At 45.6% G+C, this 144,179-nt stretch overlaps 1 protein-coding gene across 2 annotated transcripts; it reads left to right on the forward strand.

Annotated features, from left to right (window-relative positions):
* The first annotated feature begins 3,451 nt into the window (after positions 1-3,451).
* Positions 3,452-115,430, forward strand: GATAD1 (GATA zinc finger domain containing 1). Of its 2 annotated transcripts, XM_078663645.1 has the most exons (7): positions 3,485-3,566; positions 19,899-19,972; positions 26,970-27,179; positions 35,491-35,616; positions 78,134-78,193; positions 106,782-106,965; positions 114,907-115,235. In XM_078663645.1, exons 3-7 carry the CDS (start codon positions 26,970-26,972, stop codon positions 115,095-115,097), a joined length of 771 nt encoding a protein of 256 aa, XP_078519771.1. In that variant the 5' UTR covers positions 3,485-3,566; positions 19,899-19,972; the 3' UTR covers positions 115,098-115,235. The 2 variants fall into 2 exon arrangements, with proteins under 2 accessions (XP_078519770.1, XP_078519771.1); XM_078663644.1 differs by lacking the exon at positions 19,899-19,972 and having other exon boundaries at positions 3,452-3,566; positions 114,907-115,430.
* Positions 115,431-144,179: the final 28,749 nt, after the last annotated feature.

The raw sequence follows: 144,179 nt of genomic DNA on the forward strand, positions 1-144,179 counted from the left end.
CCTTATGTTTACCTCTGTGGCTAGCGCCTTATGACCTTACTGTTCCTTTACCTGCTGTATAACCTCATCACTTCCCCTCCCTTTAGAAATGGGGACTTCTTCTAAGGTTTCAGGTAACTCACTTTCTGTCCTAACCTTTGACCTTACCTGTTTGTCCTGATCCTTCAAACCTTCCCCCACCCTCTCGTTCAAATTATGACAAGTGGAATCCCAGGCAGACCACCATTGCTGCTTACCTCTAGGAATTTGCTCCGCTCTGTCTTGAAATTCTTGAATGACATTCCGCTGCTTACCACGTTGTAGCTTCTCCGTAGTTGTCAGGTCCGCTCTTGACTTCTGCAACGAGGGAGCACAAAAAGTTGCCGCCCTCCCTAACCCAGATGACTCCCTCTCTTCTTCTACCCCTTCATCATTATCTTGCACATCAAATAATTCACCTTCCTCCAAGATAGTCCTGTCCTCATCAAAAGTAAAATTTGAATCCCTCCCACCAGACCGCTTGGTACTGGTGCTAGGGCATTCGCCATCGCCTATGCCTCCATCAAATCGGGACCAGTCTCTGGCAGGCCTCCGCTCGGTAGGTCTGCCCGCTTGAAGGAAATCCGCGCTTGACCCGCCGAACCCCGTAGTACTCCTGGCCACCGCAAATTGCGCCGCTGGCCGAGGCTTCCCAACTCTTCTGCCCTTATGTGTGGGTGCAATAGAGATATTCTTCTTTGCCTTTTTAGACGATGACAATTGAGAGAATTGGGACACGCCTGTCACTGGCTCTAAAAGTTGAAAAACATTCTCTTTGTCACAACCATGTGACTTGTCATGTGAAAACCACACCCACTGGCCTTCATCCTCCCACATAACCTGGGCGAGCCGATGAGACCTCTGTCCCGGGGGGGATCTGGCACAGGAAAAATATACTCAGTGTTAAAACGGCTCAGTGGCTCCCTGCCGTTGCAAACCTGTCCCTCTAAGCTCTGGGAAGATGGGTGCTGTTGTGCCCTCACCTCCACTACATCAAATTCACAATCATTGGCCTGACCTGCGTAGTCGCTGTCCATCACATTCCCCAGGTCATGCTCTACGCTGGTGAGCAAATTACCAACACCATCAACCAAAGGGCTCTCAGAAACAACATCCCTATGGATTTGTGTCATGGCACTACTAGGCTCATTAGCTACTGACAAACTCTCATTAAGTACCAAAGGCTCCTGTACCACCTGGTCATCCTCAGAGTCGCTAGAATACAGAACCAGCAATGGGGGCTGCTGTGAGGTGGCAGGATTAGAACATACAATGGCAACATCATCCTGCATTCCTGCATACTCTGTTAAATGCCTGCTGTATTGCTACGGTCTGAGGCTCTACCACATGACCTGCATCCAACCTAACTTGCCCGCCACGCTTCCCGCCTCGTCTGGTATATCCTCTAAAAGGCGCCTTGTGCAAGCAAAATACACTATCAGCCCCAGTCTGAGTGCCCCTACCTACCATGGGTGCCAACCACTCACCGCAGCGCGGTCCCCAGATGCCCCAACTGGCGACAGGGAGTGTGTTTGCCTCTTCGGCACTGGGCGCGCTGTGCTCCTGGCACCACAGACACTGGCTGGCCTTTTTCTCGCTAAATGCGCGGTTCCCCGCCCCCTCACTGAGCTCTGTGGTAAACAAGCAGCCACTGCGCGCTGAACTCCAGTCGCCGCCTGCCTCCGTGGCCTGACTGGGGAATGTTGTGCCACTCTATGGGCCTCAGCCGATAATAAATCGGCCCGGCCCGCCTCCTGAATGACCCGGAGCGCTTCTAGCACCTCCGCTTTCAAAGACATGCTGTCACCAGTCCAAAAAACGCTAATATAAATACTCGCTATAGCCAAAAGTAATGGCAAAAACCCAATGACACTCTCACGAAAACTCCGGCCTCCCTCCACTCAACTGCCGACTCTCAGCCTCCCTCAAAGCACACCAATACCAATGCTCGATATGTAATAAAAAAGGCATAAACCGACGTCTCACCACAAAGCACACCAATGAAAACAGGCTAATATGGTATAATTGGCATAAACCAGAATCGCACCTCAGCGCACCAAATAAACGGTCGCTATTAAGATAAAATAATGTCAGAAACGCACTTCGCACACCAATATAACACTCGCTATTGTGGTAAAAATAATTACATAAACCTACGTCGCACCACAAATTTAAACACTCGCTACTCACAAAAATTCCGGCCTCCCGCCACCCGGCTGCCGCCTCTCAACCTCCCTCAGCGCGCACTGTGACGTTTTCACAGCACGCGCTCCTATCTGCCTACCTGCCATTGTCCTGGGCCGGTCCATCCGGGCGAAAGACCCCAGGAGAGACCGCTTGCGCTCTGCTCCCCCTGGGGCCCCCACATGAATTTTATCAACCACGCTCAAGCACTTGCATCACTGTTCTGCGGAGTCGGTCAGGAACCAAAAGGGTCTCATCATCTCTAACTCACAAGACACAACATATGCAATACTGCTTTGTTGTTATTTACTTTGAGTCATGATGCACAGCAGTTCGTGCTGCTGTGAAACATCTTTAAAAAAAAACATTAACAAAGCCAAATAGCTTTCGCAGAGCAATTTTTTTTTAAAGATGTTGCACAGCAACATGGGCTGCTGTGGATAGGGTTACCACATGGCCGGTTTCTACTGGCACCACCGGTATTTGAATGTCTTGGCCAGTACAAAAATAAGCGAAGTCACCTAAAGTCAGTATTTTTAGCCCTTCTCTGTACATACTTCAAAAAACAAACATAAGTAGAAAGCACTTTTAGATGTGTTGTAGAGCTGTATTTGTGATCCCTGACTAATAATTTAAAGTAAACATGGGCAGAAAAGTCATGTTACAAATTAATACTTTTGATTTTGTACAAAGTCCTACTTAAGAAACTGTCTTTGTAGACTCTTGCAGTCTTTTTCTCCTGGGAAGGTTGAAACCCCTTACTGTAGAACGGGTATAACGCGGTCAGCACTGGCTGCGACATACCACTCTCTTTTTATTACTTTGAGTCATGTCAAAACCATTCACAACCCCAATAGGTCTTGCATAGCATACACGCCAACAGTTTAGAAGAGGAAAGTGGGAGATTAAAAAAAGAAAAGCAGTCGGGAGAATGTAATTTCCTCATTGATTTCTTTGGAAGGAGAAGCAATGTCAGGTCGGAGACAGACGAAATAAAGACATTTTTGGCTGAAAAATATAGGGAGTCTTCCAACTGAAATCGTTTCTATTGGATTGTTTGCATAGGCAAAACCTAAACCTACTGGCTTTGCCAGTGCTTGTTTAAAAGGTACTTCCATGTCGAGCACCTGCTGACGTCATAGCTAATGAGCACTTCGGGAATGGCTCGGGTGAACCTTAATGCGCCAATCGTAGTCAATGTATACATTGGCAGAACCTCCCCCTCCCAGACAATACCCAGACTATCTTCAGCTTTGGGATTGGTTGTCATGTGACCCGGAAGTACAAAAATTATAGGCAAATAACATCCGTTTAAAGATTTACTAACGACTGCGGAGATGAGGCTGAGTTCACGGACGGTCCGTGTAAGTAGTGTTCAGGTCGACGATGTTTTATAGACCACTATAACTTGTGCGTTTTTTTAAACGAAAAAAAAAATCGCTATTTTGTCCGATTTGCTCAATTTAAAAGCTGTATTTTGAGCTAAAAGCAAGTGGCCCAGCTTCTGAAATCTATCCCAAACACAAAAATAAATGTGTTCTCATCACTGTTAAGTTTCGTTTGAAATCTTGGGGCAAGGCTTCAGATATTGCAGTGGATATGGTTACTTGACAAATCGGACAATTCCCATCCAACATCATGCTCTACTCTTAGCCTTCCACGTAATTGCCAATTATCATGCATTTTAGTAGTGGGTATTTTTTTTTAATTGAGACTACATACAAACGAATGTGCATTTCGGCAGCCGTGTGTAAGTGGGCCCATACGGACTACTTTTCAAGGGGGTTGGTACTTGAAATCATGTATTAACTATATGATATTAGATTTGTACGTATAAGATACTTTAACTTATCAATGATTTACCTATTTGACGTCTTAAATAAATATTTAGTAATTTATTAACAATTCGTGTAACTTAATGTTATAACCGTTTTCTATGATTTGCCGTTCACTGGTGTCAGCATGAAAACTTAGATTTTTCTAAAAAATATCTAGCTGGCGTGCTTGAGAGAAAGGGAAGTTTTGGTTGTCAGTTAAACGTTCCATAGAGCAGAACTAAGGAGAGAAGCCCAATCCGAACGAAGTAAAGTCTTGACTGCCTCCTTTTTTGTATTCCAATTTCAAGATACCAGGTGGGAAACCCGCATTATCTTGCCAAAACTGGAGCGTTTGATTATATTAGCATTCCCTGCTAACTGTCAGGCGGAGAATTTCTGAGGGTCCAAATGAGCTAACATTATACAAATGTCTGTGTTTGAAATCTTATAGGCCATCTTCTTGAACATCATTTTTCCAAATGGTCTACTTTAGTCCCTGTAGGTGGAGCCAGCCAATAGTGTCCCTTCAGTAATGCTAGTCCCAGCATTACAAATGTTTCTTCTGGGGAGTTTTATATAGCGCGAACTAGACCCGAAGGTATCCGAGCGCTTTACATGAGCACCAGTGTGTTGCAGATGGACACATTCATTTTTTAGGTCTCGCCTAGGCAGTGCGCTTGCGATGCTCTAGGAGATGACCTTTAGAAATCGGTCTGCTCCTTTTCAAGCACTTGTGCTTGTGCTGGCATCCACCTTGCGGAAGCGAGCAGTGGCGTGCATGCTAATTGAAAACAAATGGCTCTCGCGCCCCGCTGCTTGCTCCTGCAAGGTGGATGCCAGCACAAGTACGAGTGCTTCAAAACAGCTGCTGCTTGTCTTCACAGCTGGAGCCCACTTTTGTAAAGCACCGCACACCACTCCTAACACGGGCTCAATACAAACAATGGCGGCCACAGCTTTATCCTTTCTGGTTTTTAACCTTCATGATCGGGGGTCGCCTTGCATGTGTATTCAAATAATATTGAAATTATTTGTTTCACCGTCACCTTTGAGTGATGCAAGGGGATCTTTCTAATTGATTCAGAACTTGGTGCAAATCTTTTATTTTGAGATGAGATCACAGCCTACGCAACTTTAGGATCACAGAACTATCTCTGGGATTGAGACTAAATAGAGGAGAAATTTCACTCATTTTGCCGTGGTAGTGAAATATGTGGGCTAGACTCGAGCGCTTAAAATTTTGAATTGTGGCCGCGCGTTGTCTTGTAAGAGTATCAAGTTACGTCGCCTCTTCCTTGTGATTTTGGTTGGTTGTCGATGTGGAAGCGCAGCATATTGTGTTCCAGATGTGAATTTGGATGTAAACTTTTGTATCAACTGGATCTTGTAGATTCTGCATTTTATTGGGCATATTGCTTCTCAAAGTAATTCCAAACTGCTGAAATGCGTTGTAGTGTTTAAATGTGTACTTTAGTATTTGATAGCATTTCCCAACTTACAATTTTGTATTGCAAGGATTCTTTAGTGTGTGAATCTGAGTTTGAGTAGGGTGTCGAGTTTGTCATCGGCTGTGTTTAGATGTGGACGGTGGCGGTGTTAGTGATGAATCTCCCAGAGGTGTAAAGTGACTGTTGACAGAGTGCTCGTACATTGTAGATGCAGCTTGATGCCCGGTTTGCAGCGCTGCGCCTGACAGCCTTCCAGGACTTGGGTGCAGTATTTAAGAGCACCTTTCACCCCAGTCCTTTGCATGGCATTCCACTGGTTATCATTCGTCGTGTGCGTGTTTTGTTACTGGTGCACTAGGTCTGTGCCACTCCAGCTTCTACCCGGCTCCGGTAAAGTTTCTTCTGAAGTTCATACGTGACTCCGACATGTTTAGGATTTTGCAGACGCATTGTTTTGCCCCATCACTCAGTCTTGTTCTTTTGTGAGGGGAATTCTTTTGCACATCTCTAATCAGCTGTATATGTAGATGTGGGAGAGGTGTGGCGCCGCGGCCAGGGCGACTGACGCTGGAATCTGGGGATCAGGGTTCGATCCCCGGCTCCGGTGGCAGGTTAGCCCAGCACCATGTGACTCTGGGCAATAGCTTGCTTAATCTTCCAGACGGCCCCCAGCGCCTAGAGACCCTTACGGGTGATTGTGCGCTTTACAAATGTGGATTATTATTATTATTATTATTATATTATTATTATTATTATTATGTTTTAGTGCAATCCGAGATCCAGAAAAAGGCCGAGGACGTTTTTAACGGGTTTTTAATAAAGGTATTCTACTTGTTTCTTTCTCTTCCGTTTTATAGTCCCTAGCAGGTTTAATATTACGCGCTATGCATGTTTACTTTTCAGAACTGTCTACATGTGTAAAACAAATCTGCTTTTTGCCCAGACCCAATGCAGTCTTACTCTGGCAGGCAGCGATCTCTGCTTCTCGTGCTTTTTGACGGGGTGCCAGGCGTGTGCGTTGCTCTTGGGTTGACTCATAGAGTTGCTGATTTCTAAATTCAGAAAAAAAGTGGTATCTGTATCCAGGGGCACGGTGACAGATTCTGCCCTGAGGCGTCCTTTTCTTGGACATAGATGCTCTTCTACCGGTTTCGCGCAAACTTAATTTTTTTACCTTGTGTTTTACCTCGAATTGCCACTTGAGGGCACACTTTAGACCTGTTTGAGCGCAAAAACTAGAAAAGTCTTGGAGCACAATCGCTGCAAAACGTTCACAAAAAAAAACACTACCCTGTTGCTGGTTAAGAACAAGCATCGATCTCTTGTCTTTATGGGGCCATGTGTTTCTAATTAGAAACTCATGGCCCCATAAAGATAAAAAGGTGCTTTGCGACAGGATCTCAGACCCTAGTACCAAGCATTGGCATAGCCAATAGGTCTCGCCTTTGGGACCTTATAAATGTTTAGTTATCCAGCACAATATCCTTGGTGCAATAACATCAATTGTTGCATGGCTAAACACTTATAAGGTCCCAAAGGCGAGACCTATTGGCTATGCCAATGCTTGTTTTGTTGGGCACAGGGAGATCAAGTGATGTGCCTAGAATCACAGGATGTTGGGCTACCCTGCCAAGACTACAATCCAGTTCCCCAGCTCAGCTCCGAGGTTGATCGCTCTATCCGTTAGGCTATACCCTTGTTACAATGAATTTTCCACTTAGTTGTTTTTTTTTTTTTTTACACAATTCCCTAGGCTTCTCGGCTTTGTCACCACCTCCTCTTGACACCTTCAAAGTGCCATGTGAGATGTATGAACATGGCATCCGGACGGGGTGAGACTTTAGGGGGAAGAGGGAGGTCCCAATTGGACGATCTCTCAAGATAAATATATATTTTTTTAGGGTCATGTATGACAATGCAGGTAATAAAGTCAGCTTAAATTTAGTGTTCCTAGACTACCCTCTTCTTCTTTTACATTTGTTTTTGTTAGAGTTTTATGTAGCGCAAACTAGACCCGAGACATCGGGTATCAGAGTGCTTTAAATAGCACCAGTTTCGTTATAAAAGGACACATTCATTTTTGTTAGGCACGGGAGATCAAGTGATTTGCCCAGAATCACAGGATGTTTAGCATTGTTGCCGAGACTCATACCCGGTTCCCCAGCTTCGAGGTCGACCGTTCTAGCCTTAAGGCTACATCCTCTCCTCTTCACTTGAGCATATGCTTCCTTCCACTCAACTTATTATATCTGTTCTTGAATTTCATCCTCTTACAGCTGTCTGGATTTTTAGGTCGAGCCTAAACAGTGCTTGCCCTGTCACTTAGCGACCTGTTGTATTTGCTTTTGGAGTTGAGCTCCCCACATTGCTTGCCCATTGCTTTTTATTTGTCTCTGTGAGCGTCCTTGCTTGCTAATGGACAAGCCTGCCTCTTTGTCCCTCCTTTTTGTTTCCGCTTTCCTCCGATAAAGCACCGGCCAAGAATTATATCCTTACACTTTAGGTGTTTGACTTCCTTTGGGGACAACTTTTCTTCTGGTCTCCCTGCCTCAGCGCGGCACTTGCTTCTCGTTCGCCGCACTTTCAATTTGTAGAAACAGTATTTTAAAAACGACAAAACCTCTTCCTTTAATTGTTATACAAACATATACAATGTAGATTAATATGAAAAATCATAAGGAATTAAGTTAATGGATTTTGATGGCATTCTTAAAATTCTTACACAACATTAGACCCGTAAAAATTACTCAACTTTCAAATATGGCTGCTATGTTTAATAAGTCTAGTCTAGTCTATTGCTGATCTCTTTAATGTTGTAGGTGAACCCTGTGTAACGTTCAGGTGACTTCACAATCAAAGACTGTTGGCAGGCAGCCCTGGCACGGGGTAGAGACACCATTGCTGTTTCTGTGTCAAAACAAAAGTGGTACTCAGGGCGGCGGTGGGCTACATGAGTGTTTCTCTCCTTCTGCTCCCTCGACTGTGTTCAGGTATTTTTCCTTTATCTCACATCCCAGTCAATAAATAAGGTGTCTGAGTAGTTAGACTTAGCTGTGGTGGCCACCTTGCGCTTACTACAGGCTGCAGGAACTTGTGTTGCACCTCTGTAGATATTCATAACACAAATCTTGTAAACCAAGAGCTGCTTTAACAATGGGTTGGCTTGCTTTGGTTTTAAAATATTGGCCTCTCCTCACGTGGTCAACTAGATTGCTGGAGGCTACAATACTTTCTCCCAGTTGTTTCCTGGGAGCTGACAAAGGCGTGAAGCACTCTCTGTATATGACATAGCTTAGCTGAGCAGCAGCATGCCGAGCTGGCCTTTAATGCAGATTGGTTGGATGGGTTCCACCTGGTCGAGGGGAAAGCGGTTGTAGTGGTCTGTTAAGGCAACACATTGTAGTATAATTCCATGCTTGGCAGAATGCAGAAACTTGCTCAGCCAGTTGAATGAAACACATATTCGGTTATTCATTCTGCAATCTAGGTGTCATGGATGAAGCTTGTGTGTGGCTGGGTGCTCTGCAGAGGAGCTGCTTGTTGTTGTTATGGTTTCCGTTTGTGGGCCCTAAAGTCCTAGGTCTACCCCAATATAAGGCAGTAAAACAGCTCAGTGGGTGCAGTCACCAATAATGACATTATAAGCACACAGCTGTCTGTAAATACAACACTGCACATGTTTTTACCCTTTGCACAGCACTGCTAATTTTAATATAGTGCTTGAAGAATTTTAGTAAATTACGACCAGTGTGTTTCTTGAGGCATTTCTATTTTTTGCATCCAGGGCCTTTACGTTAACCCTGCCTTCTCTAGTGCTTCGTGAGACTTTTTAAAGAAACAAATGGCGGCAGATTAGTCTAATAATGTTCATTATTGTGTTGTGAACCTGGGAGGTCTTTCTGTTCTAAGGTTGTTAGAATGGGATTTTAAACTCTTAGTTGTTCTGCTATACTGTCATAACTCAACACTCTCTACAAGGGAGGAATCAGTTAACAGAAATACATGGTAGCCTTTTCTCTCGTGCACAGTCATTCCTTTCTTTTTATTTTTACCCTGAGTAAGAATTATAATGATATGCAGAAATCATAGCTCTCGCACAGAATCATTGTAGGACTGACCCTCCTGACAGTTCTTAACTTATTCGGCTATCAAGGCCCTGCAAAATGTTAAATCACAAAAATAAATGAAAATACGCTTTATAAAGCACACACATGCTCGAGAGCGTCTTGGCGCTAGCCTAACACAGAAGGATAAAGGCGTTGAACCCAGCTACGGATAAATAGGTTAAAAAGCCAAGTTTTGAGATTCTTTCTAAAAACAGACCGGGACGGACTGTTTTTTAAATGCAGAGGTAAGGCATCCCATTGTTTGGTTGTGCCATAAATACCCCCCCCCCAACCCCCAGCAAACTCGTTTAAAGTTGGATACTATGAGATTGCCTGCTGAAAAGGACCAAAGTGGTCTCGGACGAGTGTACATATCGAATTTCTTCATCATATAAGGCTTTAAAGGGGATGCAAAGTGCCTTAAAGTCTATTCTCTTCTTAACTGGCAGCCATTGAAGCTCCAGTAATGCCTTAGAGGCTGTATTGTGTCTGGGTATTCCGAGCAAATAGACGGGCCATCGAATCCTGCAGTATTTGTAACTTATTGAGGAGCCGTTACTGTAGATTGATGTACAGACCATTGCAGTAATCTAGTTTGGAAAGGGTAAGGGCGGTTAGTACTAATTTCCTCAGCGCCTATGGAATCAAAGGCAGATTCTTTCTCAGAATTGTTAGCGTAAAAAAAGGCACTAGAAGTCATTGCATTTACCTGTTTGTCGAAAGAGAGATGATTATCAAATGTCCCACCCAGATTCTTCATCTCTGTTACTGGGGTTGGGACCGGACCAAGATCAACTGGCCACCAGTCAAGGGACCAAAAGGAGACATTGTTTCCAGGTAGTAGTACTTCAGTTTTGTCGGAATTTAGCTTTAAGCATTTACACAGCATCCAGTTAATTTATTGCATTCAGTTGCAGAAATTGGTAGCTGATTCTTGGTTATTGCCAGAAACTCAGACGATAATTTGGGTATTGTGGGTGTAACTGACTACTTAAAAACTCCGTTTTTTAATTAGAATGACTAATGGTGTGATGTATAAGTTAAACAGTGTAGGACTCAAAGATGATCCTTGCGGGACATCACAGGAAAGAGTGAAGGAATTAGAAAGAAAACAATCCATAGAAACAAATTGGACTCTTGGCGCCTAAAGATTCAACACTGTCAATCAAAACCTTGTGATTGACTGTGTCCAACGCAGCTGAAAGATCAAGAAGAATGAGAGCTGCTGGATTTTACCTATTCAGTGGTGCCCTTAATTCCTCTGAGTGAAAATTGCAAAAAACAGTTGATGGACAGAATGTAGAACAATGTCATACATTCACCCCAGTACAAGGTTCTGGGCCTAAATCCATCGTTTTTTTCGAAAATTTTTTTGCAACTTCATTCCTCTGAGGCAGTGATTAAGGCCGACTCAGTAATGTGTTGGGCGCGTAACCCAAACTGTAAGTGATCCACTAAGTTGTTTGATTCCAGGAATAGGGTCAATTCCTTGTAAATTGCCTTGTCCGCAATTTTTGTGGGAAAGGGAAGCCTAGAGATAGGGCAATCGTTATTTGCTGCAGCAGAAGGATCCAGATGTGCTTTCTTTAACAACTGTAGAATTGAAGCGACTTTCAGGTCTGATGGAAAGGAGCCTTGCCTAAATATTTTGTTGATGATGGGTGTTAATAAGCCGGCTACAGTACCTGATAACGAATACAGGGTAGACAGGGGGCAGAGATCCATCGGAGACCCAGACCGAGTGGTAACGATTACGTCCTGCGCTTGGTCTGTCGATGCCGGAGAGAACGAGGAGAAGTAGAAGGATTCTGCAAGACGTTTTGAGAGTACTCCAGCCCTGAAGCCGCCCTCTTTATGGTGCCTTTAGCTGACCAGGTTTCCCCTAACAAGCTGGAGAAGGTATTGAAGATGTCAAACTGTTTCCTGAAAGGATAAAGCAATATCATTGCAAAGAGACCAACTGTTTTCAGCTTTCTTTTTGTCGCAAAGTTTGGCCAGTTTTTTGATCGTGGTGTACAGTTCTTTGCTAGATTTTTTTGTAGCAACAATTTTTGGGGAAAAGTAGACTGATTTTCCATTCAAGATCTGGGCCTTGTATTCTGCACATTTTTGCTTATATTTTTCTTTTTCCAGCAGATCGTAGTTAAGTTTCCAGAGTCGTTCCTGGCATCTGCAAGACTGCTTCAAATCCTGAAGGTTCTGAGAGAACCAAGGTTGAGAGGGGGACAGTATTTTATTGTGAAGGGGTTTCAGTGGGTCTAGTTGATCTGCAGCTGCAGTAAGCCAGGCATTATTGTCTGAGATATCCTGGTCTAAGTTGCTTGTAATTTTAGGGGCGGAGGATTTAAATTTACTTTCCAGTAATGAAGTTGAGCCACACTGTTGTTGAAATTGTTGACTGGCTTTAAAGCGATGTTTACATGGAACATCACTGCAGCATGCTCTGACTATGTCAACGGTACTGACTCTGAAAAAATGAAAGGGGGGTCGTTAGTAAATATGCCCTCTAGTGTGTGGCCAGCCAAGTAAGAGGGGGCAATTGCCTTTGGGACAAGACAAGGCTATTTATAAGATCAATCAGTTTAACAGTATCTCTGTCTTCAAGATTTTTTAAGATGGAAATTAAACTCGCTGAGTACCGTAAAATCCTCAAAATAGACCTTTGTTTCCAACACATGACCAATAGTATCAGAAACTTTCACCTGATCCGATATATTTATAGTCCATTGAAAGAGCCTGAGGTCCTTGGAAGAGCAGACCTTTGGACTAGTTCACTTAAGATATTGTTTAGAAGCAAGTGCTGGTCCGCCGCCTCTCTATCCCACCCTATCTAGCCTCAGGAAAGAGTAATCTGCAGGAATAGTGTGCGCTACGTCTGGGCCGGAGCTATCATCTGCCCAAGACTCGGTGGTGAAGAAGAACTCTGAGTTATACATTTGTATGAATTCAAGAATTTCCAGTTTACTTTTTATAAGTGATCTTGTGTTGATAAGGGAGCAGCGTAGGGTAAAGTGAGGGGTTTTCTCTGTGCCTGTGGGACTCAAGTGTTTCTTAACAGCTCTGGTATCTTGGAGTTTAATAAAAATAAAAAGTTGACTATGGTTGCAAGACCAGTGGGCTTCCATATTCAGAGTGACCAAGAGTGTGCTACACTGGTGCTTACCTGTCAGTTTTAGAGCCAAGGTGCCTCCTGAGAAAAAGTGCGCTGTGACCCTAAATCCGGCTGCCGACTGGCAGCATGGCTCGTGCTGAGCGTGGATGGGCGCAGACAGGCTTACCTTTGTCGTGACAGCAGCGTGCGGACTCGCTCTCCGTCTGATTAAGTATTCCCCCATCTGGGACCAGGGGGAGGGAAAGGGGCGTGTCCAGACACTCGCTCAGCAAAACGTGAGGCACAATTGAGCTGACTCTGATGGATGAGGACGTAATGTAATGTAATGTTGGCTTCTTATATAGCGCACTAATCACCCCAAAGGGTCTCAAGGTGCTTGCTTTGGGAACCCGTTCTGGTTTTTCCCTGTAAGATAGCCCCTACTGGGCACCCCCAAGGTGAAAGCCAGGCATCCCGCTGCGGGGGGCCGTAGTGGAGATTGAGCAAGCTATTGCCCAGAGTTGCAGAGTGTGAGCCCCTGATTTTGAGTAGGCACCGAAGCGAGAATTATCGAGTCCGTGGACATTTTGAGCTCAGGACCCTGCCGCGTCGGGAATTGAACCCTGGTCCCGGTCTGACCTCTGCTTCAGGGTCTGCCTCCTCTAACCAGTGAGCCACACTTCTCCACGTCTATTTCAATGATTTTGATCGCCTCGGCGGCTTCCTTTAAATTACTCTTATAGGCTGGTGAAGACAGATTTATAGTTTATGTCCAGACTACAATCCACTGATGTGAGTCTGACACCTCTACGAAAATTGCTTACAGTTGGATGCCAACTCATTAGGATCCCAAGTCTTAGGCTGTCATCTCCAACCCCCTCCCCCTCGCCCCTCCCACCCTCCTCGATCTGATGAAGACCCGCTTCTGATGCCTAATAAGCTGCACAATTGTTAAGGGGCAAAAAGTCAACATTACTGTCTCGATTAGTCCACACAATTTCTCTGACTTGAACAGGAACTCATAACTACTGTTGGGGGTTATGCATTTAGTCTTGGACTTGAAAGATAAATATCCCCCTGTTTTAATGCACATGTCATTTATGTCACCTTTGTACAGCACTGTGTCACGTATCACTGTTGGTCACTAATTGTACACCGTAGTCATTTGTTTTTTTTGCCGTATGTGCATTATGTCATAGACAGCCATTTCCTTGATTTGCATGTGTATAAACACGAAGTAAGAGAGGAGCTCACCAGATAGCGATGGGATTCACTGGTAGAAGCCGGCCACCTCTCAAACCACAAATGCAGCAAACGGCCTCGAAGCCTCCTGGTACACCGCCACCACATCGGGTTAGAGAAATATTCGTAAAGATTTTTAAGCATCACTCAATACTATTGTATCTTTACATGAGGAGAGATTTCACCATAACTTGCTGATGGGATGTCAGTCTGGGAGTAGTTCTGGAAGATAGTTCATTGCGGAGAACTCAGCCTGCCATCTTCCTTCCCAAGGACAGGTTTGACCATAGCTGGGAGGCCTTACCATCCAAAATTCGCCTAATACACAGAGATGATCTTTGGATTCAACAACAATAAACCATAGCTCAGCCGTGGTAGTGTGGCGAAGAGCAGTCGGGCATTACTGGAGAAACATGTGTTAAGCATTTTACAGTACCATTTAGACAAAGTGATAGTAATACAACACCAATTTATAAAAAGTGTATTTTTATATAAATATAGACACTAAAAAAAACTTTGTATCATACATACAGTAAGAGTTTTGGATTTTTAAAGTGTTTGAACATAAAAGTAGTACATTTGTCAATCTTGTCCCATTGAAATGAATGGGGAAAAAACAGGTGACACTCGGTCACTTGCAAGGTGAGTTCAAACGAACCCTCTTGTGGGTAAGGTCATGCGGGTCCCTAGACCAAGTTCCAACAGTTTTTACTTCATTACCTTGCCAAGGGAGTTCGGGTGTCAGGAATGTGGAATTCCTATAGCCCGACGCCCAGGACGTATTGTTTGGGGTCAAGGCAACACGATTTCATGTGTATTTTGTCCTTGGGACAAGTAGGCCCAACCCCCTGCAGCACAAACCCTTTGGTTGCCAGTTTGCAGTACCACATTATGGATCAGGGAAGGGCACTGTCTGCAGTTAAGGTAATATTGTTGTCCATATGCTAATGCTGTTCAAACTTGTATTTATGGTTAATTAATTGAAAGCCATTATTATTAGGGTGAGCGCTAATTAATGTTGTAAGCTCTGACTGCATTACTGACAGTGGTTCCAGTATTAAAATGTGTACACACGTTTTCAAAGTTTAGCAATATGAGGCTATTATAATGCTGCCAGAATGCTCTCTGATTTGATGCAAATATTTGCAGAAGCTTGAAAGCAAGATTGATGATTCTTTGATTTCAAAATAAAATGTTCGTAAAAAAATTAAAGCCGAAAAAAATACATTTCTCTAAACCACTGTAAAATTTTAGGTACAATTTCTTTGCAGCATAATTTAGTAACGTGTTGATGCATACTAGTATTTCCCAAAAATATTCATAATGGAAAATCAGTGTAACCAGTTTCAATAAGATTATGGGAAACAGAAATAAACAAGCATTGGCAAAGCCAGTAGGTCTGAAATTGGTGGTTAGTTTTGTCAAAGTGTGACTTGTTTTGCCATGGTTTTTGTGAAACCTTATTGGTGTGGGAGCTGCCAGGCCCTCACCATTATAACAAACATAGGCAAAAGCAAAAGTTGTTTTTGGTCTTAAAAAGCACAGCCACAGTAGTTACTGGCGCTGAACAAAACTACTTTGTGTGCCGATATGCTCCTTGTGAAAGAGCAGAATGCTGTCACTCACAGTGAAGCCAGAAGATACAGAGAGAGAGACAGTATTTTAATAAACTCAAAAAGTCACGGTCAACGCCAGACTAAATCAGGGACCCAGTATATGTCCTTGAATTAAGTGCAGCTATACGGCATTCGTAAATTCCCAAGAATTTACAGAAGTAGGACAAGAAATAGTACTCCTAAAAAATATTTGTGAACTGCATTTTAGCATGAGCAAAAGTTGCATAGGTAGATTTGCTCATGCGAAAATCTGAGTGTTTGCATGTTCACTTTCCCTCCAACCACTTTTTTGCTCAACTCTGGAAGAAGGTTTACGTCTGCCATTGTCCGGAGTAAATTGCCAACATTTCTCAGTATGGGAACAGGTTAGAAAAGAGTTGTTGAAAACCCGTAAAACATGCAAGTTAGTAGGTTTGGACAGACTCTAATAGGCATTGTAACCCTGGAACTATTGCTTACCACTTCATTTCAGCCCTAGTATGTAGCTCTGCAGAAAGGTGGCAACATAAGGGGATTGCAAGTATTCAAACACTACTATGGTATGGGCCCTGGCTTAATCAGAGAGGCTATATCAGAGTTATATAATGAGATTACTGCCATAATTTATCGCCGCAGTACATGGCACCAAAGGAGCAAGTGGATTTTGTTACAGGACAAGTAGATTTATGAAGTAACCTGCCCGCACTTTTCTTGGAGAAAGATATTCTGTTCTTCGAGGTTCGCATTCTTTGTAAGTGCTTGCTATCGCTGGTTTGTTCCTGAAGACCTTTTTCTACTTCATCCACTCGGCTCCTTGGGTCGGCTATTTGCTGTTTCTTCTCCTGTGTGTCCTTCAAATTATCTCTTTTACCGGCCTGCATGTTGTCCTCTATCCCCTTGAAGGCCTGCAGAAGAGTCTCTAGTGACACCTTGCTGTACATAGTCCTGGAGGGTTCCTCCCTCTGCATTATCCACAATGTCTTTCTTATCGCTGTTTGCTTTGACTAGACCAACCACTCTTGTGGAATTTTCTTTTTTTGTCCCCTAACTGGCTGTCATGGCAGAGACAGAGTGCTGACTGCAGGGAGTGCCTCCTGGGCGGTACATCATAGATCACAGACCTACCACTTTATGTTGGGTGCAAGCATAGGCTATTCCTTACCTCTAGTGCTTAGATTTCTCCCTTTTCACCTGTAGTCCTTTGTGAATGTGGTCAAAAAACACCATTGGGCTTGTAGGGTGAGGTCCTTTCACTCTCCAATTGTCTGTAGGGCCTCCTGATTCCAGGTGGGCTTATTTACCCTTTCAAGTGTGTTGTGGGATACAGGATTTTCTCAACTCAGGATGGCCACTGCCAAGTGTTGAATTAATTTTCTTCTCCAGTGCAGGCCCCTGGCTGAAAACACTTTGAGGCTCTTTATTGCATTTTGTTAGGGTAGCTCGTCTAGGCTCCTGCCGCAGCAGTGTGCAGGATCCCCAGGTTCTTAGATTGGCCCACTTGGGATAGGACCCTTGATTTGGTCCAAGTCAGGGGGTTGGGCAGGGTAATTTCCCTGCTGCATTTCTACAGTATAGGTCTCCCCATATCCCTTCTTCCTTCCGATGTAGTCATAAACAATAATACTTGTCGAGCTTCTTTAAAGCAAGAACTTTTTATACTTTGGGGGAGAGGTCTCTGTAGGGTTACTCTTCAGTATCATGAATAAAAGACATGTGATAAAGATAGTCCAACAAACGTGACCCTAATGCTGTATTGAACAATGAATTGCAATAATATTGATCAATAAATAACAAACACAGGAGCTCCACAAATTACAAAGCAAAGGTGCAGAAGCACGGTTCTTGGAGGGCCCGAACCTCTCCTTTCCACACAACTCATTGCACTAGCTTCGCTATCACAAGGCACCCACCCCGCCTGCAAGGCTGATGCTGCCTTTCCTTGTGCAGGATGCAGGCACCCAGGTGCCACTACTGCTTCTTACCTACGCTGTCATAGCCTGTTTCACAGACATAGTGGACCAGAGACCTACTTCATCACCATGGCGGCCGTGGTGCTCTGAGTCCTCGCCTCCTCTGGGTCCTGCAGTATAGCTGCTGGAGCACTCCTCCCGTGTTGCGAGACTCTGCATTTGCTGGGGCAGCTGTCACCACTCTGGGGGAAGCCAGAGGTGCTAGAAAAAACACCTTTAACAGTTGGGAAAAGAGCAGAGCTCCGAGACTCACCCTGTTCAATTCCCTCATTGGCCACATCCCCTAATCCTGGTCTGCACATGTGCTACTGTGCTTTAAAAAAAAAAGTCAAAAAGAGCTTAGAACCTGCCTGTTACTTACCATTGGTTGGCACCCACGTCGCTCTCGTTTCCTTGATTGCTATTGGGCGGTGCCTCCAGTTTCCTCCTTTGCTTCATTCTTCGTCCCTTCATGTACGTGCCGTGGAAAATGGACCAACTACTTTTTCCTGTGGCCAGTGTCCTCCATTGGCCAAATGCTCCTTAAGGTATTACTTTTTTTTCTTTCTGTATTTACTTGTTGGCACCCCCGTTGTTCTCTTTACCCCACTCATCCGCCCCCTTTGTTTCCCACCCACTTCTATTGTTGTTTTATTTTTTTTCTTCCAGGCTTACAGAGCAAACTCAACCCGTAGGTATTGGAGTGCTTTACTTGAGCACCATTAACTTTACACAAGGACAAATTAATTTTTTATTTTTTTCTATTTTTTTCTTTGACCCAGGGAGTCTCAATGATTTGCCCAGAATCACAGGATGTTGAGCCGATGCCGACATTGGAATCTGGTTCCCAAGTTCTGCAGGCAGCGGTTGTCGCTGTGATGCCACATCCTCTTTTAAAAAAAATATTTTAAAGCCAAATAGCTTGTGCGGAGCTATTTGGCTTAGTTACTGTTTTTAAAGATGATGTACAGCAGCTCGGTATGCTCTGCAACATGACTTAAGGCAAACAAAATAAAGTGCAATGATGAGGTCAACGTTGGCCGCGCCATAGTACTTTTTTATTAGGTCGAGCCTCTGCAGTGCATGCGCTGGTGTGAGGCATGCAGTAGTGGAGTATGGCTGTGAAGCCCCACCCACTCTGTCCATCTTTTTAATTGGCTTGTCATTGTGCTTTGTAAATTCTGGCTTCCAAGTCGTTATCAGGCTTGTTAGTCCATCCTTGGTACCGGCTTGTCTGCATTTCTTACCTCCCATAACGACTTGACCTTTTACTGATCTTGTTACACGGTTTGCTTTGTCTTGGCTGTGAGCACTGTTTTGTTTAATGATTTGCCCCTCTTCCAGCCACTAGGTCGCAGTACGCCGCCCCTATTTACTTATTAATGGCGGTCCGCTTTAACTATAGCAGCCGCATTTCTTTATTTAACTTACTAATGGCAGTCCGCTTTAAGTATAGCGGCCGCGCTTACTTACTTATTTATTTTTGTTTACTAGCGTCCTTGCAGTGCTTTCAAATCCATGGAGGCCATGCCCCTTTCTTTAGACAAGACGTTGCTATTAAAGTGAAAGATCAGCATGGGCACTTTTACAAAACAAAACGTCAGATTGTCAACTTGACAAACAGATGCTTTTTGTTTGACAAAGGGTTGCATGCCGTGGCTTCACTTTAATGTAGGCCACACCCCTTTCTTTAGACTAGGATTGTCTAAAGAAAGGGGCGCAGCCTCCATGAAAGTGAACGTGCTGTATGGGCGCTAGTATACAAAATAAAAAATTTGCTTTGCAATATGTGAGACCTATTGCATTGCAAATACTTGTTTACTTTTGAGTCATGTTGCCCAGCAGCAACTGCTGTGTGCAGCATCTTTAAAAAAAACAATAACGCCACCAGGTCTTGCATTGTCAAAACCTATTGGCTTTGCCATTGCTTGTTAAAGACATGGTGCAGTCACTACACTGCCGTGGAGAGCCTGGACATAGGAAGCAAGGAATGTAAAAGGGACTAGTATGAAAAAGTAACATGAAAACTAAAACAATAAAAGACGTCAAAGATCTCCTTGGGGTACATGGAATTTAGGAGGTTAAAACAAGAAAGTAAATAACTTCAAATAAGAGCAAAAGCCAAGGGTTCAAGCACTCTTGTGTTGGACGTTATCATGGAAAACAAAACTGCTGTTGCCTGTTACGTCTGGGTGTCTCTTTACTTGTATCAATCAACATAGAATAGTGATTACAATGCAAAAGAAAATGTTTATGTAGTCTCAAAAAAAGTTTTATTCATCACTTGCCATATCTCCAAAAGGGAAAGCTTAGCTAAACCTATTGCTTTTACTTTTGTTACTCAGCCTGAACAGATCCCATCCTCATACCTTTTTAAAACAAAGGGTAAGAATAGCGTAAGATTTTTGAGATGTATGCAAACCTCCTAACAGGATGTGTTCTACCTAGGATGCCAACAAAGAAGCCATATTGATCCCTGCCTGAAACTCCAAACACAGGAAGTACCATAATTTTCTTTCACGGTAAGATTTACTATGGCTTCCTTTCTCCCACGCTTCGAATCATCTTCCATGTTGCTCAGTATTCGCTGGCTTGCTGCATAAATGATCAGTGACGGCTAAAGTATATCTGAAACGGACACGTTAGTGATAGATTTCTTACTTTAGAATATCCCCAGGCGTCAGACTGAATCCGGAAAGTTTTTCGTCAGCAGTACCCCTGCGCGTCGGTAGGCGTCGTCGTACGACTCCGTGTATGTCGCTGGCGTCATAGTCGCCGAGATGACGTCGCTGGAGCTACTTAGATGCACCCACGTGCGCTGGCGTCAGTTCTTTCTTTTTCCGCACCAGCAAGCGCAGATCCGGAGAGGGCGCTACCCCCAGTACTTTTTTGACAGAGTTTTTTTGGGGACTTTTGTCTCTGTTTTCAAGTATATATCAATCTACAGGGGCATAGGGATGCCCGGTTTTAAATCCTGGGCGGCCTGTCCGCGTACGATGTCGGTGGCGGACCCGCACCGTGAGTGTCTCTACTGCCTGGGGCGTGACCTCGACTCAGTCGTGCCCCCACTTCCGGGCCATGGCTCCGAAAAATTTGCGGGAACGGTCCCGAAAGTGGCTGGAGGCCCAGGAGTCTGTTCAGCGCCATTCAAGGTCCCGAGTGGGGGGTCAAGGGACCGGCCACGGAGCCATCATCATCATCATCATCATTCGAAGTCTTCGCACTTAGTCCGGTAAGGCGAAGCACAAGAAGGCAAAGAAGCGGTGTCGCTCTTCGCCTTCCCCTAGCCGGTCACGAGACTTGGCTAAGGGTGCAGGTGGCGCTGCACCTGCGGCTCCGGTGGCAGTTGCCAATGGCCTACCTGCCCTTTCTGGGTCCATCAGCGACTCCGGCCCAGCTGCAGGAGTTCCTATCAGCCATGGCATGTGTCTTCGATGGTCCGGCCCCGCTGGTGTGCCTTCGGGCCCCTCGGGCCTGGCTGGGGGTCCTTGTTCTTCGAAGTTGCCGGCTCCGTCCCTAATGCCGGAGTAGTCGATGCCGAGGGACCTCGTGGATCCAGGCCTGGATCCCAGTCCATGCCGGTTGGCCCTGCACGACCTCCACCGGCATCGACGTCGCCGGCCGCAGACCCGGCCGACACCGTCCCCTGCTCCCTACCTGGTGTGAGACAGGTGCCGGAAGGGTGTCGACCGACGCTGATTCCAAAGCCGTTTGCGAATCTGTTTTCCTTTGTCCACCTACCTCCGTATGTTCCACCTGTTCCGCAGGCTGTGGAGGACGGGGAGGACTGGGAGTGGTCTGAGGACCCTCTCGCAGCCCGATTCTAGTTAGACCCGGACTGGGATGAGGATCCGGGAAATGTAGGTGACCAGGATTATGCTCCGGAACCTGGCGCACTGTCTTCTCCTACCATGGCTACGGAGGAGGGTGGATCATATATCTATGGTGTTGCGTAGGGCAGCCGAGGCTCTCCACCTCGAGCTCCCTAGTGTGGCATCAGGACTAACCTTCTGACAGAGGTGCTTTGCCAGCTTCTGCTGCTATGGAGCCGCTGCTGCCCTTTAACGATACACTCTCAGACGTTCTTTTGGGCACCTGGTCCAGGCCCAACACAAGGGCTCCTGTGGACAAGAACGTGGCCCGCCGCCATCGCCGGGCCCCGGGCGACCCTGTTGTCCTCTCCCAACACCCCACCCGAGAGCTTGGTTGTCCAAGCCTCTGCGTCCCCAAGCACAATCCCTTCCGCACCTCTGGACAGGGAATCCAAGAAACTGGAGCAGTTTGGGAAGAAGATTTTTTCTTCCGCCAGTTCAGGCCTGCGATCTGTGAACACTGCATGTCTCTTGGGCCGTTATTCCCATTCTGTGTGGGATATGGTTGTGCAAGTGCTGCCTCAGACGTAGCCAAGTTCACCATCCGTTGTGGTCTTGATACTGCTGACTCGCCGGGCAGGGCAATTTCACCGACAGTGGCGCTACGCCATCATGCCTGGCTGAGGACGAATGGCTTTTCTGGGGATGTTCAGAACACTTTGATGGACATGCCCTTTGATGGCACTCGCCTGTTCAGCGATAAAGCAGATTGCGCGTTGGAACTTTTTACGGACACACAGGCTACGGCCAAGTCTTAGGCCTTTCGGTCACACGCACTCCTTCTGCTTCTGCTTTTTGCTCCTTTCGTAGCCAAAGAAGGGGCGCCCAAGCACATTCGTTTCAGAGCCACAGGCATGCCCAGCAACAGTCTCAGTGCAGCCGCGAATGTGGCACCCGCAGAGGCGAGTCACGGGGCCAGCTTGCGGGTCAGTCCACCCCCCCCTGCAGCCACTGCCTCCAAACCTTCCTGGTCCGGTGTTTCAGGCCCACCAGATGCCAGTGGGTGGCAGGATTCGCCATAACCTCCACCACTGGTGCACCATCACATCGGACAAGTGGGTTCCTCAACTTGTCCTAAGGGGTTACTCCCTCCTCTTCGAGACTACCCCTCCAGCCATGCCACCACAGTACCACCGCATGTCGGGGGATCACTTGACATTTCTCCTGCAGGAAGTTACGGCCATCTTGGCCAAGGGGGCCATAGAGCGCGTTCCAACGCCTGAAGTAGGTTGTGGTTGTTACTCCCACTACTTCTTGGTTCCAAAGAAGGACTGCATCCTATCTTGGACCTTCGGGATGTCAATCACTTCCTCCGAAAGGAGAAGTTCAAGATGCTCAAACTTGCTCAGATCTTGTCTGCCCTCGACCCGCAAGACAGGTTGGTAGTGTTGGACCTGCAGGAAGCTTATTTTCATATCCCCGTCCTGCCGGCCCAACAGCGTTACCTGCGATTCATGGTAGGGCAGGAGCATTTTCAGTTCACAGTGCTCCCCTTCGGCCTTACAAGCACCCTTCCGGTGTTCACGAAAGTGATGCCGGTGGTCGCAGCTCATCTGCGCAGATCAGCGGTTTCAGTCTTGCCCTATCTCGACGACTGGCTGTTGAAGGCGGGCTCGCCTCAGGCAGTCGTCTCCCACTTCCAGACTACGGCCGACCTCCTGCATTTGCTGGGGCTCTCCATCAAAGTGCCGAAGTCGCACCTGATTCCCTCTCAGAAGCTCCTCTTCATAAAAGCGGTTCTGGACACGGCGCAGTTTTGGGTCTATCCTCCCGATCAGCGAGACCGGGACATTCGGGCTAAGATTCTGATCTTTCGGCCCTTGTCCCGGGTTTCGGTGAGGACGACCTTGAGGCTGCTGGGCCTCATGGCCTCCTGCATCCTGCTCACCAACCATGCCTGATGGCATATGCAAGCTCTGCAGTGGGACCTGAAGTTCCAGTGGGCGCAGCATCAGGGGAACCTGTACGACTACATCCAGATCTCCGAGGGCAATGCACAACAATTGCAGTGGTGGCTCACAAATCGGCATTGGGTCAGCGGCAGATCCCTCTCCCTTCCCCAACCGGAGCACACAGTGGTGTCTGATGCATCCCTCCTGGGATGGGGCGGCCACATAGGAGAGGCGGAGATCGGAGGCCTCTGTTCTCCGGCGGAGTGCAGGCTCCATATCAACCTTTTGGAGCTTCGGCCGATCCTTCTTGCTCTGAAGGCATTCCTTCCCTCTGTCAAGGTGAAGGTGGTGCAGGGGTTCACAGACAACACCACCGCCGTGTTATATTGCAACAAACAAGGTGGGGTTGCGGACCCTATGTCAGGAGTCTGTGCCTCTGGACATGGCAGGAACGTCCAGGCATTTCATTGACGGTTCAACACCTGGCAGGTTCTTTGAACGTCAGGTCGGACAAACTCCGCCGCCGGTGCCTGATGGATCACGAATGGCGTCTTCATTTGGAGGTGGTGCAAGGTCTCTTTCGACAGTGGGGAGAGCCTTGGTTAGATCTGTTCGCCACCGAAGAGAACGCGCAATGTCAGCTGTTCTGCGTGTTGGAATTTCCAAGGCGGCACTGGCTAGGTGAAGCTTTTCGTCGCGAGTGGAGCTGTGATCTATTGTACGCCTTTCCGCCTATACCACTTCTGCCCAGAGTGCTGAAGAAGATCAGGCGTGACCGGGCCTAAGTCATTCTTGTGGCTCCAGACTGGGCTCGAAGAGTTTGGTATCCCAAGCTACTCATTATGACGTGGATCCCCCGATCCAACAGCCTCTTCGGGAGGATCTTCTGTCGCAGCAGCAGGGAACGGTCCTCCATCCAACCCTGTCCAGCCTCCACCTACATGCGTGGAGATTGAGCGGCGACAGTTGATTCCGTTTGACTTGCCTCCTGAAGCCTGCGATGTCATTCTGGCATCCAGGTGTCCCTCCACTAAATCGGTATATGCCTGCAGGTGGAACAAATGTATGGCATGGTGCACAGCAGAGATTGTGGATCCCCTTTCTGTTCCTCTTTCAGAGGTCCCCTTTTTTACTTCTTTCTTTGGCCCGGCAGGGCTCTGCACTGGTCACTATCAAGGGCTACCTTTCTGCAATCTTGGCATTTCTCAGGCTTCCTGATCAGCCCTCTCTTTTCAAGTCCCCTGTTGTTAATAGATTTCTCAAAGGCATTACTCCCCTTTTCCCTCCTATTCCGTTTGTGATGCCGCAGTGAGACTTGAATCTGGTACTTACTTTTTTGATGTGCGCTCCTTTTGATCCGCTCCACAACTGTCCTCTTCGTTTGTTGACTTTGAAAACTGCTTTCCTGGTTGCCATCACCTTCGCTAGGTGCGTGAGTGAGATCCAGGCTCTTTCTTGTAAGCCTCTTTTTCTGTCAGTCCATCTGGACAAGGTTGTGCTTTGCACTCGTCCTTCCTTCTTGCCAAAAGTTGTCACTGCTTTTCACATTGGGCATACTATCACCTTGCCCACTTCCTTTCCGCTTCCGCACCGTCCCAGAGAGGAAGTGAGGCTCCACCGTCTGGACCCAAAACGTGCGCTTTCATTTTACGTAAGTCGCACACAATAGTTCTGGGTGGATGACCAGCTCTTCGCTGGCTACGTGCGCGCCAAGTAAGGCTGGGCTGTACACAAGAGGACTATCTCACACTCCGTCGTCTTGTGTATCAAAGCCTGTTAGTCTCTGGCTAAAAAGGAACCTCCGGTGGGGTTGCGCGCCAATTCTACCAGGGCGACAGCAGCTACTACTGAATTGGGACGTGGTGTCCCCCTGCAAGACATCTGTCAGGCAGCCTTGTGGGCCTCGTTGCACACTTTTACCTAGCATTATTGCCTTGACAGTCAAGTCCGGAGAGACTGCTTCTTTGGCCGTTCTGTTCTCTGTGACTTTCTGGTGTGATCTTTGTTCGCAGACCCACCACCGGGGTGGGTATTGCTGGGGTATCTATTCTAAGGTAAGGAATCTATCACTAACGTGTCTGTTTCAGATGCACACGTTACTTACTTGTGTAATGATATATCTGTAAGAGACATTAGTTAGTGATAGATTCCTTACCGCCCCACCCATCCTCCCCGTTCTGCGAACTGATTTCTAGGGTTTAGGTCATCCCTTTCAGGGCCCTAGTTTCAATGCACCAGTGGTCAGTATCTTGCATGGCTCTGCGTTCCTGGCTCGGAAAGTCGTGTACAGAACTGACGTCAGCGAGTGTGGACGCGTCTAAGTAGCTCCAACGATGTCATCTCGGCGACTACGATGCCTGCGGCGTACACGGAGGCGTATGACGACGCCTACCGTCGCGCAGGGGTACTGCTGACGAAAAAACTTTCTGGATCCAGTCTGACGCCTGTGGATATTCTAAGGTAAGGAATCTATCACTAAGTAATGTCTCTTACAGATATAGCATTACACAAGTAAGTAACTTGTGAATCACTTGACTACTGAAAAGCCTTTGCACTCACTTGCACAATTCTGGCTTGTCTCATTGCTTAAAAGCCTGAGATAAGAAGATACTGCGTATGTAGAAAAGCAAGGTTGGTGCATATGGGCCCACAGCAAAAACTAGACATTAAAAAAAAATTATGTTCACTTGAAATTAGTTATTCTTTTAAGTACAGCCAGTACTGAGAAAGGATTCATGCCCGTTTCAGAATTTCTTTTCTTTTCAGTCGTGTCAAACCATATTTAGGATTTTAATGGTGGTTGATCGCTATCTAAATGTGCCATTCTGTGGTCTGCTTTACATTTGCTGTATTATTTATTATTTTACACAGGCCCTTGCCCAACAAGATGTCTTACTAGGGATTACCAAGATGCTGCTCTATGTAACAGTGACCGTGACATAAGAAGGACTTGCCTGATTAGCTAGACATTTTCAGCATAGTTAATTGATTCAATGAAGCTCAATGTTAAAAACGCATTCGGAAGGTGATATACAATATAAATGAGCTTATTTCCTGTCCTTCAAAATGACAACCAGGAGAAACTATGGTGTCCCCTTTTTTGCATGGATGTGGAAGGGTGCGCCATACTACAGTGACACGTATTTTTTAGAGTGCTAATCATCACTTAGGTGGTTTACTGTGGTCCAGTCGTACATAATTCCTGGCTTCCCAATTTCTTTTTATCATCTATAATTTATCTTATGAATGCTAGTCATGATTTTAGCGCCTCATTGCATTAACTATTTGATTCGCAATAACTGAAGATTTTAATGCTCGCTCTGTACCTGAAGGTTGAGAGGTCTAAGGGAGTTTACATTATCCTTCTTCTCTAACCTTCTCGAAGATTGTGTAAAAGTCTTGACTGAGCCACTGCCCCAGTTTTTTCAGAATGTGGCTTGCAGACTTCCCAGAAGTTGTGTGTTCTGTTGCATTTGATCCACGAGGTTTTACAGTAGCTACACTTGATAGCACAGGTTTGATTTTAGTTGTTAGTTGATTGATTCCGGGATGGGTCTCCAGTGAATGTTTTTGCAGCCTCTTAAATAGTGGCCATAAATATGCCACTGTGCTTACCAAATCGAAGCCAAGCAAGTGAAGCAATTGCCTGTCCCCGAAACTCCTTGTTGATGTTTGTGGCAAAAATTATTTTTTTGATTTGTGTGTCATACTTGCTTGCAATATTTGTTACATGTTTGTATTATTCTTTGTTACAGATGCCTCTTGGTCTGAAGCCTACCTGCACCATGTGTAAGACCAACTCCTCTTCTATGTGGAAGAAGGGTGGTCAGGGAGAAATCCTCTGTAATAACTGTACCAGCAAGAGTGGAAGTGGAACTGGAGGCTCTAGTAGCGGAGGGGGCTCTTATGGTGGGGGTTTTCCAAGCACATCCTCCTCTTTGCAAAGTAATGGTGGAGGCAAGCAGGTGAGAAGAACCCCAATAAGTTTGAGTTTTTCACGTTGCTGTATAGTACCATGAGTTAATTAAGAAATGGCTTAATCATTGTTGCTTCTAGTTGTACAAATATGCAAGAAACCCCGAAAAGGAGACGTGAAATATTTGATACATAAACTCACTACTGCAGACCAGGCTGTGAATCCCTGGCCTACCTGCCGTTCCTGCTACCTAGATGTTAAAAAACCCAGCAGGTTACCATCTCAGCAAAGAGAGCACCCCAGAATGACATGTTTATCTGGCTCCCTGATCATTGTAGTGTGGGCAGGTAATCTGTAGCTTACCTGGTATTTTTCTCATCCTAAACATTTTAAAACCCCAGACACCCATGTCCACAATACAAGAGCTTCTTAAGGACCAGTGTGGCGTGAAGCCATGTGATGCCCATCCCACAGGGGCTAAGTCAGCTACTCTTCTGCCTGTTCTCCAGTCTCTCAGGAGATTTCCAGCTAATCGGCACAGACCAGAGTATCTCCTGTTTGTGTTTGAAGAGTCCAGGGCTAGCCCCATTGCTCTATTCGGACCAACTCTCGCTCCACACCTCTGCAAAAAAAAACTTGCTGTCTTTTCACCTCATCCACCATGATACCATTCATCTCAAACACTCAGTCAGCACACAAGCCCCGGAGCCAGCCTTACCATCTCATTCATATCTCCATGCCCTCACTTGAAACCTACATGGAGAAATCTTACTTTACCTTGTGTTAATCAGCACTCGTTCCTTAGTACAGAATGCGGAAGATATAGGTGACCTTTTATCACACTCACTGGATGCCCACTTTATTTATTTTATTTATTTTTAGAGTTTTATATAGCGCGAACTTGAACCGATTAGGTTATCAGAGCGCTTTACATAGCACCAGTTCCGTTACATGTTATCAGAGCACTTTACATAGAATCAGTTACGTTACATAAGGAACACATTTCTTTTTGTTCTAGTGAATAGGGTTATCTCTTCACACGAGGGAAGGGATACACCTGGCTATACTCCAACAGTCACACAGGCGACTAGTCGTTAAAGCTATATCTCTAAACACAGGGAGGGGATACACATGGATACAATCTAAAAGTCACATAGGATACTAGTCATAGAGTTATCTTCTATCTACACAGGAGGGATATGACTGGAAGTACTCTAAGGGTCACATAGGAGTGGTAGAGAGTATAAAGGTCCACTGCAAACACTAGTGATAAGAGTCAACTACATACACATAGGAAGGGATATGACTGGTTAAACTCTAAGAGACGCATAGGGGTGGTATATGGTGTAAGGACTTCAGCGAATACCAAAGCTTAGCATTATTGCAATAGGTCCAAGATGCAGTCACAGTATAGAGGAATGGTGGGTGGGATGCAAGGTATGGAGGGAAGGGCTAGAGTCCAGCGAAAACTGTCCGAAAAACAGCAGCAAAGTGTCAATCAGGATAGCACGCAAGTTGAGAAGTCCCGGAGAGAAGGTGGGAACCCAGGGGGGAGATGGAGGCCAGCTGCAGTCGCATCGCCATCTTGGAGAGCTTGCGATCATCAGAGTTCACCAGAGGCACTGTCCTCACAGCGTACCGGACACAGCCACAGGCAGCAGAAGGTGGTGGATCGGCTCGGGAGACCTGTGCCCAGCAGAAGTAGTCGCTGGCGCTGCGGGGCGCGAAGGCCAGGGTCCCCTCGAGCAGGGCCCCCCCTCGGAAGTTGCTTTACCGCAACGCTGTTCGGGGCTGGAGGCAAGTATTGCTGGGTCCAGTCGGCAGAGTTGATGGAGCAAGGACCCACCCTGGGGGACAGCCTGGAATCAGGCGGAGAAATCGGGGCTAGACCAGAGGCCGGGGAGAGTTAACACCCCAACATCATTCTATATATTTGATGGTCTCGCAGTCATCCGTAAACATCATGACCCTGCTCTCAGCAGCTCTAGTCTTTATTCAAGGTCACAATACTCCACATAGGCATGAGGAGGGAAAATACCTGATTGGGGGAAACCTAGCAAAAATGAATCGGATACTAGAACCAATCTCTTCCCCGCCCCAACGCGAAACATAGAAAGCCTATTTCATAATCCAGGACAATTCAGATTTATGGACTGAAGGGGCGTAAAGGGATGCAGCTGAATATTTCCATGGGAACCACAAACTGAACACAGGGGCAGGGTACGGACCCAACGTGGAGGGGAGGCCTCTGGGAGATACACATTGGGAACACAGATGCAGAGTCTGCTGTATCCATGGCTTCTCATCATCCTGAACTAGAGTGTTTAACTAAAGGTGTGGCTGGATGCCTGTTTCAGGCATCCACGTTACCCTAAGCTGGGTATGATAACGGCTTCCAGATATCCAAAAACACAACAAATGGACAGTGGACCAAACAAGAGCAATTGCGGCACCAATCACAAATAATCACCAATGAAATCAAAGTATTGAGCTATCTTGTGTGCAGATCTCCAAAAATGCCCCCTGTCCAAGGGCACTTTCCTCACTGGGGAAAACTGTACATACAAACTAAATCAGAGCTGCACCACTATGAGATGAACAAGTCCAATCATTGCTCAGTGAAGCACAGAATGAGGAATTATTCTTCATCTTTATTTTTTTCTGTCTTAGAAAGCAACAGCCAACGCATTTCGTCCTATAACAAAGGACTCCTTCAGCGCTGTAAGTTGAAAAGCATAAAAGGACATTTACAATACAAACACTATATTCCACATACAACATTCATATAAACAAACATGTATATTGTTAAAAACATTACAAAATTTCACATATCCAAGAATTGATACAAGACCATACCCAAAGTTTTCAACAATGAAAATATAGATAAATAACCAAACCAAAATCACAGGACAATAATAAAGCAATTACATCTATGAGTTCAAGATAGAAGAAGATGAAAGAAACAAAAGGCAGAAGGAGAAGGGATGAAGCCAAGTGAATGGTCCTCGTGGACAAAACCATGTGGACTGACAGTTAATATATGAAGATCACCTTACACAGACAGTTAATATCTGAGGATCACCTTACACAAACCATATGATGTAATATAAAAAACACTAGACATATATCTCCTCATAGCTAATAACCATTTAAAACACTACACAAACAACGTGAATAAAATTAAATGCACAAAAATAAGGGTTCACCAGAACTGAAGCGTGTTAAGGAAATAAACCAATTGAATCCTATTCTAATAAATGTTCAAAGGCTGCCATGTCCCGAAAGCTATAGAGACATATAAAACGTAAACATCCTAGTGCCGAAAACCAAAATATGTGTCAGATTTCCCAAAAACCGAAGCGACGCACCCATGTATCCACAACCATACCATTAAATACACCTACCATTTGTCAGTCTGAAGCGACCAAAATATAAGTTGAGTTGAAGTGTTGTAAGTAAGTTGTTCTGAGCATAGATGGAAATCTGTGTAGAGCAAGCTACAAAACCCATTCGTAGGCATAATGAATTACAGCTTAAAGTCTTGGGCGCAGTATACATAATGACAATTCATTCTCGATTTGAAATACGCCTACTTGATCTGTACGCCAGCCAATTGATTTGAATACCACTTTAATGTAGTCCAAACTCCAATCAACGTGGGTAGGTAAGTCAATGTAGTGGTATGATCGCTACCCTTCAATCGGCGCTGTGTTGGTAAATTAAAACCTAGCGATACAAAAGGGGATGATGGACGGAGCGTTTGAGCAAATCAAACACTCACCCCCAGTCAACTGATCTGGGTTTAATCCATCACCATTCTTTAGCCCACTCAGCCACCCCATTTCAGCCATGGCTATATGCAAATCAGTCTGACCCTGTGCCTCATGGGAACAGTCCAGCCCGAACTGCCAAGCCATGCCTTCCATGGACCGGAAACAAGCATCCTGGGACCGGTTTCGGATTCATAATCCTCATCAGCCAGGCTATCTTGAATCCAGTGGCCAAGTGAGCAAGGGACTCACGTCTGAGCATACCCTGCCACACTTAGGGCGAACAAAGCGATACAAAAGGGGATGATGGACGGAGCGTTTGAGCAAATCAAACACTCACCCCCAGTCAACTGATCTGGGTTTAATCCATCACCATTCTTTAGCCCACTCACCCACCCCATTTCAGACATGGCTATATGCAAATTAGTCTGACCCTGTGCCTCATGGGAACAGTCGAGCCCGAACTGCCAAGCCATGTCTTCCATGGACCGGAAACAAGCATCCTGGGACCGGTTTCGGATTCATAATCCTCATCAGCCAGGCTATCTTGAATCCAGTGGCCAAAACCTACACATTGGTCTAAAAATATTTTTCATACTTTTTTGTCGCCATGCAGATGTCGCAATATCGTTTTGTTTATGAACTAATTACGGTTCAATGCCGTTTTTGGGCTTGTGTACACTGGGCACATGGGCCTATTAACTTTTTATGTAGCTATAACATTTGGCATTGGAGGTTGCTGTTTTAGATTAGCTGTATTTCCATAATTACTTCTTAAATTTCTTGTGGAATTTTTGCGTATTCGCGATATCCTGCTATCAAAAGGGCAATCTCAATAGACGTATACTTTTTTTTGTTTGTATTCACTTGGCAATTGACGTCGCTGCTTCCTAATAGGAATATTATGATAACTTTTCTCAAATTGTAATGTGATAATTGCACCAGGGTTAAAATGTATCGGGAGAGTGAGTGTTTAATTATTCATTCCCTGTACATCATGAAATCATAAGGGTATGTATTAACTATTAATAAAAATTGGTCTCCTGTTGCATTGCCTGTTGGATTTGGGCAATTTTTTCAGCAGAAGGGGGACATATAAAAAAGAGTGTCTACAAAGTAAAAGTACTTGGATCCAAAGGTCATAATGTATACCAGGACCACCTAAGATTTGAAAAGTGCTTACAATGGGTTAACGGCAAATGAACCTCAAAAAAGGGCCTAATTCAAGCTGTTGGAAGTGGAATGTCGAAGGAGTTGGATCGTATTCATGAAAGCCATGGTGTTGAAGCACGACTACCACTGAGGTGGACTTCTCTTTCCATCGCCTCTACAGGGCTGACTGGAAAGATTTATAGAAGGAAAGATCTATACCTGCTTATGTCAAGTTCTCAATCCTTAGCGATAGGCTCCAAATAGTTCAGAACTTGCCCATTCAACTACTCCTAGGTCTCATTAAAATGGAACCGATACCCTCTCATATGGTAAAATTAGACTACCTCCCTGAGGCCAAAATCATTATTTTAAATCTGTTTCTTATTCATAGAGCCATCCACATAAATGCGCTTGCTCTTGTGTCTTATCCATCTGTCATATGTTTCAAATTTTTTACTATACTCTTTTTCGTGGCTCCTCCCTGCGCATTGACTTGAATATGCTCGTTTCATTAGGGACATAAAACACATTTGTTTGTCGTAATGCGTGTTAATGGGCAGATTGTGATTATTTCAGTGCCAGGCCACCACCTGATACCAGTGCTCTCTACAAGTATTATTTCATTTATTTAGTATCCACCAGATTAAAACCTGAATTTTCATTGAACAGAACACCTAAAACGTATTTGCAGAAAAATGTGGGCTCATCGTCCATGAACATGCTATCTTGCTTGCTAGTGACCGATAGTTAAGAAATGTATTAAGTATCAGTCTGTTAACGTTATGCATCCTGTCTTTCTTTCCACCTCTTTACTTTACCTTTACTTCTACTGTTTGGAAAAAATTCATTTTTATATTTCCATTAAATTTGATCTACATCTAATGCAGGATTTTGGATCTGCACTGTGCTTTTATGACCAGACGCTGCCCATTAAGGTAGTCCTTATTTGCCCCACACTGAAGTTTTTGGCTAATAGTGCTGTGCTGCTAGGTGTTGATTGCATTCTATGAAAAGGGTCTGTCCTTTTAGTTCTCAACTGTTGGTTTTAATATTATTTTTTGTGCCTTACGTATCATTCTCTGAATACATGTGAAATAAAAAGTACGTTTGTGGTGCCCACAGATAATACACAAATGTATTTTTTTAATGACTCTTTATCTGCGAAATTAAGTGTAAGTAATCTGCAGGTCCCACTATCCCTCTCTCAACTCATACCTCCTTTCTTTAACAGTGGAAGAAGGCCATGGCATCCGTCCAGGCTCTATACCAAACACTCTGCTTGGACAAGGCTACCCCAGTTGCTTGCTGCCTTCGAACATGCCCAGTGGGGTGGGCCTGCACTGCTCTGCAAGATTTATTATAGAGGAGTAGGTAATAGAAGCCCCGCCCACTCTCCGCCCGTATTTGCCATTGGCTTGTCATTGTCCGTCCTAAATACTGGCTTCTGATTCGTCAAAAGGCTTGTTAGTCCCTCCTTAGTACCGCCTTCTCTTCATTTGTCACCTCCCATGGTGACTGGCCCCTTTACTTAGGTTGTTACACAGTACGTGTTATTTAGATAATGAGCACTAGTTTCTTTAATGAGGTTCTCCTACCGCAGGCATGACATGCTTTGTTGCCTTCTTTACTCCCCACTCCCCCTTCCTCTGTCGTGCTTTCTTCCTGCCCTCCCGTTGTCCATGCCTTCTCCTTCCGCCCGCCCGTTGTCCGTGCCTTCTCCTCCCCCCACATGCCCGCCCTCATGTTGTCCGTGCCTTCTCCCACCCCCACACGCCCGCCCTCCCGTTGTCCATGCCTTCTATCGCCGCCCTCCCTCTTGTTGTTCGTGATGCCTACCATTGCAATGCAATAGATCTCGCATAAATGAAAGGTTTCTGTAATGGCCAGCCAAAGAGGGTTGCTGAGGCTTATGTGCAAGTCTACTGTCAGATTCACAAATCCACAAAGAACGATGGGAGAAAAAGCTTCCTAGTCCAGTTGTGTGCCTTTATTTATTTGGTTTACGAATTCAGAGTATTTGCAAAATAATGGTCCAGATGTATCTAAAATGTAACCTCTAAATGCCCAGACAAGAACACTTTTCATATGCTAACTTCTCAAACTACTGATCAGATCTAAAACAAACCAAGTAAAGACACTTTCTTGAATAAAGTTCTCTCTGCATGTCAAGTTTTGTGTGATTCAGTTTTTTTTATTTTTCTTTATCAAGGAGCGAATAATTGTGCTGGAGTTAAAACGAGAAACTTCAATTTTGACGTCGCCCTTCTCCTCTACCCCCCACATCCACACCCAAACTTATTATATGCCTATGCTTGATGGAGCTGCACAAAACTTGCCATTAAGCAGCCGTAGTGGATGTTTTTCTTTTTTTGGGAACGTTTCATGCAGATTAATTGAATGGTACCAAAGTTATTAAAATAAAAATGCATTTCAGTGCAAAGCCTCACTTAACCAAAACTACAGAGGCACTATGTGTGTGTGTGTGTGTGTGTGTGTGTGTGTGTTTTCCATGCATATATATAATAACTCTATTTCTCTCTAAAGTATCATGCACAAAACCAAAACGTTCTTTAAAAGATTCTTTGCCAGTAGTCAACTAGAGATAATGGTCAGCTGCTTACTCCCCTGGCTTCAGTCGCCTCACAAAATTGAGATATCTGGTTGAGCAGTCTGCAAGGAGTGTAGAGGCTTGATGGTGGCGACGCCTCTGATGGTTGCAGCTAAGAGATAGTAGTGTTCTGGACTGGCTCCCCCCCCCCCACCCCAAGAAACAAAGAACTGCCTGAGGGCAGTATGTTGAGCATGAACACCACATAGAGACAAAAGGGTTAGGGCACTGTAGGATTGAGCAAGTCTGCAAAATCAAGAGAGGTACAACAAGTGTTTATTCACTTTCCCTGTCAGTATGAACTACACATCACCTTTACACAACCTACTCCTGCTGAAACACTCATTTGTTTGTAGAATTCATGATAGTCGTATATCTTTGTCCATGTGCCATGCCAAACTTCTTGCAGTGAATTTGCTTAGAACCTTTTATTGTGGTTTCAGTTCCCTTCTAGCTCCTAATCATCTTTCCCCATTAGTTTGCCGCTTCCTTTAGTTTCCTTTGCAGTGAGATCTCAAACCAGCCCTACCAGTGCACAAGTCTCGGTCTGCAGAAAGTTACACGGTTGTACAAGTGCTTCAGGTGCATGAAGGTGGCATTTATAATGTTTGTGATTAGACTGCGAAAAGGGTCATTGCCTTTCTTTTGCAAGGTATTTGTTTAATATTGCATTCAGGCATGATTACCTAGGTCTCAAAGATTTGTGTTGTTTTTAATGTTGTGTAGTGAACTAACAGTCATTCACAGTCGAGCGCCCATGAGAGTCATTTATTTTCAATTGTACTTCTAGTTGCTCTGCTGTAGCTATTTATTTTCTTTATTTTTTGCAGTCAAAACAAGAAATTCACAGAAGATCTGCACGACTCAGGAACACCAAATATAAATCTGCCCCAGCTGCTGAGAAGAAAGTTTCAACCAAAGGAAAAGGGCGGCGCCACATATTTAAGCTAAAAAATGTAAGTCTACTATGAACTTGGATTTACCCCCTCCTCCCTACACTGACAGTCAAAAGATTATAAATACTCAAATGTTAGATCCAGTACTTTTAACATCTGCATCTCATTTGATTTACTGCGCAGGCCTCAGGCCATTGCTCTTAAATGCCGAATGGCCTGATTACACAAAATATGAGATAGCTGTAAATCAACTCACTCTCTCCGTTGATAGTATATGAAACTTGTATTTAATATATAACTGGTTTTGTACTATAAGGGAGACTTATTTAGACTTGGTGTGTCTTTGTTAAAAAGTGTGTCTCTTGCAACTGCAAAAGCTTCTTTCCACACAGTGCAAAGTAATTTCCTGCATTCTGGTTATGTTTATATGTTAAACCTGTTTACTTTTACTCTTGCCTAATTTTAAATGGTTTTGTTGTTCATGGCTATAATTAACAAACAAGAAAAATACTTCACTATTAAGAGAGATATTACATACAGTTCCATGAAATAGGGACTGACACTTTGCGATTCACACTTCAAGGGTATAAGGTGGGTTGATTATCCAGATCATTATTTTGTTATTCTCTGTCGGCCTTCACCAGTCGACTAAGATAAACGGTTCTAACTATTCTGTCAAACTGTACCTTGATTCACAAACCTTGTTCAGGGTTTCAGTAATCAATACATATGCCAAATAATCATTTCCAATCTTTAAACTCTATGGTGTTGACGTATCTGATTTTCTGTCATTCAATTTCATACCAAATTTTTCCAAGTTTTGCACACTACCCCTCAATTATTTCCCTTTCTGTTTATTTTTTAATTGTATTTTTCTGAAGCAAACTGTTCTTGGCCTCTGCCCATTTTAGCTAATTATTTAACCACCCATCTAAACTAGCAGCCTTGTGTGATTTCCAATTTCTCGAGATAAGCTAATATCATGGCAAGGACAAACGTATTTTTCGGATTTTTTTTGTCACTTCACCAACCCTAAGATGCCAGTCTCTCCTTTAAAATAGGTTTGATATTTGAGTCAAGTCACTTGTGACTGTAACAATTGTTATTCGATATTATCGGACACTCCATGTTATGTGTATTAAGTCTGCATTTTTTAAATTGTTCAGGTAAACATTACTTATCAGGGATTAGATTACCTTAAAAAATATTTAGAAATGCTAGATTTTAACTGTTACAATACCACTACCGTAAAGTATGTCCAATAAAGGTTTTTTTAACATTTTAAATGTAGCATTTCTAGATATCTTTTGAAGGCAATCTAATGTTTCCAGTCCATTCATTATCCAGAGATCCCTGCCTAGTTCGTCTGCCTGTTCCAATATAGGTTAGACACTGAGGATCCACTAAGAAGTGAGGAATTATTGAGGGAAAGTTTGTATACTGCCTTGTAATATCCCAATCGTAGCTTCTGATTTTGTTTAAATCACTCCCCTGCCTGTTATCTTCTTAAAATGAGGACATAGTGGTTCTATTATATTGAAAACATTTATGCTTAGAAAATATAACAACAAATCTCTGCAAGAAAAAGGGATTATTGGGCAATTATAATTTCAGGTCAGACTTCCCTCTCTAGTTCCCCATTTCCCCTGGACTTTCACACTGTTCCTGGACTTTCACACTGTTTAGCAGTTAAAATATGTGTGTGAAAGCAAAGAATTTCGATGGGACCAGTAACTGCTGTTACGGCTCCATTGCAATAAGAACTATTTCTAATGAGGGTCTTGGTGGTTTGGAGTAACTTCTCTTAATTTAATGCCCCTTCATTTGCCGATCATTCGGGCTACTAATAGGCCATTATAACATATAACTCAAAAGTAAAACAATCTAATCCGTTTTTCCCCCTCAGCAGTTTGGATATATCGTGCTGTGTTGGCACCAGCCTACGTGAATCATCACTCTTCACTCATTGCGTCATTGTATAGCTCTGTGTATCTTTTCTAGCTAGGCTGACGTCCTCACTCTACACATTTCAATCTTTAAAGTGGATCCGCATACTCCCCTTTTTAAAAAGAAAAAGAGAGGAAAAAAAACCTGTCTCACTGCAGCATCAACTGGTATGCACTTTTTAGGTCTCGGCTTGCGTAGGCTGCGCTTGCGCAGTCTCGCTGGCGAGATCTTATGTCTCTAGTACGGGGCTTAAACAAGCCAGCTCTTCTCCATTGACTGGCTTCCTAAACGGCGGCCAGCCATTGGAGATGAGCTTTGCCTGTCACTCTAAGCCCCGGCCGTTTAGGATTGAGGGGCGTGTTTTTTCCTGTCCTTTCTCTCTGTGACATTAGGAAAAAACACGCCCCCCAGTCTGAAAAGGACAGGGCTTAAATGCAAATGGCGAGCGCTTGTTCATAAACAGCTTTCTTCGCGCTGCCTGCACTGTTTACAGCACTCTGTAGTACTTTTTACCCAGAACGGAAATTCCTAGCTGATCAAATACCTGCCATCAGTCTAATAATCATGGCTTTCTTATAGTGCTCTGAACTTTCTTATAGTGCTCTGAACACGAGAGCCGTGTGGCAGTAGGAACCACAATCGATATTACACACTTGACACGAAAACACATTTTGCGTGGCAAAAACTTGCCTTTATTGCGCTCAAAGCAGTCACAGCCGGTTTCAGCAGGCGAGCGAACTCTACTGTCACTGTAAAACAAAAGAAGGTTGTCTCCCTCTAAGCTATTTACAATTCCGGGTAACGGAAAGAAAGCGTTTTTTACCTTCGTTCTCAAAGAAGCCAGCCAACGACCTAAGCGCCGTCAGGGGGTCACGGCGTGCAGGCAACCAACCACAGACGCACAAACAACTTCACACGAAAGTGCGTCAGAAAGAGATTCGGAATGACGGACCGTGAGGGACAGGATAAAGAGAAGTGGACGACTACCGTTCTTGTCAGTTCGGGGCTGGAGGTACGTGCCATGCAATGAGTTCGAGGAGGGTCACTGGTGCTTTTCTTGCAGCGTTCCGTGACGGCGTGTCTCTGTTTCTTTACTGCCGCCAAGAAGACGGCACAATCCTTAGGAACTCTGTGCAGGCGCTGACGTGTTTAGCGTGACGATCTCCTCTTGCTTTTTCTCAACCTGAAATGTGCAGCAGCACCCAGTGGACTGACAGCCCTCTCATCACGCTGCACCTTGGTCTTGACCCCAGTTCCTTGTTTGGGGGTTTCTGCAGTGCGTGCCGACTGTCTTGAGGCTCAGGGGGCTTCACTCTCCCAGCTTCTCAGCTGGCCAGGTCTTATTCCCTTCTTCCGCCCCTGGTGTCCTCTGCCACCTGTCGTCTCCTGGCCTTCTCCGACTCTTGCACTCAGAGGGGTGGGGGGCGCAGCTGCTCCCTCCTGGTACCCTCCGCTTTTGGGCACTTTCATCCTGCTTGCTGCAAGGGGGAGGTGGGACACAGGTGTTCCTTACTGGAGTGCCCCCCTGGCTCTCGTCAGCTCTCTCACTGCTCCGGTCCACTCCTCAGTCTCTAGTGTCAGCTCCGCCACCCGCTGCGCCACGCTGGGGTGTCCGCCATCTTAGATTAGGCAGCCGCCTCCTTCGTCCTCCTGGCACCACAGGTATTCTCTCTCCGGGTCCCCCCGCAGCCGTTGCCTACCGCGCCATAAAAAGACTCACACTGCTGGGCCCGTTTCTGTTCTCGTTGCCCTTCGCATCTCACACTTCGTAGGGCGCTTTTGTCTGAATCCACTTCAATCTTGGTCCGCCTTCCCTTCTAGGCGTGTGGCTCTGTGTGTGTGTGTGGCTCTGTGTGTATGTGGCTCTGTGTGTGTGTAGCTCTGTGGCTCTGTGTGTGTGTGTGGCTCTGCGTGTGTGTGTGACTCTGTGTGTGTGTGTCTCTGTGTGTGTGTGTGTGTGTGTGTGTGTGGCTCTCTGTGTGTGTGTGTGTGGCTCTGTGTGTGTGTGCGTGGCTCTGTGGCTCTCTGTGCGTGGCTCTCTGTGTGTGTGCGTGGCTCTATGAGTGTGTGGCTCTGTGTGTGTGGCTCTGTGTGTGTGGCTCTGTGTGTGTGGCTCTCTGTGTGTGTGGTTCTCTGTGTGTGTGGTTCTCTGTGTGTGTGGTTCTCTGTGTGTGTGGTTCTCTGTGTGTGTGGTTCTCTGTGTGTGTGGCTCTGTGTGTGGCTCTGTGTGTGTGTGTGGCTCTGTGTGTGTGTGTGGCTCTGTGTGTGGCTCTGTGTGTGTGGCTCTGTGTGTGTGGTTCTCTGTGTGTGTGTGGTTCTCTGTGTGTGTGTGTGGCTCTGTGTGTGTGTGGCTCTGTGTGTGTGTTTGGCTCTGTGTGTGTGTGTGTGGCTCTGTGGCTCTGTGTGTGTGTGTGGTTCTCTGTGTGTGTGGCTCTGTCTGTGTGTGTGTGGCTCTGTCTGTGTGTGTGGGGCTGTTTCTGTGTGTGTGGCTCTGTGTGGGTGGGTGCGTGTGGCTCTGTGTGTGTGTGGCTCGGTGCGTGTGGCTCGGTGCGTGTGGCTTTCTGTGTGTGTGCAAATGCAATAGGTCTCGCATTTGCGAGGGATTAAGCTATTGGCATTGTAAATGACAATGGCATTTATTTATATTTTTTTAAAATAAAAATAATGTCATGAGCAATGCCAATAGCTCTAACTTCAACAAAGACGAGACCATTGCATTGTAAATGCTTGTTCTGTTAGTGTGTTCAGATCATTCTGTAGCTTGGTTGCACTGTTTTCTTTTCCTAGAACCCCTTTTTGTACTTCATAGGCCATTTTGTTGCAGTGACTCCTCACTAACACTTTAAATTTCTCCCATTCCATTAAACTGTTTCCAGAGGCTTAGCTTTCAGTGAAGTAATGTATTTAATTTTTAACATATCTCTAAATGCCGTATTCTTGTGATGATTGTTGCAGGTTCTTTGAGGGTATGACTCTGTCTCCCCAATTAAAGTTACATGGTGAACTTTGTGGTACAAAAGTGTTTTGCACACATATTTTTGCTCCTGTGACCGTGACCAATATTTGTTCTTAGCTATCGAATCTGGTGTAGAGGTCTACAGATAGATGCTTTGGCATTGGTTCCGAAAAATATTGTTTTGCAGTTAGAACTTGCAATTTGGGCCTGGTCATGTAAGCTCAGGTATGCCACTATACTAAAGTAATTTCCTCTTACGCTCTCCTCTGCATCCTCTGACCTGTATTCCCAAAAAGGTTTGCCTTTGCTCATGTATTTTTAGTATTTATATAGCGCATAATTGCCAACGGTATTCTGGTGCTGACAAACAACAGAGAACCGAAATTTGAGCCTGTATGGTCTACACAACCAGGTCTTAATTTGCAGTCTGTAGACCAGAAAGTTGACCAAGCATCTTCCAAGGGCAATTCATTCCAAGTATTTGCTTCCTGATCTGGAAAAGATCTTCCACCCTGTCTTGCATTCTTTATTCTAGGTATATGAAGTAAAACGTGTTTAAAAAAAAAAAAAGAACACAGTGTATATCTAACTGAGTATCTGTAAAAGGTTGTCCGTTAAATGAAGACCTCGACCATGGAGGGCCTTAAACTAGACACATGCTTTTAAAGAGAAAACACTTTTTTATTCGAAATCAGTGTATGGTTTATAGATGTCCAGAGATGGAGACATGCCATGGCAGAATAAAAGGTATACTGTTCATTCTGCTCTAGCTGCAGTTGCTGTATAGCAAAGTCAGGAAACCAAAGATGCAGTATATTACAATAATGAAGGGAGGAAGGATGAGATAGTGAACCACCTTTGGAATAAAATGAGGAGTTTTGCTTCGAATGTTTGGATGCTGAAAACACAATTCGACAAACCTAACCCAAAGACATTATTGGAAAAATATGACCACCCAGAGTGTAGCTAAGCTTGTGCACTGCCTAGCTCTCGCTGTTTGTGCTGATTTGCCCTCCTTTGTCCTGTTCAGTTCTGTTGGAGTCGACTTGACTCTTCGGAGACTGTAGTCTCCTATATTTCTCAGAAATGTCTCCTACATGCTTAACAACATGAATGGTTTGCTCAGTCTCAGGAAGTATACGTCCCTATTCTAGTATATAAAAGGTGTAGGAGCCGATAGTCTTCTTTTTCTTTTTTTCCTCTTATCCCAAGAGCCACATCTCACTAGAAGAAGTAAAAAGACGGAACTGGAAGGATAGATTTGGAAGGCAAACATACCTGTCTTCTAGTGCATTAACCGCTCATAATAGTTACACTGTTATTTTTTGGCATACAAGGATTGTTGTTAAATATAAGAGAAGCTGGATAACTGACCACATTTACAAACTGGAAACTCTCTGATCTTGGTTGACTACTTCGTTCCACGGAGTGACAACCCCCCCCCCGATTTGATTCAATTAAATCTATACTTACTATATAGCCACAACATATTATTATGATTGGAGATCTAATGCTACCCTGTCGCTGCAAGGTTCTTTGGAACATTCAACTGGGTTAAAATTTACAGATGAATAATAAAGATGCACCTTAAAGAATTAATTCAGAGCTACAAATTGAAAGACCTTGGAAGAGAGAAATTTAACAGCCCGAGTAGACTAAGGTAGTTTTTTTTCTTTTTCTTTCTTCTTGAGACAGATATACATGTATTACAAATTATAATCAAGTCCGCTATATTTTCAGGTCACTGCGTTGTTATAATAGAAAATAAATTTGGGCATGACACTACCAACTAACAATATTCCTAATAATTTGAATTTTCAAGGTACAGTACTTGGAAAGATATATTTGACAGTTGTAAGATCACAAGTAATATCGGATTGCTTTAAGGCTGTAGTAAGTGTTGCACTCGGGTAGCAGTGGAAAATAGGAAACAGACCATAAATTAACATTTATCTAGATAATGCAACTGCACATAAGGATCCCCAAGAGATCCTGGTAGAGATACGTAGTTTTTTTAGCTTTATTTTAGCATCAAGCTGCAGACAACAGATTAATCATGAGGAAAAGGCAATTGGGAAATTCTCAATATAGCAGGTACGTGATTAAAAATAACGAAATAGAAATAGCAAGTGTAGAGAAGTTGAGTTGAATGTTGAAGATAGGCCATTAACAAGTGGTTGATGTATTTCACTAGCTCTATTTTGATCTTAATGCAGAAACCTGTAGTTTGTCGAAAGAACGACTAAACTTATTTCAGTGACCTCTGTGTACTTCACATCACAAGTGAACCATCTGATAGGCTTAAAATGCTTATTTCAGAAGAAAAGATAAACAGACAATTACCAGTATGTCCTTGCATAGAGCACTCAGACCAGACCGATTTGGATCAGGTTTACAAAATGTGTTGGAGGTGTTGATCCATCCTCTTTACCAGTTTTATAACTTTGTTTTGAATACTAGTGTTAGCTCTGACTCTTTTAAAGAAGGGTTGCTCTGTATTTCCCTTAAACTGTAATAATCCATTACAATGTAGTTTATATCGACCTATCTTACTCCTAAACACTGATAATACAATTCTGAGTAAGATTTTAGCTACCAGACTGGCATCTGTGGTTGGGAGTGTGATGGGTGATGATCAAACTGGCTTTATACAGGGCAGAAACTTGCCACCCCAAGCACATTTTCGTTTTGAAACAATACATATACTTTACCGAAAATCATAAGTTGAGTTGAATAACATTTTTGGATTCTGATTTTTTCTTTCTTTCTATATATTAAATGTAAAACTTTGGAAAAAATTTGAATTACTACTCCACTCATCTGGTTGATATCCTGATTGTATAATGGTGCTTTGATGCCTTTAACACTACACAGTAAGGTAGGAAGAAAATATTCGGTGAGGCACAAAATGGGGTTGCCCATTTATCGCTGTCATTGTTTGCTTTATTCATTGAGCCTTTGGTAATGAAACAAAATTGAGACCGATTGCTGTAAAGCTGTCTCCTTCAAAACTAAAGATGAAACTATAGGGAGATCATGTATGTTTTGCAGTGTTTGGCGATTAAATAACCTAGGCTTTTCACATAATACGTACATTTTCGAAGGTCTACGGCTATAGAATTAATAGGGCTCTTTTCCTATCTAAGTGTAAAGTAAAGAGTAAACTGATTCCGATTCTGTATTTGGGAATTCACACAATAAATATCAGCAAGTTATTCAATTAAACAGCACCCTCCTCATTATCTAAAATTTTTGATCAGTTTAAAACCTAGCGATACCAAAGGGGATAATGGACGGAGCGTTTGAGCAAATCAAACACTCACCCCCAGTCAACTGATCTGGGTTTAATCCATCATCATTCTTTAGCTCACTCCACCACCCCAGTTCAGACATGGCCATATGCAAATCAGTCTGACCCTGTGCCTCATGGGAACAGTTCAGCCCGAACTGCCAAGCCATGTCTTCCCTGGACCGGAAACCAGCATCCTGGGACAGGTTTCGGGTTCATAACTCATCTGCCAGGCTATCTTGAATCCAGTGGCAAAGTAAGCAAGGGACCCACGTCTGGGCATACCCTGCCAACTTAGGCGAACATAGCGATACCAAAGGGGATAATGGACGGAGCGTTTGAGCAATGGATTAAACCCAGATCAGTTGACTGGGGGTGAGTGTTTGATTTGCTCAAACGCTCCGTCAATCATCCCCTTTGGTATTGCAGTTTAAAACCTAGGATAAGGTACAACTTAAGTAAGTAAAATTAATCTGATTAAAATGATATTACCACAATGCTTAGTTTTATTCAAGGCAATTCTCTATTTCATAGGGGGGCGTGGCTACGGGGCGTAGCAAGATGGACGCAGGCTAGGGTCGCTCCGTTCAACCTTTCCTAAAAGCATCAATCCGGCACTCATATCCGCTCCCCAAGGTGGGAATGGGCAATCCGATGAGCCGCTGACCACAATGAGCCCAAACCTGGACCAGACTGGTCCCGAGGGCTGAAGATAGAGACGCGGCTAACTGCAGCCTTCTCCTGCATGGAAGCTGGGACCTAAAGTGGCGGCCGCGCCTGGGAGTGTGCAGGTGGAAGGCAGCGAGAACCTGTTGCAGACCCTGATGATCGGGTCAACGCTTTCACGGACACTACTGTGGGGCGGCAAGTGAGATCACCGGTGAGTGTGACTGTGCTCGGCGGTGCCGCGTCGCATACAGAACTCGAAGTAGCTGCGGAAGCGATGGAATCTTGCTGGTGAGGTGGCGATGGCGAGGGGGTGAAGACCACTGCCGTAGGGAGACTGCATTTGAATAAAGGCCCTCTGGGAGGCTGAGGAGCCATCAGGCCACAATGAACCCAAAGGAGGTGCCCTGACTAACACAGTAAGGAATTGTAGGAGCACACTGTGAGAAAGTTCCATCTTTTTTGCACTGGTATGCCCCCACTTTTTTTTCTGAACTGCTGATGTGCTTTGCTTTGACTGAGTGTGCCCTGGGTTCCTGCCAACCAGGTACCCAGGGTCTGTGTTCCTTCCCTAAAAGCTGTGTTGAAACTAAAACCCAATTGGCATCTCTGGCCACCTGTCAGCCCTTAGTAAATGGTACCCTAGGTACCCAGGGCATGGTGACCAGAGGAGACCCCTGAGGACTGCAGCACTTATTGTGCCACCCTCAGGGGTCCTGTACCCTGACACCCACACACTGCCTTTGCAGGCTGAGTGTTTAAGTACAGAACTAAACAAAGAGTCGACATGGCACACACCCCTGTGTGCCATGCCCACAGAACCCACTGCCCTGGCAGACTTCAGTCACCCCTCTAGCTGGGTACCCTATGCCAGAGGTGTGGGCAAAGGGGCATGAGCCCTGTGCCCCTACAGTATCCAGGGCCATTCCTGGGCACTGTAAGTGCAGTGATGCCATTAAGAGTATATGGTGTTGGAAGGTTGTCATTACGAACTCCACAGCACCATAATGGCTACACTGAAGACTGACAAGTTTGGTACCAAACTTCTCAGCACATTAAACCCGCACAGATGCCAGTGTGGGATATAATGTAAAATGCACAATGTAAAATGCACATCCCTGAATACCTAACCTACAATCCACGTCTGGGCTGAGTGGCTGCAGAGGCTGACACACAGCAGACATGTTGCTGGATCCCTGGGTGGAGAGCCCCCCACTCTCCTGGGCCTGCAACAATGCACATCCTGGGCGAGGTGCTAGGTCTCCTCCGCCAGGATGGGCATGGGGAAGCTTCAAAGGCATGCTGCCTCTGTGAGCTTCTTCAGACCATTTGCTGTACCCAGCAACTGGCCCCCACCAGTCCTGACCCCCACTCTGGTGGGAAGACTGGCGGGAAAAACTACGGCAGGAAGGGGGGGGGGGTGCCAGCCTGTGCCAACCCCACCCCTCAGGTGGGGAAGACGAGGTGAAGCACGACCCCGGGCTCCGGCCATCTTGAAGATGGTGACCCCTGCCCAATCATGGCTAGGATCCTGCCCCCATCCCACAGGAGAGGAGCAGGCTAGGGGGTGTACCTTTTGGTTCCTGCCCTTGCACTATCTGTAACGCCCCTAAATTCATTATTTAGGGGCTCCCTGAACCTTCCTTCCTCAGATCCCGATACCAAAAGAAGATCAAGAAGGAGACCCGCCGCGCAGCTGCTAACAGGACGACAACAACTGACTTGGCCCCAGCCCTACCGGCCTGTCAATCCTGGAACCTGCTCCTGCCTAAATCCCGGCGACTCCTGCGGACAGCGACCTTGAGACATCTAGAGGACCTACCTGCCTGGACCCTCATAAAGACTGAGACTCCCATCAGCAGATGCTTTGCTGCAACAACCCCCCTGGTGCCAGCCAGGAAGCTCCGGACCAGCCCACTCTGCACCCGCCGAGTCCGGCCCGTGCCTGAGTGATCCAAGATCACGAGGACGTCCCCCCGGCGACTGGGACCCGAAGTCCAGTGCCCAAAGACCCTCCTCGACGAACCAGACGACGCCTGCAGACTCAGAACCAGGGGTCCCCCCAACAGTGACCAGCTGAGGGTAAGCTTTTCCAACACCCAAAGACACCCCTGTACCCGGAGCCCTACAGCTCCCTGTCCCTCCCTTTGGGGTACCTACCTGTGCTCCAAGATCCCAACTTACCTCTCGACATGCTGGTCGCCCCTGGAGAGTCTCCGCCCCGAGCCTGCAGCCTTTGTTCCCATTTTACCTTTTCCATTTGATAACATTGAGCGCCCAACGGCTCAAAAGCACCCTGCACCCAGCCGCCCGAGTACCGCTGGCTGTGCCACCTTTGTCCTATCCTACTTCCCCCTTTGCCCTGAGCAAGTGACCAGGAGCCCAGCTCCCACAGCCGCGTGGCCTGCTAGCCAGCAGCCACCAACCGGAGGCCCCCTGTACCCCGTTGGATAACATTGGGCCTAACTACCTCTGCACCCGGCCGCCCCTGCGCCGCTGAGGGTGACACAACTGTACCTAGCTGACCCTGGGGGACCCCTGAGTCTATGCCCAGAACCACAACTTCACCAGTCGAGTACTCGCCAGAAAACCGGTAACTCCCTTACCTGCCTTTGAATAACATTGACTGGTTTTGACTCCGTGTCTACTTTTGAAAACTTAAAATATTCCTATAAAATCATCCGAATTCCGAAATACTCACCTGTGAACAGGAGGAGTGCCAGTACTGTGCCTTGTAGCCCGGTACTGAACCGCAAAAGTAATCCCTAGCGGGTTTACTAGTAACTTGTATTTTCTCCATAGGAATCCATTGTCTGCTTTTCCTTTTGAAAACTAGAAATATTCTTTAAAAATCATACGAAAAACTGAAAAGTAATTACTTACCTGTTTTAAGTTGAGAGCCCAGTGCTGGCCCAAGAAGCCCAGTACTGGATTACAAAAGTAACAAGGTCGTACTTTACCTGCAACCTGAATTTTCTCCCATTGGATAACATTGCCAGATTTCTGTTGAAAAGTTTCTAAGTGTGAACTTTTAAAATAGCTTTTTATTCCTGAAAAATCACTGCAATACCTAAAACGTTTTTGCTAACCTGTTTCCAGCTTAGACCCCAGGACTGAATCTAGGAGCCAGTCCTGGAGTTACCAAAGTAATCTACAAAGTATTCAACTGTGTTTATACAAGAAAATCCAATGAGCTCAATGCTAAATTGTGTGTAGAATTGTGTTGCCTACTGCAACCCCTGTACCTATTGTGTTTACAACGTTTATTGCCTTTCTGCAAAATAATCACCTGAGACCTCTCATATTGAGAACAGTATATTTTGATGCCTGTTGGTTCTAAAAATAAAACAACTATCTTTGATATAAAAACAATTGGCCTGGAGTTCAGTCTTTAGTGTGTGAAACCTTTTGCTGACTGAGTGTGTACAGCAAATGCTTTACTCTGTCCTCTGGTAGTGCCTTACTGCTCGACCAAGCTACCACTTTAGAGAGTAAGGTCACACCTGGCTTTAACCTCTGTTATACCTCTGGGGTTTGTGGACTCTATACACACTGTACCTTATTCTGGTCCAGTATATGTAGAGCCACTTTCTCACACACACTCCATGAAGGATCGAAGGCAATGATCTTGGAACACGAGGGGCTGGCGGCTGGAGTACACACAATTCAAGACAAGATCGGGGGAAGATAGGCCAATCTCTTTCCTGAACGCAGAACCCAAGATTTTATCCAAACTCCTTACGAATTGCCTAGTCAAAGTGATCAACGGATTGGTTCACCCAGACCAATCGGGCTTCATGCCTCAACGTAACACCGCATTGAACCTGCGCAGAGTGTACGGGGTGATGGGAAGGAAGCGGCAATAATTGTATGCCTTGATGCCACAATGGCATTCAACACTGTCGAATGGCCATACATTTTCGCGGTCCTCCCAAAAATGGGTTTGGATCGCGCTTCACCCAATGCATCAAGCTCCTCTACTCTGAGCGCTTAGTCCAAGTGGTCGTCAATAACAAAAAGTCAGAAGTATTCAAACTGAGTAGGGGGACTCGTCAGGGCTGAGAGCCCCCCCCCTCCTGTTCGCGCTAGCGCTGGAGCCATTGACATCATTGATTCATAGGGATCCAGTGATACGAGGACTGCGATGGGCAGAAACCTGGGAGGATTGCATTTCAATTTATGCAGATGACATTCTCCTCTTTTTAGCCTCCCCAAAAGCATCACTTGTAAGTGTGCTAGATATATTTGCAGCCTTCAGTAGAAACTCCGGCTATTTGATCAACTGGAGTAAATCTTTGTTATACGTCCTCAATTCCCCCCCCCCCCCCCGCCTAGCCTCCCAAGGGGATGCCCAGTTCAGGTCACGACAGTAGGCTTCAAGTATTTGGGCATTTTCATCACAGCAGATCCCATGTGCCGATTTGAACATAACCTCCTTCCACCATTGTAAAGGTTGAAGCTGGACACGGTAAGCTGGAGAGCGCTCCCGCTTTCGTTGCTGGGCAGAGCGTCGTTTTTAGGTTTCGCCTGGGGCACGGAGCGTTAGCTCCGCCCCCAGAGAAATCTTATGTCTCTACAGTGTACTCTTAGTCCCGCCCTCTGTTCCATTGGCTAGCTCCATAAATGGAGGCTAGCCATTGGAACAGAGATCTGTCCGTCAAGGCTGGACCAGATTCGGGGGCGTTCCTGAGATTTTTTCCCTCTCCACCCACTTCTGTTCGTCATCACGGTGGTGGGTGTGTTATTTTTTTTTTTCGAGTGGGCCTGTTTTGTTCCTTTTCAAAGTGTCTGTTGTTGGAGTTGGCTGCAAGATTCGAGTTCCCACGAGGCGATCAGGTAAGGAGCATTTTGTTTATAAATGTGCGTGCGCTGTGATCCTCCCCCCACCCCTCCCGCTGTCCGTGAGCATTTTGTTTATAAATGTGTTTTCACTTTGTAAGTTTACGTACACTTCTAGTGCTGGAGCGCCTTATGTGCCTCTATAGCGCTTGGAAGCGCGTTGCTGCTGGAGGCCGGCGGCTGATCGGCGCGGGAGCCCACTCCGCTTATTTTGCCGACTTGGATTTGCCCAGTTATTTATTTAATTAGCGAGTGCCCACCTCGCGATTTCTGCCCGCCTGCCTGCCTATCGACGGCCGCCGCGCTGCCCGCGGCGACCCGGAAGTACCTGGCCGGCCGGCCGATCCCTTCGCGGCCGTCCGGAAGTCCCGCCCCCGCAGCCCGGGGGAGGGAAAGGGAAGCCTTGGTGTTTGCCGCTTCCCCCTGCCTGGGGGAAGCCTTTGCCGGTGTTGCCGGTCTCCCATGCCTGGAGGGAGACCGGAGAGGAGCCTGACGAGGGAGGAGCAGAGGGGGTGCGGGGCACATTGTCGGTGCCCGCCCCCACCGCAAATCCGTACCGGCAGCAAGGAGAAGCCTGGCGGTGCGAGGAGGAGGGCAGCTTCAGGCGCAGGCGGGGCTCCGGTGTAGTGGAGAGCCCCGCGCTGCCTCAAGAAGAGCCTGGGGTGTTGCTGGCCGGGACGGAGCTGTGCGTAGGTGACCCCGCGGGAGTAGCAGGTGGCGCTGTGGCCGCGCAGTCAGACTGCACTCTCAGAGCGGTGAGTGGGTCACGCTCCTCTTTCCCTCTATAAGCATCGGGATTATGAGACCCATTTGTGGCTAAAGATAGCCAGGGGTGGCTGTAGTCCGTCCTCTAGGGGCCCATAGAGCGGCTCTGCTGAGGAATGAACACGTAGGCCCCGATGGAGGCTGGAATCCTTTGTCTTGCTGAAGGAGCTCAGCGCTGCGAGGCACCGGGACCTCTTCGAGGCCCGTTACTTCACCCCACGGCTCGCCTGACCCACTCCATACCGCCGTTTTCTGAGGGGGTGATATGCGCACAGGCAGGAGCGCGGGATCCACCACTGTCGTCAGGCTTCCTCACAGCCCTCCCTGCAGGAGCTCAATGCACCTCACCGCCCTCCCTGCAGGAGCTCAATGCACCTCACCGCACTCCCTGCAGGAGCTCAATGCACCTCACCGCCCTCCCTGCAACTCACAGCCCTCCTTCCACCTCACAGCCCTCCTTCCACCTCACAGCCCTCCTTCCACCTCACAGCCCTCCTTCCAACTCACAGCCCTCCTTCCAACTCACAGCCCTCCTTCCAACTCACAGCCCTCCTTCCAACTCACAGCCCTCCTTCCAACTCACAGCCCTCCTTCCACCTCAAAGCCCTCCTTCCACCTCACAGCCCTCCTTCCACCTCACAGCCCTCCTTCCAACTCACAGCCCTCCTTCCAACTCACAGCCCTCCTTCCAACTCACAGCCCTCCTTCCACCTCACAGCCCTCCTTCCAACTCACAGCCCTCCTTCCACCCCACAGCCCTCCTTCCACCCCACAGCCCTCCTTCCACCTCACAGCCCTCCTTCCACCTCACAGCCCTCCTTCCACCTCACAGCCCTCCTTCCACCTCACAGCCCTCCTTCCACCTCACAGCCCTCCTTCCACCTCACAGCCCTCCTTCCACCTCACAGCCCTCCTTCCACCTCACAGCCCTCCTTCCACCTCACAGCCCTCCTTCCACCTCACAGCCCTCCTTCCACCTCACAGCCCTCCTTCCACCTCACAGCCCTCCTTCCACCTCACAGCCCTCCTTCCACCTCACAGCCCTCCTTCCACCTCACAGCCCTCCTTCCACCTCACAGCCCTCCTTCCACCTCACAGCCCTCCTTCCAACTCACAGCCCTCCTTCCAACTCACAGCCCTCCTTCCAACTCACAGCCCTCCTTCCAACTCACAGCCCTCCTTCCAACTCACAGCCCTCCTTCCAACTCACAGCCCTCCTTCCAACTCACAGCCCTCCTTCCACCTCACAGCCCTCCTTCCACCTCACAGCCCTCCCTGCACCTCACAATCCTTCCTGCAGGAACTCACTGCACCCCCAGGTGGTTAAGCTGATCTCGCGAGGATAGCTCTGGTTGGTTCCGGAAGTGGGGGTCTACGACTTTGAGACCGCCTTCTCCGTGTTTATTCCACCTGGCTTTGCTGTGGCAGAGACTTGTTTGATATTGGACAAGGTGAGAGCAACTCGACGTGACAGCTTCTTGCATTTCCACCAGAATTTCCAGCCTGTCCTCTCCCTGCCTGTTGTCGTGTCCCGGCGGCAGCAGGCAGGAGCGTGCACTGCGTCCCCGAAGTAACAGCCCTAAAGCAAGCAAGAAGTACGCCCCCCTCCCACCAATCCCTGTTAGGTAGTGGAAACTGTCCAAACTGGGGTGCAGACAGCCCCTCTCACCTTTCGGCTTGGTACCACTGCACCAGCCGCACTACTTCCCTACTGACCGTTCTCCACTTCAGCCCCGTCTAAATTACAATTCCTGCTTGTGACCCTTTTGCCTGCATGGCATGTTTTCCTGACCCTGTTGCCTGCTTGTGCCTCCGTGTGCCCCTGTTGCCTGCTTGTGCCTCCGTGTGCCCCTGTTGCCTGCTTGTGCCTCAGTTTTCGTGCCCCTGTCGCCTGCTTGTGCCTTAGTTTTCGTGCCCCTGTTGCCTGCTTGTGCCTCAGTTTTCGTACCCCTGTTGCCTGCTTGTGCCTCCGTGTGCCCCTGTTGCCTGCTTGTGCCTCCGTGTGCCCCTGTTGCCTGCTTGTGCCCCTGTTGCCTGCTTGTGCCTCCATGTGCCCCTGTTGCCTGCTTGTGCCTCCGTGTGCCCCTGTTGCCTGCTTGTGGCTCCTTGTGCCCCTGTTGCCTGCTTGTGCCTCCGTGTGCCCCTGTTGCCTGCTTGTGCGTCCGTGTGCCCCTGTTGTCTGCTTGTGCCTCCATGTGCCCCTGTTGCCTGCTTGTGCCATGTGGGTGTGTGTGGAGGGCTCTGTGTGGCTGTGTGTGGGGGGAGCTTTGTGTGGCTGTGTGTGGGGAGCTTTGTGTGGCTGTGTGTGGGGAGCTTTGTGTGGCTGTGTGTGTGTGGAGCTTTGTGTGGCTGTGTGTGTGTGGAGCTTTGTGTGGCTGTGTGTGTGGGGAGCTTTGTGTGGCTGTGTGTGGGGAGCTTTGTGTGGCTGTGTGTGTGGAGGGCTTTGTGTGGCTGTGTGTGTGGGGGGCTCTGTGTGGATGTGTGTGTGGGGGGGGCTCTGTGTGTGTCATTTGCGAGAGATAAAGCTAGTGGCATTGTAAATGACAATGCCATTTATTTATGTTAAAAAAACCATAAATAAAAATGTCAAGAGCAATGCCAATAGCTCTAACTTTAACAAAGGCGAAACCATTGCATTGTAAATGCTTGTTTAAAATTATGACTCTGCCCCACTTTTTTAGTCTCGCCTATTCTATCCTGTTAGGGATTGAATAGGCGAGATTATTGTAAGCAGTCTGAAAAGTCTACCTAGCTGCGGATCGCCTACAGTTTGTGAGGCAGGTGTGTGAAGCAGGCGCGTGCACATCAAACACCATCGGCCTCGGCATCAGACTTCAAAGGATGTCGCTCGCACACCACCATTTGTCTGAGCCTCGGCATCAGACTTCAAAGGAATGCGCTCCCTCTCCCCGCCCCCAGGCCACAGCAATGCCGAGAGCATGGTTTTTTTTGCATCCATTTCGCGGGGAAGCCGTGTTTTGTTCGGCGTTCTCTGCACCTTTCTCGGTTTTTTTCTGGACAAAAGTGAAAGCCTATCGTGCTTGTTTACAGTAGCCTTGCTCCTCAAATGCTGTTGCTGTGTTGCCATCTCTCTAGGGACACTCAGCTTGGAAACACTCGACTTGCAAGCTGCAATGCTACATCCTTAATGCTTTGCCTCTAGACACGTTGATCCCTCGGAGACTTTGCTGACTCTGCCCCTCCTGACTCTGAAACTGACCAACGGAGTCACCACGCAGTCTCTCCAGAGTGATACCGCTGCCCAACACCAATTCCCCAGTAGGGGGGAGCCAGTTGCCGTTTCAGTGCCCGTATACCTCACCGAAGCGGAACAAGTTGCAGAGTCTTGTCACACTCACCTCCAATCCTCACTACCGCGTTTTTATTCATCCCATGCTTGTTTTTTCTAATTATTCATTTGCGGCCCGGCAGCGCGGCCAATGCTTGTTTATAAAGTCTGCACTGCATTGTAAGGCTGATTAGTTGGGGGTTTACTTAATATAGATATATTTCTAGCAGTTCGACTCCATCATAACTCATGCCAGCACAACTCTCGGCAACAAGCACTTGCACGCACATTAGGTTTAGGTTTAGTTTTACCTGTCCCTCTCTCCATAACACGCATTAAGAAAGCAATATCTGTCCTGGCATTGTGAAAGAGAGTTGGCTGAGCCTGTACAGTGGTGTGCATGTTACCCGTGTTCATTCGCATGTTTCTGGCTTCTCGGAGTATGCTTACTATTAAGTGTTTTCAAAATTATTTACACCTTGAATGTAAATGTAAATGTAGAGGTACTTGTATAGCGCACGACTACCCGGAGGCCTCTCAGCGCTTGTACGAATACCGCTGAGGAACCCTTCCTGGCCTTTCCCTGTGAAGTGCCCCTCCTGGGCACCCCCAAAGTGAAGCCAGGCATCCTAGCGTTGTTGGGGCCGTTGTGGAGATTAAGCAAGCTATTGCCCAGAGTGGCAGAGTGGGACTCCTGATTAGAATAGGCACCGAGGCGAGAATTATCAGGTCCGAGGAAATTGAGCCCAAGACCCGCCAAGGGTGGAATTGAACCCTGGTCCCGGGCCAGACTTCTGCATCAGGGTCTGCCGCTCTAACCATTGAGCCACACTTCTCCACAGCAGAGGCAGAGGAAAGGATTATTTAAGAATGGGCCATGGATTACCACCCATTGCCCACAGTACATCAAGAATTACCACCATTCTATGTCAAGTTGGAAAGACATGCCACTATTCTGCTACATTATTAACAACCACAGGGGCTGTCTGACAACCCTGAACCAGGGACAATCAGTTAATACACCTAACAATAGGTTCCCCTGAACCTATTGTTAGGTGTATTGTTAGGTGTATTAACTATTCTGCTATAGACAACATTGTGCCAGGGGTAGGCATCATGTCATGGATGCCCACAGGTTGCAAAGAATTGCCATCTTTGTGCCAGGGCCATCATTACAGTGGGAGTAGGTAGAGGACATCATGCCATGGATGGCCACAAGTTTGCTAAGAATTACTATCCAAGGGAAAGCATTTGATCCGAGTGGGCACACTGACATACCCACTCCCATGCACTCAGGGACACCTATGAGGGCACACACAAACATGTAACGTTGATTCATTTTGTTTATGCTAATCTTCAACTGTTATCCTGGCTCCTGCTACTGTTCTGACCACACACCCTCACTCACCCTCACTTACCCACACTTACCCTCACACCCCACACCACCCCACACCCTCACAACCCCACACCCTCACTCACCCTCTCCCCCCTCTCTCACCCTCACTCCCCCTCACCCCCCCTCACTCCCCCTCACCCTCTCACCCCCACATCCCGTCACACCACCTCACACCCCCTCTCCCTCACACCCACACCCCCTCACCCTCACACCCACACCCCCTCACCCCCACTTACCCTCACACACCCTCACACACCCCCTCACCCTCACACCCCCTCACCCTCACACACCCTCACCCTCACACCCCTTCACCACCCCACACCCCTTCACCACCCCACACCCTCACAACCCCACACCCTCACAACCCCACACCCTCACTCCCCCTCTCCCCCTCACACCCCCTCACACCCCCTCACACCCTCACCCACCCTCAGCCTCACACACCCTCACCCTCACAACCCTCTCCCCCTCACACACCCTCCCCCTCACACACCCTCACACACACACCCTCAAACACCCTGACCAGCATAACACAACATAGCATAGCAAAACACAGCATAGCATAGCATAACAAAACATAGCACAACAAACCATAGCATAGCAAAACACAACACATAGCATAGCATAACAAAACATAGCAAAGCATAGCATAACATAACATAACAAAGCATAGCAAAACAAAACATATCATAGTATAACAAAACATAGCATAGCAAAACAAAACATAGCATAGTATAACAATACATAGCATAAGAAAACACATCCGGGTCGCTGCCGGTGGACTTGACGACCTCCCCGGCGCCGACCCCACAGGTGTCACCCCCGGCGCCGACCTCGGGCGGCGCCGTCCCCGATGCCTCCCTCGACCCGGTTCCGGCGCCGAAGCGGCGCCGTTGAGCGCCGCTTCAGACGCCGTTCGGAGAGTTGACTTTCCTTGAACCGGCCCCATCCTTTTCTGACCCTGAGTACCAGGAGATGGGTGATGAGGAGTATTGGGAGGGGTCTGAGGACCCTCTGACACGTGAATGTCAGTCCCAGGAGGACTGGACAGGTGAACTTGGGGATGCCAGTGGTCTGGACACTTCGCCCGACACTGGCTTTGTCTCACCTCCTACCGTGGCTACGGAGGAGGGGGCAACCTACAGTGTGGTGTTGAAGAGGGCAGCCAAGGCCTTGGGCCTTGAGCTCCCCGTCGCGGCCGTGAGGACTAACCTCCTCACTGAGGTCCTTAAGCCGCAGTCATGCTCAGCTGAGCCTCTGCTGCCGTTTAATGAGGCCTTGACCGACGTTCTTTTGGGCACTTGGTCCAAGCCCGCTACAGGTACGCCTGTAGATAGGAACGTGGCCAGACGCCACCGCCCGCCTCCGGGTGACCCATGTTTCCTGTCCACCCACCCCACCCCCGAGAGCCTGGTCATCCAGGCCTCCAACTCCCAGAACACATTCCCGTCGGCTCCGCTGGACAGGGAATCCAAGAGGTATGAGCAGTACGGTAAAAAGATCTTCTCATCCCTTAGTCTGGGACTGCGGTCTTCCAACACCGCATGCCTCTTGGGCCGCTACACCCACTCTCTGTGGGATACGGTTGCGGAAGTGCTGCCAGAGTGTCCGTTGGAGGTACGGGCCAAACTCGGCCAAGCCCTTGTGGAGGGCCGGGACGCAGCCAGATATTCTATCCGGTGTGGGCTGGATACCACCGACTCACTAGGTAGAGCGATGGCAACGACGGTGGCGGTCAGACGTCACGCCTGGTTGAGGTCCGCCAACTTTTCGGCCGATGTCCAAAACACACTGATGGACATGCCGTTTGATGGCCGTCGCCTATTTGGCGACAAGGCAGACCATGCGCTTGAGCGCTTTAAGGACTCCAGGGCTACGGCCAAGTTCTTGGGCCTCTCGGCCCCGCGCCAGCAATCGGCTGCCTTTCAGTCCTTTCGTGGCCACGGAAGGGGTGTACCCACACGTGCTGCCAGCCACGCTCCGCAGGGTAATACCCAACGCGGTGGCGGCCGTGGAAACCGTCGGGGAGGCGGTCGGGGAGAACGGCGAGGTCAAGTCCACACCTTCCCCCTCAGCATCCGCCTCAAAACCCTCCTAGTCCGTGCTTTCAGGCCCATGTGACGCCAGTGGGGGGCAGGGTTTGCCATCACCACCTCCACTGGCGCACTGTCACGTCGGACAGGTGGGTGCTGCAAATCGTCCAAAGGGGCTACTCCTTCCCCTTCGAGGCGACTCCTCCAGCCATTCCACCGCAGTACCACCGAGTATCGGGGGATCATTTGCGGCTTCTGCAGGAGGAAGTTACAGCCCTCTTGGCCAAGGGGGCCATCGAGCGCGTTCCTGGGCCAGAAGTAGGGTGTGGTTGTTACTCCCACTACTTAATGGTACCCAAGAAGGGCAAAGGGGGCCTACGCCCTATCTTGGACCGAAGGAACGTCAACGGCTTCCTCCGGAAGGAGAAGTTCAAAATGCTGGCACTGGCTCAGGTCTTAGCTGCCCTGGACCCAGGAGACTGGATGGTAGCGTTGGACTTGCAGGACGCTTATTTCCACATCCCCGTCCTGCCGGCCCACCAGCGCTACCTGCGGTTCACGTTTGGCCACGAGCACTTTCAGTACACTGTGCTCCCTTTCGGCCTTACCAGCGCCCCACGGGTGTTCACAAAGGTGATGGCGGTGGTCGCAGCTCATCTGCGCAGGTTAGGGGTTTCAGTCTTCCCCTACCTCGACGACTGGTTGTTGAAGGCGGGCTCGCCCCAAACAGTCGTCAGCCACCTCCAGACAACGGCAGACCTCCTGCACCAGCTGGGGTTCTCCCTCAATGTGCCGAAGTCACACCTGTGCCCCTCTCAGAAGCTCCTCTTCATCGGAGCGGTTCTGGACTCAGCGCAGTTTCGGGTTTATCCTCCCGAACAGCGGGTCCGGGATATTCAGGCTCTGATTCCACTATTTCAGCCTTTATCTCGGGTCTCGGTCAGTTTGACGCTGCGGCTTCTGGGGCTGATGGCCTCCTGCATCCTACTGGTGCATCACGCCAGGTGGCGGATGCGGGCTCTGCAGTGGGACCTGAAGTTTCAGTGGGCCCAGCATCAGGGCAACCTGTCCGACCACGTCCTGATCTCGGAGGGCACTGCGAGACAGCTGCAGTGGTGGCTCACTGACCGCGATTGGGTCAGCGGCAGATCCCTCTCCCATACCCAACCGGAGCACGTAGTTGTGACGGACGCGTCCCTCCAGGGCTGGGGAGGCCACATGGGAGAGGCGGAGATCAGAGGCCTCTGGTCTCCGGCGGAGGCCCGGCTCCACATCAACCTTTTGGAGTTGCGGGCGATTCGTCTAGCACTGAAAGCATTCCTCCCCTCTGTCCGGGGGAGTGTAGTGCAGGTGTTCACGGACAACACCACCGCCATGTGGTACTGCAACAAACAGGGCGGGGTGGGGTCGTGGACCCTTTGCCAGGAGGCTCTGCACCTCTGGCAGTGGCTGGAACGCCAAGGCGTGACCCTGGTGGCTCAACACCTGGCAGGTTCTCTGAACGCCAGGGTGGACGAGCTCAGCCGTCGGTGCATGATGGATCACGAATGGCGTCTGACTCGGACGTGGCGCAAGGCCTCTTTCAGCGATGGGGAGAGCCTTGGTTAGATCTATTCGCCACCGAAGAGAACGCGCAATGTCATCAATTCTGCGCGTTGAAATTTCCAAGGCGGCACTCCCTCGGAGACGCTTTTCGTCGCGAGTGGAGTTGCGGTCTATTGTACGCCTTTCCGCCTATACCACTTCTGCCCAGAGTGCTGAAGAAGATCAAGCGCGACCGGGCCCAAGTCATCCTTGTGGCTCCGGACTGGGCACGAAGGTACTGGTATCCAGAGCTACTCAGTATGTCAGTCGATCCCCCGGTTCGTCTGCCTCTTCGGGAGGACATTTTGTCACAGCAGCAGGGGACGGTCCTCCACCCGAACCTGTCCAGTCTCCACCTCCATGCTTGGAGATTGAGCGGCGACAGTTGAGGCCATTTGACTTGCCTCCTGAAGTCTGTAACGTCATTCTGGCAGCCAGTCGTCCCTCCACAAAGTCGGTATACGCCTGCAGGTGGAACAGATTTGTGGCATGGTGCCCCTCTCTCAGAGGTTCTTCTCTTCCTTCTTTCTCTTGCCCAGCAGGGCTCTGCTCTGGGCACTATCAAGGGCTACCTTTCTGCCCTTTCAGCCTTTCTAAGGCTGCCTGATCAACCTTCTTTGTTCAAGTCCCCTATTGTAAATCGCTTTCTGAAGGGCATCACACACACGTTCCCTCCTGTTCCGTTTGTGATGCCTCAGTGGAACTTGAACCTTGTTCCTACGTTTCTGATGTGCGCTCCCTTTGAGCCACTTCACAACTGTCCTCTCCGCCTTCTTACTTTGAAGACTGCTTTCCTGGTTGCCATCACCTCTGCCAGGAGAGTGAGTGAGCTCCAGGCCCTTTCTTGTACTCCTCCCTTCCTTTCTGTCCATCCGGACAAGGTTGTGTTGCGTACTAAGTAGTCTTTCCTGCCCAAGGTCGTCACAGCCTTCCACATCGGGCAGTCTATCACCTTGCCAACCTTCTTTCCGCCACCGCATCCCTCTAAAGAGGAAGAGCGGTTCCACCGTCTGGACCCAAAACGTGCGCTCTCATTCTATTTGGATTGCACACGCCAGTTCCGGGTGGATGACCAACTCTTTGTTGGTTACGTGGGCGCTAAGAAGGGGAAAGCGGTGCACAAGAGGACCATCTCCCGGTGGATCATCTTGTGTATCCAGGCATGTTACTCCTTGGCTAAAAAGGAGCCCCCTGTTGGATTGCGGGCTCATTCCACCCGAGCCACGGCGACTACAACTGCCCTGAGCCGGGGTGTGCCCTTACAAGATATCTGTCAGGCAGCTATGTGGGCCTCGCTGCACACGTTTGCAAGACACTACTGCCTCGACAGCCAAGTCCGGAGGGATGGCTTCTTTGGCCGTTCTGTCCTCCAGGACTTTCTGGTGTGATTATTGGTTCGCAGACCCACCACCGGGGTTGGTATTGCTGGGGTATCTATTCTAAGGTAAGGAATCTATTACTAACGTGTCTCTTTCAGATGCACAAGTTACTACTTGTGTAACGATATATCTGTAAGAGACATTAGTTAGTGATAGATTCCTTACCGACCCACCCATCCTCCCCGTTCTGCGAACCGATATCTAGGGTTAGGGTTATCCCCTTTCAGGGCCCTAGTTTCAATGGCACCAGTGTTGGTTTTTAACATGGCTCAGCGCTTCTGGCGCGGAAAAGCTGTGTCTAAGAACTGACGTCAGCACGCGGAGGCGGCGTCTAAGTACTCAGACGACGTCATCACGGCGCCCACGACGCCGACGACTGACGCGGAGCCGCAGACGACGCCTACCGATGCGCAAGGGTACTGCTACGCAAAAAATTTCCGGATCCAGTCTGACGCCTGGGGATATTTTAAGGTAAGGAATCTATCACTAACTAATGTCTCTTACATATATATCGTTACACAAGTAGAAACTTGTGCATCAGAGACTGCTCAATGATCTGTGCTGCTCTCTAAGCCACTTGTTAATTTCAAAACATATTATGACTGCATTGTCGCAATCAACAGTTAAATATGAGCCCTAAATCAATAAAGCTCCGAAACATAACCTACTACAACACAAATAAATTACTACTCAATCTGCATAATGCCTCAGTAATCTGTTCTCGCAGCTTCCACACACCTGTAATAAATCACATGTTCGAGGCATATGAGCTGCAGATTGTACACTTTTGCAATAGATCGCCACCTGGTGTTGGGCTCGGATGATTGCAGGTTGTTGTCTTCTTGGAAGAAGTCTTTGTAGTCACGAGATAGGTGACTCCTCCCTTGGACAATACTGCGCATGGTCATCGACTCCATCCTCAGATTGTTTTTTCCGCCACTGGGTTCGTATGAAAATTTTCCGCTCCGGCTAGAAAAGACTTTTCCAGCAACTTCGAAGCGAAAAAATGTTGTAAAACTTTATCGACATCAAATAGAATACTTTCGACACCATCAGCCACATTTCGGTGCGTCGACGCGGGCCGTTGGGCCTATCGGCGCCGTATGGCTGACGCCTCATGGACAGAACTCCATTCAAGAGATGCCCGGTATGTCAAGCAGCCTCTGTCTGTCGCCGGAACATGACAAGTCAACCTGCACAGCTTGTGCATCCTTCCGATCGAAAAAGACCATTCGGGATTGGAGGGCACGTCGACACGAGATGAGGAGATCAGCACCGGAGGCCATCTTCGAGGAGGAGATCGTCGAAGAAGACCTCTCCGAAGGCGAAGATCCACTCGAAGACATCTTCGAGGATGAGGCCCCACTCGTCGCCGAGGAAGACTTGCCTGATCTCCAGATCATATCGGAGGCAGAGGACTCAGATGACTCGATTCCATCTCGTCAACCCGTGAGTACTCTTGCCCCTGCACAACAGACACTACCCAAGCCAAAGGCAGCGGTCAGCATTCCGCCCAGGGGGCCCAGTCGAGACCAAAATATACCCTCAGACGCCCCGCCTTCGGGCTCGGCTCCGTGGAAAACAACTACGCCTTCCGGTGCCTCTGCACCGACAAAACCACATGTTCCAATTCCACCTATTCCATTAGCACCCAAGCACACTCATCCTTCGACACCGAAGGATTCTTCGACACCGAAGCCAAAACGCCCTTCGGTGCCCAAAGACAAAGACCCTTTGGCACCCAAACCAAAAGATGCATCGGTGCAGAAGCCGAAAACTGTACCGGATCCGCAGAAAGCTCCGGCTCCAAAACCTTCCGGTTCCAAAAATAAAGATGGAAAGCCAGAGTCCAACGCCTCAAGGCCAACATGACCTGTCTCAACTCCAAAATCTCCAACCTCGGCACCGAAGCCTCCAAGGCCTGATTCAGAGACACCTAAGCCCTCTAACAAGCCTACCAAGCCGAAACCATCTTCGGCACCGAAAATTTCGCCACGGGACTCGATAACGCCTCCTACAGCAAAAAACACAAAACAACCCCTATCGGCACCGAACAAATCGACGCCGAAGAAGGTTGTAGAAGAAGAAGAACTGTTTAGACCAGATCCTAAGCAAAGGAAAGTCCATATCAATCCAAAAACTGGACATGTGGAAGCTATTCCTTACAAGAAGAGACCAGCAGACACACCACTTCTACCTGGGGTCCCTGCCAAAAAGAAGGATTGTGCAACGTCTCCAATGCACCCTTCCTCTCCTTCACCTTCTTCCTCTCCTATCCCTCCTTACATTGAACCTACAGTTTCACCTGTTCAATCTCCGGCATCACCACACCACACTGATGAGGAGTATGATCTAGGTGGGGGAAATGACATACCAGAGCCACATGCATACTCTGTAGATGAAGATGTAAATCCAGAATACCCTAGAGATGTCGATATATACGGTTTCCCACCACACAATGTGCCTGACATTCCTGATCCTCAGTCTTACCCAACAAAACCTTTCCCTCCAGAAGACAGTATTGGGTTTAATCATCTCTTAAATCGAGCTGCCCTTTACCACGGAGTTTCAATGCACTCTGATGCCATTGATGAGGATTTTTTACTCGATACATTTGAGCAGTCACAAAGGTCTACACAAATACCTTCCATGATCAAAGGAGTCATTAAACATGCTCCAGAAATATTTAAAGACCCGGTACGCTGTAGGGTGTTAAATCCAAGAATAGAAAAGAAATATAGACCAGCACCATCTGATCCAGTCTATATTAAGGGACATCTGCCACTAGACTCTTTAGTAGTGTCTAATGCACGGAAAAGAGCTAATTCCCCGACTTCTGGTGATACGCCCCCACCTGACAAAGAATCCAAAGTCATTGACGCGTCAGGGAAACGGATTGCTGCGCAGGCTACAAATATATGTCACATAGCAAATACACAAGCCCTGCTCTCACGATATGACTGGGCTCATTACGACCAATTAGAAAAACTCATGGAGCACCTCCCAGATCAATACAAAGATCAGGCAACAGAGCTCATACAAGAAGGCAAATTAATATCTAATGCCTCAATTAAATGTGCACTAGATGTAGCTGACACAGCATCCAGAGCAGTCAATACTAGTGTTTTACTCAGACGACATGCGTGGTTACGCATTTCAGGGTTAAAACAGAGGTACAGACTACCATCTTGAACCAGCCCTTCAATCAGAACCAATTGTTTGGGCCAGAAGTAGATAATACACTGGAAAAAATGAAAAAAGACACAAACACAGCTAAGTCTATGGGTGCATTACAATCCACTCAGACTAGAAGTTCTTTTCGTCGCTCCTTTTATAGAGGAGGCTCTAAGCAAACCGGTGCAGATACAACATCATCTTTCAAGACGCACACACAGACCTCCTCTAACAAAGGCTACTTTAGAGGAGGATACAGAGGCAATAATAATAAGGGAAGAGGTAGAGGTAACGACAACAACAACCCCTCCTCTTCCACTCCCAAACAGTGACTTCCCTCTGCCTCCCCTACAGCATTCCACTCCTGTGGGGGGCAGATTATCACAGTTCCTACCTGTCTGGAATTCCATCACAATAGACAGGTGGGTGAGACAGATTATCCAACATGGCTACTGCCTAGAACTCACAGCAACCCCCCCAAACATACCACCCAGGCAGCGTCCAATGTCTACAGACCATATGACTCTGCTTCAACAGGAAGTTCTAGCACTTCTACAAAAGGATGCTATTCAAGTAGTTCCTTTAGAGGAACAGGGAACAGGAGTTTACTCCCTGTACTTTCTAATCCCCAAGAAGAACGGGACACTGCGGCCAATTCTCGACCTCAGGCCCCTCAACCATTACATACAATCAGATAATTTTCACATGATCACTCTGCAACAAGTACTCCCACTACTACAACAAGGCGATTTTCTTTCAACACTAGACCTAAAGGACGCCTATTTTCATATTCCTATACATCCTGCTCACAGGAAGTATTTAAGATTTGTCATACAAGTACAGCACTATCAGTTCAAAGTCCTTCCATTCGGGGTCACAACAGCACCACGAGTGTTCACAAAGTGCTTAGCAGTAGTAGCGGCACATCTCAGAAGACAACAGATACAGGTCTTCCCTTATCTCGACGACTGGCTCATAAAAGCAAAATCATTCAGTCAATGTGTCCAACACACAAAGCAAACAATTCAAACACTGCACAACTTAGGGTTTACCATAAACGACACCAAGTCGCACCTAGAGCCTTCGCACGTTCATCAGTATCTAGGAGCTACGATAGACACATCTACAGCTCTAGCGTATCCCAGTCCAGCCAGGATACAGAGCATTCAGACCTTAGTCTCCGTTTTTCAACACCAGCAGTCTCTCCAAGCCAGAGTGTTCATGAGACTAATAGGCATGATGGTGTCTTGCATCTTCATAGTTCCACATGCAAGACTGCAAATGCGCCCACTACAAGAATGTCTAGCACAACAGTGGAATCAGGCTCAAGGTCAGCTCACAGACCTGGTGTTGGTAGACAGCCGTACATATCGCTCTCTGCAATGGTGGAACACCAAAAACTTGACAAGAGGACGGCTGTTCCTAGAGCCTGTTCCACAGGTGGTGCTCACAACAGACGCATCCCTCACGGGATGGGGAGCCCATCTCTTACACTATACGACACAAGGCCAATGGAACAACCAACAAAAATCTTTCCATATCAACCATCTAGAGCTGCTAGCAATTTTCCTAGCACTCAAGACGTTTCAATTGCAAGTACAAAACAAAGCTGTCTTAATCCGGACGGACAATATGACAGCCATGTACTATATACAAAAACCGGGGGGGACACACTCTCTACAACTGTCCCAGCTCGCGCAGAACATTTGGAGATGGGCCATTCCTCAAAACATACACCTGACTGTAGAACACCTTCCAGGAATTCACAATCAGATAGCAGATCTGTTAAGTCGACAGTCACAACAGATTCACGAATGGGAAATACATCCACAAGTTCTTCAACCATTCTTCCGAATGTGTGGGCATCCGCAGATAGATCTGTTTGCCACCCACGAAAATGCAAAATGCCCAACCTTCGCCGCTAGGTTTCCACACCCACGGTCGGAGGGGAATGCGATATGGATGAACTGGTCAGGCAGATTTGCGTACGCTTTTCCGCCTCTCTCACTCATTCCACTAGTAGTGCGCAAACTCAGACCACAGTCTCTCAAACTAATACTAGTAGCTCCCACATGGGCACGTCAGCCGTGGTTCACCACACTACTAGATCTCTCACTGGCTCCACACCAAAAATTACGGCTCACGCCCTCCCTGTTAACACAGAACCATGGAGAAATAAGACACCCAGATCCAAGCCAACTGAATTTGGCGATCTGGCTCCTGAAGTCTTAGAGTTTGGTTACTTAAACCTGCCACCAGACTGTATGAACATAATTAAAGAAGCTAGAAAACCCACTACCAGAGCATGTTATGCCGCTAAGTGGAAAATATTTGTAATATATTGTAACAATAATCACATTGATCCACTGGATGCTTCCATCCAAAATATCATTTGTTACCTTCTACACCTACAAAGGTCCAATCTAGCTTATTCTTCAATACGCATGCATCTGGCAGCAATTGCAGCCTCTTTACAGAATAGACAACATCTATCTCTCTTCAGAGTACCTGCAATCAAAGCATTTATGGAAGGATTAAAAAGAATAATCCCACCTAGGTTACCACCTGCCCCGGTATGGAACCTGAACGTTGTCCTTACAAGACTTATGGGACCCCCTTTCGAACCTATACACAAATGTGAGTTGCAATTCCTAACATGGAAAACTGCCTTCCTTGTTGCCATCACCTTTCTCAGAAGAGTTAGTGAAAACCAGTCAATCTTAGCCTATGGAAGGAAAGTGAGCTATCGGCTTTCAAGTGAGTACTTGACTGGTGAGGTTAAGGTTCTGGGAATAGACTCGGGGTCTCCCAGGGTCGGAAAGGTACAGTTGTTACACCCTCAGCGGCACAGGGGCAGCCGGGTGCAGAGAGTTGGCCCAATGCAATACAATGGAGGGTAGGGGGCCTTTGGTTGGTGGCTGCAAGCAAGCAGGCCACGCGGCTGTGGGAGCTGAGCTCCTGGTCACTTACTCAGGGGAAGTAGAGTAGGGTAGTAGTTGCACTTCCAGCGGCACTTGGTCGGCTGGGTGCAGGGTGCTTTTGAGCTGTCAGGCGCTCAATGTTATCCAATGGGAAAGTTACAAAGTGAACAAATGCTGCAGGCTCGGGGACGAGGATCCTTCAGGTGCGACCACCACTTCGAGAGGTAAGATGGGTTCTTGGAGAAGAGGCAAGTACCCCAAAGGAGGGCACAAGGGGCCATGGGGCGCCGGGTGCATGGGTGTCTTTGGGTGTCGGGAAATCTTACCCTAGGCTGGTCGCGGTTGTAGGGGTCCCTGGTTCTAGGCTGCAGGCGTCGTCTGGGTAGTCAAGGAGGGTCTTTGGGCACTGGACTTTGAGTCCCAGTTGCCGGGGGGACGTCCTCGTGGTCTTTGATCACTCGGGCACGGGCCGGGCTCGGCGGGTGCAGAGTGGGCTGGATTCACGGTTCCTGGCTGGCACCAGGGGCATGGTTCTTGGAGCAGAGCCTCTGCTCAGGGGAGTCCCAATCTTTGAGAGGGTCAAGGCAGGCAGGTCCTCCGGGTTTCCAAGGTTGCTGTCTGCAGGAGTGGCCGGGATTTAGCAGAGGCAGGTTCCAGGGTCGACAGGCCGGTAGGGCTGGGACCAAGTCAGTTGGTGCCGTCCTGTTAGCTGCACGGCGGGGTTTCTTCTTCTTGATCTTCTTTCTGGTTTTCTTATCGGGATCTGAGGAAGGAAGGTTCAGGGTGCCCCTAAATACTGAATTTAGGGGTGTTACAGGTAGGGCAAGGGCAGGGACCAATAGGTCCCGGACCTGGGGTGGGTACACCCCCTAATCTGCACCTCTCCTGTGGGAGGGGGGCAGGAGCCTAGCTGTGATTGGGCAGGGCTCCCCATCTGCAAGATGGCTGGAGCCCGGGGTCGTGCTTCACCTCGCCTCTCCCACCTGAGTGCTGCGGCTGGCACAACCCCTTCCTGACGTAAATGTAAATGTAAATGTAAATGTAGGTGTACTTATATAGCGCAAACCTGTCACCCAAAGGGCATCCTGGCGCTTGCTTAGGGAACCCGTCCTGGTATTCCCCTGTGAGAAACCCCGGCAGGGTGTCCACAAGGTGAAAGCCAGGCATCCCGCCGCGAGGGGCCGTAGTGGAGATTAAGCAAGCTATTGCCCAGAGTTGCAGAGTGTGACCCCGTGATTCGAGTAGGCACCGGAGCGAGAATTGTCGAGTCCGTGGAATTTTGAGCCCGAGACCCGCCGAGGCGGGGAATCGAACCCTGGTCCACGGTCGAACTCAGCTTCCGGGTCTGCCGCCTCTAACCACTGAGCCACGCTTCTCCACTAGGGTAGGGTAGGGACGTAGGGTTTCCCACCAGTCTTCCCGCCAGAGTGGGGGTCAGAACTGGTGGGGGCCAGTTGCTGAGCACAAGTGGTCTGGAGAAGCTCACAAAGGCAGCAGACCTTTGAAGCTTCCCCCTGCCCATCCTGGGGGAGGAGACCTAGCACCTCGCCCAGGATGTGCATTGTTACAGACCCAGGAGAGCGGGGGGCTCTCCACCCAGGGGTCCAGCAACATGTCTGCTGTGTGGCAGCCTAGGCAGCCTCTCAGTCCAGACGTGGTTTGTAGGTTAGGTTTTCAGGGGGCATCTCTAAGATGCTCTCTGGTGCATTTTACAATAAATCCCACACTGGCATCAGTGCGGGTTTCATGTGCTGAGAAGTTTAATATCAAACTTGTCACTCTTCAGTGTAACCATTATGGTGCTGTGGAGTTCGTAATGACAACCTCACAGTACCATATACTCTTAATGGCATCACTGCACTTACAGTGCCCAGGAATGGCCCTGGATACTGTAGGGGCACAGGGCTCATGCACCTGTGCCCACACCGCTGGCATAGGGCACCCAGCAAGAGGGGGGACTGAGGTATGCCAGGGCAGTGGGTTTTGTGGGCATGGCACATAGGGGTGTGTGCCATGTCGACTCTCTGATTAGTTCTGCACTTAGACACTCAGCCTGGAAAGGCAGTGTGTGGGTGTCCGTGTACAGGGCCCCTAAGGGTGGCACAATAAGTGCTGCAGCCCTTAGGGGTCTTCTCTGGTCACCATGCCCTGGGTACCTAGGGTACCATTTAGTAGGGGCTGACAGGTGGCCAGTGATGCCAATTGGGTTTTGGTTGCAACACAGATTTAGGGAAGGAACACAGGCACTGGGCACCTGGTTGGCAAAAAGTGGGGGCATACCAATGCAAGAAAGATGGCACTTTCTCACACACTCCCTTTGAGCCATTGCACAGCTGTACTTTGCAGCTACTCACCCTTAAAAGACAGTGTTTCTTGTTGCAGAACATCAGAAGTAGGGTGCGAGAGAATCTGATGGACTACTGCATATCAAACCACAAGACCACATCTCCCCTGCCTTGAAAGCCCTGCATTGGTTACCGGTTGCCAGAAGATCCACGTTCAAGCTGCTTTGTATTACCCACAAAGCAATACATGGAATAGGACCACTCCTCATCCGGAATAAAATCACCAAACACATTCAACAAAGGAACCTACGCTCTAAAGGAGCATCTTGCCTCAAATTCCCACCATACAAGAAAAAAACAATGGGTGGCACATCCTTCTCTGTTCAAGCAGCCAAACTATGGAACTCTTTACCCCCCAACATAAGATCCACTGACAACCACCTTATCTTCAGAAAACTACTCAAGATCTGGCTCTTCCCCTCATAAGCACCATACCGAAATAGAAATTTACAGCATATCCCTCTGTATATAAGCATTTGTTTTCACTATAGATATGTACCTATCTTTGTGTATTACTTTATAAAACATGTAAAACAATTATGTTGTTAAGAGAAGAAAAAAAAATATATAATAATAATCAATAAATAAAAAATAATTTTTGGTCTACATGTACATATTTCCATTGTACATCTATGTACCTTCCATGTACTTGGATCTGTGTGTCTGTTACTTTTCTCCTGAAAAAGCATATCCAATGAACTACCCTATTTCTCATCCTGTGCCTCTATCAATATATTTAATCTAAATATACTTACTTCTTTTATGTATCTATATACTTTTAATGTACTTATGGATCTATATATTTATCACTTTCTTCTAATTTAGCATTTCCAATGCACTAGCCTATTTCTCAGCCTATACTTCACTCAATATATCTTCTAGCCCAACCTTCTGACTCCTCTCAAACTTCTTTCTACTACTCCTTCTAATGCACTACCCTATCTCTCATCCTATAGATCTATCAATATATCCTCTACATCCACTCTCTCATTTATCCCAAACCCCATACCACTACTATGATCGCCAAAATTACCTTTTCTAGACTCTCTCCTGCTCTACCCCTCCTTGCATCATCTGACACCTCTTTTTACTACACGATCCCCTAAAACAAACATTTCTAAACTCTCCCCTCTGACTCCTTCCCTCCAAAACTCCTTTTTACTCATCCAAAAGCCTCTTCCCACTGCTGACTTAAAAAAAAATCCGTCACTCTTTTATCCCTCCACTATCCTTTTTCAATCAAAATTAACAGACTAACACAGTGGTTCCCAAACTTTTGACTCCTGAGGACCCCCATTGAGTCACCACTGGAATCCGGGGACCCCCAAGCAATTTGTATGATTTAAATTTGAAAATGAAAACAGTAATTCGAAAAAAATACACACATGTGCACACAAAACAAATACCCAAAGTACTAAGGATTTTGGGGCCAGATGTACGACCATTTCATTTAGCGCCTCGCAATTGGCGACACATTGCGAGTGGCAAAATGCGAGTCGCTAAATGAAATGTACAACAGTGTGTTTAACACTGTTTGGAATTCCCAATGGGGTCGCAAATTGCGAGGTTCATTAATATTAATGAGTCTCTCGCAATTTGCGAGCCCATTAGGAATGCCAGCCCTCCCAGGGATGGTGGCCTGCTGGGCTCTGCAGGCCACCATGTCTCGGACTGCTTTTAAATAAAGCAGTTTAAAATTAAAATAAATGCAGCCTGTTTACCATGCATTTAAAATAAAAAAGAAAATGAAACGTTTTCGTTTCATTTTCTAAGGGCAGGCAGAGGTCCCTGGAACCACTGCCTGCCCTTAAAAAATAATTTTGTATGCATTTGCAAAGGGGGAAGGGTCCCCTGGGGACCCCTTCTCATTTGCGAATGCATTACCATCTACTTGAAGTAGGTGGTAATTACGACTGTTTTGCGACCGCAAAACATTTGTACATGGTTTTGAGACTCCCTATTTGGAAGGGAATGCCCCTTCCAAATAGCAAGTTGCAAAACCTATTTAGCGAGTCGCAAACAAATTGCGACTCGCATAATAGGCTATGTACATGGTTCAATAGGTTTTTGCATGCATAAACGGGTTTGCGAACCCGTTCGCGCATATAAAAACAGATCGTACATCTGGCACTTAGTATTTTATATTGAAGTAATAGCCCCTCTGTCACATGTAGTTCATTTGTTTTATAGCATCTCTCATACCATTGTAAGATGTCAGAGCTCTTTACATCACACACATATAGAGACATTGAATCTTACATGTAAATCAGTATGTATATAACATGTTTAAAGAGTGCTGGGTCTGGAAAAGCACAAACTCAGGATTCAGAACATAACACAGTGGCTAGCACTGACTTTAACATTAAAAATGCATTTCTACCCAAATAAATCTTTTTAGCAGCATCAGGATAATGAATAACTGGGACAAAATATAAGTTAATAACTGGTACCATGCAGTTTGCAAGCAGCTCTTTGATGACAGTTTATAGGTCCCTCTGCTAGATTATGATTGTCACTTATGAAGTGCACAGTAACAAAAGAATGTCTGTGACAAAGGCAGTAACCACGAACCTATGCACATAAAATATTGCTTTTTAAGAAGCATTATACACGTTCTTTGCAGTAGGCACATTAACCCTCTGTGCTACATTAGTTCAATCAAAGCTGCCACTGAACAAAACTCTCCTCAGCTCCAGCAGGTACATTAATCACTGGCATTCTCTTGACACTTTTATTGTTGCTGGAAGGCTGCTAATTAAACAAGAAACGTTTCTGTGCTTTTAAAACTGTTGCCTACGGACCCCCTGGGAATGTGTCACGGACCCCTGGGGGTCCGCGGACCACAGTTTGGGAAACACTGGACTAACATGTTTCACTTCTCATATTCCATATTCAACTATACTAATATACTGCCCAAATAACTGAATAGCATATCTACTACTTAAATTACTTCATATTTATACTATACTCATTTTAAACACTAATCCTTTGAGGTCTCAAATTTACGCGAGTTTCAGCTATTGGCATTCTAAATGACTATGCCTTTTAATTGTGTTTTAAAAACGAAAACAAAACTAAAAGGCATTGCCATTTATAATGTCAATAGCTCAAACTCGCGTAAATGCGAGACCTATTGCATTGCAAATACTTGTTCTATTTTATAGTCCGCCTTTAATGCTCTTGCAATCACTACCTTCTTGAGTCACTTTCTATTTCAATTTCTGTCATTGCACATATTCATAAAGGCTCTCGGGCTGCTTTCTGATGCTGAGGTACTGTTCAATTATTGAATCTCTACATTTATCATCCAATATTAATTGTTCAGTGAGGCTGTGTCAAGTTGCCATGGGCCCCAAGCACCTTTGATCGCTGTCTCCTGTGACAAATATTTTGCAAGAGGCAAGTATTTTGCAGCTCAACACCGCACGAAATAGGGAGGGCTGCTAACACCCCTCTCCTTCATTAATCTGCTTGCCGCTCACGTGTCCAAAATGGCTTTGTCCTCGGTCTCTCCAGTGGATCAGGGGGCAAGAACACGACAGCCCCATATTGCTGCACTCCATGGCGCAATCACTCCACTCCCATCGCAACAATGAAAGAAGCCAACAGTAAGTATACTGGGACACAGGCTTACTCCCCTATGTGCTCCTGTCCAGTGCTTGATCACCATACTTCACAACATTCGCACACTTTTCTCTTGTTCCTACGCCCATTCTCAGCTGTGATTCTGATGTCTTGGTTCACACAGATGAGAAGAGCCCTGAACATTCAGTTCTCGGGTAAGGCCACAGAGTCGGGGATGTGTTATTTTTACTTGTCTCCCATTCTGTGAAAATTGCGCCTTCTGGCTCTGCCCAGGCTCCCCAGTGGCAGTTTATTGCATTACTTGTAGTTCAGTAGCCATTTTGTGAGAGGCTGAGGTTTGCCGGCCTATGCGACCTTTGCGATCAAATCTCTACCTATTTCCATGAGAAAATCACGAACATCTACTCGGGTCTGGAAGCTCTTAATCATGATCTAGGGCCCCCCTCTGACTTGGAGACTCCTTCACCAGCTGTCACCTCCATTTCACCTCAGGGGGGTTATCTCACTAACTTCCCTCTGCTTACCTTAGAACAAATCAATCTGCTTCTGGACAACCTGAAGTCTGGATCTCCTCTTGACCCCTGCCCCCTTAAAATTTTCAAAGAATGCAGGGATGTCCTACTTCCTCCCTTTCTAGAGGTGATCAATCAAGCTATTCGTGAGGGAGTTTACCCGAAACCTTGGAAATTGGCCATCGTCAAGCCCCTCCTTAAGAAACCCACTTTAGATCCTGGCATTCTTAAAAATTTTCGCCCCATTTCCCTGCTCCCTGCCCCAGCGAAAATTTTAGAAACTCACTTAAACACCCATCTGAGCGCCTTTTTAGATCTTGCCAGCCTACTTGACCCATAGCACCGAGTCCGCCCTGACAATTGTCGGCAATAACATACGTGCGAAGGTCGACAGTGGCCAGACTACCCTGCTGGTCCTGCTCGACCTTACTGCCGCATTCGACACTCTGTCCCCTGGCATTTTGGCTGGGCGCCTGCGGGAAATAGGAGTGCTTAGCCTTTTAACATCATTTTTGACTCAGCGCGAACAAAGGGTCAGGTTGGGCGATCATCTCTCCCCTGTCAAGCCTGTGCAGTGTGGGGTTCCTCAGGGCTCGTCCCTGAGCCCCACACTCTTTAATATCTATGTAACACCTTTGGCCAGGCTTGTCAGATCCTTTGGTCTGGAAGTCGTATCCTACGCCGACGATACCCAGATCATGGTCTCCATCTCACATACCGCTGACATCACTGCCCTTAATTTTAAAGCTTGTATGACGGCAGTTGCGGAGTGGATGGTGAGAAACTACCTCAAACTTAACGGGGAGAAAACGGAGGTGATCATCTTTGGAGGAAAGCAGGATATTTGGTCGGCGGACTGGTAGCCCCCTGCCCTCGGTGCCTGCCCCACACCCACCCAGTCCGCTCGGAACTGGGCGTTACCTTTGACTCCTCACTCTCTTTCGACAAGCAGGTCAGCAGGACGGCCTCAACCTGCTGCGTGGTTCTGCGAAGTTTGAGGAAAATCTCACATTACCTCTCTATCGAAGCCCGTAAACAGGTTACTGTAGCCCTTATAGCCTCCCGCCTGGACTATTGTAATGCTCTTTATCTAGGAATTACCAAACAACTTGTCCAGCGCCTCCAAATTGTGCAAAACGCAGCCGCGAGGTTTGTTGTTTACGCTCCTAGGCGTTCTTCAGGCTCAGCCATTAGGAAAGATATGCATTGGCTCCCCATGTAAGTTAGGATTGACTTCAAGGCCTTATGCCTCACTCATCGTGCCCTTTGTGGGCTCGGGGTGGAAGACCTCAGTTATCTTGTGTCCCTTTATGTCCCTGGTAGGACCCTCCGCTCCGCGAACAAAAACCTTCTTGCTGTTCCCAGAGTTCTGAAGGCAAGATGGGGCGGGAGGGCTTTCTTCTCCCTTGTCCCTAGGATGTGGAACGCCCTTCCTGCTGAACTCGGGGATCAACCCTCTCATTCCCAGTTCCGGAAGGCTTTGAAGACCTGGCTCTTCAGTGAAGCCTACCTCTAGCCGGTATTCCTCCTCCTTTCTCACTCAGCCTTTTCTTTCCATCTGCAGCGCCTTGACGCCTTCGGGCAAAGTTGCGCTATATAAGGCCTTAATCATTCATCATTCATGCTCCTTTCTTCTATAATGTGGCTTTACGTGCGTTGTTTAGTTCAGTGCTTGCCTTTTCTGCTTCGGTCATCTAGTAATGTGTTCCGAATATATGCAGGAGTTCCATATTAACCTGGTGGCTGATGGGTGCTTGGGAAAACACACCCGTCTAAATGAGCAGCTGGCCAAGCCCCTACGTTTTTCTTGAATTGTTAATTTAATGATTTTATTTTATCTATTTTTGCCGGTGTTTTATTAGCTATTGGTAATTTTGGTTGTAATGGTTTTAAGAAGGTATTAGTTACTTTTCCATTGCAGTACACAATGCAGCTTTAATTTTGCATTGGTAGAATGCTACCTAGTAATCCCTTCCTGCAGTCCACTATTCTCAGTTAATAGCTTTGGTTTGCCAGGCCACATTTCAAGTTTGTCTTCCTGATGCTCCATGCACACAATAAATGATCATTTTGAGAACCATAGGTTAAGTGGCACAGTACACCTTGGTATCAATTTCAACCTTTATTTTGGTTTGAAAAACCTGCTTTATAAATTTAAATAATGGAACCTAGCTCTGCACAGTGTATTTATAGCTAGAGGTGTGTGTCTAAAATATATATAGATTACCCAGTAGTTCTAGGTGGGTTTGTGACTCCATAGGAAATGTATTTTTTGCGCCATTTGATGCATGTCTATGAAAAAGTGCTCTATTTTGGCTAGTTTGCGCATAGAAAGTTTCGGGGTGATCTGTCAAACGATGGCCAAGCCCCCTGAACAGATTTACACCAAATCTGGCTGAAGGCTAGATCTTGGTCCAGAAAGAATGGTTTTTGTGTTTTGGTAAATCTATTCAGTAGTTTTTGAGCAATTAATGGTCAAATACTTTGTATATCTACAAACGTGAAGGCTCTGTGTATCCAGACATCTCAAACTGAGATCTGCTTGGCTGACACCACCTCAACCAGGAAATGGTAGCAGTCCTCTTAGGACTCTGCCCCAAGTCCTAAAAATAAGATTTAAAAAAAAAAAAAAACAATGTGGCAGGTAGGAATATCCTGCCTCCCTAGGCCTAAGGCCAAAACAGTGGGGTTTTTGTTTTATTTTTGCCGCAAATTCGCAGGAAGCAGGTGCCATTTATTCAAGTAGGAGAGAGGTGGTAAATAAACTGAAGCCCACGCGGGCACCCCATACCCTGATGTCGGTAAGTATATTGAAAGGGAGGGGGCTGAGTGGCAGGATACAGGAGAGGCCCTGGGGAACCCCATTTATTTTATTTATTTACTTATTTTGTTTATTTATATAAAATTTTATATAGCGCGGACGTGACCCAAGCAGGTATCCGAGTGCTTTACAGAGGTACAAACAGAGTTGCCGGTAAAAAACAGTACCAATGATCAACAAGGAAATGGAGACGATAGAGGTAAAATATATCGAAGGCGAGAGGAAATAGTGTAGCATATAAGTGCAGCAGAGGGACTGAGCACAAACCAACATCGTAGACTTAGTCAAAAGCATAGGACCCCCTACGGGAAACCAAAAAAATAAATAAATAATGAAGTACTGTCAATGGAGGTAGATGCTGTCAAACAAAACCATTTATCCATAGAGCTTTCAGTTCTTTTTTGAAAGATGCCGTAGAGGGAATCAGTCTAATGTGCAGAGGCAAGGAGGGCCAGATTCTCGGGGCAATACCCGAGAACGCCTTATAATAAGTTTTTCTGGAATTTTGGAGGTTTCAGCAGCAGAGTGCTGGAACTCCTAGAAGATCCACCAGAGAGCTCCAGTTTTTGGGCTAGCTACAGAGGTGTGTTAAAGTGAAGGGACTTGTGAGTCATACACACAATCTTGAGATGAATCCTAGCCTCCAAAGGCAGCCAGTTTAAGGATGTCAGTACTGGCGATGTGGCTATTTCTTCTGGAATCTGTGATGAGCCTTGCCGCTGAATTCAGGGAAACCCTGAGCGAAGCCAACTTGTAGCTGGGTAGCCCACAAAGTGTTGCACAGCCATAGTCTAGCCTGGAGATTACTAGAGCTTGAACAGCAGACTTGAAGTCGTCCGGGGTAGGAATGGTTTTTATCCTTCTTAGAATACTCATGTGGAAGTTGGCCCCTTTGATGGCTGAGCTAATGTGCTCCTGCATGCTCAATAACTTGTCAAGTATAATTCCAAGAGACCTAGCGGAGTCAATGATGTGTGGGGGTACAGTTGAGAGCTGATAGGTGGTTCAAGTACTCGGCGATGATGACAGTCCGTTTGGTTAGTGCTATCAGGAAGAATTCAGTTTTGGAGAAGTTGAGCTTAAGATGTTGGGTAGTCAGCCAGTGTTGAGTTTTGAGTAGGGTTGAGTTGAGTGATTTAATGTCATCTGGGGAATAGAGTTTCAGATCAAGTTTGGTGTCGTCTGCATATATGTGTTAGTGAATGTTGGATGAATTGAGTAAATCTATTAGAGGCTGCATGAACAAGTTGGAGCGTGGGATAGAGTGCAAATCCCTGAGGGACCCCAAGAGAGGATTTCAAGGAGTTAGAAAGGGAATTATTGACTTTAAATCTTTGCGTTCTGTTGTTGAGAAAGGAGGCAAACCAGTTTAATACAGGGCCAGAGAGACCCATCCTCTGTTCCAGTAAGTCCAGGAGGTGTTCAAGCTTGACTGTAGCAAACGCTGAAGATACGTCAAGGAGGATTAGAAGGCAAGCTTCATTCCGATCGAGCATTTTTAGGGCGTTATGTGAGTAATAGCCGTTTCAGTACTCTGGCCCTGGTGAAAAGCCGAATCGAATTGATCTAAAAGCTGGAATTGATCAATATGGTTACATAGTTGGACAAGAACACATTTCTCAAGAAGCTTTGCAAGAGTTGGAATGATAGTTCTAGGACGATAGTTATTACGGTCCTCTTGGTCCACCGTGGGTATTTAGAGAATGGGCGAAACCTGCCCCGCCGCAGATAGTCAGGAATCACACCTTGACGTAGTTAGGCATTTACTATTTTGGTTCAGAGGGGGACTAAGGACCCTTTCATCTCATTAAAGAAACTTGAGGGCAGAGGGTCACTGAAGTGGTTAGAGGGTTTCAGAGTAGAAAGCAAGTTAAGAATAGGGAATTCATCATAGGGAGTGAATTGGCTCCAGCAGGCATAATTTTTGGATGAAAGACCTATGTCAGGCAGAGGTGGAGTAAGTTGGCACCAGCAGGAGATATTTTTGGGTGAGGGAATAACAGCAGGCAGAAGATGAGGTGGAGGCGGAGAAGTGGGGTTAGTCTGGCATAGGAAAGTTGGTTGTTTGCCTTGTAAAGCACGTAGATCATTTTCGATTTTAATAGTCTTTTCAAGGAAGAAAGAGGCAAACACTTCACAGGTTGGCTTTGTAGGTGCCTGAAATAGCGCAAGGGTGGGAAGATAGTTGGATTGGAGTTTGATAAATTCAAAAAAGAAAATTTGGTCTGTTTATGGCATTTTCTAGTTGGCTTTTGAAGAAGTTCGAATTTGCCCTCCTGATATGTTTGTTGTTGGAGCTTCTTGTAGATCTCAGGAGCAGGAGGTGTTCCGGGGACGGGGATCCTCTCCTAGATCGTTCGGCAAGTCTAAGATTGCGTCTCTGAATTTAAGCTATAGTTGAACCAAGGTTTGGAATCTTTAGAGGACTTTCTTTTAAGTTGTATGGGGCTGTGTACTCCTGACAGAGTCTGGTGTCCTTAAGTTTCGTTATGTCACTGAACAAAGCTGCTTCCGGACAGTGTACGAACAAAAACATTCTCTGACCACACTGTAGGGCAGGGAAATCCATTGTATTATATTGCTCCAACCCAGCGGAAGCCATATAATACGGCTCCCGGTGGGTTGGAGCTATGTTGGCTCCCACTGCACCAACGATGGGTGCAGGGGTGCCAAACAAAAAAAAACATTACTAAGGCTCTAAGGTAACTATCACTTGTGCCTTTGCCATGCACTGATGATTACCTCACATATTACATCACTCATGACATCTTCTATGACATCAACTATAATATCACTGCAACATTTGCAGTGAAATTACTGATGAAAAAACTGTGCATGGCAGGGGTGCAAGTTATAATTACCTTAGAGCACAAGTTCTAGTTACTTGAGACAAGTATAACCGGTGAATTTCTGTGGAATTTAAAACGTTACTTTTTCACCTAACTATAGCCCTACTTTAACCTTTGTTTTTTTCAGTGAAAAATTATATATATATATAATTTTTCTTTTTTATAATTTTACTGTGGGGATTAAAACTACCTATTAATAATGTATTTTGTGAATGTTTATCTTCTAGCCTATCAAAGCTCCAGAATCTGTGTCGACCATAATTACTGCTGAATCCATCTTTTATAAGGTATGAATGCATTCCTTCACTTTTATTCTACGGTAGAATTTAACATTTGAGACACACATCAGTCTAAACTAATTGAGGATGCACTATAGAAACGTAAAACAGTCTTGATGGATTAATTTATTTTTTTACCCAGCTGTCCTTTTGTTCTTTAAATGTTTTACTGTTGAGTTTGGGTGAAAACAATTTTTAAACACCTATTAAGAGAAAAATGTCAAGATGGGTTTGAGGTGCAATGCAAACTGAGCATATGTTAAAGCACGTCACAGTAATAACCATTCCATAAAACGAGAGAAAAAGGAATAGATACCCACCTCTGCCCCATAAAGAATTCCCTCCTTCGTCGGCCCAACAAACAAACAAGCAAAAAAAAAAAACTCTCTCCTCAAGCTGAATGAAACAAGTAACTTTCCACTTATACATTCTTTTCTGGTGACCAGGAAACCTCAAGAGAATCAATCAAACCGGTCCAGTACTTGAAGTCATGGTGGGGAAGTCAACACTGGGTATATAGTCTGTCATTGGTTTCCATATAGCATTCAATTTCAAATGCTTTAGTTACATTTGCAAGAAGTCTTTACATAGCCAGTATGTTGCAAAAGCTCATGTGCCCCTTTGAAGATGGGGGAGTTCTTTTATTTTCCAATGCAATGCTGTAGCAGGTTCTGCCACCCAAGAAAATATCTGAGTAAGTTGTAATCCATCTGCATTGTATTACTCCTCTAGTTAGACTCCTTAAGATATGCTGGTATGCGCTATCCAACATCCTCCATAAAAGCTTCATGCACCTCATTTCAGAAGGGTGTAAGCACTGGGCAGTTTCATCATATATGTAACACACAACCTATTGGACCACATCCCCTCTGGCAGGTAGGACATGCCTCAGAGAAGATGTAATGGATCCTTTCCAAACTGTGGTACCAGTTCTACATTATTTCCTAGTGCTCGTTTGTCTCCCCACCGTTTCGAGCTTTTATGTATATCTTTTCAAAGCATTTCCAACTCCTGGTTCCTCTTCAGGCTTCTCTCCACTCCATGGGTGTGTGAGCCTTGGTAGGCAGGCTTAGATTCTTTTAGAGAGTTTAGACATGATCCCTCAGTAGTGCTGTTCAAACCATTTTTTAAAAGCATTTCTTTTTCTTGTTACTTTTTTCCTTATTGTGAGGTGCATCACTTAGTGATTAAACTGGACATACATAGAGGAAGCACTCCAGTGTTTGCAGTATGTGTTGTCCAACAAAGCTACAATCCAAAGACTTCAAGTGGTGCAAAATGCAGCTGCCAGACTGCTATGTCCTCTATCCAAGACTGTTTCAGTCTCTGGTTCTCTTCGCAACCTTCATTGGCTAAAGGTGGGGAATCAAGTTAAATTCAAAGCCTTGAGATATATGTTCAAAATTAAAACTGGAATGGCTCTTAAATATTTGCAATCTCTAGCTCAACGCTACAAACCCTCACACCCTCTGTGCTCTGCCCTGCAGACTAGGTTCACTGTCCCCAAAGTCAAATTTGCTTGCATGTGCTGTCGGTCTTTTTCCTACTTGGGACCTACCCTATGGAATTCTCTACCTATCTATCGCTCTACGCGAGGGAACCGTGTATTGTAGATTCCGCTGAAGTTTGAAGACTTGGTTGTACAATCTTGAATTCCTTTTTTGTTTCACTTTCTCCTACCTGGTTGGTGCCGGGAAGCCCCTAGAGGTAGCTGTGCGCCCTATAAATTCAGTTTAATAATATTAATAATTGTTGTAGATCACATGTTGTGCAAACTTACGCCATTTAGTGCTGGGCTCAGACGTTACAAGTTGTCTTTCTTCAAAGAAGGATTTTAACTCATGATCCCTTCCCCGACACCCACAATTCACCAGTACACAGACTCCTTCTTAGATTGTTTTATTTCTGTCACAGGGTTCATACGTGCTTTGGGTGCTCAGTTACTGCTGCACAACAAAATCTGTGGCTTTGGTTCATGAAGACATCAAAGACATTGTGTGTTAAGACATTGAAGAGAACCGTGTCCGTGACAATTCAGGACTGCTTCTGGAGAAGGCTTTATGAGCATGTGGTCGGAGGGCAAAGCGAACAGACATTTTGGACTCTGCTCATCATGCAATTGCAAATTCCAGTGGTTGCACCAGAATCGGGTCTGTAACCTGTTTTATGAGAGACTACAACAGTGCCTGTGTGGCGTGTAATCCCTTTCCCTCCAAGAAAATCATTTGGCACTGAAAAGGATAGGAGGAGGTTACATTGTTTATCGACACAGCGCCAAAACTCCAGAGTTTGCAACTATCACAAGTGCCAAAGGGATTGAACGAGTTGACTTGGACAACAAGGGGGCGGGCTCTTACAGTACCCATGAGATCTATCAGGGACAGAGTCCCATGTGTCTTTCCATGGTTCTGTCTCCACAGTGGAAGTATTTCCAGGGACCTCCAGACCTGCATCCAGGACTGCCTACACCTTGGGTTTCTTATGCAAATGCGTTGGACTGGTCTCAAGCAGACAGAGTATTCGCCCTCGGAGGAGTGACCTCCAAAAACATGCCATAGCTAATCAACCTTCTTCTAAGAGAGCAAGACAGTCAACTGTGCCCCCACTGGTAAGTATGTTCCATGATGAAAGTCACCCTCAACGTCTATTGATTGTCGAGGCGGAAAGGGTCCTGAGCTGATGACTGCACCAAAACCAAGTAACACCTTGACACACAAATACAAAGAGGGGGAGTAGCCTGATACCTGGCAAAGGACAGTTTACATGGATCTGGTTGCAAACATTATAGTAACTTTCCCTAAGAAACATTTAGGTACCTCATAAGAAGTGAAAGCTCCGGTTTGCAGAAGCTTATTTCAGACAAAATCTTTTCAAGTTCCCAAGAGGAGTCCATACAACTTTCCACCATCACGACTTCCACATTTGGCCCATACCCTGTTAGAGGCTCCGCACCAGATGATGCTTCAGCTTACCATGCTATAATAGATTCGCTGCCCACCCACCTGCACGGATCCATCTGAATATTTTTCTGCCCAATTCATGCTACTCAAGCAGTAACTGCCAGCAGCAGCCCTAGCAGTAGGCAAAAAAAGAGAGACACAAACAAAGCCAAAGAAGCACTAGACAAGGCTTAGTAAGTAACATAATGTGGCCGGGTAAGACAAGGGGCCACCCCCATGAAATTGGGAGGCGCAAAACGTAGAAAGAAGCTCCAATGAACAAAGACAATTAAACTAAACCTCCTACAGCACTAGTCTCTCTCAACTCAGCGACACAGGGCGTGTTACTAAGAAGCACGGACGACTTGGGGGTCGAAGGGAAGAACTCTTTCTATTAACCTCTCCCAACCATAAATCATTTCTAAATTCTTCTTTCTAAAGGACGCAGGCTCCACCATATTATCATCCAGTAGTGGAATGCAAGGCCTGCAGAATCCCATCCATCCTACACACACATTACCTCAATCTATGCAAGCTGTGCAATTATCCCACTCTCAAGTAGCAGGTGAACGTGGCTGATAAGACTCCGCTACTCACACATCATGGGAGGAAACCTCAGAAGGGAAGGGCACGTAAGCCTCAAGTACATTACTCCACCTTATCTGCCAGATAACGGCCTGCAAGCATCCACTCACACAGGAGGCAATCAGGAGATGGAACCGGTGCAGACAAACTCGCCCCATCAAATCAAATAACATCCTCACAGCCAAGAAACTCACTCCATACAAAAACAAGATGCCAGCAAGAACAAGTAACTGGGCAAATCCATGGATCCAGAAATAAATACACCACCTTAAGTCCCTAGCAGCACCTTCTCAACTTGCTCAATCTGCTACCGACACTATCGGGCCACCAGGATCACATCAAGATCTTAAGGGGAATAGAAGGTAGTGAAATCCGGGCAGACTAGCTGGGAAGTTCTTCGTTATCTGGTCGCCCAGGAGTGGGCCAACATGGTAGCATCTTGATCGCAGGATCACTCACAAGGACCAGCACATAGATTCCTTCCAATAGACACTGCTCAACGCTGCGAAGAGAAACCAGACACGGCCCCCAGAAGCAAAGCCTCCCCAAATAACACCGTTCCACCTCAAACAACCAATGAGTGGTCTTTCCTGTTAAATACTATGCAATGGACTGTAGAAACCCTCCAGTACCAGTTGGACGAGATGGACATACATCGGATTCTTCTTAGCACCGTGGCCCTATACGTCTTAGGAATCTACGAAAAACTAGGAAATCTTAACTCATTAATAACTTCGGCCCTGCTGGAGGCAAAATTGCTCTTCAGCTGTAGGCCGATTGTTAACAAACTTTCTTCCCTCCACTCTATATTGTCGAAACTCCTTGATGATCTGAAAAAGGAGACTATAGACAGTAAGAAGGTTCCAAACTCGAAATCAAGCAGTTTCTAGACACGACGCCTGGTGCGGGCCATTGTTAAAACCCCACACACAGTAAACACTGGAAGCCCATCCGGGGAAGCTTCCACCACCAGATCAACAGCACCTCAACCTGAAGGTGCACCAGCCCAAAATGCCAAACAAAGGCGACAACTTAGGATGAAAACCAACAACAAAAGACCCGAGACAAGCCAAATAGCAGCATACCCAATCTTTTGCTCAAAACAGCGGGCCAGCTTCTAGAGGGAGGCCCTAGTAGATACTTGGCAGCTGCCAGAGAGGCCACAACTGACAACGAAAGGGAAAGTACACTCCCAATAGCAGCACAGATAAATCACATGAGCCTGGACACAAGGACAACGGCTAACTATGAGCCCACTCCTGGCCAATTCTACCTGACAATACAGGGGGCCAAACGCCTAGAGCGGATGGTACAGAAGGCCCATTTGGCCGGCGGTCAGCAGGCACTGGACCTCCGTACGTCAACTACCACCCCATATCAATGGCGCAAGCCAACCATGGAGAGGGGACACTGAATCTGCAATCACCTAGAAGGCACCTAAGGGGACAAGATTACACAAGGGATAGCCCTACCAGACATCAACTGGATTCATGCTTCTTGCTACTCAAACCTGAGTTTGTTAAAAGGAAACTGTGATGTCCTGAATAGAGGCAACATTTTGCAGTTACTGTCAACTTTAAGAGATATAAAACAACTGACCTGCTTTTGATAGAATTTATAAGTACTGATGCACACTTGGAAAGAGAAACCACCAAGGCCACATGGAGATCAACTTTGCTGGCCAACAAAGTGCTAGACGAACACAAAATATTCAAGTTTTGGGGCATAAGCATCTCGCTCTACCATAGTGAAGGATACCTCCTAGCACTACTCGCCAACATCAGGAATAAAACCAGCGGTAGCAGGAAAACCACCAGTTCAGGGCTCAAGGGAGCGCAGGGCCTATCCTCTATAGTGGGGGAGGAGGGGGGGGGGCAAATAGCGGCACCCCTATCACAGAACTCACCTGGGTACCCTGACATTCACCGGATCACTAGAACCATTAATGGGCCAGTGGGCAGCCAATGACAAAATCTGCAAAAAGAAGGGCAGCTTTGACAGAGCAAATCAATCCTTTGCCTCTGTTCACTGAACATTAATGGTCTAAGAAGCAAAGTAGCGGACCCAGATTTTATCATATATCAAATCATTTGACATAATTTTGCAGCAGTAAACGTGGATGGCCAAACCACTCAAATACAGGGCTTTCTATGCTTCCACACACCAGCAGTCAAAAAATCACAGTACAGCCGCCTATCAGGCAGGCTGGCAACCTATGTGTCAATAACTAGTACAACCACCATAAAAAATTCCCTCCTCCAAAACTGTCGGCACAATCAAGTTCTCCCTCATTCGTAATGGGAAGAAGGAGGAGGTGTTAATCTTTAATGCCTCTATCAACCCAAAATAAAAAATCCAAGACTCAAGGCATCTTATGAACCTTCTACTGTCATTTATAAGCAAACAAAGACACCCCATAACTCATCTTCTCAGGGGACCTAAATCTGCATCTTTTAGGCTCCTCTACAGACGAGGAGGTGCTGGCTAAGTCCTTTCGTTGGAACATTCCTAAACAAAATAAAAACCCATACTGCAGAGCAAGCAAAGCAGCCAGGTGCCTACTGGAAGACCTGGTGCAATAAATGGGTGCCTCTCGGACCATTGAGTCTCAAAACTTTTTTAGTACGCAGGTCTCTTATTGGTACCTCCGAGTTTGTTCACATAATTAACTTGAGTTTCTTCAATTCTCTTTGACAGTGAGCCATCGTTTTCCCCAAAATCAACACAATTTAAACAGATTACTTGCCATTTCAACAATGCATATTTACTTTATTTTTTGTTGTTGTTATGATTTCCTCCTTTAAATCAAACAATAATTATCGGACTACCGGATGACTGCATATCAATATATATGGACAATATGCTCCTCTTTGTCCACGACCCTCTGTTGGTGGGACACCAAATAATGCACATATTTAAACTAATCAAAGATGTGTGTGGCCTGAAGGTCAACTGGGGCAATCCGCTCTTGTACCAATTACTAAAATAACAGAAGTGGGGATTGATGTGGCAGCTGTAGGTTAAATATCAAATCAATAGTTTCAAATACTTGGGTATTCACATAACCATACACCCAGAAATTATGTGGCTGATTAATGTTTCCCCCTTTATGTCCCAAATTGCTAACTGCACCCGTAAGTAGAAACCTATCCCCCACCCCCAATTAAGGGGTTGATCATGTTGATTAATATGATTGTACTCCCTAAACATCTCTGCGCTGTAGAACTTTCTTTAGGTTATTCCACAATCCCTTTTAATACCTTACATGCTAATCCTAAGGTATTTTTGTGGGTGCATATTCAACCAAGGGTGTTGGTGGCCAAATGCATATAGTTGATGTATGAACGTGGACTTTGCATGGCAAATGTGCAGTGCTATCACTGGGCCACAGACAACTGCCATTAATGACTTAATCTTTGGAGACAAGGATGACCCGATGCTCTGACTTTAATTAGACCACTTCCCCAGAGCAGAAATCCTTACCAAGCTAAGACCCTTATCACCCTTCCGATGATTACAATGGTAATACTGACTGCTTGGCACACGGCCGTGCGCGCTATCTGTAGGCACCACAAATTCTCAAAGGAGACTCCCCTCTTGCTAAGAGACTTGCTCTTGGCCACATCCAGGGTACTTGAATTTAAGGGATTGTACTATATTGGGATATTTAAATTGGGAGACCTATGGATGGGGGACTAAATTAAGTGCTTTGAAGATTACAAAGGGAACACCATCTGCAAGTCTCAATTTCCATGGGTTTCTTCAACTCAGACACATTCTTGACCCACTCTAAGACCAGCTACTGACTCTCCTGGAGCTCCGTCCACTCAAAGACAAACTAATGCTAGTCTTGTTGGGTCCCCTGGGTAGGAGAGGCACATTGTGACCATCGCTCACTTATCCCTAATGTTCCTGACCCAATGACTAATGAGTGGATGGAGGCCAACATGGACACCAAACGTTTGCAATATCAAACTGACTCCGGTTGTGATATTTCACTTTCTACATAGAGTATATTACACTCCAGATCAACTGTGGAAGAGGGGGTCTGCCCTTCCCCATACTTGCATCAGATACGAGAACACAAGGGGCACCCTGATGCACATGATTTGAGACTGTCCTGACAATGTCATATTGGAATTGAATCCCGCGCACTGACATCTGTACTAGGACACCCTGTAGAAATCAGTTTACATGGGGATGCCCACAAAAATACATTAAGATCTGGTGACCAAGACGCAGACTTGGCATGCTTCTCAGGGGCGCTATGTGGCCTTGGCCATCGTGTTAGGCGCTTTACGGATTTCTGTGGTTAGCGTATATGTGCCTCCTCCTTTGACATACTTTTTGCTTGGATGCCTCCGTTGCTTATTTCAAAACTCCCTGAAGGACGATTGATCGTGAGTGTGGACTTCAGTGGGGTTGTTGACTGGGCCCTACAGAGATCATGGATGTGCGGGGGTGTTCCACAAGGCCCCATCCCCTTAAGTACGCTTAATGGGTGCCATGGGCCCCTGTCACACTAGGTATAGGTTCCACCACTGGAATAGTATCTTTATCTTTCACTCTTGTTCCCATACTTACTCCAGTCTTGACTATATCTTGCTCCCAGAGTCTGATACAAAATTCGTTCTAAACATTCAGACTTTTGCTAGAGGCCTTTTCGATCATTCCCTGATTAAACGTACATGTGGGGGGCAAGGTGGCCTTGGCCAGGGGGGCTGGCACCTCTCTGCTTTGTGGCTGACTGACCCCACGATCAAGATGTACATAATTGTAGAGAAAGAAGGCTACTTCTCACAAAACATAGTCTCCGTGCGTTCCCAAGTGATTCTTTGGGATGCCTTTAAGGCACATATGCAGGATTATTAGCCATCTGGCAGACTGGAACAGACAGCGAATCCTGGAGATCACTTCCATTGAATCCCTGCTTTTGGAGCTGGAACTCCAGTGTCAGATAGCCCCTGATCTAACCCTACTCTATAATGTTCTTCACCATACATTTGGAATTTGGCAGTTACTTTTAGGGGAGATGTGGTTGGCCTTCCAAAGCCCAGTTTACCATTGTGGTAACAAAGTGTCTAAGCTGTTGTGCTGGTTATTTAGGCACAGGGACTCTCCGAGGCATATACCCACTATTTGTCATGCGGATGGCTAATTGGCAGTAGTTCAGCGAATGTGTTAGTAAAAATTTCCTTCACATTACTTAGCTCTTTATGCCACCTGTATATCTTGGGACTCGGAGTAGTTATAGGATTTTGTCAGGGACCTGCCACTTCTTTCTCCCTCAAATGTCCAGTGGGCTAGCCTGAAGGGCAGGGTCACTGAGGAAGAGCTGATCGAGGCTCTAACTCTGCTTCAAGGAGGGCAATCAATGGGCTCCAATGATCTCCCGCTGGAGTTCCTCAGACTCCCAGCCCCGCATTGCATCCCTGCGATCAGGGTGGCACTCAGTGAGTCGTTAGAGCTTGGTATTCTACCACATGATCTTCGTATTGCCAACAATAAGATGATCCCCAAACAAGGGGGATCTCCAGACCTATGTGGGTCCTATCGCCCCATTTGACTCCTTAACATGGAGGTGAAGCTGTTGTCCAAGGTTCTTGTGACTCGCCTCTTGGCAGTGATCAGCTCCTTGATTTATAGAGACCAGTTTTATGCCGAGCGATCTACTCGACACAATATCCATTGACTCCGCAACACACTGGCCCTGCTGGACCGGTTGCAAGATCCTTTGGCAATCTTATGGTCCGCTTTTGATTCGGTATCCTGGAATTATTTATTTCCAGTTCTTCAGAAGGGTAACATCGGGAATACCTTTGTTCACTATGTTGGCCATATTTACAAGAGCCTGAGGCTTACAGTCCTACTTGGTTCTGAGCTCTCAAAGTAGCTCCCGTTTGACAGGGAGACTAGGCAGGGCTGCCCCCTTTCATCCCTACTCTTTGCATTAGCCCTTGATCCCCTTGCGGCCTGCCTTTTGTGGATACCGATGTTCAGGGGTTCAACTGGCTGAGGGGAAATATAAGATAGAGTTTTACTGTACACAAATGATTAACTGATTTTCCAATAAGACCTTCGTGTATCCAGATCCGTACAGAAACTGCATATTTTTGGCAATTTTACCAGGCTCACTGTGAATTTATCTAACTCGTTGGTATGTGTATGTATGTATGTATAGGCATTTATATAGCGCACTACTTACCCGTAGGGTCCCAAGGCGCTTCGACCGCTGCGAAACCCTTCCTGGCTTCCCTGAGAGATGGTCCCTTAATGGGTATCTCCAGGGTGAGACCAGGCATCCCCGGCGGTCTGGTGGGGCCGTTAGTGAAGATGAGGCAAGCTAATGCCCAGAGTTGCCGAGTGTGAACGCTGATCAGAGTGGGCACCGAGGCGAGAGAATTATCGAGTCCGCTGACCCTGGTCCAGAAACCTGCCGCGCCGGGAATCGAACCCTGGTCCCGGGCCGTCCTCTGCTCTCGGGTCTGCCGCCTCTAACCAGTGAGCCACACTACTTCACTACTTCACTGTATCCAGTACAGGCAGCTTCGGAAGATCTGGGTTGGGCCTCACGCTGATGGTTTTCTGGAGTGGTTTGAAATGTCTAGGGGGTTATACAACTGCTGATGGGAGTAGAGCATGGGAAGGGAACATGCTGACCCAAGTTTCCAGACAATAGGCTGATATTTCTTTATGGTGTCCTCTGGCGCCCTCTCTAATAGGGTCAGGCTGTCCTCTTCAAAATGGTGTCTCTATCACACCTTCTTTATCAGCCGCATCACTACTCCTACAAGATTCCTCAGGCCTTTAGTAAACATATTGCGTCCCTGCTTAGAGGTTTCTTTTGGGGTGGAAAGGCTTCTAGAATCACTATGAATAATTGTTCCAAATCTTTTTTTTTTTTCGATGGCAAGCTGGTCAAGTTAGGTGGGGTGTTAAATGCATCCAGATATACTACGTTAATGTCAAGCACACATTGAATGCTTTCCTTGGACTACATTCAACACTCGGAGGTGGCAGTGGCCTTTCAGGGCAGGCCTCGAGTCTACTCGCCCACTTGCCATCAGATTTTATGAGGTCTAGCAATTTTCAATGCATAGTCTCCTGTTCTGATGAGCGAAGGCTTCCTGGCAAAGAACAGGTGGTATGTTTATTCAAACAGTGCATAAACATTAAAAATGCCTTTAAATCTTGTTTTTATCTTGTGACATTTTCTGTGCCTTCTAAGACAGAGGTCAAATGTTAATTTGTCTTGTTACAAATTGTTGTTTCTTTTATCCTGGCTATTGGTGTTTACTTTTCTTTCTCTGACTGCAAAGGTGGAGGATTTTGTAAAGTGAACTGTCTCACAGTCGTTCTGAGGTATACAATAAAAAACTAGGATTTCAGTTTTTAAACACCGTTTAAATAGCCTGTAACTGAACTGTACAGCTATTTAAAAAATATACTTCAGTATTTAGGAATGCAATTGTATGTAATTCTGCAGTGTGATGGAAAGGGGGCTTTTTATAGGATCAGAACAATTTGGAACACTTTACTTGGTGATGTGCAGATCAATATGTGATGAAACCCTGATTTCCACACATTGTCTGTGAAAGTGTGTGGCCATTTCAATGGAAAGTTAGCTGTTCTTAATGACAGTGTGCTACAACATCATGCCTTCATAACCTGCTTATTAAAAATTAGTTTTTAAGCATGAACTGAGAAACATTCTTACCCCACCTCACCCAATGACGATGCTATTAGTCAACTAAGAAGCAAATCACTACTTGCGTACCATATTTGTGTGCTTGATTCTTATAATACATAAGTTTAGTCTATTAACTTAAACCAACAAAAGAGGTTTGATACAAGTCATGCTGGACTCCATATTTGAAGGTGCTTTCATATATGATAATAGAGAAAAGGGTGCAACAAGGTGATGGATGGAATTCTTGACTTCATCTCAGCCAGTGGCAATCGCTCGGTCCACACTCCAGTCGTCAATTTTTTACCCACCAAGCAACTGAGCAATATGCAAGTCAGTCTTGGCCCAGCTCCAATAGGAATAGTCCAAAGAACATCCAGAGGTATTCCAATCACTGCCTTTTCCTTATGTGACCGGATTATGCCTATTCAAGATTGAGGCCATTCAATTAAAAATCTTACCTGTGCCTTCTGGTAGTAAATCAAAAAGTCCGCTGTTTATGCTGCAGGAGTTTCAATGGCATGAACCCTTTCATATACAATAAATGAGAGAGAGAGAGATTCGAGGTAAGATGGTTCTAACCTCGATGGCAAAAACCTGAAAAAGGTAAATGTAAATGTAAATTTGGCACTTGTAGAGCGCACTACTCACCCGCAAGGGTCTCAAGGCGCTTGTACGAATACCGCTGTGGAACCCATCCTGGCTTTCCCTGTGAGGTGTCCACTCCTGGGCACCCCCAAGGTGGAGGCCAGGCATCCTTAGCGTTGTGGGGGCCGTTGTGGAGATTAAGCAAGCTATTGCCCAGAGTTGCAGAGTGGGACTCCATGATTGGAATAGGCACCGAGGCGAGAATTATCAGGTCCGTGGAATTTTTTTAGCCCAAGCCCCGCCGAGGCGGGGAATTGAACCCTGGTCCCGGGCTAGACCTCCGCATCAGGGTCTGCCGCTCTAACCATTGAGCCACACTTCTCACTTGTGAACACTTAAGTAGCTTTTTTGTTTTTTATTTTGTTTTACTTAATCCTACCGATCCAGGAAACTGAGAGGACCACCCATTAAAACCTCTGGAGGTTTGCTACGGCTAGCGTTATTGTAACCTTTAAATATTTTATATAGTTTGCGGCCCATTGGATTTGTTATTGTTTCCTTAGGCTGTCAGTCTCACCAGAAAGTGTGAAGTTTAAGATGCCTGATTGTCCCCTATTTATTTTATAACTGGAATATTTCTGGAAAATGTGCAATTGTTTGATTAGCGCAGGAAGAAATCTTAACAAGATAACTCAGGATTGTCAATGTAGGCATATTGGAAGCAAAAGTTCTGACATTCATTTCCTGCTTTTTACATATAAAATGGTAGTTGCTCGATACTCGAGGCAAATGTAGGGAGCTGGGTTCTTGTTGCAGTGCCCTCTCCCATCCGATATCTCCCCCCTCCATCCCCAGACACACACATTTTGCCCAGTATTTGATGCACCTTTGACTGAAATGGATTCCTGCCAACCAGGTCCCCGGTACCAGTGTTTTTCCCCCCAAAAAATCAATTGTTTTCCTCCAACTGGTAATACCTTTTTTTTTTTTTAAAAACACATTAGTACAGACAGTTCAGCAATTAATACATCTGAGCATAGTGGACTGTTGATGTATGCTTTAACAGAGATATCCAGCAGCAACACACTGTATCAAATCGTACGTCGGGCAGCAATAGTGAGAATGAGGCAAACAGAGGCTAGTATTGTGTCTCATCATGGGCATTGTCCAGGGAAGTGTAATCTCATTGGTGTACAAACTACGCTTATGTTAGCGTGGATGAGGAGCCAGTCGCTAGAGTGGTGCAACCCGACCCGTGTCGTCTAGTCCCTGGAGGTATGTAACCAAGGGTCCCCAATTGTAATGCAGCCTGTTTGCCGTTGGCATGAGGTTCCAGAATTCTGTCAATTGTGTCTGGCAGTGTGCGGCATTGGCAAGCCAGGACTTAATCGATGGTTCAGATTTACGTTCCCAGTGAATCACCATCCTAAGTCTGGCCAGCCCCAGCAACATCGCCACTAGGCTCTGACTAGCATCAAGAATCTCCTTGACATAGCCAAGCAGGCAAGTGAGAGGCTCTAGTGTAATGGGACCTGAGGTAATAGCGCCAATGGCCTCACATATCTCTAGCCAGTAAGAAGCCGCTTTGGGGCATGTCCAAGCCAGGTGGGTAAATGTGGCGTCAAGTGCCGAGCAACGTGCGCATTGTGTATCTGCAGCTAAACCCATTTTATGAAGCATCATAGGGGTACAATAAAGCCTGTGAAGAAATTTGAAGTGTCTGCCTCAGCCTATAGTTAGGGGATAGTCTTTCAGTCTGATTACAATAATGCCACTGCTCTGGATTGGGGCCAACAAGCTGGTCTCCCTGCCACGCGCGCTCTGTGTCTATGGGGGTGGCTGCCAAAGTCAACGAGAAAAGTCTAGTAACAAGTTTCCGGTGCAAAGTAGTTGTGTGAATGTATTCAAGTGCTATGTTTGTAGGTGGTGGTGCCGGGAACGTATTGTTTGTCTTTACAGGTCGCCCGTATTTGATGATATAAAAGGCTGTCCGTAATGTAGGTGTTGATGTTTCGGTGCGTGTAGGTAGGGAAAGGAACTGACCCTCTGGGTAGAAGTTTGCCTTTATGGAAATACCTAGTGTTTTCGCGCGACGTGCCATTCCTTTATTATGTAGCGGGGAAGGCAGTATTTTCAGCAAGTTATGCATTGATGGAGCATATAAGGTGCCAGTACCAGTTAGCTCACAGAGTCCCTCCCAGGCCCAACACAAGCATTCTACTGTGTTTATTTCTTTTCTGGGAGTCATATAGGGTAGGAAAAGTGTTGTGCTTAGCAGTCGGGTAGAAGGTCTGCTTCCACCGCCGTGTGTGGCTGAAAGGGTGTAGTATGAAGCCAGAAGTGTAGGAAACTAGCCTGAGTACAATACGTATATAATTTCATATTCGCAGCATCCAACCCTCTGCGTAAGCGTCTCAGGGTGCCCCGTACGGCCTGGAGGACACCGGCCTGCTTTGCGATGCAACTGGTAATACCTTTAGCATGCTCTAAGTCCCTAGTAGATGGTACCCCTGGTACCTAGGGCCTGAGGTACTAAAGAGTTGTCTCTTAGGGCTGCAGCATGAATTGTGCCACCCAAAGGGACCCCTCACCAAACTCATGCAGGGCTGCTATTGCAGGCTGTGTATTTTGGTGCAGACAAAACTGAAAACACGACAATGTTGGACGTCCCTGTGTGTCATGTCCCCTAACACTGCATGCAGTATTTGTAAGTCACCCGTACTGCAGGCCTAGTAGCCCCAAGGCTAGGTGCTGAATATTACACATGAGGGCATACCTGCATGAGCAGATATGCCCCAGTGCTGGTCAGTCCTATTACTGCCAGTTCAAGTGACCAGGGAAGCCATTTCAAAATTTGTGCTGGGGAACACAAGTTCCCCAGCTACATGATGGCTTCACCGAAAATAGGGATTTTTAGTATCAAACATCTCGTATTGTTAAACCCGCACTGATTCTTGTGTTGCATTTACTAATACATGCACCCAGAGGGCACCATACAAGTTCGCCCTTAAAACCTATCAGCCTCTGGTTTACTGACTGTTTAAATAGCTACTTAGGTAGGTGGGCCACCCCAGGCTAGTACCACCCCTTAGGTGGCCTAAACTGAGGTGAACACGACTGTTCAGAAGTAGTCATCTTTGTGATGGCTTAATTAGGAATTATGGGACAGGGTTTTGCCCAATTCCCAAAGGAAGTGGTCATAATGGGGCCGTACTATCCTACACACCCCATCATTCACTATTTAGGGAGCCCCTGGCATCAGAAGAGCAGATCCTGCCAACCTGAAAGACGGAGAATGACTTGAAGAGTAGCATCTTGCAAGAACTGAAGTCTCAGCAACTGACCTGGCGCCAACAATGCTGACTGACTTCGACGGTTGCGCCAAAAGTCTACTTGTGCTGCTGGGTTTCCAGAGCCTGGGAGACCTGCCAGCACTTCACCCAGGAACCCAGACCTCCCTTGAAGTAGCAGACCTGCTTCCCTGAACATGCAGGCAACCAAAGATTCCTGTGCGAACTTCGTAACAGCAGAAACCATACACCTGAAGACACCACTGCACCGGTCTCTCCAAGCCTGAGTTAAAGTGGGCTGTCATGGTTTCGCTCCCAGTGAACTCTCAGATGTTCCCTGCAGCTTCTGCATTCATGCCCCATCTACTGTGACTTCTCCCGGAAAGAAAAACCCTGCCGCCTAAAGACGCCTCTGTACCCCTTGCCCCAGGGCTGTGGAGAAGAGGACCAAAGGTGTCTCGACATCCCAGAGCATCTTCGGGGCTCAGCCTCCCTGTTGGTTCAGCCAGGCTGGTCCCCCATTTAAATCCTGCAGCTTATTTTTACAGTAACTGTTCTCCATAGAATAACATTGGGCACCCAACGATGTTTTGCACCTCTGCACCAGGCCGCCGTAGTACCCCTAGTGGTCTGCTGGTGCTCCCTTGGACCTTGCCCACCACTTACCTTAACTACTGGAAAATGGTCCCATAAGTCGCTGTACTATACCTGAATGCCGCATTGACTTTTCCTCCCATAGGATAACATTGCAGCCTCCTGAAATTGCATTAATTGTGAACTTTGTGAACTAAAAAGAATTCATATTTAAAAACGTACTTGCCTTAATAATTTTCTTCTGTTGCCTAAACATATATAAAGATACTTGCTAATTTTATAAATTAATGTTGATCTCCTTGAGTCGTGTGTCTTGTTTATTGACCATTGTGTGTATTTCCAGATGTCTTGCACTCCTCTGTCTTAAGCCTAAGACTGCTCGACCATACTACCCCCTAACAGAGCACTTTGGGATTGACATAGCAAGCCCCTGTCCACTCAAAAGGGAACCCCTGGGCTCTTTATATGATATATCAAAGTGAGATAAATCGTGTAAAGAGCCAGCTTCCCACAGAAAACAACTAGGGATAAGGGACATTCCTACCCAGTGCCTTCTTCGCCTGTCTGGTCATTTAATTCTGTGTTAGTCACTGGATTGTGATAGTTAGCCATAACATTTTTGAGAATCCGGGGCCCAAGAGCCATCCCCCTCGGACTTAACCCCAGTAACAACTAGTCCACTAGGTCAAGGGCCTTCTCTGCATCCAATGACCTGAGATTCACCAGTATATTTTATTTTTCACTTGCCTTCTGGGACAGATACCACTTTTCAGATGTTATGGTGCTCCCTATCTTTACCAAAACCAGATTGGTCTGTATGCAGCAGACTTAGAATTCAATGCTTAAGCGTAGTGGTCAGGATCATTGACTATATTTTTGCATCAAGTAGGAGAAAGATGTTGAACCGATTTGCATCAGCTGAATAATGGAATTTCAGATTATCACCTAAGAATCTTGTGATACAGTTTTGAACAAGACCTGTGAACATGCTAAAAAAGATATGGTTTAAATCTTGATCTCATTGTTGCTGTCGTAAACCTCTCAGACCGAAGGAATCTAGGGCATTCTTAAGGTTTTAAAAAAAAAAATGTAGAAGGTTTTTCGAGTCTCTTACCCATTCCTGATGTGTCTCGTTTCGCATTCCATACCAAGTTTAAGTCTATGTAAGAATAATGATCCACTCTACAAAAATCGGAGGGTGTAGAAATAAGTTTAGTTGGAGAGTAGACCATTGATAAAGAGCCTCGCAGTATCCCTTTAATCATCGAAAATCTGCTATCTTTGTCTCGCTTAATATTTATAATCGAGAAGCGGTAATTGGCATGTATGAGATAGCTATCCCATTATGTCTGGCATCCACTGAAGAGTAGTGTGCTGCAGGTTAGAGCTGAATTTTCACCCTTGTTTGATCTCTTCTGGTTAGGTGTTTCTCCTGAAAACTGGTTTGTCATTAAGAAGGAGACTTCTATATAGTAGATCATTTATTTGGAGAATTAAAGACTTTTACATTTAGAGAAACCTGTTTGAGCATTGTAAAACATACTGACCCAGACCAATTATTAATATGAGACCAGGCTGGCATGTAACTGACAGGAGACTGGTACAGACAGGGGGTAATCCTTACCGTGTTGGAAATTGTAGAGGAATTGGGATTACCACCTCATAGTTTTTTACATATGGTGTTTTGATGGGAGCTTGGGGGAAGCGGTCGACCTGAACTTACAACACATGAACTATTACAATTACTGTTTACTATGAGAAGTGAAAGGAGGTTGGACTTGTGGTTTTATAAATCACTAATCCACATGACCAAACTCCCCATGCAGGCAATCGGACAAAAATGGGAGCCAACATTGACAAAGGCTAACTGACAAGGAATGGAAAAATTATTTTGGAATACTAGTTCTCCAGGAATGTAAGACTAAAGAATACCCAAATTAACTGTTTACACATTACTTACGTAACCGACTGAATCTAATGCTGGGAGTAGACGCACAGAAATGTCCAATATGCAGACTCCTGAGTGCAGATTGTTTTTCATATGGTGCGGAGCTGTGAGACAATAACCCCATTTATGAAGAGTGGCAGATATCCACAAGAGGGCATTAAACGGAGACGTCGGAGGTCTACCAGAGGTCTGCCTTTTAGGATTTTTTCCCAAACCTAAGGTGGGGAAATCAGTAACTGGTTTACAAATCGGACTCTAATACTAACTAAAAGATGCAGTGCCTTGTATTGGAAGGCAGGAGAGGAACCATTCCTAGATCAATGGAAAAATTGTATGCGCATAGGCTAAGGGCGAGAGTATAATGCTAAGGGACAAGGAGCGCAAAGGGATTTGCAAATATCCAGTATCTCATTCTTGGGATGAGTTTTTGGCTGATTTTGAGCAGCTTGAAGGAAGAACAAGCACTGCACCAACTGGTTAGACCTTGTACAGTGGCATTAAAGGGAGGGAAACAAAAAACACATGGTAATATGAAAAATGACATCGGTGATGATCAATTTACTTGTCTCATTGGAGCCAAGTGGAGGTTATGGTAGTTTCCAGGAAGGACTTTGATCGAACCACAAAAATCATATGATAAAGACTGTAACACCATGACATGTACAACACAATGATAAACTGTAAAATGTAATACTGATGAGGTCTTGTGATAGTTTAATGTTGAATTACACAGATTTGAAAAAATATCCATTGTAACACATCTGGGAAGCAGTTTCACAAATAATCCCCATATTGGCAGCACTCTCTACCCTCATCTAGCTTGGGCTATCACTCCGAAAAACCACAGGGTGACCATTGTACCTGGTGATTAATCAGTCCTGCATGAGAAATCAAATTTTCCAAAATATGGCATAATACCCTAATTTGGGCTTTATGACGAATAGACATACAATAAATTTATACTCCGCCTATCCACCAAAATGGCAGAAGAAATCCCCTACACAATCCTCTATGACCTATGTCAGGCTCCGCTTCTATGGGGTTAAAGAGTGGAGACAACCAGATGTAGTACATGTTGTATCACAACTGAAGTATTGCCAACATTGGTAATCTTGCAAAGGAGATGGGTCCGAGTACGTCACACCTGTCCAGAATATGAGGACAGACGGGTCTTTTCCTTGCCTCGCGCCTTCTTTAACCCCCAGATTTATGCCACGTCCTCATCTTATGACTGGTTCGCACCGTTAGGTCATTGGACAAACACATCAGCAGATAGCCTCTCTGTTAACCTAATGTTTAACAAGGTAGCTGTTCTTCTTGTGAAGTGGAAGCACTCCCGGAAGACAACAATGCACCATTCATGGAACATTTCAACTTACAACTCCAAACCCTGCAGAATAACCATTAGACGCACCCTCACCTACAGACCCCCCAGGACCACGCCCTGGGTTCTGCAACATCATTCCTGAGTTCCTTAACTCTCTTGCTATTGACTCAAAGTTCTACATCTTCCTCTGTGACCTTCACTTCCACCTTGATGACCCCAAATATACTAGCACAACAGACCTCCATTTAAGCATGGGCAACCTCTGCCTCACCCAACTGGTCACAAATACCACACACGGAGCAGGACACAAGCTTAACCCGATTGCCACTTCCAGCAACAGAGACAAGTGCAATCATATCACCGAACTCACCTGGCCCGACCACACCATCGTCCATTTCAGCATCGCAGGGTCTCCACGCACCACCACCAAGCCTCCCAGCTCCTCCCACCACAGCTGGAACAAAGTAACAAAGTTCTTATGTCAGATCCCCTCAACACCATTCACCCCGACTCAGAAACCAGCCTGAACAGGCCACTAGAACTTCACATCTTGGTCACCAACTGCGCCAAGAGAGTCGCCGGTCTCAAACCTGCCAAGACCAGTAGATCCACTAAACATGCCAGCACACACACCTCAGGACTATGAAACGCAAATGCAAACGACTAGAAGGACAATGGCGCACTAGCAAAGTTCTCACACACCAAGCCACCTTCAAGTCAGCCCTCAAGAAATACCATCAACACATGAAAGAAACTAAAAGATGCGTCTTGGCAGACTGCATGGAAGCCAGCTCCAATGACAGCAAGGAACTCTTCTGCATCATTAGAGTTCTGCCCGCCAGCCATGAGAATACAATCTCCTCTTCCCAGTAACTCTGAAACACACTGGCAGACTGCTTCCACAACCAGATATCCACCATCTACAGAAATGTTGAACCACACCCCACCCAGCTCTACAGCCTCCTCACGCCTACTAACGCTACCCACAACCAGCTACTCACCTCATGGAAACAGCTCATCACACAAGGCACCACAGCCATCACAAACTCCTCTACTCTGGAGCACCTATGAACCCCTGCCCCACCACTTCTTGAACCTTGGGAGCAAGGAAAGTAGCTGCTTGCTCCCCTTCAGCTCAACTCGTCCATCACCATGTAGTGTAGTTCCTATATTCCCAATAGGCTCTGCGCATTGAAATAATAAATCCTGTAGGTTAGACGTAGGACTGAGGTCGACTAGGTCTCTACTGAATCTATTAGACTTAATTGTGAGTGCCAGCTAGCTCAGAGGGCACTAGAAACTTTCTCGAATTCACAAGAAGGGATTCGTTTCTGACAACCGCATAAACATGACAACTGTGTTTCCCAAGAATAAGAAATCAATCTCTAGAGTCGCGGAAACAATAGATAGCTATTTTACTCAGTCAATCGTGCATGCTTTGTTTCACCAGAGGTGCTGAGAAAATAGAGAGACGGGCGTTTTCAATAAAAGTATTTATTGAACAGTCTTCTTTCTCAAGCATAAGAAATGTACTGCTACAATCGTAATACTGGTTATAAAGTACAAGGCATATAATACGATAAGTATTATAAATAGGGCTCCCGGTTTTCCGTTTTTACGGATTTTTACATATAAATACAGACGGAAATCTACATTTCCTTTGTCTGTATTTATATTTAGAAACAGAAAAATACTTGAAAATGTTGCCACACTGCCTTGCTCGAATCCAGCTAAGCCCCCTTCCTGCTTCTGGAAATTCCTTCCTGGGCGCGCACACAGAGTACTTCACAGGTCTTTTGAAAGACCATTTACTTGCTAACGAGGCTTGATTGTTGTTTCACCCCATGCCGTAGCCTCCCCCAATGTCCCGGACTCCTCCTGTCCCAGGCTCCATACAGTGCATGTTTTAAGCCCTTCATTTCACAGTGCTGCAGCAGGAGAAAAAGAAGAAACGGCAGCTGTTCAGTTATACACGCGGGGCAACAAGTACCAGAATACCTTAGGTGGCACAACGTTGAATCTGTAGAGACGCAGAGCCAGCTCTGATTATTATTGCAGAACTACACGTTCTAGAATATAAACAAACTGTGGAACGGCTCAAGCCCCCAGTTCAAAAAGAGATGTCATAGGGTAGCTCGGGAGATGCAATTACTGCATAAACACATATGTAAACTTCAGGTCCGGGATTTGACTTACAGTGTGGCAGCTAAGTGGTTAAAGCGCCTCTTGTAGTGCTATCTCTGTCTGTAATCTGCAGAGGAAGCTCTAGGGGCCAGGCGGGTAGCTAAGCGGGTTAATGCGCCCTCTGCTGAGACTTGTGAGAAATGCCAGCACACCTTTCAAACCGAGAGCCACATCTTGAGTAGGTTAAATGTGTGCTTTACCTGCAGGATAAAGCATCAGATCGCAGTGTAACACCTAAACGGGTTATACACCAACTGCAGCTCTCTGTGTGAGCACCCCTCCCCCCACCACCACAGTCCACATCTACTGTCCTAGTAAGATAACCAGGTACCGCTGGGTACACTCAGGGGTCCAAGTCCCAAACCCAGAAAGACAGCTCCGGTGGTCAACGCGCTTGCTGCAAGGATTTGGGCAAAATCTGAAAGCGGAACGTTGAGCATTGTTCGACCAACAGAGACTTTTGTGCCTCTGATGGCAATGTCTCCGAATTAGTAAATTACACCTGTTGTTTGCAGTGCCCAAGAGCGCCTGATGCTCAAGACAATGGTGTGAAAAATGAGGCGCCTTGAGCATATTCTGTCGACTGAGTTGTTCTATTCCCATCTATTCATCCAGTCACCCATCCATCCATCCATTCACAAGAAAACCTGGAGGCGCTTTAAGGCAATTGGACACGTCATTCTTTACAAGCCTATTCATCCATTCAGAAGAGGTGCGCCCAGAGTCCTTCACTGCCATTTTCTTTACTACATCAGGGTATTACAAATGCCTGCTATCAGCACAGTTACAGAATAAAACCCAGATGTACTGTACATATATATGCACGTGTAAGGATTGAGCAAGGACTGGAGAACAGATTTCGAATCCCAACTTCCCCGTTTGAAACCCTGTTTAATCTTGGGCAGATCAGTGACGTAGCCAGTGCTTCAGACGCCTTGGGCGATCCTTCAGATATCCGCCCGCTTTGAGCCGGTACCTGGGGGAAGGGGGGTGTTGGGGTGGGAAGTCGGGTGTAAACTGACGACGAGCAGCGGGCGGCGGTGGATTGGCCGGGTTTAACTACGCTTCTCTACTTCACTGCCCAAGGTGAAAGCAAAGGTTGGAGGTGATGCGTGCCCATCAGGTAATACATCTAATCTCCAAGGTCGACCGCCGGAGCCATTAGGCCACATTCTCCCTCTTATATGTATAAGGGGCTTTCTTTGAGTCTCTTGTGGCTGTTCCAGGCTGGTTAAAGATGGTGCTTACATGTTGCCACCTTCAATGTTAGAAGCGCACAACGCTCATGATGCTCTGTGGGCTGGCATGGTGCCCTGCAGGAGACTGGCATGAAGAAGAGGCTCAACTCCTGCCCAAGCACAGCCACACGTTTCCTGACTCATGTGCGTTGTGGCAAACAGTTCCGTTTTTCTTGAGCATTTTAGTCAAACTTCATATGAATAATGCAACATAAGAAACACTCCCAATATAAAACGTTGGAAAGCAACTAAATTAACTGTATACAATAGGTGATACAGAGTGCATTCTACAAGTATACACACAGGTCAATGCATACTGCCCATCATATATAGGTAGGTGAATTCCTATTTTTTTCTAATAATAATCATCAGGCTGCAAAGCGATCACTTGTTATAGAGAGAAGCAGTCATATTTTAAAATAAGTACTCACAAAATGCAATAGGTTTGGACATGTAAGGTTTTAGGTTCAGTGTCTGCCTGCCCTCAATTATTGAAAAATGCAGTCACCAGTGTATCGCTTGTGTGCATTGTCAATTTAAATAAATGTGGAAAAATACTAGCTGTAGTGTCGTCTTTTACTGTGGCAAAAATAAATGTGTATAAATACAGAACAAATGCCCCAAAAATAAATATGGATAAATACAGACAGAAATGGCAAAAAAATAAATACCATAAAACCTCAATCAATCGTGCATGCTTCGTTTCACCAGAGGTGCTGAGAAAATAGAGAGACTGGCTTTTTCAATAAAAGTATTTATTGAACAGTCTTCTTTCTCAAGCATAAGAAATGTACTGCTACAATCCTAATACTGGTTATAAAGTACAAGGCATGTAATACGATAAGTATTATAAAGTAGTACTGTAAAAGCATGATATGGTTTCTAAGCCATAAAATACATACAGTGATAAAATAATGACTAAAAGTACTCAACTGGTGCTTCTAAAATACGCCTACCCCGGTGTACCTAACCTAAGTCTAGTACAAGGGAAGAAGTAAGTGAGGTGTATCCTAAGTTTAGTATTCTTTGCCAAGAATCTACTCCAAGAATTCTCTTAAGGGTCTAATCAGCTCCGTACCTTGGTTTTAGAATGAAGGATGTCTTGTATCTCTCTCTCGGGACTCGATTTCCCAGCAACCCGCAAGGGTAGCCTGGAAACACTGGAGCTGGATTTCTCGGCAGGAGAAAAGACAGCGTCTCTCAGTGCGTCAGCTGGAGAGTCGGCTTCCTTCGGCACTTGCTGCTGCAGGGCGTCGGGCCAGTAGTTAGTCGATCTGCTCCAAACCACCGTGTGTTTGTCTGGGCAAATGTAGGCATATTTATACTTTGAAGGTGCCGAGTTTGACGTACGATTGGACATAATAACGTCACTCAAAGACTCAGTTCTTTGAAAACTTCATGATTTCCTACATAAATAAGTATTCAGGCGAGGGGAAGTCCCTAGCTGCTGAAGGCGGGTTTTTCTAAGAAATTGTTGTTGATTCTCGGAACTTAGTGGAAGTAGCCATGCCGTATTTGGGCTGCATAGGCTCAGTCTAAATATGGTAATGATTTCTATGCCTATATAAGGATCGGGTGATTTATACCTATATATGGGCATGAATCGGGAAAATTACACTAGGGTCCTAGATTCCTACACAACAACCACAGCCATCTTTTCCACGCAATGGAAACACGCAGAGGTCACATCACTCCTGAAGAAACCCTCTGCCGACCCCACTGAACTAAAAAAGACTGCCTCATCTCTCTGCTCCCCTTGCCCGCCAAAGTCCTCGAGAAGGCTATCAACCACCAACTCTGGAAAGAAACAGTGTGCTGGACACCTCCCAAACCAACTTCCACCTAACCAAAGCACTGAGAGTGCCCTGATCGCTGCCACCAATGGCATCTGGACACAATTGCATCGCGGAGCGACAGCAGCCCTGATCATCCTCGACCTCGTAGCACCATTCTACACCATATCCACCACATCCTCTTCAAGAGACTCTGCCACATCAGGATCCAGGGAGACTCCCTCAAACAGATTGCATCCTTCCTCATAGGACTAAACTAGAGAATTTGCATCCTACCTCAAGGGACTAACCCAGAGAATTTGCCTAATACCCTTCACATCGGAACCCAAGAGCATCATCTGTAGTGTCCCTCGAGGTTCATCCCTCAGCCCCACCCTGTTCAACACGTACATGACACCCCTGGCCAACATCTTCAGAACCCATGGCCTCAACATGACATCCTCCACAGATGGCACCCAGCTCATCCTCTCGCTTTCAGAAGACCCCTCCACCACTGTGACCAACTTCCACAACTGAATGATAAGCATCACAGATTAGATGAAGACCAACTACCTGAACTCAGACAAGACAGAAGTGATGATTTTTGGGAACACCACCTAGTGGCCTTCTGAACTTTGACCCAGACCGCGCCAGCAACCTGTTCCGAAATCGACTTGTAAATCATTCTGCTTCTGAGGAAGCCTATGGTTTAAGGCGGCAGTGGCCAATATTACTATACATCTTCATGAGGTTTATATAGCTGGAACCTTTTACCCAGACAAGCTACAATTTGATGGGACCTTGGATTTGTCTGAGCAGCACACGCTCGGTGGCCGCCTCTCCGTAGATAATTAGAAATTGAACCAGTGATTATTTTTCTCGGACGGGCTACTGATGCAGTAATACTTTGCCTTTCTTTTGTCCTGATGTGGCCAAAACTCTGCATCCAAAACGCATCAACAGTTATATTAGGTTAAAGCAGACCCCTCCAGTATAAGTAGATTAAGGACTTTTGCTGCACACACTTCAGAATAAGGGAGAGAACATTTTTTCTCATAGTTGCGCTTCTTATAGACCATCTCCATTGGTGCTCTGTGTGAGAACTTCACAACACAGCCACCTTTGATTAATTAATAGGAAGACTGAGAGTAGTGAAACAATAATTCTGTGGTATATGATTTATGTATGTTTAAAGTTTAATTGTATGTATGTCATTTTGTTGTCCTTTATGTGTATAATTGTTGTGTTTGACTCCAAGTATAATCTATAAATGACCTTATGTGGAAGGAGTTGAATGTAACACTGATTGTTATATTCTTAATAAATGTGCTGTAATTATATTAAAGCACGAATGATTAATTAGGATAATCTATGTGGAAATGTATTTATATGAATCTGTTCCCGCATTACTAACTTTTTCTGTTTAAGTTGTATTTAGCCCAAGTGATACAGGTTAAATCGAGCTTACCCCTTATAGGTACTGTATGCTCGCAAACTTGGTGTCATTCTGGACAGCAAACTTAACATGAAATGCCAGATAAATGCACGCTCCCGCCTGCTTCTCCACCCTTCGCATGCTCTGAAAGATCTTCAGATGACTCCCCGTCAACACCAGGAAAGCTGTCACTCAAGACCTAGTCAGACGATACAGAACTCTGCTGTCAGACTCATTCTCGGCCTCGAATGTTTAAGAAATAAATTACATTCCTAAAAATTATTCACAAAGACAGTATGCATACACTGATAGTAGAGCTGGATTGCGGTCTACGGAATGACCACGGTCGGGTTTCCTGACAGCTCTTCTAAGAGACGCAAGGAGATTGGGAGTACAGGGAATACAACTTTCAGGGAATGGTTTCAAGTCCCACCACCAAAGGTACCTCCACCCACTTACATCAGAATTCTATTCTCTCCCATGACCAGGAAGTAGGAAACTTGTTCCATGGCTTGTTCACATTAGGACCATATTTTCAAATGTCTAAAACACTCTACAAGACCATGGTATCCATTCCAACTCTTCCTCTACACCAAGATAAGAAGAACATAGTCCCTGATTCTGCTCCCACCTGCCTATGCTTGTCGGTTAAGCTAGGCACAATGGTGGTAGTACTTGCTCTTGTGCATCTATTCAAACCTTTGCACTTTCAGTCACTCTGGAGAAGGATGGCATTGTAAGAAAATCTCACTGTCTGTGTTCCTTCCCATCCATTAAGTCAACCCAGCATTGTGCCACATGTGATATGATTGGGAAAAATGGGGTAAACCTTTTCTTTTTCATCCAGGCGACAAGCATGAAAAAGCAAGGAATTTATCCCTCAATGTGGTGGGCCAACGTGACACAGGTCATAGGCAGGTCCTCATCATCCGATGTGGGTGAAGTACACTTACTTCCATCCAGAAATATTCTGCTTTCTTCTGTGATGACTTGTTTTTTGGGAAAGGGGCACTTTAGGCTTTGCAGTGATTCAAAGGAGATACCAATACAGCACAGGCAGTGCTGGTCAGGCATCCCGTGTTACTTGGTGTTCTCTTTAGAAAACATCTGAAACAAGGTTCTTCAGCAATGGAATTTGTTTGTAGTTTCAGCTGTGTCCTTCCGGTCTTGTCCAAATATTGGTCTTCTCTTCAATGCTGTATTCTTGTTGAAACGCCCTTAAGAATCTCGGGAACGGTGGGACTAGAGTGCAGTGTCACTGGAAGGCAGGAAGGCAATGGTAAACTAAAAAGGTGTCCCACAAAGATGCTCTACATTCTAAGATCAGTTCAAAGACATGTTAGATGTTTTATTTTTACTGGAATGTTCTCACCTTGATGCAGGGGACTATTCAAATGGTATATGAATCTTTAAAAGGTACCAGTGCTGAAGAACCACTGTTACAGGTAATGATCTTGTTCCTTCCCATCGAGTTTTCTTCATTAAATTCATCAACAGTTTATGTTCCTTATTGATTGTGCCCTGCGAGTGGAAGCAGTGTTTTGATTATCATCCAACTTCGGTAGCTTAACCATATAAAGTGTGGGCCCATCTGCCATTGTGATGCATGCTGGGATTGTGCTGTTCCATTGCTGTTTGAAAAGGGCAGTGCAATGTTTATTTTTCTAGAAATACCAAAGGTTTAAGCAGCATTGCCACTGTGTATTTTTCAACCTTTTTTTGATTGTTCTAGTATTTCTTAATATCGATTTTTATTTTTATTTTACTAAAATATAAAATAGAAATATAGAGCTGCACCTACCCAAAGATTATTTATAGTTGAAGCAAGATTTGTTTTTCTCCATTCTTTTTGAAAAAGTGCTGTGGGATCATGCACTGTTCTGTCCTGTAGAGCCCATGTCTACCCCAACAGGGTCAGCACTAAGTAAACAGCCGATAGCGACCAGCAAAATTAGAATAGCCCAGTGTGTAAATGAGTAGAGAGAGACATATATAGGAATATGACAAAGAAGGCAGGTTGTGTACAAAGAGGGTACGAAATTCCTCTAGAATCCAAGACAAAGGAAAGAGAGGAGATACTATAGGATGGAGAAGGTCACGCGTAACCCCACACTGCAGAAAGAGAAAGGGGGAATTCCCCTTTTTGGAACTAGGGCTCTCACACACCTAGCAAGCTAGATGTCATGCTTCATTATATGAGCCTGCCCCTCGTCAGGTCGGCGCTCCAATACCTGACGGGCTCCCAATCCGGGGCTCTTTAACGGGGATCTTTTATTCCTGCCGGTGTTTTTGAGTAAAGAAAGACCGGAGCCAGATCATTTTACACAGACATTTGAGTACACCAAAGCAGCAGACTGCCATTTTCTTAATTTGGTGCTCTATAGAGAGCTTAGAGTCCAACCAGAAGATTAGACTTTTAACCACAGTGCCAAGGGGACAAATGGACGTACCCCAATTCATGCTGCCACCATTGTGGACACCACAATTGAGGCAAGTTGACACTTCCTTACTCTTATTTCAATTCAATTTGACTGTTGTTCCTCATCCAGCCAGCGACCTCAACGAAACTGAGATTAGGTGGACTCTTGCCATCCTGTGCACAAAGTGAAACAACATTCTGTGTATCATCAGCATGTGAGAACAGAGTTAGGCAATGAGCCTTTACAATGTTGGCCAAAGGCTGGACATATATATTAAACAGTGTAGGGCCAAGCGTCACCCTGCACTGCAATTGTAAAACAGAAGATTCATGATGGTTAGGGATCTCTTGAAATTATGTATCTTGCTGAAAAGAGCACTATCACTGAAATCTTCCAATGTTTGCGAGTTTACAGAAGGTATCCTTTATAACAGTTTTCAAATGTAAGTACCTCTTTATTTTCAAACTTTAAAAGCTCTTTTATTCATTTGTACTAAAATGTGTGTGCCATCCAGAAGTGAACAGTATTTGAAACAAAATGTGATAATTTGTGAATCACAAATCAATTAACTATTGGTAAATTTATTTCAGGGCATGTATTATCAGATTGGAGATGTTGTCTCTGTAACTGATGAACACGATGGAAAAGCATATTATGCCCAGATAAGGGGTTTTATTCAGGATCAGTACTGTGAGAAGAGTGCAGCACTAACTTGGCTCATTCCTACTTTAGCCAGCCCAAAAGACCAGTTTGACCCTGCATCCTACATCATAGGTAACGTGTATATTTCTAACTGTACAGAAGCATAGGTTAAACTGTACCTCTTCCGTCTAGATAATCTCCAGTAAATGGTGGTTTAAAAATAACAAATGTTGCTGTAGAAAGAACATGCAGATTGGGAAATAGTTTTGTGGAAAGCTAGGATATTTTGAAATGCATAGCTCAGTTGTTTTCAAATGTTTCGGGTAGATCACTCAGTCATCCTGGAGGACTTAATGTTTGAGTTTGTTTTATGTGCACTACTGTTGCAGTTCAGCTTAACATACGATCTTGCGCTGTGGTTACATCACCATGAAGTGTCCACGTTGGGTAGATCTATATGTTTGTGTGTACACACACGTACACACACACACGTACACACACACACGTAGGCACACACACACACACACGTACACACACACACACACACCCCACCCACACACCCCTCCTCCCCCCTCCCCCCATCGCATGTTGAGCCGAACTGCAACAGTATTGCACATAGAACAAATATATATATATTTATTCAGTGAAAAAAAGAAATGTTACAGGGGCATTATAGTTGGACTGACATTTCACTTGTACAAAACCAGAGAAATTCAACCGTTATAGCTACCTGAGTTAACTATAACTCGCGCCCCCGAAATGCACTGCTAATGACCTCAGACATTACATCACTCATGACATGGTCACTGACATCACTCATGACATCAGTGATGACCTCATCCACTGACTGTTTTTAAAAAGTTTGAGTGTTAAATATATTTACTAAGGTGTATTGGTGATTCAGTGGGTGTATGAGTGTCTGTATGGATGACTCAGTGGGTGCATGACTAACTGTAGAAGTGAGTGATTAGGTGGCTCAGTGAATGTATAGGTGAGTGACTGGGTGCGTAAATGAGTGTATCTGTCCGTCAGATGATTAAGTAAGTGTATGAGTCTGTTGGTGGGTACATAAGTGGCTACATGGGCGGGTGAGTGATTGGTTGTCTGACTACCTCTATGGTTGGGGTGTGTGTGAGTGTCGAGGTGTGTGAGTGTGTCGAGGTGTGTGAGTGTGTCGAGGTGTGTGAGTGTGTCGAGGTGTGTGTGTGTCGAGGTGTGTGTGTGTCGAGGTGTGTGTGTGTGTGTGTGTGTGTGTGTGTGTGTGTCGAGGTGTGTGTGTGTGTCGAGGTGTGTGACTGCCTGTATAGATGAGTGAGTCAGTGGCCATTCGGGGCACTGTGTGTGTGTCTGAGAAGTTGTGTGAGTGAGTGTCTGTATGGCTGTGTCGATGTTTGAGTCCATGTGTCAGTATGGGTGAGTACTTGGGTATGTGAATGGCAGTATGGGTGAGTGACGGGGTATGTGAATGGCAGTATAGGTGAGTGTCTGTATGCGTGAGTTAGTGAATATGAGAGCGGCTATATGGATGAGTGCATGCCTCTGTCACTGTCTGTATTGGTGAGTGAGTACAGAGGTAGCTGTTCGCGCTCAATAAATTTCTGTATTATTATTATTATTATTACTAGTTGTATGAGTAAGTGGGTTTGTGTAACTGTTTGGGTAAGAGGCTGTGTGATTGTATGGCTGAGTGTTTAGGTGTGTGAGTAGTTCTATGGGTGACTCACTCAGTGTGTGAATGCCTGTATCATGTCAATGGCTGTATTAGTGAGTGATTGGGTGTATGAGTGGCAGTATGGGGGAACGAGTAGAAGTGTGTGTAGATCTATGAATCAGTGATTGGGGGTGTAAGTACTCTGTATAGCTCTGTGTTTGTGAATGGTTGTGTGGGAGTGGCAGTGGGTGTATAAAAGATTCTATAGGTGTGTGAATGAGTGCATCAGATGCTGTGGGTGATGTCATCAGTGATGTCACTGACCATGTAATCCGTGATCTAATACATAAGGTCATAAGCAGTGCATTGCGGGGGCATGAGTTATAGTTAACTCTTGTAAATATAACGGCTGTATTTCTCTGGTTTTGTATGAGTGAAAGGTCAGCCTAACTATAACTTCCATGTAACCTTTGCTTTTTTCACTGAAATTCTAAGGCTCTATACATTTTATTTGCTAACTATAATGTCCTTGTAACGTTTGAGTTTTTTTCTAGTGAATTTCTAAGATTTTTTTGAACTGTATTTGCTAACTATAACGTCCATGTAACTTTTGGTTTTACAGTGAATTTCTAAGGTTTTTCTAATTTTATTTGCTAACTTTAATGTCCCTGTAACCTTTGTTTTTTTCAGTGAATTTCTTTGTTTTTTTTAAACTAGTGATCACGTTTGCAGAGTGGTGGAAATAGGGGGCTGGGCCTGCGGCTCTCAGAAGTCTAGCTTCGTAAGACTTACAGGAGGCGGCAGGAGAGCTTCTTGGCCCCTAAGGAGTAAAGTGGACTTTATCCCCCAACCATTAGTGCACCACGAGCGGAGCTGCGTTTACAGAGTGGTGGAAAAGGGGGCTTGGCCTCCAAAGACGTTTTAGGAATCCCGCTGTGTGGGACTTAATGGAGGTGATAGGAGGGGTAGTTGGCCCCCAGGGACGTCCTTGGAGCCCAACTACCCCTCCTATTACCTCGAGGTGTGTGTGTATTCATTCATTCATTTATTCATGCCCTGGATGTATCAATATACATCTACAGTACCTTTTCTTCACAGTCAAACTCAATTTTAACAGTTGGAATGAATTTTCAGCCTGTTCCCACTTTTTTCCAGCGTAGCATGGATGGTATCGTGCAGTTGTAGACACACTGCTACTGGTGAGAAGTCTGTTAGATTCTATAAGAATAATTCGATATCTAGTCAAAAAGAAATCCTAAATTATAGTGATGTTAAGGTTGAAATGGGCCAGGGCTTTTGCTAACACTCCGTTCCACCTAAATTTAATTCTCTTGTTGAATTTATTTCTGCATGGAGTGGGAGTCTGAATTCTTGGTCTGTTAGAATGAGCACACTCAGCCAAATCAATGAACCTTCAGCAGCGAGCTTTAATATCCATCAGCAACAATCTTTGGCATTGCTAAGTGGGGGTGTGGGCACAACTCCCGTCCCCATCACCTTTTGGCAAGGTAGTCAAAAATCATGCTATATCTAGACAGTTGATGTCCAGATATGCTCTGATTGGCCAATTGAAAGGGGACTTGTCAACCCTAATTGGTTGGTTTCAACCTGAATAATATCTTGTGGCTTCCATTACAAGACTCGTGAACTTAGGAACTGTGTCCTGTAAATGAATAAGATAAAAAATGAGTTAAGAGTGAAGAGTGAGAACACCCAGACCCCAAAGGGGATGTGGGGTCCCAATGGAACCCTTCCCTCACCTTTATTGGCTGACCACAACATTCTGAGGCAGCTGATACAAGACTCTAGTACACGGTTCCCTTTGAAATGCATTGTGGAGAATGACCGGTTTTGAGGGGCAAAAAAGGACGTATAAAGGGTGATAATAGATTTTAGTACAATATAAAACATTTGTTGGTGGTACCATACTAATTTTAGGAATTATGGTGTGATCTAGATGACTTTACTCTGTGGAAAATGCTAACCTTGTGTTGGGATTTCACAAATCGTGTTTGAGAGAACCTTTTCTCATGATTTTCTTATAGAGGTTATGGAAGGTGCACCAGAAGCTAAAATGAGAGCATATTTTGTGTAAATTCACACTACCTTTAGCCATGTGAGAATAAAGTCTGACCTTCTCAGTAAAGCATGTACTTCCATCAGGAGCAGCCTGTCAGTTGATTCCCCTTGTTTTATTGCAGCCTCCCCAGAGTGTTCTAAAGAACAAGAGTGCTAACAGTCTTACTTATGACAAACGTGTGGTATACGTCAAGCCATCGTGATTGAATCAAACTCGTAATACTTAAATAGGGCTCCTTTTTCTTTTTTCTTTTTTTTATTTTTACATTTCCGTCTGTACTTTTTTGCCCACCTTATTAGTATTTATCCATATTTATTTAGTGGTTTGTGAATAAGTGGAGTCAAAATTGGAACATTTCCACATTTATTTAACTGATTAACATGCACTCATACTTTGATGTCTGTCACATTTTAGCAAATTCGGGAGCCAAATTTAGCAAAACACTACACCCACGGGTAAATGTTAGCGATTTACTACAAATATATTGTAATATATACCTGCATTTAAAGATAACCTAACCTGTGTTTTAACTCCCCATGCTATCTATCTGCTCATCTGTTGTCTTGGAATTCACAGCAGGCAGCATGCAAAGTCACTCATTAGAAGCACAATTTTCTGTATTTTTCTGCTTTTAAAAATAAATACAGACATGAAACACATTGTTTTCTGTCTGTATTTATCTGTAAAAATAAGTGAAAACAATAAACTGGGAACCTTATACTTAAAACATTTCATTTAGAATGAAACAAAATTAGGGTTTACATTTGGTCATAGAATTTATGTGCTGTAGAAAGCAAAATTAGGAAACATTTTAAATGAGTTCTCAAATATCAGTTTCTTCTATTTCTTTCAAACATTCTGATATACAGACTGAAACCTGAACTTTTAATATCAGCAGCAGACTGCCAGTTAACTCTTTAGTTATCAGCAGCTTTATCACATTGTTCTGAGCAACTAGAGGGTTAATATTCTGAATCTATGACAAATGTGTCGCACATCTGAACGTCATCTTGATGGAATTGAAGTAGAAAACTGAAAGCATTTTCTATTGAGGACATTGCAGTAAATTAAGAAATTAAGGAGTTTCATAACAATTGTTTTACAAGATGGCCACCAGAGACAAAAGAGCCCAAATGTAGCAGAAATATAAACCGAATTTAGCTCAAGTATACCCCATGGCACAAGTTTGCAAAACCTTTTTTAAAATAATGTTTGCAGTTTTATATAGCATGACTTGATTCGAAAGTATTGAGGAGCTTCACATTTGTTGCACTAGATGAGGGCACATTCATTTTGGGCTTAGGCATGAGGAGATTAGGTGACTTGCCAAGAATCACAGGATGTAGAGCCAGTGCTGAAATTCGAACCTGGTTCTCCAGTTGCAAAGTCAGCATCTCTGGCCATAACGCCATATCCTCTCCCTAAGTGCAACACATAATCAAGTGATCAACTGGATAAACAAACATAAATATAGTAAATAATTTAAAAGCGCTTTGTCGCAATTAGAGAACTCCAGAGAATGTATCCTCATTTTAGTTTTTTAGAGCACTAACAGTAATTTTTCTAAGAAAAATACCCTAATATTTATAATGATTTAGGTATTCCAGCTTAGAATACATCAAGATGTCTTCAGGCATGTCACACTTCTTTAATAAAAATAGAATGTTCGCAATCTAGTTTGTCATTAGAACACTGTGGGGAGGCAGAGGCAGCTAGTTGACCATGCTGGGTAGGTGGTATGAATAGTGCTGGCACAACTGAGTAGTGCTGGCACAACTGATCAAGGAGGGCAGCGGATAGGGAGGGGGGACAGAGGCAACAAACCAACCATGCAGGACAGTCAAGAAAGGCAGTGGCAGTACAACTATGCATGCCAACACACCAAATTCAGGCAGATTTCCAATGTTTTTAAGCCCAAAAGGGCTTTATTTTAGCAGCCTCCAACCTAAGTTCTCCTCTTTTTTTAATGCAAGTCAATGGGCAAAATCAATTTCCCAGAGTTTGTTTTTCAAAATCTCCCTCTTACCAAGTTCAAAAGGTTGGCATGTATGGTATGGGGTAGGGACATGTACTCTGGCAATAGAGTGCATGAGCGAGTTGGGTAGGGGCACCAAACTGACCTTACAGGTTCGGAGCCAGGGGCGACAGTAGCACAATGCACCACACATGGCAAGCAGGAGGGTAGGGCAGTACAAAAGAGAGGAGCTGGCAAAGAGGAAAGGGTAGCAAGCTGACCATACCAGAAAAGACAGGAGGAGTAGTTGCAGCACAATAGACTATGAAGATCGAAAGGGAGGGGGCCGGGGCAAGCCAATGGACCAAGGAAGGCAGAATGGAGGGTAAGGGGGCAGGGCAGGACCAGCAAAATGACCATCAGGGCGGTCGGGATGGGCACTGGAAGCACCACACATCAGGGTGACTATAATGGCATACATACAGACAATGGAGGGGCAGCAAGCTGACCATACAGGGCGGGGGGGGGGGTAGTGGCAGCACTTAAGACCATGCATGGCAAACTAGAGAATTAGTGGCAGCACAACGGCCATGGCAGGCAAGAGACGGGCCAGGGCCATGCACAAAGGACCATGGAGGGCAGAAGGGAAAGATAGAAGCTGGACACAGACGGAGAGCAAGGACTTTCCAAGAGAACACGCAGGGAGGGCAAGAGTAGCAGTTGCAGCACAACAGAGCTTGGAGGGCAGATGCAAGTGGCAGCAAAATGGACTATGGAGGACAGGAGGAAAGGGATAGGTGAATGGAACTCGTACAATGGAAGGCAGGGTGGAGGGGGCATGGACAGGCGACAGCCATCGAACCATCCAGGGCAGACGGGAGGGGCAGAGGCAGCTCAACAGAACATTCCCACCCCCAGGCATTACAATGGATATCTTACTTATGTTAATTAAACCCTAGATATTCACTGGGAAAAAACGTTAATGTGACGGTCTAGTTAAGAATTGTAAGAATATCTAGCTTTACATAGAAAAAAGTAGAAAGTCACTGAAAAAAACAAAGGTTAAAAGGATGTTATAGTTAGGTGAAAATGTCACGTAAAACCTACCATTTGAAACTAACAAAACCACTCCTATTCACCAGTTATAATTCTCTCAAGTAACTATAACTTGTATCCTAAAGTAACTAAAACTTGTGCCCTCGCGTATTATATCACTCATGACCTACTCATTGACTACATTTATAACATCCCTGATCCGAGAGCAGAGAATTCAGACTTTTAATTCTTTGCTTAAGGTCTCTTAATGTCTGGCATTTAAAGCAGCTTTGATGTATCTGCAACTGCTACAAACTGACCAAGTGTATGTACAGATATATTGCTGCTGTGGTTAAAGCCAGTAAAAAGGTGGATAAATGAGCTTTCTGCAACGTATATGGCCTTATCTAGTTGACAAGATTGATTAATTGTGTGCATCGTCTAATTGATGGGGTTATTTCATTTATTTAAATGGCAAACACGTTTTTAACTTTCTCTGCCTTTCAAGGTCAATGCTTATTTGGTACTGGGTCAAGAAACTAATTTTACGGAGTGGTTTGTTTCTATGAATGAATTAATAACATGAAATTGTATCTTTTGCTTGTTTGCACAGTTTATTACGGAGGCTTACCCTCCTTTTAAATTAATTTCTATATCTATGCTTGCTTTTATGGTTCGCCTTTTAACCGAATAAACCTTACTTGATGATGAACATCCCAAATCACATCTGAAATGCCATCATTGTTGAAAATACTGTGCATGGCGGGGGCACGAGTTCTAGTTACTTTAGGGTACAAGTTATAGTTACTTGAGATAACTAGAACTGGTAAATTTTAGTGGTTTTGTTAGTTTCAAATAGCATGTTTTATGAGTCATTTTCACCTAACTGTAACATCCCTTTAACCTTTGGGGTTTTTTTCCATGTAAAGTTCGATATTTTGACAATTTCTAACTATAATGTCACTACTTTAATTTTTGTTTTTTCACTGGAATTTATATATATATACTGGGTTTTTTTGGGCAAAAAAAATTGTATGGCGAATATTGCCTTTTCCACACAGCATCTATTTTCCTTTACCTGGAAAGTGTTTATCTCTGTTTAAAAACGTGTTCAGGGATTCCTTGTGTGAGCAGGACAATTCAGTGTTGTCCCTGTAGTGAAGATTCCCTTAATGGAGAACTGTCCCCCCTCTATAAGTCCATTTATGCTGCTACTCGAATTGGACTTTGTTGTTTTGGTCTAACGAAACTCAAGCAAATCTAGTAGCTAGTGACAAAAGGAAACTCTGCATGATTAAATCTCAATATTAACTGACTAGCCATTTATTAGTTTCACTTTTGTTTTGCTTTCAGGGCCAGATGAAGATCTACCCAGAAAAATTGAGTACCTGGAATTTGTTTGCCATGCACCATCAGAATATTTCAAATCTAAATCGTCCCCCTTTCCTACCATTCCTACCCGGCCTGAGAAAGGTTACATTTGGACTCGAATTGGACCTACTCCTGCAATGTCAATAAAGGAAAATGTTACTAACAGCCTTTAGCCATTCCATGAACTGCTTCTGACCTGTGCTTTCAAAAGATCAGCTGTGTCCAATATACTGCCTCTCAAGGTTCTTGTTACTAAAAGCATCAATTGATTTGTACCACATTTGGAAAAATCCAAGTGTTTAAAATTGTGAGTTAAAACATGCTACTCAATAGTTTTGTAAATTGTGCATACACTTTTTCTAAATAGATTTTATAAACGCTATTGTTAATATTTATAAATAGTTGTATTTGTCTTTCAAAAAGTTATTTATTTGCAAAGTCTTGTGTTGTAAAAGAAAATATACTGTACGCTGTAAAGTAAAGTCTATAAAAAATCACTAAACCTCCAGATGTCATATCGACTTTTTAATAATGTTTTTATTGAAATTTTTCAATAAAAGACAACACTTTAACATGCCAACAGTACAACTTTGCAGCTTTACTCCATGGACTAATCTGCCAATGATCATGCAGGCAACAAAATACAACCTGGCACATGCACTCTCCTATCATTACCAGAGCCAATTAATGGTACTATGGCAGCAGAGATTAAAAGAAGCACTTAAATACTTCACATAAAATACCTATACAACCCCAACAAAGACAGTTTGGGAGCCAGCACTTGAGATGTTGATAGAGTCAAAAAATGTAAGCACATGAATAATTTTCGCCATCATACATCACATATAACCTCGGAGCATTATAGGGTGGTACACCTACTGTTGACTCAGTCCTGGAATTAGCAGAAAATGCTACAACCATACAATGGATGATGTAGGATCGTTCTGCGTGCTCGTCCACAATCACCTTTTTCTGTCTATTCCTCCGAGACTGCCCACTCTTTAGCAGGTCTGCCCTCCACCGGCCAAAAGGCGGCTGCGCAGTCCTAGCCCAATGGACTGCTATGCATCGCCTAGCCAATACCATTCCAAGCAAAGCACACCTGTACTTTATCTTCCTCCCTTTAGCGGGAGACGGCAGAAAAAGAAGTGTCGGACAGTTCTCAACTTGATTTCCTGTTACCCTTAGATTTTTCACCATTTTTAGGGCATCCCCACGTCATGTGTAGGAAGTGAGCAGGTGTCCCGCTACATATGGGGCAGTCACCGGATTGGTTCTGGAAAATCTTACGTAGGCGCTTTGGCATAAAGTAAGCTTGGGGGAGATAAAAAAAAATGTGTACGCTTAAGTTGCTCATAACTAGCTGTATTCTGTACCTGGGTGCTTGCACGTTTCCACTCCTGGTTCGTGACCTGGTCTTCCAACTCTTCATCCCATCCAGTATAAAAAGCCTCCATCTATATGTATCTGTTCCCCTTCAGTACAACTGGGAGATAAGGCCCCTGCTAGAACCTGCAGATTTCAGAATACCTTCATGAGATTTGCACAAAGTGAAACTGACTGGAACTAATGTATATAGTTGGAGGTTATCCAGAAAATCCAGCATGGATACTTCTCTCCCTACTGTGTGAATTTGTTCTATTGAGTTTGTGTATGCAAACTTATATTATGGGAATATCCAGAAAATATGGTATGTGTCTAGTCCTACGTTAGACCCTCCCCCCGGCCCTCCGCTTTGCACTTGGCTGTCACCGTGCTCACTTGTGTAAAGAGAATACCACAATATGATGCAAAATGGCTGTGGTTATTACTGTGTAGCAGTCGAAACTGCATCTCTTTCAAATTTGCATACCGCTTGGGTAACACAGTTTACGCGTATTCACTGTTGCCACTGGCAGCCATTGTTACTATACATGTACCTCCTGTTTCACTACCAGGTGTCTTGGTTTCCTGCTTTGGTTGGCAGCAGTTAGTGACATTTTTCAATGGCATTGCAAACCATATGATCCTACATCATCCATTGTATAGTTGTAGCATTTTCTGCTAATTCCAGGACTGAGTCAACAGTAGGTGTACCACCCTATAATGCTCCGAGGTTATATGTGATGTATGATGGCGAAAATTATTCATGTGCTTACATTTTTTGACTCTATCAACATCTCAAGTGCTGGCCCCCAAACTGTCTTTGTTGGGGTTGTATAGGTATTTTATGTGAAGTATTTAAGTGCTTCTTTTAATCTCTGCTGCCATAGTACCATTAATTGGCTCTGGTAATGATAGGAGAGTGCATGTGTCTGGTTGTATTTTGTTGCCTGCATGATCATTGGCAGATTAAGTGTTAAGATCAACCCATTCTGTTAAAGTTGCCTGTGCACAATAAATTTCCTTTGCACATATGGTTCAGTTTTATATACTGATCTTCTTGCCTGTCTTAACGTGGCCAACACAGGCCAATGTATGGTACATTGCCAGAGATGTACATAAAACATTTAGTTTAGCCCACATGTGTGCCAGTTAGAGTAACTTTTAATTTGTCTTTCGATTCTGCAGAAATTGCTTATAAGATGACTGATATTTCGGAAGCTAGGTGGCCTGTTTTGCCACGGAATAATGGACTACTTAATTGTGTTACTACTCCCATGAATGGAAGATCCACTGTTAGGATGAATCTTGCTTAGTGGAAAAACATTTCATCTGATGCTGTGTGTGTGTCAGACACCAAGATGGGCGCACAGTATTTAGGCTATGGACATCTGAAGGCATAATCCTATGCCAACTAGGTAATGTTACGGCAGGACATAGGCCATCTGTGCTGAAACTCTTGGTGACCTGTAAGTCTGCTCCAAATATTCTGCAAAGTTCTTCTCCATTCTCATATGGACGCACCGGGTCATTCGGCATGGAGGGTGGAACCCAGGGCCTGTTATGTTGTGGCTGCTAACTTGTCGGCTTGTATTGACCAGCCCATTGGCGGCCCTCCGGTAGGCTAGGTGTGGAAGGGTGATCGTAGCTGCTCTAGTTCTCAATCCCAAAGTGGACCCTGGCATTGGTGTCTCAACGAGAGCGCTGCGGGTGGTAGGCCTCAAACAGGTGCAATATCCTGGTGCAAGGAAGTACTGCACTCACACTCCTTTTGATGTAGACTACTGGGTTGTGCACATGACGCTGCAGGACCTTTGGCCCCCACCATTGGATAGCTGTATGTACATCATCTGAGGCAATGGGCCTCCTATCTACATGTGCCCTAACGAGTTGCAAAAGTGGTGCGGGACAATTCAGTGCAGGTACTAGTGCAGTACACCCACTGCATTACCCCCACGTAAGAATCTATAGAGCTGCCCGTGCCTCTCCTGGAGCACAACCACAGAGGGAAGGGCAGGATCTATGCTGTCTGCTAGGTTGAGGGTGCTCCCATCGCTAAACTCTATTGATGACCTTACCAAATCTACCTGTGCTCTCCTTATCGGTACCACGTTTGCTGCTGCAGTTCCCTGATCAGCAGCGAAATGTCTCGCTAAGTCAAGGCCGCTCTGTACTTGTGGCCAATCTTCTGCCCATTAATATTCTTTGCACAAGTGATTGGTTCTAAATAGAGAGACCGCCCCATTTCATTGGACCTCAGAAACAGGATATAGAGGCATTGATGTGTTACGTAAGGTACAACTTTGGTGTAACTCTACAAGGTGTGTTTTGCCACTCGGAGGTGACAGGAGAACTTGGTTCAATGCACCAGCAATGAATGTGAAAGACCGATTATTGTAGCCCTGCAAAACACTAGTCAATGTGTAATCGGGATAAAAAAATTTGCTTTTAGGTTACTAACAATCCCATAAAGGGACCAAGGGCATTGTGGTTACAGTAACACACCTTATTTCTTTATTCACAGTCTCTCTCTCTCTCTCTTTCTTTCTTTCTTTCTTTCTTTCTTTCTTTCTAAGATAATCAAAGCCCTCAGTGTGTCAAAATGTTTTGTGGTGAGTGCGATAAAGATATTTAGAAAAAGATAAAAAATTTGGGAGGACGACCATTTTCAAGATGGCAATCCTGCCTGCATTCGAGAGGGGGAGCTTGATCTATCGCTCAACTTGCGTGGTAAGATTGTCTATTTCTGGCCGGTAATTGAGGAGGATCACTTCAGACATACTACAATGCAGAAAAATGCCCAGATATTTATGGGGGTCCGTACACCATCGCAGTGGGAAGTCAATGTCAATCTGAGTAGTGCCCGGAGTTAATGAGAATTCTTCCAATTTAGTCCAGTTGATGGTGAGACCAGTTTAGACTCCTAATCGTACCACCTCGCGCAGCAATGGAGATAGGTTCGTACCTGGGTCCCGTACAAACTACATGAGGTCATCAGCATAAAATGCGGCTGCGTCAGACACACAGACACACACACAGACACACACACACACCACACACCACACACCCCCACACACACCACACACCCCCCACAACCCCCTTTTTAGTTAAAAGTATTTATGACAGCAGGGTCAATCTTTCTTAGTGCATCTAAACAGCTGCACAGAATGTCATGAAGGCACATTATGAATAACGAGAAAAAAAATGAACATTTCAAGCAGGTTTTAAAATGTCATCTAAAACCTATCATCCTAATACCTACTTGTATATGCTACGCTAAGAGAGCATGGAAGGCACAGCAACTTGCAGTCTAGAGTTTCTTAGGGAGAAGAGACGGACTGCACACCTTGATGACAACTAATGCTGTCTTTATCAGCACCTCCAGCTCTCTCCGTATTGAACGCAGCACTCCCGCTTGCTTTGATATGCATAGCTCTCTAATATAAGTAATAAAAGCGTCCCACAGTGTGAACTTTAACTCCACCCTGCCTTCATTTAGTTTAAAATATTCCCTGATGGCCTTCACAACCTTAGTGTGTAAAACCGAATCTAGCAGTTCCTCAAATGGGAATCTCCAAAAGGAGTGTGGCCACGAGATAGTGGGTAGTTCCATTGTGAGAAGGACTGGGCAGAGGCCTGATAATGTGCTGGGTAGGTACTCAACAGCTTGGGCGGCCAGTAACAGCGGGGTACCAATCGTTTATTCGTGACCATGAACCGTGCAGGGCTGAGTAGAAGGAGTAGTCGAGCCTAGTGGGGTGGTGAGCTCTCCAGGGATCTGTTAGCAGTGAGGAACGTAACAATGATGTGAGGCTCTGCACAGTGTGTGGTTTAGTGATGTGTCTCGAACCTGTGGTGTCCGTTTTGGGATCGAAGGTTAGATTGAAGTCTCCCCCCATTAGTATATTTTCGGTATCTGGTCGCGTAATGTGTGTGACAACCTTAGGGAAGAAATCTGTAGAATCTACGTTCGGGACGTAGATGTTGATCAGCAAGAGTGGTTTGTTACCCAGCGCCCCGCCGCCAGGATGTATCTGCCTTCCTCATCCACCACTATTTCATTCACCTGGAAAGGGAGTGATTGATGTATTAGAATGCATACGCCCCAGGAATATCTGCTGTAGTTAGCTAAGAAGTGGTTAGATCGATGTATTAGAATGCATATGGCCCAGGAATATGTGCTGTAGTTAGCGAAGAGACGGTTAGTACCCCAGGTCGATGCGAATCGATGAGTCGGGAGTGGTGCAAAGTGTGTTTCTTGTAGGAAAGGTATCTGGATGGCATGTCTAGCCATGAAGGCTAAGACTTGGTGTCTTTATCTGGGGTTGGAGAGCCATCAAACATTCCAGGACAAGCATTTTAAATGCAAACCATTACATTGCATATCTGGAGGGGGCATGATATATGCTATGCCACATTGTAGATGCATGACGTACGTGCAATCATTCAACCATAAAAGTATTGCTCTGTATCTTAATCTAAATAGAACAACAGGTTCTAGGAAAACAGTTCCCGCGGCCCCTCACCCACATCGAATACATAAAAAAAGGCACACGGATAATCCCATCACTATCACTAAGACCATTAAAGAATAGGAAAGACCTTCCAAGTGGGGTAGGCAACACTCACAAAAGCTGTCATTTAAGGACAAATGTGATAAAAATAAGTTCTATACCGCCTCGCACATCAGTCGTGCAGATGTCAAAGTTCACCACCTTTCGGTAATTGTTTCATGTTCATGACTCAGTGAGTCCCAGACATATAAGGTAAGAGGACGTCAATACAGACTGCGCCATTTTGGTTATATGTCTGTATGTGTTCTTATACAACCTTGATATGGTGGAAAGGAGACATTTGACCCCGACGAATATAGCAATGATGGTTGCATCTGTGTCATCAATCGAATGGCTTGACACTTTCACAGTTCTTGGAAATACAAGGTCAACAACAATGATTTTTCAAAAATCAGGATAGATAGCAACTTTCATTGTTTGAGAGAGGGAAGATGGTGACCTCCATAAGTAAAGATGGAGTCGGATCTTAGGGACTTAACATCAGGTGGCCTGTCCCTGTAATGGAACCTGATAAATCCGTACCATTTCACAACCACTGAGATGGTGCCCCATTTCTTGTTGCCCTTGTGATGTGCATTGCACAGGCTGCATATTCCAGCCCTGGGACACTTTTACCATTGTTGCACACATTCTGGTACTTTCCTGTCTTTGAGGCTCCCCACTTCACACATTGTAATGGACTAAGATAATAACCAGCAGTATAAACTGCTCTTTGAAGCCCAGCGCATTCAGAAAATGGATGACAATCTGAGCAGTGAGCATGGATTGCAAGGGGCTCCTGTTGAGGAAGACAAGAAGTAAAATCCCTCCTCAAAGTGATGCAGCAAATGTTGTCATCCATTGACTATGAAACCGTCTCGCTAACCTCTAGGATGGAGCTTAAGAACTTTAAAATGGACAAGCAGGAAGATTGTTTGACAGCAGCAGAGCAATGTATTTCTGATGAGAATGAGGGCATGCAGGAAAAGAATGGAAAGCTCGTGAATGTGCAAACGTTCCTATTCCTGATTAAAACAAACAACAAATATTTTGTAGTCCGGTCCAGACACAACAGTCTTCGTCTCCTTGGTGTATTGGAGTCCAAAACTACTGGTAAACATGAGACCTATGTAGGAGACCTTCTATCCTTTGTTTGGAGCTGATAACTTCTCCAGTCTGTTCATGGTTGAAAGAGCACACTGTTCCATTTCACCAAAGCCTCCACCAGGGGACCCCTGCACGCTCCGTAATCGCCTGTCTCCTTTATTTTCATGGACAGATACTTTTCTTTGGCTGTCAAGGGATAAAAAGAGCTCTCTTGCAACAGTTTCTCACCCAGACTTTACCACATGCTGCTTAAAGAAACTGTAGCAGGCAGGAATGGCTTATGCTATGTTATAGCCTGTCTCTACAAGGCAAGCAGCATATTTTTTCACTCCTCAATGAGCGTCTTCTAAAAAGAAAAGGGCTGATAAATTCTGGATGCCCTAAGCTCGCTGATGTGTCTTCCAAATCAGCTCTCCTACGTGACATTAAATGATACCCGGTACTTCGTTTGTGTCTTTTTTTAAATTAAAGTAAAAAAGTCCTAATACAGAGATAAAAAGGCAGTTTCAAGCATGAGTAGGTACATGGTGGTGAGTGATGTAACGCATCTTTACAATACCCAATGTTTCAAAGGTTAATAAAACAGTGATGGAAGGGAGAAGGAACAATAAAAGGAAAAAATATATATAGCATCATATCGACATTTGCACTTGTAGAAATTACAGTGTATTATGCATAAACATCTAAATCCTGCATGATAAAGAGGGTGTACATAGTTGTATTCAAGCTGTGAATCTACTAAAATCCCGTCAACATGGACTTTCCAAGACGTATTGCTTTTGTTTCACATGACTCCGTTATGACTATCTATCTAAGCCAAGCAGATAAAGGATGCCAAATAGCGAGACCCTTCTTTTTTCCTCAGCATCCCTTTTTGGAGAAAATTGACTTTTCCATATGGCATGTAGAAATCAGTCGTGCTAGCCAATGGGAGAATAGTGGAGAATTAGGGTCCTTCCAAGATGAAGCTATACATATACGTAAAATTGTCATGGCTCCGTTAATTCTGCTAATCTTATCTTGAATGCCTAATAAAATAGTTGTGGGAGTTAACTGAGTTTCCTGAGGAAGAACTTTGTTAAAAAAAGTTTGGTATCAGACCCAGTAATGGTATAAGTTGGGGGCACATGGCGAACATATGTATTTAATCTGCCCTGAATTCTGAGCATTTCGGGCATAGCGTTCCAGCCCCGGTCCCCTATTTTTCAACTCTACTAGGTGTGATATATAAAAAAAATGCGGTTTTATAAAATTGTGCCTGTAGCTTAGCAGAAAATAGATCACTCTTGGCAGATTGCACAGCCTGATTAAAGATGTTAAAAGGTATATTCAATTTTAGTTGCCTTTTATTAGCGTTAATGAGCATATAGTCAAACATTAAGCTGACTAATATATCGTATAGGTATTCTATCCTGGGTAAGGTAGGGCTTCCTAGTTTGTCAATAAAATCTACCTTCGAAAAACCGGCAATCCCCCCCAGTTTTACGGGTCAGGAAATCTCTTATGGCCATATATTTAAAGAACTCCTGGTCCCCCAGATGAAATTCAGTTTTAAGTGTACCGTATGATTTTATCCCATCAGAAGTTATCAGACCTATTTCCCTCTTACCTTTTCTTTGCAAAGATAGCTGAGAAATTCGTTCATACAGTGATTTTGAAGAGGCCAACAACTTATTCCATCCTAGCCAGTCTGGATTCAGGCAGAATCTCAGCACAGAGACGGCACTGTTGGAAGTATCTGAATCCATCAAGGAGACCTTGGATACAGGTGTCAAAGCGGTCCTATTTCTTTTTAGAACTCTCGGCGGCTTTTGACACTTCCCCACGTCCTTCTCATCCAGAGGCTGAGGGAGTCTGGATTTGAGGGCACGGTGTTGAAGTGGCTTGCCTCCTTTTTAGAGGACAGAAATCAGGAGGTCTGGTCACCCCCTTTCTCGGCCAGTATGCCACCATTGAAGGTGGGTGAGCCACAGGGCTCCATTTTAAGCCCTGTACTTTTCAATTTATATATGCCCCCCCCCCTGGCTACAATGGCAGAAGAGAATGAGGTTACAATAATTTCGTATGCCGATGACACACAACTGTTGTTCACCTGTGAGAAGGGTGAGGAGTTTAATGGAGAGAAGATAAACAAGTGCCTGAAATAGATTTTTGCCTGGTTCCTACATAATCATCTGAAATGTAACACAGACAAATCCAAAATAATTTTCTTCGGGTCCCCCCGTTGGACGCCTGCAACAATGGTGGCCCCAAGACATGTCCCCTCCCCAGGCTGGAGTTAGGAATGTAAAGAACCTAGGAATATAAAATAGACGACGCCCTCTCTATGGTAGCCCAGGTTCAGTCGGTAGCCGGGACCCGTTTCGGTCTCTTGAAGATGCTTCAGAGGTTTTTATTTCTACTACAGACCTCGCATAGGAAATCAGTCATTCAGGCCCTTATTATCTCCAGATTGGACTATGCCAATGTCCTCTATCTGGGCCTTCCGGAGTATCTACTCAATAGACTGCAGGTGGTGCAGAACGCGGTAGCCAGGGCGGTGCTGTGTCTTGGATCTAGAGAGCGGACCTCTTACCATCTTAAGAATCTGAATTGGCTACCTGTCCGCAGCAGAATTTGTTTCAAGGCCCTGGTCCTGGCTTTCAAAGCTCTACATGGTATAGGAGCAAAGTACATCTGTAAAAGAGTTTCTTTCTACGTACCTGGCAGATCTCTTAGATCTGCGAATCAATACCTTATGGCTGCCCCTAAGTGCCTTAGAGCCCGCAAAGGTGGCCGCTCTTTCCAAGTGCAAGTGGCTGGACTTTGGAATAAGCTGCCCCTTCCACTCCGGCAAATCAATAATCTGCTTACCTTCAGGAAACAACTGTAAACCTAGTTGTTCCAACAAACATTATAATCCGTTTTCCAACATTATAATCCGTCTATTCTTCTTGGGTTTTATCCTCTCTTTCGTATTTTCTTCTTTTGCTTTTGTTCCTTTCTGTCTTGGCGCCGGGACACTCTATTGACTAGCTGTGCGCTTTATAAATCGACTTTAACATAACATAACATAACGTAAGAAGCCCCGAAGATTGCTGGTAAGTTCGAGTTGTTATTAAGAGGGGAGTAGACGACGCTCATTAAAGTCTTGAATCTTACCATTTTAAAGTAGCCGTAGGAGAGCTGCCTCCAGAGACATCCGGGAGTCTCTGCTCCTAAAAGTAATTGAAAGGTCGATGGTAGACCCTCCATAGAAGTATATGTTTAATCTTGAAGCAGCTCCGCGCTATATTGCATAACAGAGGCCCCGTAGTAAAGTCTTAAATTTGGTAGCGCCCAAACGCCCCTTTCCCGAGGAGGAGCGGAGTAATGTGAAAGCTCGCCTTGGTCTGGAATATGCCCAGAGAAATTCAGAAAGCATTTGATCGAATTTCCGTAGCATTGCTTTACTCCTCTCTAAAGGGATAGCCTTAAAGAAGTATAGAATTTTTGGAAAATTGGTCATCTTAACAACATTGCATCTCCCTACCATGGTAAGAGTTAAGTTATTGATACGCTTAAGCGCCCGTTTAGTCTCAGTGGCCAGTGGGATCAAATTTTCCTCTCCTATCTGATCGGTGTTAGCGGTTAAGGTGACCACTAGATATTTTGCAGTCTGGATCTATATAGAGAGCGAAGAGAAGAGGTGAGCATAGACACCCTTGGCGGGTCCCCCGTGAAATTTGTATCTGTTCCGTCAGGACCCCATTGATTGTTACGTTAGCTTTGGGATGGCTGTATTGCTTGTATTGCCTTAGGCCCAAAGCACATTTTCATCATGACGGCTCAGAGGAATGTCCAGAAGACCCAATCAAACGCTTTCTCAGCGTCAAGCATGATTAATGAGGTCGGGTCACCTGTTACCTGGGCTGCATCCAAAAGGGTAATAGCCCATAAGATATGTTCAGTTGTGCTTTTTTGGGGTATAAACCTGTGTTGCAATTGTGAGACCAGGGACTCTATACTCAGAGCTAATCTTGATGCGAATATTTTGGCGTATATCTTGGAGTTACAATTAATTAGAGTTATTGGCCGGTACGATCCCATATCGAGAGGGGATTTACCCTTTTTTGGAAATACTACTATCGGCATTGGACCAAGAGTCTGGTGGAGGTGCGCCATTAAAAATAGAAGTAACCAATAGAGTGAAAAGAGTATTTATCTGGGGAGTAAATATTTTATAAAACTCGACCGGTATGTGATCGGAACCAGCCGCTTTCCCGTCCGGAAGGCTAGCCAGAGCTTTAGATATCTCGTCCTATCCGAGAGTTTCCTCAAGCTGATCATGGTCTTCTGAGCTAAGCTCTATTAGAGTGATTTCACCCAGATATTCCAGGCTTTCGTCCTCTCTTAATTCTAAGGGTCACACCTTTTCTTCAGAATAAAGCTTTTGGTAGAACTCCTAGAATGCCTTGTGAATCTTATGTTACAGAAAAAAGGGTATACCCATAAGAGTCGCTGGGACCTGGGTTCAATCTGGTTCATAAAAGGGGAGTCCCAGAACAAAATGTGTCTAAGGAAAAGGAAAAAACTTGAATATAAATATACACAACAATTTTTCTGCTTAAAAGGTACACTGTTATTTATTCACAATGTCCTTGGATGTGCAATTATTCATACATAAATCACATGAATTCAAAAACATTTGTGCCCCGAATAGGACGTGAAGGAAAAGTAAAGGAAGGTTTGCAGAAGTATGTGCAAAGATTCAAGGAAGGATTAAAGGGTAAACAGGTACTTAGCCATGAGATCCAATTTCTCATTAGCGTTACAAACTGGCTTCATTACAGAGCCAGAGAAAACAATACATGTCCTTCAAGTATTTGAACAAGACCATGCTTCCAGCGCCAAGCTGGTTATTCTTAAAAATTGGCGCAAGCTGGTGTGGGGATAAAGTTGTTGACGTTTCGACCCCATATATAATGCTAGGTGTCCGTAAACCTTCGGGAGGGGTCTTCATCAGGACTGGGGTGGTGAGGTGGGGCAGGGTTACCTAGGGAAATGTAGTGAACATAGTCAATAAAACGAGAAAGTGAATTAGTTGATTAAAATCGCAGCGTGAAATTAAGGCAAAAGTTTGTACCATGAAGTTCTATAGGTGAGTATGGGCCTGCCGGCTCCAAAGCCACGAGAACAGAAAAATCTGTGAAAACAAATGTGGGCTTGTGAGCTCCAAACTGACATAAAAACAAAAATGAGATTACAATAAAGATAGAGGGCAGAGACGGAAAAGAAGCCGTTTGCACTCACGCGGATTAGCGCGAATCAAAATCCAGCATGTATTCCAGATAGATGAAGATGCCGCAAAGGTCAGCACAATCAAACCGCCGGGTAGGTCAGCAGCATTAGCAAAGCATAGAGAGGACACGGAGGGAACACTATTAGCTAAAACTCATAGAGTGTCCGGTCGGGTCTTGATGCATCAAAGGTTATGGATGGGGCTGTACATACCTTCCAGCTCGTTCGGAGTCGGCCTCAGACTGGAGTTCGGTAGAGTCCTCTAGACGGCGAAGTCATCAGCGAGGTGTGCGGGCAGCGTTTTTAGAGAGAAAGCACGTTGCATGCGTGCACGCTGTCTCACGCTGGATGCGTGGACAACCACAGTAGAAAGACAGGGTGATCGGTGTTAGTATGAGTAGTTGAAAAAAAGAATAGTCTTGAAGTTAGAACAGTGAATGGAAAAATCTATGTTATGTGTGCAACCACCCACATTACGTTCTTGAAACACGAATGTACTTGAGACAAAACGGTTCTTTGCAGATAACAGGCAACTACTTGGCATAGTACCCATTACACGTCGCGCACCTCTCGACCATGAGGGTGAAGACAGACTGAATGATGATAGTCATTAAAAAACACTGGATGATGTTATCATTAAAAACACACACATTCGACATGAGGGCGGGTCCGGTGTCAAAGTCCATACAATGGATCAAACTGAAAAGCCAAATGATACTAGGTTATACAAAACTTGTGATTCGTATATTGGGTATTAAGTGGATCAGGAAGTCACAGTGACACGTACCTCTCAAACATGAGGGTAAAAGCGTCTTGTGTATAACATAGTCAGTGAAGAACTGCAATCTGGCATTTTTAGAGGGTCAAAAAACGAGAATGGAGGGGTCTAACAAATAGAATATGTGGTGTTAGAACAGACATGTAGGCTTCATCAGGGAAACATACGTTAGGCATAGGAAAGGAATAACCTCAAATAGGACCCGGACCAATTGGCATAGTGTAGCCAATTGCGCATGGCTGCTGTCTAGTTCGTTTATACCGGTGTTAAAGGAGTCCAGAATTGTCATCCACTTGGATTCACGGATGTTTAGTATCGTGTTCATATTACCGCCCCGTGCTCCTAGGGACACTTTCTCCAGAACAATCCATTCAAAATCCTCGGGTGCATGCTCTAGTCTCCTGAAATGTTCCACTAAGGGTGCCCCGGGTACAGTACAACGTATCCTGCTGCAGTGTTGCATTATCCTGACTTTTATCTTTTGATGGGTCTGCCCGACATACAACAGGCCGCAGGGACATCGTATCACGTAGATGACGTTTGTAGTATTACAGTTCGTGTAGGACTTGAGACTGACTTTGTGATGGTTATGTACGAACTCTTTGGTCTGAATTGTAGTTGAACATGCTTTACAAGATCCACATCTGTAGTGGCCCAAAATGGGCGGTAGATTCCATTGCATGGACTTTGACACCGGACCCGCCCTCATGTCGAATGTGTGTGTTTTTAATGATAACATCATTCAGTGTTTTTTAATGACTATCATTATTCAGTCTGTCTTCACCCTCATGGTCGAGAGGTGCGCGACGTGTAATGGGTACTATGCCAAGTAGTTGCCTGTTATCTGCAAAGAACCGTTTTGTCTCAAGTACATTCGTGTTTCAAGAACGTAATGTGGGTGGTTGCACACATAACCTAGATTTTTCCATTCACTGTTCTAACTTCAAGACTATTCTTTTTTTCAACTACTCATACTAACACCGATCACCCTGTCTTTCTACTGTGGTTGTCCACGCATCCAGCGTGAGACAGCGTGCACGCATGCAACGTGCTTTCTCTCTAAAAACGCTGCCCGCACACCTCGCTGATGACTTCGCCGTCTAGAGGACTCTACCGAACTCCAGTCTGAGGCTGGCTCCGACCGAGCTGGAAGGTATGTACAGCCCCATCCATAACCTTTGATGCATCAAGACCCGACCGGACACTCTATGAGTTTTAGCTAATAGTGTTCCCTCCGTGTCCTCTCTATGCTTTGCTAATGCTGCTGACCTACCCGGCGGTTTGATTGTGCTGACCTTTGCGGCGGCTTCATCTATCTGGAATACATGCTGGATTTTGATTCGCGCTAATCCGCGTGAGTGCAAACGGCTTCTTTTCCGTCTCTGCCCTCTATCTTTAATGTAATCTCATTTTAGTTTTTCTGTCAGTTTGCAGCACACAAGTCCACATTTGTTTTCACAGATTATTCCCGTTCTCGTGGCTTTGGAGCCGACAGGCCCATACTCACCTATAGAACTTCATGGTACAAACTTTTACCTTAATTTCACGTTGCGATTTTAATCAACTAATTCACTTTCCCGTTTTATTGACTATGTTCACTACATTTTCCTAGGTAACCCTGCCCCACCTCACCACCCCAGTCCTGATGAAGACCCCTCCCTACGGCTTACGGACACCTAGCATTATATATGGGGTCAAAACGTCGACAACTTTACCCCCACACCAACTTGCGCCAATTTTTAAGAATAACCAGCTTGGCGCTGGAAGCATGGTCTTGTTCAAATACTTGAAGGACATGGATTGCTTTCTCTGGCTCTGTAATGAAGCCAGTGTGTAACGCTAATGAGAAATTGGATCTCATGACTAAGCACCTGTTTACCCTTTAATCCTTCCACATACTTCTGCACACCTTCCTTTACTTCTCCTTCACGTCCTGTTCAGGGCACAAATGTTTTTGAATGTATGTGATTTATGTATGATGAATTGCACTTCCAAGGACATTGTGAATAAATAACAGTGTACCTTTTAAGCAGATTGTTGTGTATATTTATATTCAAGTTGTTCCTTTTCCTTAGACACATTTTGTTCTGAGACCCCCTTTTGCGAATCTTATTGGCATCTTTTGTAGTCTCCCCGGAACTGAGTTGAATTGATGAAATTTCACAGGCAGACACCTGTTGTCTAATTCTAAGGGCAAGTTGGTGACCGTTGTTATCACCACATTCATATACTTTTTCGCTAGCAAATGCCCATTTCATATCGGTTTTCTCTGCGAAGATGGACTCTATTTCTGCTTTACTAGTTACTACTTCTAATTGAGCATTCTCGATTTACCCCCCAATTGGACTGCTAAAATTTATTTTTCCTCTGCCTTTTTCATCTTATCTTGTGCCCTAGCTAGTTGTTCTTTAGTTTTTTTATTCTTCCTTATTGAATACCACATGGTCACCACAGGATGCCCGCCTTCATAGTATCCCATACGGTTCTGACTGCTGCGGATCCTATATTGATTTCTAGAAATTCTTTGATCCACCCCTGCATATGAAGTTGGTAACCTTCCTCATATTTTAAGACTTTGTCAAAGCTCCAGCTCGAGATTTTTCCCCTGAGCCACAGCCCCCTAATATTTAAGATAAGGGGATTGTGACCCAAAATAAAGCATGGGGCGATTTCTATAGAGCAGTTTAGAAGTAGTGATGAGGAAACCAAAAAATAATCTAGTCTGGCAAGGGAAAGGTGTGGAGCTGAAAAGTAGGTATAGCCCGGATGCGTTGGTTTTAATGTGGCCCAGACATCACTGAGCCCATGAGTTTGTATTAGGTTAAGCAGGGCCTGAGAGACTTTAGGCTTTCAACCTGTGTAGGACCATTGATCAGTTGCTTTACAATTACTAGGTAGGTTGGTGTTTAGATCCACAGAAACTACTAGTGGTAATGGCCAATGGGCAAGTTCTCCCGAAATCCAGTTGATAAACCTGGGGTCGTGAATATTACTCTTGTATATTGAGCATAATGTGAAGCTGGAGTTGGGGGAAGATCGGATTTCACCCTACTAGAAGTCAAGGGGTGCCTATTTTGAGCCATAATTCCAACCCCTTGTGTCTTTGCGACCTGCGAAGTACCACCAATAACCCCATACCTCAGAGAATTCAGTAAGTGCTTCCGGGATCCCTCTATGTGGGTTTCCTGAAGGGTAATAATTTCCGCACCCAGTGAGCGCACACCCTGAGCCATCTTCTGTCTTTTCAGGGCGTCATTTAACCCATAAACGTTAACGGACACTATTTTTAAAAAGCATTAATCATTCATGTTGTTTAACATATTTGTTCTTATCCTGAAGACACATCTTAAGTCATCCTACAGTTTGTACATCCTACAGTATCCGAAAAATTATTAATATTTTTTACTTTTCTTATTTTGTGCATATTTCCTACTCTGGTTGTTTCTGAAGTGTACCAAATGCTGGTCCTGCCACTATGTGGTTGTTAGATCTGGGGGTCTCTAGTTGGCAGAGGTAGGTACCACTGTCCAAATAGGGACCCTTGCTTCTAGTCAGGGCAAGGAGATAACCCTCTGAGATAACCCCTGCTCACCCTCTAGGTAGCTTGGCACGAGCAGTCTAGGCTAACCAGAGGCAATGCGTAAAGTATTTGTACCACCACTCACAGTAACACAGTGAAAACACCACAAACTGACTCCACAACAGTTTAGAAAAATAAAGGTATTTTTAATCTAAACTACACAAGACCAAAACGACAAAAATCCAACATACACAGTTCAAGAATATGGTTTCAAAAAGAGTTCTTAAGGTTGCGTTAAAGTTCGTCAAGTTGCGGTAAAATAAACCACAGATGCGTGATAAGTTCACAGTTGCGTCACGTTTACTCACAGTACCTTTAGTTGCAACAAAGTTTATTTTTATTTATTTATTTATTTATTTATTTTTGCAATTTTTAAAGCGCTACAATTACCCGTAGGTGTCTCGGCGCTGAAGGCTAAAGTCTAAGTAAACCAGTGATTAAAACGAAGGGACAATAGTAAAAGGATCTATATATCGTGTCGATGAGAAAACAGCCAAGTCTTTAGCTGCTTTCTAAAGACCATTAGAGATGGACTGATCTTTATGTTGAGGGGAAGGGAGTTCCACAGTTTTGCTGCTGCTATGGTGAAACACCTATCTCCCCAGTTAACCTTCCTTGTTCTAGGAATTTGAAGCATGTGAGCTGTGTTAGAGCGCAACATTCTAGGGGTTGCCAAAGGTTTAAAAGAACTTCTCAGGAATTTAGGTCCCGTGTCTTTTATTGCCTTATAGACAATACAGAGGGTCTTAAACTTCGTGCGGCTTCTGACTGGAAGCCAGTGCAGTTGGTCTAGATGTCTGGAAACCGAGCTATATTTGGGAATCCCCAGAAGAACTCTGGCAGAGGCATTTTGTATTAATTGCAGTTTGGAGATAACCTTTTTTTGGGCATTGAGGAAGAGGGCGTTGCAATAGTCAGTGCGCGAAAACACCAGTGTGGATATTAGTGTTTTTCCCGTAGCTATGGGAAGATACGGTAGTATTTTCTTTATTTTCCTTAGGATGTTAAAGGAAGATGAAACTACCGCGTTCGCATGGTGATGAAAGAGGAGCTTGTTGTCAAATATCACTCCCAGATTTCTGACTTTGCTAACAGGTTGTGGTGGAGTTCCCAATTCCTCAGGCCACCATGAGGGGGACCACAAAGGTTGAATGTTTCCAAAAAGCATAACTTCCGTCTTGGATGAATTAAGTTTTAAGCAGTTGGAGGCCATCCAACTGCTAATAGCCCTCATACCATTCTTAAAGTTTGCTGCCACAGTGGGTCCGTCCTTGTGTATGGATAGCACCAACTGGGTATCGTCGGCGTATGTTGTCAGATTGATGTTATACTCTTTTATTACCCTCGCTAAGTCCGAAACGTAGATATTGAAAAGGGTCGGACTTAGCGAGGAACCTTGAGGGACTCCACAGGGAAGGCTGAAAGTAGGTGAGGTGAAAGTGCCCAGCTTAACTGCTTGTCTACGATCAGCCAAGAAAGATGTAATAAGGTCCCTGGCTCTATGTTTAATACCGATGGCCTCGACACGGCCGATCAAAGTTACATGATCGACCGTGTCGAAAGCCGCCGACAGGTCCAGCAAAATCAGGACAGCCTGACCACCCTTGTCCATTGTGGCCCTAATTTCATCTGCCGCCTTGATTAGGGCAGTCTCAGTTCCATGACCTTGTCGGAAACCAAACTGAGTTTCGTCCAGCAGGTCATTGGTTTGAATATAGTCAGAAAGTTGTTTGTTCATGACCGATTCAAAGATCTTAGCTGGAAACGGCAGGGAGGCAATAGGACGATAACTAGAAGATATTAAAGGGTCCAGGGAGGGTTTTTTGAGAAGCGGCCTGATAATGGTGTTTTTCCAGATGGTAGGGTAAGAACCTGTGGAAAACATGCTGTTGCAGATATGTGTCAATGGTATGGAAACAATATCCGGAATGTTAATGAGTATGGATGGATGACAAGGATCAAGAGGGGAGCCAGATTTAATTGACTGAATTAATTTAAGGATGTCATGTGGGTTCGTCCTGGTAAATTCAGTAAAAGCTGTCGGGGGCTCATATGTCTGAGAAGTTTTCACCTTTAGATTAAAATCCTTGAATATGGATGTGACCTTTTCAGAAAAGAAGTCGGCCAGTGCGTTACAGAAGTTTTGAGATGTTTCGGTGGGGGGATTAGACGGTTCGGCAAGGTGGTTGACAACTTCAAACAGTTTCTTCATGCTGCAACAAGCTTGGTCTATTTGGGTAGTGTAGTAGATGTTTTTCTCACGTACTATACTCTGCTTATAGCCAAGGAGTGCAGCTTTATAGATGATTTTGTCTGCTGAGTTGTAATTTTTACGCCAGTGTCGTTCCATGTTACGACAGTGTTGTCGCTGGAGTCTGAGATTTTCGGTAAACCATGGGGCCGAAGGGGTCTTCCTGTTGCGTTTGTGTATTTTAGAAGGAGCTAAAATGTTGAAAGCTTCCTCTAAAATAGAAGTTCCAAAAGCAGAAGCTGGTGCGGTGGAAAACAAGCGATGCGTTGCTCCTGAGACCCTGGGGAGGCGATGCGACAGCCCCGCTGCAGCAGCGGGCGTGTTGCGACGAATCCGGTCTGTATGGGGAGGAAGGCCACTTGTATGGATTCCGGTGCGTAGGTTCCGTAGGAAGTTTGTTCTCGCAAAGGCACGATGCGACGATCTCGTAGGGGCTGCGACAATCTCCGGGGCGACGATGCGCGGTCCAGCGGGGATCCTCTCTCTTGCAGCTCCTCGATGCGTTGATTCTGCAACGACACTCGCAGCGACGTGATGCGACCCGCAAGCAAGCGGTGCGGCGATCTCACCCAGCGACGACAGGCTCTGCGACGATACTCGCAGCGATGTTCAATTCTCCCGCACCGGTCTGGTGCGTCCCGCAAACGAAGGATGCGACGGCTCTGGCAGCGGCGTCAGGCGCTGCGACGATCTCGACCTCCGTAGCGGCGGGAAACTTCTCGCACTGTCGGGGATGCGCTCCGCAAGCTAGCGATGCGACACTTTTCAAGTTCAAAAGTCACTCAAGCTCAGTTTCAAGCTTCCCAGCTCAGGTACAACTTTCAGAGGCCCCACAACTGGATCAAGCACTCTAGGAAGGACAGAACTCCCTCAGCAGAGTTCAGGGAAGCTGGGGGTGAAGTCCTTTTGTTCCTGGGACTTCAAAACAGGGAGCCAGCTCTTCTCAGGCCCTTGGAGATTCCTTCAAGCAAGGGGACACAGCACAAAGCAAAGTCCTTCCCCTCTCCTTGGCAGCAAAGCAACAGGTCAGTCCAGCAGACGAACAGCAGGACAATCTTCCTTCTTCAGTTTCAGCTTTCTCCTTGGCAGAGGTTCCCTCTTGATTTCCAGGATGATCTGATTTTCTGTTGTCAGGGGTCCTGTACTTATACCCCTAAAGTCTTTGTTCTCTTGGTGCATGTGGGCCCTGAGCCCGGTCTGAACCAGTTCTGGGTGGATCCTGAGCACTTTGTTTTGCTGGCTGCATCTTTCCTTTCAGAGTGAGGGGCAGGGTCCTCAGCCGCCCAGCAGGGGGGTGGAGCCAGCATTGTGGAAGGCAGGCACAGCCCTATTCAGCCCAGGTGCTAACTCCTCCCACCACTCCAGTTGCAAAGGCAGTCATTCAGCCTAGTGCTGACTCATCCATCCTGCTGGGGAATTCCCCAGCCCCTGTCACTCACAAACCAGACAGTCAATACACAAACAGGCCCAGGCACACAGAAGGGTCAGACAAGAGAACAGCAACTTTCTAAAAGTGCTGTTCTCAAACCCAGGATTTAAAAACAACCTTTCCTAAAAGATGTGTTATTAAATTCTGAGTTCAGGGATACTAGATACTTATGTCCTATCTTGTTCCTATGGGAAGAAATGCTGTTAACCACTGTAGCCAGCATCCCCCATGTTAACCTATGGAGCAAGATAGCCTTACAGTAGTGAAAAACGAAAATGCCTGTAATTCACTACCAGAACATGTTACCTGCACCAGTACATGCTCTACCTTTCACATACACTGCACCCTGCCCAGGGGGGTACCTTGGGCCTTCCATAGGGGTGGCTGATGTGCACGAAAAGGGAAGGGTTAGGCCTGCTCAGTGGGGACACTGACCAGGAGGACATGGCAGTTCTAAACCGCCCATGGGCACTGCAGTGGCAGGCCTGAGACACCATTTTAGAGCTACTCCTGTGGGTGGCACAATCAGTGCTGCAGGCCCACTAGTAGCATTTGTCATCACCAGCCCTGGCACACCCAGTGCACTTTACTAGGGACTTCATGGTGATACAAACATGCCAAACATGTATATCCAATCAGAATAACAATTTACACAGGGAGCACTTACACTCTGGCACTGATCAGCAGTGGCAGAGTGTCCAAAGCATCTAAACCAGCAAAAACGAAATCCAGCACAGCATCAAAAATAGAGGAGGTAGAGGCAAAAAGATAGGGGAAAACCACGCCAAAGATGCCAGGTCTAACAGTGGTTGAAAGCAATAACATTGTTCTCTACTAGGGTGCAAAATTCCTCCTGGCATAGAATAGTGATTATGACGCAGTTGCCTCACTACTCACCTGTTTTTCACATTCTGATATCTTATATTTATCCAAAAATATACTGAGCGCCAATATACCCAGTCTTGGGTGTACAAACAGTGCTTTACAAATTCTAAAAATAAATATACTTGCATACCTAGGAAATGCTGCAAACGCCTCTACCTTCTCATTGCCTCCACCCTTTAATTGAGGCATTTGCCCAGCACACACATTACTTCACCATAGAAATACTTGAAAGTTTACTTTTTTTTTTTAATGATGCTTTTATTGGCGCTTTTTTTCTTAAAGATAAAAACAAGTTGATTTCTTTAGTAGGGGTTGTTAGAAATTCGGTTTCTGATTGGCAGAGGTATGCTTCCTTTCCAAGCAGGAACCCAAATCCTAGTCGGTGTAAGCTGGATACACACTAAAAGATAACCTGTGCTCTCCCTCTGGTAGCTTGGCACAGAGCAGTCAGGCTTATCTGAAGAGGAAATGCGTAAAGTATGTGTGCAACACACACAGTAACACATTGAAAACTCCACAAAAAGACTCCACACCAGGTTAGAAAATTGACGATTATATATATAAATCAAGACCAAAACGACAATAATCAATGAGTCGCTTCAACCTTCTCAACAAACACCAGTCCGGCTTCCGAGCAGGTCACAGCACGGAAACAGCCATGACTCACATCATTGATGATGCTCTCCAGATACTGGATCAAAATGGATCATGCCTTCTTATCCTCCTAGACCTCTCATCAGCCTTCGATACAGTCAAACACAATAAGTTGATAGACCTCTTGAGCTGTAGAATGGGCCTGTCTGGTTCAGTGCTGAACTGGTTTACCTCTTTTCTGCAAAACAGACCCAAAAATTCAAGGTCAACAACTCCTTCTCCAATCCCTTGCCAGTTACGCTAGGAGTTCCGCAAGGTTCCTCGCTATCACCAACACTCTTTAACTTATTCATGGAACCACTCACAGATCTGCTACAAACGTCCAACGTGCAATTCCACATGTACGCTGATGATACCCAACTCTACCTTAAGATCAACACTCTTGAAGACATCAACCTGCTTAACTCTACCCTTAAGACCACCCAAACATGGCTGGCAGAGAATCACCTCAAATTGAATGCCTCAAAAACAGAGTTCCTCCTAATTGCCCCTCCTGCCAAAGTACCCAAAATGCATGAGATGATCAAACACCTTACAGCATTCAACGTTCAACCAACTATTGTGGACTCAGCTAAATCACTGGGCATAACACTGGACTGCAACCTCAACATGCAGCAACACATTGGGAACGCTACTAAGGGAGCAAACTTTCAGATTAACACACTGAGGAAAATGAAACCCTTCTTACCGGCCAATGACTTCAAGATTGCGGTGCAAGCTCTAGTTCTACCTCGGTTGGACTACGGAAGTGTCTCGCTCTGCGGTCTCCCTACAGCTATTACGGCCCCCCTTAGAGCCTTTACCAATGCGGCAGCGAGACTTATCACTGGCTCAAAAAGAAGGGCACACATCTCCCCTGACCTTAAATCTCTAAACTGGCTGCCATTTGAAGCCAGAATTCACCTGAAAATAGCGTGCATGATGCATAAGGCCATACACCATAATGCATCCAGCTATCTCACACAGAAACTTACAATATCCGGCGGAATAAGATCCACAAGAAGCTCGGAAAACCTACTATTGAAGCCGCAAAGATTCAACAGGAAAAAAACATATAAACGCTCCTTCTCTGGAATGGCGCCCAGGATTTGGAATGCCCTCCCCCCGGAAACAAGACTGAACCCCTCCATTGCAGCTTTCAAACGGGAAGTAAAAGGCATTCTTATGGCAAAATGCTCTTAAACATAGACCTTTGTTGCTGTGAGGACATATGTACATGGTATTAATGTAGCCCACCTAAGCAATCTTTCTGTCGTTATCATGTCTCCTCAGCTCGTTATTGTCTGTCATCCTAATGCTCTGCTCTTTGTTGTTCCTTTTGATGTTATTTTTATTTTTTTGACTTACTTATCTGTATTGTATTAACTTCACTCCTCAGGTCACCTCCTACTGCCCTGCCCTATGTTTGCCCTATGGCTTTTTGTACTCTTCTTGGACTTACGTCACTGTTATTCCCATGTACTGTTAAAGCGCTCTGATACCCGCAAGGGTCTTGTCCGCGCTATATAAAACTTTGAAATAATAATAATTAATTTTTATAAGAATAAGAAGAATTCTAGCGCTGAGAAGCAATGAGCGACAATGAGGGTTATCTGGTCACACTGGACTGGGACAAAGTCAAGAGTTCAGCTGCCCACAATGGCGGGCATGCTGGCTACAGGACATACGCAGGGCCTGCTGAGCAAAGTACCTTAATCCTTGTCACAATATGCATCAATGAGCCCCACGCAGCAAGGGTGTTGTGCTGGATTTATCTACGCAGCTGTGGCGATACATCAGGTCTGTTGAGCCAAGTGTCGGTTCAGAGTGCTGCAGTTCCGAAGGCGATGGGGCCTGTTAATCCACTTTGTAGGGGTGATGTGTAGATCTTTTCTACGCAGTAGCAGCTATGCGTTTGTTCCGAAGTGGTTGTTCCAGATGCGATGCAGCAGTTCTGAGTTCGATGCACCGATTTTACTCCTGCAACAAGTCAATTCACCAGTTCCGCTCCAAGTAGAATTGAGATGCTTTGATTTCTCTGGTGCAGGTATCTGGGCCACTTCCAGTGAACCAGTCACAGGAGCAGGGTTAGAGACTTTGATATCTCTGTCTCAAGCAACAGGAAGTAAGCCAACAATACCTTGGAGATCACACTGGGTTTAAGGCAGTGTCCAACTCTCCTTCAGTAGGGTCGGAGAGCTGCAGGGCAGCACAGCAGAAACGCAGTTCATTCAGAGCAGCAGTACAGCAGAGTGGCAGTCCTTGTAGCAGCGCAGTAGTTCTTCTAGCAGATGTTCTGTACAGGTCCAGAAGTAAATGATTTGGTGGTGTCAGAGACCCAGTACTTATACCCAGTTGTGCCTTTGAAGTGGGGGTGACTTCAAACAAGGTTCTTTGAAGTGCACAGAAGCCCTTTTCCCCAGCCCTGGCTCCAGACGTGTTGTAGGGAGTAATCAGCCCTTTGTGTGGGGACTGGAACCTGCCTATTCAGGTGCAAGTGTTAGCCCCTCCCTCCCAAGAAGAGCCATCAGAATGCAGATGAGTACTCAGACACACCTAACCTTTCTGTGTGTGTGGCTCTCTAGAGGAAATGCACAACTCAAGCCGTCACCCATCCCAGATGTGCATTAGAAACAGGATGCAGGCACATAGAGCTGTAAGAGCAGAGAAATATCCACTTTTCAAAAGTGGCATTTCTGAAATAGTAATGTTATATCCAACTTTATCAGTAATGAGGATTTATCATTACCATTCCAAAGATACGAAACATAATATAGCTACTCCCTTTCTAATCGGGAATTACAACTTAAAAGTGTATTAAGGAATTCCCAATGTTAACCTATGAGAGAAGTATGGCTTACAGTAGTGAAAATGAATGTAGGTGTCTTTTTCTACCAGGAAATGCAAAGCTTAAAAGTATATGTCCTACCTTTTGCTTACACAGCACCTTGCCCTATGGGCTACCCAGGGCCTACCTCAGGGGGACCTATGTTTAATAATAAGGGAGTTTAAGTCTTGGCAAAGGATTTTAAATGCCAAGTCAAAGTGGCAGTAAACCTGCACACACAGGCTCAGCATTGTCCGGCCTGAGACCGGTTTAAAGGGCTACTTGTGTGGGTGACACAATCAGGGCTGCAACTTCACTAGTAGTATTTAATGTACAGGCTCTGGTTATATGGTATACCACTTTACAAGGGATTTACAAGGCCATTCAATATGCCATTTGTGTATACACCAATCTTATGTTAGGGGAGAAGCCTGTGCACTTTAGCACTGGTCAGAAGTGGTAAAGTGCTCAGAGACCCAAGGCCAACTAAAGGAATCAGCAAAAAGAGGAGGTAAGAGGAAAGAGTTTGGGAGAAGACCACCCTAGGCTGACAGGTCTAACATGGTTGTCCTTTGATATCCACTGGCATAATTAGCATGCCAGTGTGCATAGGTTATGGTGGTTTACTTCTACATGTTCCTGCCACATACAGGACTCGAATAGAGCATGCACACTACACTATGTGCTATCTCCTACACACTTTGCCTAACTTATCACAGCACAACCCCACTTAGACATTGTGTACATTAAATTAGTACACTTACTCAATTGAAACGTAAGCAGCTTATATAATCCTCTTATGACCTGACAAGTACTGGTGTACCTTGATTGGCATGTCATCTGGCTCGCCCTACTCCAAGAAACTCTTCTCACCAAGGTGTCGGCTGGAACAGCCAAACGCTGACCTCTTTCAATTTTGTTTCATCATGCTCTTCATATTCGTGGAGTGATTATCTTAGTTAAGGGTAGATACAATTTTTCACCATCTTTGCTAAATAGTAGTGTCACATTGGGCGCTCTCTGCAAGACGTATATTACATGAATATGTTTGGCCCAAATACTGATGATCGGGCTTTTATATAGCTATGGAACAACATGCTTTCACTTGCCCCTCGGGTGATATTGTGCGGGCCGTGTGTGATTTCAACACAGAATCCTTCAGCAGACAGATCAAATGTGATGGAAGCGCTCCATGACCTACTTGGGCCATCTGAGATAACCGACTCAATTGATATAGGAGAATTAGCACCCCATGACATGGCAGCATATGTTCTTGCCCTCGGTACAGAACTCCTTAAAAATGTTAGACAGAGAATGGCTACAGATAGCGGTCGCATTCTGAGAGTGCGCTTGACTCCTCCATCATCCGCTTGCATTCCTGTTGATCTCAGGAGCTGCCGGTTACTGTCTCGCCAGAATCCTGGTCCTGCCAGACACGGCAAGTGTCTCCTGGGCATGTCCATGCACAATATGGTGGCCCCCTGGGAGGGCAGCGATGAGAGTCTGTGACCCAGTACTGCTGTGGCTCTGAGGAGGGCTCGTGTGATCAGCTGAGTGTTTCTGTGGCCCCCAACTCTTCTGCCTCTGTGACTGGGACCGTGGTTGGAGCCCCAAGTCAGCTGCCTACCTGCTTCCCTTAGAAAGAGCCGTCCGTGGCCTGCTGATTAGCTGCCCGCATCGCAGCACCTGCCTCGATTGGCTGCTTCCAGATGCAACACCAGATGACAGCCTGCAGGAGGGGCGCAGCCTGATGAGCCGGGAAGACTGCGCTAGCGAGGGGAGCTGCACGGATTGTGATGGGTGGCGTGGGGGTCAGATCAGAGGCTCTTGGGCCTCCCCCCTTTTTGCTGACTATGCCAGCTGGCGACACCTGGACTCCCGCTGGACCCGCAGGCCATTCTGGAGAGGCCTTCTTACCCCGGTCCCACCAGGCTCCTTCACAGGCCTGCTGTTGGCTGATCCTGGGAGGCACCCTGCGGGCGGTGATTGAGCAGGTGAGCGGACTGCGTGGGGGTAGCAGATAGCAGTGTTGGACCCTCGAGAGAAGCGTGCCTCCTAAGAGACTTGCTGCTTGTCAGGGACCGCATCTGCTAGTGGTGCCTTGGACTGAATTGCCTATGGAGGGGGGCACCCTGGCTCCTTAACGCCTGGATGCCAGAAATCCTATCTCGATTTACATGCTTTAAATACAAATAGCCCTTCCTTTTTTACAGTCTGCCACTAGCCCCATGCATTTCTTATTGTTATACAATCATTCCCAAATTCTCATTCCACTAAATAAGTGATTTCTTTTATAGCAACCCTGTCCCCCCTCCACATGCCACACAGCATGCCATCAATGCCTGACATGCACTATGACTAAGGAGGCCATAGTTCTCCCAGACACTGCTAGGGGGTGATTTACAAAGGCACAGCTTTCATTTGTGGAATTTAGAAAGCAAATAATAAAAAAAAAACGATTTTCCCCAGCTGGGGTTTGAACCCTGGTCAAAAAGCACTCACAGCCCCTGTGAACTGCCAGTGAGCCATCTATTTTGCCAGAATTACCCCCAGCCAAAGGCCTATTTGGCATGAAAAAATGATGTCGGTCCCTCTTCAAATTTCCATGGTGTTTGGACTTTAGATGCCAGAAATCCTCTCTCGATTTACATGCTTTAAATACAAATAGCCCTTCCTTTTTTACAGTCTGCCACTAGCCCCATGCATTTCTTATTGTTACACAATCATCCCCAAATTCTCATTCCACTAAATAAGTGATTCCTTTTATGGCAAACCTGTCCCCCCTCCACATGCCACACAGCATGCCATCAATGCCTGACATGCACTATGACTAAGGAGGCCATAGTTCTCCCAGACACTGCTAGGGGGTGATTTACAAAGGCACAGCTTTCATTTGTGGAATTTAGAAAACAAATTAAAAAAAACAAAAGATTTTCCCCAGCTGGGGTTTGAACCCTGGTCAAAAAGCAGTCACAGCCCCTGTGAACAGCCAGTGAGCCATCTGTTTTGATGGCATTTGCTACAGTCACAGCCCTTTCTGTCATGAAAAAATTATGTTGGTCCCTCCTCTTGATTTCCATGCTTTATAAACAAATAATCCTCCCTCTGTTTCACTCTGATACAAACCCATAAATGTATGCTTCTCACAAACTCTTTCTTTATAACTTCTGCCAAAATTTTACATGGATGTTAAATGCCTCAAGGACAATTGCTTTTCCTGTCCTCCTTTTCACTGTGCCACCAGCCCCCACATTTTCAGTCTTAATATGTTTTTGCTTTTACTTTTCAAGTCTCTTAACTGCAAAATTGTTCTCTATGCATTCTATACAACATGGTTTCTAAACATTTTCAATTATGTGAGAAAATCTCATTTGCAATATTCCACTGGTCTGTCTAGAACCCTGTTTGACCATCAATCAGCTTTTTAGTTCCTGTATTTAGTCGACAGTATTCTGCATGCAATAACATGACTGTAGTCCCTTTTCTATTTTCAATTAGAAGTGAAATTCATTGATAGGCCCTCCTCTAAGCCATGTGACACCACTTGTTAGGCTCCAGTTCTTTTGTAAGTTTGTTTTCCAATATATTGCCATACAGTGGAATAATCTCCCTTATCAACTATCCACTTCTACCAGCTTAACCAGTGAAAATTGCAGTTTTTGTCACTCATCCTGGGCGAACTGGTGACAGAAACAGGATTTTGACAAAGCCACTCCACTTTATGCCATTAAGATAAGGTAAGCAGAAGCATGGGCCTTGATCAGGGACTGTTTGGGTCTTAAAGATTACTGTCCAAAACCTTCCAAATCATCAAGTAGTTTCTGTGTAATATGTAATGTCCTAAATGTGATCCTATCATAGACCGGTTGTAAAACTGAAACTGAAACTGAAATGTACTGGTCAGTGCTTCATTTAACTTTATGGCATGAGGTGGGGCATAAAGCCACTTTCTTTTTGGTTAAAGGGAAACTATTTTTAATTGGGCTTTGACCAAGGAAGGAATGTGAAAATCCAAGGAAGGAATCGAAACACAGGAAATAGTGGGAAAGAAAGCAAAAATCAAATTGTTGTTTAGTTGAGCTGTCTTGTCATGATACATGGTGATGTATAGAAAATTATAAGGAGAGCACTAGTAGCAGTGCATAATTTGTAAAATACTGAGAGCTGGTAACCGCTACATTTATGAGAAGCCCATGTGACATCCAATTAAAAGTTTGTGCGTCGAATACTAAATCTGATAGTCTTAACACTCATTTTTTTTTTTATTGTTTTTATTGCAGAATTAGAAACAAGACCTCAGAGCAGGTCAATCAATACACTTGCAACATCTCGATGACAAAAGTGTCGTCAGGAAAATCGTACACAGCCATTTAGCCCACATCCCGGAGGCCGGGCGGCGCGTCAAATCAAATATACAAGGAGATGCTACAGTGCCCACCTCTTATGGGCGGTCGGTTAATCGCATTATTCGGTATCTGCTTTTAACCCCCCTAGAAGCCCACCCCCCATGCAACTCCAATTATAACCAAACATCTTGCGGAGAGGGTTTCAGCGTGTAGTTCCCATCGCAATGTAGGCCTATCATGTCTGG

Source organism: Lissotriton helveticus, chromosome 10, assembly GCF_964261635.1.
Source record: "Lissotriton helveticus chromosome 10, aLisHel1.1, whole genome shotgun sequence".
NCBI lineage: Eukaryota > Metazoa > Chordata > Amphibia > Caudata > Salamandridae > Lissotriton > Lissotriton helveticus.

Coding starts and splice junctions, on each gene's coding strand:
- GATAD1 (XM_078663644.1), top strand. CDS start 3,540: ATGAGGCTGAGTTCACGGACGGTCCGT. Junction 3,567..26,969: donor TGAGTTCACGGACGGTCCGT/GTAAGTAGTGTT, acceptor TCTTTGTTACAG/ATGCCTCTTGGTCTGAAGCC. Junction 78,194..106,781: donor CTGAATCCATCTTTTATAAG/GTATGAATGCAT, acceptor AATTTATTTCAG/GGCATGTATTATCAGATTGG.